The sequence below is a fragment of the Lycorma delicatula genome, chromosome 1 (genome assembly GCF_047948215.1).
Source record: "Lycorma delicatula isolate Av1 chromosome 1, ASM4794821v1, whole genome shotgun sequence".
Taxonomy (NCBI): Eukaryota; Metazoa; Arthropoda; class Insecta; order Hemiptera; family Fulgoridae; genus Lycorma; species Lycorma delicatula.
In genome coordinates, this window is record NC_134455.1 from 196,471,157 (window position 1) to 196,598,084 (window position 126,928).

General features: G+C 31.4%; 1 protein-coding gene and 1 long non-coding RNA gene across 2 annotated transcripts; one reads left to right on the top strand and one right to left on the bottom strand.

Moving 5' to 3' along the window:
* Window positions 1-5,311: 5,311 nt before the first annotated feature.
* Window positions 5,312-115,797, bottom strand: LOC142326919 (uncharacterized). The gene is made up of 6 exons (XR_012756879.1): window positions 115,068-115,797; window positions 89,375-89,441; window positions 49,187-49,371; window positions 42,543-42,645; window positions 15,691-15,782; window positions 5,312-5,573 (listed from the first exon to the last, which is right to left on the bottom strand). It is a non-coding gene; the product is annotated as an uncharacterized LOC142326919 (long non-coding RNA).
* LOC142326909 (E3 ubiquitin-protein ligase MYLIP-like) lies at window positions 81,149-101,511 on the top strand. The gene is made up of 7 exons (XM_075369643.1): window positions 81,149-81,387; window positions 93,007-93,200; window positions 93,483-93,711; window positions 94,045-94,190; window positions 95,583-95,799; window positions 96,190-96,413; window positions 97,051-101,511. The coding sequence occupies exons 1-7, from the start codon at window positions 81,301-81,303 to the stop codon at window positions 97,217-97,219; spliced, it is 1,266 nt and encodes a 421-aa protein (XP_075225758.1). The 5' UTR covers window positions 81,149-81,300; the 3' UTR covers window positions 97,220-101,511.
* Window positions 115,798-126,928: the final 11,131 nt, after the last annotated feature.

Here is a 126,928-nt window from a genome sequence, read left to right on the forward strand (position 1 = left end):
TTTTTGTCACCTGGTTCTCGGAGCTCGTGTGCGACGTAAATCCCACAAGGATATAATTTTTATCTCTTTACGACTCTGAAACACTATCAACTATCGACTATTTACAGTTTTAATTTTTCTTTCCCAGGTTAAAATACAAGAAAAACAACCGTGAAGTCCCTCAGATGTATTATAAATTTTTTATGGTGTAGAGTAACTCTACGATATAGAGAAATTTATATACATAATCGGTAGCAAAGTTAACATAAAATACTTTTTCACTCCATTTCTAATCTATTTTGTACATATCATAAAATGAAAACAAAATTATGGACCATCCAATGACAATGTTTGCGATCAAACGGAGAAAAGGATGTGTAGTTAACTAGACACCCTTTTGTCTCTCAGTGAAAAAAAACCTCTGCATTATATTTACAGCTGCAGCTATCTAAAAAAATCTGTATGAAATTAGAATTTACTTCGGATCGGTGAAACCTTTTTTTACTTATTTTTAATAAATGTATAATAAAGAAAAGAAATATTGAAACAAAAGAACAAAACCCAGATAGTACTGGTTAGATCGCACAAGATAACACAACTTAAGTGGAGTACGCAGATTATCGGTTCGGGTCAAACGTAGATTAACGTTTTATCAATTATTTCTGCTTCTTTTTGAAAATGGTCCTGCTCTATTTCCGTAATTGATTCTATTTCGTTAATGTAGAATACAACTGTCGCGACCGGAGCTGCCCTCTGTTGTCGTTTCTCTCTTTGGAGAGGTGACAGGGAAAACTAGTAAAATTTTGTGTAGTCTTTTATAAATGGCTCCCTTTGAGGGAGAATATAACCTGAAGATCTTTATTTTCGTTACAAGGATGCCCACCGTTTGAAAAAATATAAGATCCATTTTGAAGTTATTGTTTTATAAAGCGAAATTTCACCTATGCACAAAATAAGTAACTACATAACTGAACACGCGTAATCGATATTTATTGGGTAGATCAAACGGGCCTACAGATTGCTGATAATGCAGTCTAAATAAAGAGTATCTATCAGTAAATTATTACAACACGACATGTTGCGATAATTATTTTCGGTAATTTTAATAGAAATTTCAATTTATTAAACGTATATCTCGGTGAATGAAACTTATAGATTTATTAGAGAATCTATCACGGGTCAGAAACGAATAGTAATGGATCAGCAAACGGTTTAATTTTCTAAACGAAGACGTTTAAAAGACATAAAATAGATTTAAAACAATTATTTTAATCTAAATGGATTACAACAGCAATTTACATTTAGGATAAAAATAAAGGTAATAAACTGATATCTTATTTACTCTGAAATGCATTCTTATAAAATAATTCTTGATTTTTTTTTAAAAGAAATAACTATATATATATAAGTACAATGTACCTTCAAAAGATTAATAACAAACACACAAGTATACGAATATAAAAAGTAAATCTCCACCCATAAATTTAACAATTATAAACAAATTTCATAACTATAGCCATTCAGGTAATCGAAATCTAAAATAAATAAATTATGAACGATTGTCAGTACTTATAAAATTTTCATTTCAGTCGTAACAAGAACCGTTATTAGAAATTATTTCTTTGCGGAGTTAAAAATAATTGAATATTAAGTTTAAATAACCGTCATTTGCAAACACTGAGAGCGTGTTTGATACGTGCGAGGGTGGGGAAGAAGAGAATAAGACAGGTAAAATATAACTACTCTTCACACGTGATAGTACACGTGCTTCAAAAGACGCTTTTAACTGTTCTTAACGAACACTCTGAGAATGCGTGATCGTAACAGAAGGTAACAAGTAACAGAAATTATGGACTCTTAATTATTGTTGTACTGTTATCACTGTATATGTTACATTGCAATACACAAGCTGATTAAAAACTTACCTTCAACCAGAGATAAATATAGTTACACTAATGATAATTTATTACATTCTGTTTACTAATTCCTTTTGTTTTTCAAACAATAAAAAAAAAAAACAAATATTCAACGAAGGTATGGCGTACCCGATATCTAAACTTATATTTAAAAATGTGAATAATATTATTATAATTCCTATATGTATTCCAGTAGTACAGTGTACCCGTACTTATAAAATATAATAATTTATACTATTTTTTTTATAATACTATTGACAGTCGTGATATATTCTTTAGATGGGAGTCCACTTAAAATATTCCCGGCATTTAAAAATCTATTGTGACATTTAGATAAGACGATTTTAAAATGCGACGCCTTCCTTTTAATGTTTAAGCGTTTGATCTTCATATTTCCTCTGCTGAGTAGAAGCGATATATACAAGGAATCGTCTCGCAACAGAAAAATTACTCTATACTAGTCTTTATTGCGGCTGACACATGTAAATTACCTGTGATAGAGGCACCAATCGGAGGTGCTTTCTCTGAGAGTAATGACGTTCAATATACACCCGATCCCTGCGGTAGAGCGATACCACTCGTACGAATGAATATCACTTACCTTTCTATAGCCTTGGCTGCTGATGTGCAACCAAATATCTGACTCAATAAAGAAAGCGAGAGGAAACCACATATCAATTTCCTCGGTAAATTTGGCATCTTTGTATTCTTGAGAATAGTTATTTCATTTTCGAGTATGACGTGCGGCTTGTGTCAGGTCGCTTACAACCGATTCGGTTATACAGCATTTAAGATAGACTTTTAATGATTGCTAATTATCTGAAAACAATTTTAACTCCAAAATTCACTAGAACCTACCCTCATGCATAATGAAAAAAATTCTTTGAAATCCTGTCAGCACATAAAATATCATAAAACATTCATAGATGCTAGTGAATTTATCGTGATTTCTGTTCGATAATAATTCTAACGAAAAGTCTTAAATCGGTACCGAATATTTATTACTGTCTATGTAACAATGTACACAGTGTAACTGACAACTTTGGACGATTTTGTAGCTGTTTAAAATAAATTTTCGAATTTTTCTGAATGTCGAGTAAGTCGTTTGAAAGAATGTATGAAATTAAAAAAACAATTTAAAAAAGAGATACCATTTTGATCAGTAAATAACAAAGACCAGCGTCCAAGGTGAGATCGGTAAAATACTACTACTGTAGTCTAGCTAACGAAAAAAGCCCGGTGAGAGACACGTTACAATTTTGTCACTTAGAATAATAATATTTTAAATATATGGTGAATTGTCTGTTTTATATTATATTTATTAACATCTCGTTTAAACAATACGAAACGCTCATTTAAATTTGTAGAAAATTGAGAGAAAATATGGTATTTCCTCTACATCTACGAAAACAAATTGCATAAAATGTGTTGTTAATGCAGGGATTTAATATTTTCATTCATCAAATTTCAAGTCGCTAAAATTTCAAGTCGAACATCCCTCGGTTAAAACGATGAAAAATCATAAAAACATGGATCCATCAACAAGTTAGTTGCAGTCGAAAAATACTCCCGTTTTTGACCTCAAAGGCAAAATAATTCGGTATTGGACTTGCGCGAACGTAATTTAGAACAAAGATTTTATGATTCCGACATACTTTTACACCAAGGATTTTTTTAAGTGGTTCCGATGTTGTGCATTGAAACCTTAAGAGAAATTTCTTTGATATATTTCGTACAAAATCGCCAAAAATGTAACTTTTTTCAAAGAAAAAAAAATGTACATGTCTCGTAACGTATTTAATTCAAAACAAATTCATGAAAGACAAATAAAGCAAAACGCCACAAAAGTAAATAAGCTTTATTTTCAATTATGTATACATTTTGATGAAAACATAATGCAATGAAAAAACATTCGCCTAACCAAAAGCCGAAGATGCTATTATTTTAAAAAAAAGGTCACGTACAAACCAAAACTTTCTATATTATCTATTAACAAACTTATCGAACAATGAATCCACACCATTCCAAAAACAACATAAGAACTCGGTTCTTTTTTTTTGTTAATTCGTGCTTATCTCTTGAGAGTTTTCTTTAAATAAATAGAATATAAAGGCTTGTGTAAAACTTTATTTTTTCCGTAACAAGGTTCTTCAGATATATCTTTGAATTCAAGTTTTTCTTTCACGGAGAGAGCTTAATAGTTAGTTCACTTAATAATAGATTACCACCGTTTATATAGCGGTGTATGTGAAATTATTTTTCACACGTTACTTTTTTGAGAGTAGAAACTTTCTGAAAAAGAATCCGTTTGCTAGTAAGAATTTGAACACCTTTGAAACGATTAAATCTTTACCTTTCTAGATATTTATTTTTATTCGTAAGATATAATAACAAAAAATGTAAGTCTGTTTGAAAGGAAGATAAAATTTAACATAAAAAAATAATAAAAATATTAAAATAGAGATAAAATTGTTTAATAAAATATATATATAGGATAATCACGTTTCGTTTATTATAAACTTACTTCAGTTTCCTTTAATTACATTGTAAGGGTCCCATATTCATCTTAAAAGAATCTATATTTCTAATTAGAGTATAGATAGCCGACCTCCATAGGGCGAGTGGTAGTGTCACGGCCTTTCATCCGGAGGTTCTGGGTTCGAATCTCGATCAGGCATGGCATTTTCACACGCTACAAAATTGCCATTTTATATCATCCTCTGAAGCAATACCTATGGGTGGTCCCGGAGGGGAAAAAAATGTAGACTTAAATATATCAAAAATATGTTACGGGGATTAATAAACCTGTTTTGCACCGTATCATTAGATCATGCAGATGCACCGGTTTAAAATTACTCTTCATCTATTAATACAATCGTCAGATTACATAACCGGGTCTCAGAAAATCTGTATCCGTTTGGCACGTTTCTACGGGGTTTCAGGTGACGCGCTAAAATGAATATTGCAACTCGGCTGCTTTTCCTCACACGTAGTCTAATGCGTTAATTTAATCCTCACTTGTTTTATTTCCCTCTGTAAAGGAAACAGATATAAACATCTCCATGATTTCTGCAGATACCCTGCGTAAGTAATGTTACTTACTGTAAGTTATTTTACCTGAAAGTACGGTACTGCAACTGATCCTAAGTATCTTTTGCTAGCCTTAATATCGGCTAGCGTTTCAGACAGATTTTTTGGATTGTATTCAACGTTTTCAACGGTTTTTTTTTCTTTTAGACGTCTTCACTTTTAAAGGCAAAGATTATATTTAACCGAATTTATTTTAAATGTGTGAAAAAAAAAGTTTGCGACGTGAACTTTACAACAAAAAAATTGTTTAGATTTCAACGTTTGTAAAAGTTCATGTTTTTTTTTGGGTATTAAATGTATGTATATGAAATAAGCAACTGTTCAAGTATTGCAGAGATAATTTTTATTGATAATTCCGTGCATTTGAATTTAAACTAACGTCCAAAACATTTATTAAATTAAAAATAAATAAGTTAACCTTCTTAATACAAGTTAATTAATCTATTTTTGGAAAGACATATTTTTCGTCATTATAATCAATATCCATCCTATACTGAAGATAACTTCTGTCACCGAATTAAAAGAGCTCCACTTGTTTCTACCGCAGCATCCGTCTTACGTCCACGCGGTAACAGTTAACAGACGTTCCTGAAAACATACAAAAGAGAATTAATGATTACAACATACCTGTTTAAAAAAAAAGTCTTTTAAACATTATAGCGGGAAAAAATAAGATCCATTTTTAATTTGCTTGCGTCACTAAAGATTAACCTAAAACTTCACCAAAACCGTTTTATAACATCAAAAGTAACAACAATTAATCCATTCTATGACAAGTAATGGAATCACGAATTAGCGCTGTTCGAACACATGATTTTTAGACAACAAATAAAAGGCACTCGACCGTGTAGTTTCAATATTGAAAGCGCAAAATAATAAATTGGAAAAACGAGCAGACAGTTCAGTTAAATAAAATCTAAAAATGTAACATCTAACAGCTGATCTTAAATTTTGTTTTACTGTAATTAATAACTATAATCTAATGTAACTGATGATCTATAAACATTTCGTAGAACACGGCTGGCTGTTTTTCGGTGTCATATTGTTTCCGATGGATCGTGCTGTTACCGATCATTTTACGATATTTTAAAGGAGGAAGCAACGTATTAAATACTGCCGACGTTAAGGATCATCATGCTGTCTTAACAAAAATAGGTAAATGTATCGGCACATATGTTGGCGCAGGGACTGAAAGCCTATGTACTAACATTTTGCATTCATTGACCTCTGTTACACACAGAGTCTGTTTATGAACAGGTTCATGAACTTGGTGTAGCGTATGTAATTGTTAAGTTTTATTCTAAATTACACATCGATGTTGTGTTCTAGGCCTACTTCCTGTTTTATAGCAACTAATAACAGTAGAATCGTTCATGACTAATAGGCTTTGTCATAAATCCTGTCGTTTAAATTTTTAATATTTCAATAAAGTCAATTTCTTTTAAAATTCCCAAGTTACGAGGAAAAGGTACAGCAGTTCATAGTCAAGAGAGGGAAATTCTATTCAATGTTTACAATTTCTTTTTACGAAACAATTTCGGAACCGAAATTATGAGGAAAATTTGAAGTGTTGAATACGGTTGTTCAAGCGACAAAAGTATCAAAACGAACGGTCCAATGAATTATCGCAAAAGGGAAATCAAATGAAACTGAGAAGCCATACGTGTTCGTTTCGCCGAGAAAACGAGTAAATCGTCCCAGTACTGAGTGCAATTTAGATTCGTTTGACACGGATGCTTTGAGGCGTTTAATAAATAGATTTTATGTAACCGAAAAAAAGCGTTTTAATGTGAAGAAAATCATGCATAAAGCCCGCGAAAGTGAAATTAATTTCAAAAAGAGTGAAAGATCTTCAAGGAGAATATTACGTAAAATAGGATGTAGAAGGAAAAAACAAAAGATAACCGTAAAATACTGATACAACGGCATGACATTAAAATGCAAAGAATGAAATTTCTAAGACTAATTTCCCTGTTTCGTGAAGAAGGAAGGCCGATTGTATACACAGAAAAACCTACAATCACAGAAGTCATGCGACACCAAAATCGTAGGTAGACACAACAAACTTTCATGAGGGACTGAAAACACCAGTATCCAAGGGCTCACTATTAATAATTGTTCAATGCCGGCTGTAATAAAGGATTCATTAACAACGCTTTACTTATGAATGAGTCAAATAAGAAAGGAAATTATCACAATCGATGGATTCCGAAAAGTACACGAAATGTTACGGGAGAAATGTATTCTCAACGTGCCACCTCGGTCGATCATTGTATTAGATAACGCATCGTATCGCAACGTTCTGCTACAAAAGCAGCAAAATTTTAACTGTTTAAAAGCGATATGATAAAATGGTTAGTCGAAAAACTAATTAACCGTTTTCCTGCTATGACGAAGACTGGATACTGGATTATATGATATTGTAAAATTACACAAAGAAAATCAAAAGAAATTTATAATAGATGACATTTTCGAAAATTATGTCCACACAGTTGACCGTAAAGTTTCCATCTTATCACCTTGACTTAAATGCCATTGAAATGATTTGGAGAAGTGAAAGGGCAAATAGCTAAAATAAATACTACTTTTAACATGTCGGACGTTCTCAAATTAGCTGAAGATGAAATTTAATTAAGTGTCTGAAGCTGAGTGGAGCAATGTCTGCGAGCATGTTGTCAACGTTGAAAAAAAAATACATTGAAGATGAGCATTTATATGATGTGCACATCGGCAATTTTGTTACAAATTCAGAATCTGATACGAACTCTTTAGAATCTAACGACGACAGCGACTTCGGAATTTACCAGCCACACAATAAAGTGAGTAGAAAATATAATTATTTAAAGTGCTTTAAAATAATAATATTAATTGGGACACTAAACTAGTTTTAATTACATAGCATCGTATGTATTTTTGGTTATATCATCTGACAATGTTTTCAGTCGCCCTAGTATCGTGCCAAATGTTTGCTGAACGCTAGTAATTTTTTGTGCCAACTTACGCGTCAATAGTTCTAAAGTAATGTATAGGAAGGTAAGACTTCTTAATTTTTATAATGTTATATTTGGCGGCATTCATTTCAATAAAATGTTAAATTATTTTTGCTGATTTTTCTATTTCCTTAATTAAATGAAAGCTTAAAAAAGCGTAACACTTACTTTTCCCCCACAAAAACTTTCTCTTACAAAATTTGAAATTTGTAATCTTTATTTTTTAATCGATTTACATTTAATTTCCATCCGCTTGATCGACAATATATCTTCATCAACAACAATAAACACACTGTCAACAAAGATAGAGAAAATGTTTCTTTCCTTATTTGAATTGACATTAAAATCAAGGAAATTTGACATTATCATGAAATTTTTTTAACAGAAGAAAAAGTAAAAAGTACAATTCTATTTTACACAATCATAATTACAGCCGACTGCGTCTATCTCTGATAAGTAATCACTCTTCCTGTTTTAATTCCTTGTTCATGACTAAAATGTTATGATATCATTTAGGTTGTTTTATATCATATAAACTTTTTCCCTTTTGTTTTTTTTGTCTATTTTTTTTATTTCGAGACAGCATTAAATAAATTTTCAAAACCTGCTAATTCTGCTTGATAAACGTAGCTATTTTTTTAAATTTTAGAGCTGAAAGTTCTAGATAATTTGATGAATTTTTTAATAATTTATGATTGCTATGTAAATACCACTTTTGCGCAAATTTTAGAAGAAGCAACCGATTTTTTCTAAAATTATAATGAAAGTATTACTTCTTTATTTTTTTAATTGCGATGTTCAAAATTAAATTTCTCAAAAAACAAAAAGGCAAATATTAAGTTAATTATAGTATTTCATAGAATACTACATTTTTGGCAGTATACCGGTAGCATTAAAATATATACTGCAAAATTTTACTATTGTTTAAAATACTAAATTTCTACCCGTATATTTTAAATTCATGAAGACAATCTTCGCAAAATTACAAAGAAATCCTTTTGTCAATCAGAATGCGTCACTTATTTATTAACTTCATTTAAATAAATTTTTCGGTTAGACTTCACAACCGAATAATTTCTGTTTTGAAAACGTAGAATTTTCAAAACCGTTTTATATTTAAAGCTTCCAAGATACGCTTCTCTGTAAGTAGCCGAGTCAAAATATACTGTCTAGCTGCACTTTTATCCCTGTACCATATTATAAAAACACAACACGTTTTAAAAGTTGTTTTCGTCCAGTCTCAGACCGATATTCGTTGGACACCAACATAAATTAATTTCGAACCGTTTTTATTATTATAATAAAGAACCGATAACTAAGTTTTAATTGTTCCTGAGGCGTTTTGGTCAGTCAAACCCGATCGATTTATTTTAAAAAATAAATCTTGACATTTAACATATGCTTACCTGACACGCCAGAAACAAACAGAAGAAAAACCTAAAGAAAAAATACACAACTTTTTTAACGCAACAGAAAGCTTTGATGTTAAGAACTTAAGAAAGAATTAAGCGATACAATTACATCATTCATCAACGGTCATTTCTCGAGAGAGAACGAGTGCAACATTTAATAGAATCACAGTCAAACTCGGATAACGTAGATAAATAACAGCAAAGTCAACAGTTAAACTAAAATCTTTAATGAATTAATTCAGTCACTGTCGCATATTAATTTCATAAATTATCAGCGCTCTCACCAGATTATCACCCTTTTAAATATCTATTATCAATTACCAGTAACAAAAGAAGTGAATTCAGATAACCAAATCCTCGTCAGAGAAAACAATATGATGACGACTGACGATAGAGAAAACCAATATGAATATTTTTTTATCGTGAACTGAGTGAATAAACCTAAAAATGTTCAAGTATTTTTAATATTACTTTGTTAACACAACCATTTCTTGGTCGTTTTTGAGAAACTGTTCCAAATAAAAAATAATTTGATCGCGTTATTCTTTAATATTAACAAAAATATCGATGAACTGACATTTTTAAACTTCATTTTTATGTAAAAATAACCTTGTTCATGTTAAACAAGTATCAATTTAACGAACGAAAAATCTGGTTGCAATCCAGTAACCTATTTCTCACTTTCTGGTCATTAGTTGAACCGTTAATGGAAGATGTATCGGCTTGTTTTCTTATCGTGTTTGCCAGTTAATTATTGTGAATCGGTTTGATAGGTATTTTGAAACGATGGACATACGAATGTTCAGTAGGAGATTTAAAGATTAGTTAGTACCCATCATAAAAACGTTTATGAATGTAAACTACTTGTATACGAGTAGTTTATAGTGTAACCTTACACATGTCTTGTAATATTTAAAACACCAGGGAGAGATTATAACTTTTTGTTCTTAAGTACATACAACATAATGTAATGAAGATAATAAAAAAGTATGTGTGTGTTTATTTAACCCTTCATAGGCGATTCTAATCGTATTTTTTTTAGAAAGTTGGTATAGATCGGCTCCAACAACAGTGGGTTGGTCAAGAGTATTAGCTTTTATCAAGTTTTATTTGTACAAATACATATTATTTATTTAATTAAGTGCGGGTCTTCACACGACCAGAATTTATTGTGCCTTGCTTCTGCGATGAAAGAAAATGTGAATCGTTACTCTCTTTTAAAAATAAAATATCCATTTTATGTTGCAAACCTAGAGAAAATAAATTTACACTCTTGCAAACGAGTTAAAGATAAAAGTTCAATTGTCAATTCTAACTGACCTTTATTTGTATAAGGGTTTGCAATAGGCAGTCGGAGGTCGGAATTATATATATATAAATAAAGAAAGAGGCGACATTATTTTTCACCTAAACTAATATAAAATTTAGCAAATATTTTGGATTCTATCATACTCCGCTGTAAAATAAAGTTATCGTGCAGATTTCAGATCGAAGTTGATTGAAATCGTTGTGAACGGTGACATAATTTTTACTGCTGAAACAAGCGTAGGAGAAACTGTTCGTGCGGTACAGCACAACAGGAGAGTGAAGAAAAGGAAATCGATACAAGAGAAAAGGTGAAAGATAAAGAATACAGAAAATAAAAACTCCCGTGATGGAGCCGCTCCCTCTCAAGAGTGAAATACTACTTTTACCAGATACTGATACTTTTTTTAAAGAATAAGATATTTTTACTTCCTTACCTATTAAACAACAAAAGAAACAGTGACATTTGCCGAAAATTTGTACCGATTAAAGCTATGTTGCATTTTACACAAAAGGATATTACAATACCCCTTCAGTGTGTTTTCAGCTACCCTAACAAATTTTAACTCAGAACTATTTAGTGTACACAATGTCAAAACATTGCGAAAAAAATTAAAATTTAACAATAACGTAAATAAACAAATTTTAATAACTAGTCTCTTAGCGAAATTAAATAATTTTGATCTCAGTAGGAACTAATCTCTTAACTTCTACAAAGAATCACATTCCCGCTTGAACCAGGTTTTTATTTCCGGCTTTTCACTCGGCAATAAATTAGTTAGTTACAAGTATAATCCGTCTTGCCCCCGGCAGATACATTAAGCTAATAGGAGAACAATCTCCTCTATCTCACCTCCTTTTATACAGATCTATTATCTAACATCGATAACAGAAAGTTTTTATAGTTTAGTGACTAAAGTCATTCTAGTAGATTAGCTTAGTCACTAAATGATAAAAACTTTCTGTTTTCGATGTTAGATAATAGATCTGTATAAATGTAGCTGTTTGTAAGGGGATGAAATAGAGGAGATTGTTCTCCTATTAGCTTAATGCAGGTGAGTCTCAACTAAATTTAAACACGGGCCATTTAATGCAACCGATAAGATTTACGCGGGCCACATCATATTTACAAATTTTCTTAAAATTATATCTTGAAGTGATGAGGATTCAGGAATATGGATAGGATAATTAAAACATATTATGCAATTAATGTGTTATCATCATGTGTTCATGATGATGACGATGAGGAGGTGGAGTGTGTATACGAAGAAATTGACGAAGCAAATAAAAACATAAAAGGGGATGATAATGTAATAATAGTTGGAGATTGGAATGCAAGCATCGGAAAGGGCAAGGAAGGAAATATTGTGGGGGAATACGGGCTGGGCAAAAGGAGTGAAAGAGGGGACCGACTTATTGAGTTTTGCACGAAGTATAATTTAGTAACTGCCAACACCCAGTTTAAAAATCATAATAGAAGAATATACGCATGGAAAAACCCTGGTCATACTCCAAGGTATCAGATAGATTATATCATGGTTAAACGAACATTTAGAAATCAACTCGTCGATTGCAACGCATATCCTGGAGCAGACATGGATAGCGATCATAATTTAGTGATAATGAAATGTAGAATGGGGTTTAAAAACCTGAAGAAAAGGTGTCAGATGAATCGGTGGAATTTAAAAGGCTTGAGGAAGAGGAGATAAAAAAACATTTGAGAGGACATCGCAAGAGGTCTGAGTAAAAACGATAAGGTAGAAAATATAGAAGTATGGGAGAAGGTTAAAAACGAAATTCTTAAATCAGCAGAAGCTAACTTAGGCGGAACAAAGAGCACTGTTAGAAAACCTTGGGTTTCAAACGATATATTGCACCTGATGGATGAACGTAGAAAGTATAAGAATGCTAGTGATGAAGGTACTATCTACAATTAAGAAATACTATAAACAAGAAGTGCAAATTGGCGAAAGAAGAGTGTTCGGAAGTGGAAAGAGAAATGATCATTAGTAAAATAGACGGAGCATACAGGAAAGTTAACAAAAATTTTAAGTATATTAAAATCGAATAATGTATTAAATAAAGATAGTACACCGATTTATAATACGAAAGAAAATATCGATAGGTGAGTGGAATATATTAAAGAGTTATACGTAGGAAATAAATTAAAAACTGGTGTTAAAGAGGAATCAAAGAGGATGAAAAGGGAGATACAATACTGCAATTTGAGTTTAATAGAGCATTATAAGATCTGAATAGCAGAAAGGCTCCTGGGATAGACGGGATACTTGCAGAATGACTGTGCAGTACATGTGAGGAAACGATAGATAAATTTATAAACTGGTGTGTAATATTTAAGAAAAAGTAGAAATTCCGTCAGACTTCAAAAAGAGTGTTACTGTCATGATAGCAAAGAAAGCAGAAACAGATAAACGTGAAGAATACAGAACAATTAGCTTAACTACTCACGCCAAAATCTTAACTAGAATTCTGTACAGAAGATCTGAGAGAAGAGTGGAAGAAGTGTTAGGAGAAAACCAATTCGGTTTCAGGAAAAGTATAGGGAAAAGGAAAGTAATTTTAGCGGTCAGATTAATAATAGAAATAATATTAAAGAAAACCAAACCGACATACATAGCATTTAGACTTAGAAAAGGCATTTGATAACGTAGACTGGAATAAAATGTTTAGCATTTTAAAAAATTTAGGGTTCATGTGTAGATAGAAGAACATTTACAGGAACCAAACTGTAACAGTAATAATTGAAGAACGTAAAAAAAGAAGCCGTAATAAAAAAGGGAGTCCGACAAGGAGGTTCCCTATCACCGTTACATTTTAATCTTTACTTAGAACTAGCAGTTAATGATGTTAAAGAACAATTTAGATCCGGAGTCAGCTAAAGGTGAAAAGATAAAGATGTTACGATTTGCTGATATAGTAATTCTAGCTGAGAGTAAAAAAAGATTTAGAAGAAACAATGAATGGCATGGATGAAGTCCTACACAAAAACTACCCCCTGAAAATAAAGAAGAACAAAACGAAAGTAATGAAATAAAGTAGAAGGACCACTGAATATAAAAATAGGAAGAGAAAAGATTATGGAGGCAGAAGAATTTTGTTATTTTTGAAGTAGAATTACTAAAGATGGACGAAGCAAGAACGATATAAAATGCGGAATAGCACAGGCGAAACGAGTTTTCAGTCAGAAATATAATTTGTTTACATCAAAAATTAATTTAAACGTCAGGAAAACATTTTTGAAAGTATATGTTTGGAGCATAGCTTTATATGGAGGTGAAACTTGGATTATCGGAGTACCTGAGAAGAAAATATTAGAAGATTTTGAAATGTGGTGCTACGGGAGAATGTCAAAAATCAGATGGGTGGATATAGTGAGAAATGAAGAGGTGCTGCGGCAAATTAATGAAGAAAGAAGCATTTGGAAAAATATAGTTAAAAGAAGAGACAGACTTACAGGCCACATATTAAGGCATCCTGGAATAGTCGCTTTGATACTGAAGGAGCAGGTAGATGGGAAAAATTGTGCAGGCAGACAACATTTGAAATATGTAAAACAAATTGATAGGGATGTAGGATGTATGGGGTATACCGAAATGAAACGACTGGCAGTAGATAGGGAATCTTGGAATGCTGCATCAAATCAATCAAACGAGTGAAGACAAAAAAATGTAATTAAGTGAATTTAATGTAATAATTTATGATATTGCTCTATATAATTGCTTTTATTTTATTTAATGTATTTATAAACCTAAAATTATTTTTTTTTTCCGGAAACTTACCAGCGCTTTTCTCCTATAAGTTTTCCAATATCTGGATTCAAGAACTGAAAATAGACAATCTTCATTATGACAGATAGGTGTTTATCAGTTAATCTTGATCTATAGGCAGTTTTATTTAATTTCATGGACGAAAATAATTGCTCAAACAAGTACGTACTCCCAAAATAGCATAAAATTTTTCCAACAACCTATTTAATTTCCGGTATTTTTCACGTAAATAAGAATATATTTTAGAAATTCCTACTTCTCGATATTTGTCTTTTAAAATCGAATCATTCTGGAAATCAATTAATTCCAGTTGCATCGAAGTGGGAGCATTTTCAACTTCAAAGGAAAAAGGTCCAATAAAATGTGGAAAAATGTTTTGTAACTTTTTCAAATCATTATAACTTCTATCGAATTAATTTTTGATTTCTTCAATTTTACCACAATAATGTGAAAATGAGAAATTTTGATTTTGCGCTTTTAACTCCTGGAAAATAGGTCAGAAAGTTTTTTTGTAGATGACTTTTAAAACAAAGTCAGTTTTTGGACAAAAACTGACTTTGTTACTGTTTTAAGTAACCGTAACTGTTATAAGTCGACCGTTTTTAATATTTTTAAACAGAGAACTTGGTGAATAAGGCAATTTAATGTTGGATAATTTCCAACAATTCTTCGGGATCCTCATATTATTATCGCAACCACGAAAAAAAAAACAGCAACTTGTGCAAAATCTCTCACATTCGTGCTTTCATCAATCGCAACTGAAAAGAACTGGATTTTGGTTGATATTTCCTGTAGTTGTGAACTAACGTTGTCTGCCATTTCAGTAATTCTGTCTACCACCGTATTTCTTGATAAAGATATATCTCGAAATGACTGTACCTTTTCTGGGGAGACAAATTCGGCAGCTTTTATCATACATTCCTTGATTAAAGAACCATCGGTGAATGATTTTGTATGTTTTGCTAATAGATAACTTATTTCGTAACTAGTTCTTGTTACCGATTCATTACTTTTCATAAATTTTGTAAGCACTCTTTGCCGGCCATTAAGTGAATTCTTCATTGTTTTTAATTTTTCTTCTGTTATTTTTCCTTCGAAGAATGAAGATTGTTCTTCGTGATTAGCCCTACAATGCCGCTTAATGTTGTATTATTTAGTGACACTAATTTATTCCTTGTAAATTAAGCACGTAATTTTATTGTTCACTTACATACAAAAATAGTTCAGCTCCTACCTTTCTTGAAATTTTCTTCACTCGTCATCACGCTTTCGTTTTTTATTTAGCGTTGAAAGTGACATCTTCTGTAAAAAAAATTAAGGTTTTAATTTTTAAAATTCACATAATTGCAACTACTTAATTTTGTTTTTAAATACCTTATAACAGAAACAACCCACAAATCTTTAACACGCCGATCGAGACAAGAAACTAGCGCAAATTACTTGCAAAAAACATTAAAATAATCAAATTGAAAATATTTAAAATTATTGAACAAAATCTTGAATAAAATACTAAAATAAATTAACAATTTTTGACAAAAGTGCTAAATTTAGAGGAAGAATATATGAGATCTATAATCTAACAAAGCACATGAAAACAAATACCACTAACACATCAATATACTCTTTAAGACGCGTATAATTTAACGCCAACTTTTAAAAAAGTCTAATATTACACATTTTCACTTATCTCTTATGCTGCGACCTGTAAATATAACAAAGTAACTAATAAAAAAAACACAAAATGTTGCAAAACTTCGTCTCGCAACATGACCGTAACAAGCTGACAAACGTGATGCACTGAATCACTGATGCACAATCGCAATGACTACCCTCTAAAAATGTTAGCTAGCGCTGCCAGGTAGCTAACATCATCCAGGTAGCAGCATCATCCAGAGGGCTCCAACTCATTTTTAACAAGACGAAATTGTGTGTACGGTATTGCCTCGATCTCTCCTAAGCGCTATTTTCTTTGTAACATATTGTTCTTTTTTCATTTTATTTCAAAGCATCGTGGGCCACAAAAAATTACCTCGGGGCCGCCAGTTTGACTTCCAAACAGTTCAGTCCATCGATTCCTAATGGCCCACCAGGTTCGATTTCAACGGCTGTTTATTCAACTTTTTTTCAGAGTGGGTCACTGTTTGGTAGGCCCAGCAGTAATACTTCAGTTATTTTACTTCTATATGACTGGTAATACACGGTTCCCCTTATGAGCGAGATAAAAAGTGAACCACGTGATCAAGACTCGTAAACCTTGAATGAAAGTCACTGGCGCATCGAAAGCCTCCTAAATCGGTATCGTAATGACCGAAAGGGGGCGCGTAAACATGCCGGTCTCCGGCGTGGCGATGCAGAAACCGGAAGAGTCACCCCCTAACAATACCACTAACTCCCGGGTCCCGAGCCCGGATGAAAGTGTGAGAGCGAACACGTTTCCTTTAACAGTTAAATATTTTACCTTTTGTCAATAAATAATCGATAAAGACTGATCTAAACTCGGGAAACCCCGACTGAAATCACGGGAAAATCGAACGAACATCGAGGAGTGTGAATCGATTGCATCGGTGTTTGATTAACCGGCACGACGATGCCGTACTACATATAGCATTACTACATCCGACAGTTTTCCATTAGTATGACCCTTTGCAAAATAGTATTTTAGAAATGCCTTAGTAATCGAGTATATTCATTCGTCAAATTAATAGCAAAGAATGCACTATTTTGAGAATAAAATATAAAAGCTAATCACACCAAATACGAAAATGTATGCAGAAACTGTAGATGAGATAAGCGATGTTATTTTTAGTATCCTCCATCACAAAATTAACATCTCTAAAATATTTTGAAATGTTTATTAATGGCATTATCAATAATTTTGTTAAACACATCCTCACGCACATGTTTCGTTAAACTTTAATCCCAAGAAACTGGAATGTATTAATGTAAACACAAATTTCAGGTTACTCCACTAATTAATCGGTATCAGCTGAAATTGCAACGATGCGTAGTTATAATATAAATTGGACAAACGCAACCTTTCTTTTTCCTCTTTAGCCTCCGGTAACTACCGTTCAGATAATACTTCAGAGGATGAATGAGGATGATATGTATGAGTGTAAATGAAGTATAGTCTTGTACATTCTCAGGACACATGCAACCTAATTTCATGCGACTCACTGATGTTATGAATCACAAGATTCTAAAATTGAGAAATTCTGTTCGCGTAGATAAAATTCACTTTTAAAATCTAAAAAATAAGATGAAAAGTTAATTGAAATAAGGCCTTTACTAGACGCTCTAAAAAGATTTTCTTGAAACGGGAACTGAAGAATTTTACAGTATCGATGAAATGTACCAATGCACGACTGTTTTACTGCAGTTATCTTACTCGAGAAAGAAACAAGTTTCTTTTATAAATTTCCGTTCTGACTTGGCCTTGTCAAAACAGGATTTACCCATCATGTTAAACGGAAGAATGTTTTTAAGCTACACTAAATTCCTCAAAAATAGGATACTTAAATACCAATTATAGATGTTTGTATATACGGAAAGATATTTACTCGTATATGTTAACAATTGGCGGCCTAAGCTAACCTTTTTTTTGTCTTTGACCGATAAAAATTTTTCTGACACTACGTTCGTTAAATTTAATTATAAAATACCGAAATACCGTTAATCTTAAAATTTAACGTAACAAGAAATACACTAAATCAGGCTCAGGCATGAAGTGTTTTTAAAATATACACTAGCTACATTTTAATTAAACTGGTATGATTACCAACAAACGTAATAAACCGGTACGATTAATAACAAAGTAATGTTAAAAATCACCTCGCATATTTTTATTTTCAAAGAAATAAATTTCTTTCTAGTAAACCAAAAAGCTATTCAAAATTCATAAAGATGTATTTATTAGCTGTAGTTAAGTAACGCAGGTATTTATTAATTAGTATTAATTAATTACTACGCATTTAAACGTCCGACCTATACAATTTGGGGATAGAAATTTCGAGGTCAAAACGAAAAAATCATTTTCAGTTTTAGCAAGTTTAACAAATACCAATCTTTTTTTAGCCGGCCACCGTTGTGCGAGTGGTGGCGTCTCGGCCTTTTATCTGGAGGTCCCGGGTTCGAATCACGGTCAGGCATGGCATTTTCACACACGCTACAAATCATTCATCTCGTCCCCTAAATCAGTACCTAACGGTGGACCCGGAGGTTAAAAAACAAAAAAGTACGGTTAAATATTTTATTGGAATTAATACATAATTAATTTGATAACACTAATCATGCACTTAAGTAGTGTGTGTGGGTGTGTGTTTTTTAATTTCTCGGTGACAAATATAGATATCAACTTGACTTTTGTGTGTAATCTTCATGTAAATATCGAAACACTAATTTCTAGATTTTTTGAAATTCGTCCTTAAAAGGGGTAAAGAAAGGTTAAAAAAAAATCTGAATAATTATTGAAAGTTTTCCCCATTTCCGACCACACTAAACGAGATATTCACTACATAGGCTTGCAAATACTCTTCAGATAAATATCTAAACATAATTTTCGGTTTTTTATTTAATTTCGATTTTTTAAGGGAGCGACGATGAACGGCGAGGCGGCTCAAGCATCACAGCCCTGTTACTGTATGTGCAACGCGACTGGCCGCACCTACGTATTTGTTAATAAACAAGTATATTAACTTAGTCCACTAAAAAATATCAAAAAAAATAAAAATAATTTTAAAAAAAGAGAATTACGGTTATCTCCTAGTGGTGTTAGTCATATAACACTAAGAACCTGAGAAACACATTTTTACCAGTATGAAGTAAGGGTAACCAGTTGTAACTAATATTTTTAAGGTGGAAGCCGACTGTTTTGAAACCAATATTATTCGATCACTCAAAGTTCCGGCCCTGTACTGCCAAACTGTTGCTCTGAAGAAATTATAATGCACTGATATTTTTTTATAAATTGAACAGTCTTTAATTTTTATTTTTCATTATTATTCCACCAGCATGAGCTTAACGAACACAGCGTGGTCCAAGGAGCAGAGCCTTCTGGCTAGACGGGCAGGACAAGCGAAGCGAGCCATGAACGACTAAATGTCCCCTAACGACGACCGGAAACGCAAGTAACCATTTAGTGCGGGCGAAGCTGCGACGGGGGATGCTAACAGTCATATGTGAAATAAATAAGTTTGCTAATAAACAAATACTGCGGCTAAAGCCGCATTGATATCACGGGTGAATGCTAGTCTCTACATTTATATTGTTTTCTCCAACCAAATTTCCAGCTGAGCTACTGTCAGGGTGTATGTGTATAGGCAAATGCAATTACTGCTACCGACTTGCCAACCTGACGTAGCTGCATGTAGTGTAATGAAAGTGTAAATACACCGGTAAACAAGTAGCCTGGAACAGACTCACTCCTGAGACGTATGTTTAACTGAAACCCAACCACCAAAGTACACCAGTATCCACAGTCTAGCATTCAGATCCGTATAAAATTAACTCGACGATGCGGAAGAAATCCTTCACGTGGATCCTCTGCCATTTGCTTTAAATCGACTTCCTATTTTCTTCAGCGTTTCTTAATGAACTTCTTACGTTAACTGTAGTAACGACTTTCATGAATCCTGCAGCAAAATTCCCTTATGATCCCGTAACACTGTAATTAAACTGTTCGTTTAGATAATAGCAATTACAATGTTTTGGTCTCTGTAGGCAAGCTGTTTGCCAAAGGTCTGGCACTGTTCTTTCACAGTGCATTTGCTTAAAACATTATCATTACACGACACAACCGTCGATCGATCTCACCAGCGCTGCGATCCTCAAAACACGAATCACGCCACGTTTCTCAAAATCGATGGGAACAACGACTGGTAATATCGTCTGCAATCTTTATCTACTATGAACAGACAGATGGGAGTGTAGCCAAATTAAAGATGGCTACTGCTGGTGGCAAATTAAAGATGATTACTGGTGGCTACTGCGCATGCACGTATCAATGTGATTTATTTTCAACAGCCGACCAGAAGTCAATTTTTGAATAAACCTCGCATAAAACTTCTCCTGTTTAAAAATCTTACGCATGATTCCACATCCAGAAAAATTATTGTATACAACATCCTTAAAATCTCAACTATTTAACTGATGTTAAGTAAAATCGGGCTGGACTTTACTAAATTTACCGAAATTAATTAAATAAATCTAACACGAGTCGAATATCGTTCTAGCATACTCGAAACCTTTTAAAGGATAACGAAAGGCATCTAGCTGTGTCCGCCAGAGCCAGGGAAGTTTAAATCGTGAACAGTATTAAAAATGAAAGAAGTGAAGTACGAGGAAAACGAAATTCATTTGTATTCTACAATCTTCACGGTACATATAATGTAAAGAGAAATCAATCTTATATTTTAATTTTAAAGTTGACCATTCATTACGTAAAGATGAAGAGACAACTGTGAAGGTAAATAACCGCGTCATAAAGATACGTATTTAGTAAATCATAATACAAGGCGAAATGATTACAGTATTCCAATCGATATATTTTTATTCGGATGAGTAAACTAAATTTAAATAAAAATATAAAATTAGATATTTAAAAATAAATCGATCTAGTATGTTTAATCAATTCTATAAATAATAACATTAAAATTAGTTTTAAATAGATTCAAATAGGCGCGACTATCAACGGTACCGCGGAACCGTTCGTTGGTGGCGGGGTCACGGGCCGGACAAGTAGACCACAATAATTACATAATCTACAAAGCATATTCCGATTCGCGTCATTGAGACTCGATGTCGAGCAGTTCAAATCTTTGCATCCGTTGAAGATAAGAAAGTAAACAAATGCTGTCCGCTTTGTCCTCGTATTCAATAAACATTTTTATATTCTAACTGCGGAGTCATGAGAAAGCCACTGACCCTTTTTACTCGCCGTGAAGATGACAATGTTATCAAATAACAATAAATTTTATTAAAACATAAAAACGATTTGAAAGTACATGTTTTACCGACATAGCTATAATAAAGAGAAGATAATACAATACGATCATGACAGAAAAAAACTATATTGTTATGTGGAACACTTTATCTTAAGTAAATGCAACTTCATCATGTATTTACAGTATCGAAGCCAAATAGTTAATTTAGATTAAAATTTAATTGTTATTTTAACAACAAAAATCAACACGACGATAAATTACAATGTATAAACAATTTGAGGCTTCAAGTCTATTTTTATCCCAGCAGATAACTGCGATAAAACGCAAACTCCAACGCAAACTGACGTGTTTTTAATTAAATTACACGTTAAAATTTTACGGTCTAACAGTAATTAAACATTAACTGATCGATTCCTTTGCTAGATTCGCAACTATCAACACAATTAACTTTATAAATCGCATAAAAAAACTTACTCGCGCGGCGGTAACGTAAACATTTTACATAAGAAAAATAAAATATGTAACGGGCAGTTTGTGAGTTCTTGAAACCTCATTTATCATCAACATCAACTGTATCGATCACATTACATGGGTTTTGTGCCCCTACAATAGGTACGGGTAAGAAAGAATGGCCCGAACTTATGTTTTAATTTTATCAATTTTTCTGTATTATTTAATTTTTTTCGTATATATTTTTCATTATTTAATTTCAAAATGAAGTTTTCTTTTAATAACTATACCGACAACACACCATACATATGTAATTTACGATTACTCAACAACTGACAGATTACAATATAACGAAAAAAAGACCTTTTAAAAAATTATCTATATTAAACGCGTAAAATTATACACTTACCACAATTTTACATATAAGTTTACATTAAATAATACACTGCTACTGTTGATTATCATTATTCATTATTATTCATAATAGGTAAAAATACATTTCATCGACTGATAATACTAAAGTAAAAGAATACTATTTATATTTAGTAAATTAAAACTGCTCACTCAAACAGTCCATGTTATTATCGAATTTAAATGTAAGAATATGCTAGCGTGAGAATATGAAATCTGAGATAAAAAGTAGTTCAAAAATAAAAGAAGTAATAAAAGTGTGAAAAATCTAATCTGGTTTTTTATTTATTTCGATAGGCTCAAACCCTACTAGGCAAATCCCCTTGGCATTGAATCAACATCTACTCTGTATTTTTAAAATCATCATATACCACGGTTTAAAATCGATCAAGACGGGCGACAGGCTGATTTCGTTTAAGGAAAGTAATCTGAAGCGACACCTGACCGCACCAAAAATTTCATTCCAGATGTTTTTAAAAATAAACAGGCTCCCAAGACGACAGGCTATCCACAAAATTTAGTACATTTAACCGCTTGTGGACCGCTATCGGTGGTCAACTATACACAGAAACAGAAGAATTAAAGGATATATCTTGAAATAAAATTCAAAACTATTCTTTTCTAAGAATTTTTGACTCGGTAACTTAATATACAATATTTTACACAAAAAAATTATTGAAAGACAAGATCGACAAAACCCCTAAAAAACTGGAAATCTGATTAGATTTGTATTTTAAATCTGAAACTTAGCTAATAGTAAACATCATTTCAAGAATTAAGTTGCAGTTTACCGCATTCTACTTTGCATAGCAATTCGCTTACAGTCACAAATGTCAGTTTGTATTCGGATTTAAACGCAGAAAAATACTTTAGTTGAATTCGATTTACATACGTACAATTTACAAACATATTGTACTAGAGTAATTTACTCCAGTATCCGTATCATCTTGCTGTACAATGCGATGACACACGAGTCGATGTTAGACACAATAATCCGTAGTACTTATGATAATTAATAGAAATGATAAGGGCTGATGAAACGGCGTTCATGTATCAAGACTTGTCGATAAGCGATACAAATAGTGTGTACACATGCAAATATAATGCAATCGTACCGTTTCGTTTAATTACAAATTAAGCCTCCGTAAGACTTGCATACAAAAAAGTAATTAAATTAGATAATACAGAATAATAGCAGTTACACTACATAAATAAATTAATACACTCATTAAATAAACGTTGTAATACATACGCGGTATGTATTTATATGTTATTTGCACTTATGTCACCTCAAAATTGTAATTCCTCATAATATTTATCTTCGGCCGATTAGAGCCTAATAATAAAAGAGGAATAATATTACTCCATTATTGTCACGATTTACGGAAAAACAAAATAGATTTTTAAAAAATCTTTATTTAGTCGCACATAGTATTACTACAAACAACTTTCAATAATTCTCAAAAGTCGGCAGCAGTCTGCAAGATAGTGTATGAATTAAATTCAAGTTTTGCTTCTTTCCAGTATTATTTATTACATTTCTATTAATTCATTATTAAGTATTACGGATTTTTGCGTATAATATCGACTTGTGTCATCTCATGATACAGTAAGATGATTATTATTTATTAGTATTATTATTATTATGTAATAATAAAAAATACTCGTTCTACATTGTAAGTTAAAAAAAAAAAAAATAGATAAAATAAAAATGAAAGGAAACTGTAAACTTATCCTTTAAGTTAAATCAAATTAAAAGACACTAAACAAGTTACGGGATCTTAAGAATCAAGCGAAGGTAAATGGAAATTTAAAAAAAAGAAAATAGGCTACTTACTCTCCTTCGTTCGAAGTATTGTGTTTTAAATAAAATAATGCAGCATACATTTTATTATAAAAAGATCTAACAATAGCAAGCAGTTTTAATAGATATGCATGATTCGGCACAGCGTAAACTTTCTAGTATGTACGAAATAAGAATGTTTTTTCTTTAGAGTTCATTATAATCGTGAAAAAATTTCACAAGAAAAAAATAGAATTAAACAAACCGGGCCTCATTTTAAACAAAGATTTCGAGTAAAATCTCAAAATTTATTTAAATTTAAGCGATTAAAAAATCCTGTACAGAGAAACAGGTGAAACTGAACTAAAAATAAAAAAAAGATTATTATTTGAACAAATCTAACCGTTACACCCAGATATTTCTCGCAGTGATTTTATCTAAATAAAGAACACAAAACAAAGCATTCATTACCTAAAGTTCTGTCGGGCTAAGTATTAATTATTATACTAAGATTTAACCCACCTAATAGGGTAGCCTAATTAAAACAGGCGGGTGGTTAACGCTAAGGTTAAAATTGATCCCAGAAGTAATACTGAACTTGAGTCAACCCATAAACACTTATTGCGCAATTTGCGTAGCAACAAAATAAGTTACCGTGAAAAAAAAAATCTCTAGCATAAAAAAGAAAGAAAAAACAACCAAAATTAAAACAGGAAATAATGGCATCCATTGAATTACACGTGTAACTAAATTTGATTAAAAGGTTTTTTCACATTAATTAGATTTAAGCGATCGGTAATTTTCAATGAACTTTCATAACCCTAACGTACAAACAGACATCCCGTTAACGTGCAAAATACCCTGTCTAATCGTTAACCTTAGAAGTACTATAGCGCGTACTTTTTAAGCGACCATGGGTCGTTTAAAACAGCCATCTCCTTAATGTTGGCCACGATTACAACGAACTACCTACTATATTCGATCTAAAATTCCAAGTTCACCTCGACGAAAACATCGGTCTTTTGTGCATCTGCTATTATAATACGGGCCACACAGACGCATACTTATTTGGAACACGTACTAGCGAAGAGGGCAAATACCACAATAGACAGAATCATTAAATCCAAACAGGACAGCTTATTGTTGTGAATAACAATAGGCTTTTCTTTTCTTGCAAAAACTTCCACTCGCACCGTCAATAAGGTCTGCGATTTCATTATATAAATAAAAAATCCTAACGACCTCCACCAGCAAATACGAAACTTAAAAATGTCTATGGAAATCAGAATTTGTCAAAAGACTAATCATTTGATAACAAGTAAAACTTACAAATTCTTCCTCACATTCATCAATTTTGAACAAACAAAGGTGAACATAAAACTTCAACAACAAATTCGATTTAAAGAAAAAAAAACTAAATTCTAGAATAATCAATTAGTTTCTGTTCAGTTTATACAAATGAATTCTTATTCTTGTTCACCAGCATTCAATAAAATCTAAAAAGGAAACATGCGCTATCCAGATGTTATTCGTGTAAGCCAACGGTCAGAGATTAGGTGACAATGTCACAAAACTTTTATATACTTACGCAGTGTAATAAGTAGATCCATCGAGGATCGAGAAAAAATCTGCTTTTGCTTTAAAATCTTGAATTTTAATACGTTTGCTTTTGAACAATAACTGGTTATCTATTTTCTGTCTCCGCGAATGCGCAAATTAAATATCTGGATGTTATTTACAGAAATTATACAAAAAGAAAAAGACAGACTGAACAACATCGTGTTACCGCTGGGGAAAACACGAGCTTTTTTTAGTTGGAGGTTCAACTCAAAATTATCAAATAGCAACAACATCCATTGTGCGGTGTATCATTTGAAATTTCTTATCAAAAGTAGAAAAATGACATTAAAATCAACTCTCTGAGATGTCATTGACTAAAACGGCGAGGAACAAATTTTACATTTTCCCTATTTTCAAATTCCAATTGATATTCATTCACTTGGATAAGTGCTGGTATGAGATCTTTTATTTCAAATTTACTTCGAATAAGGTCGAGAATAAAATGCTATTAGCTTACCGATCAAAATAAAACTTAATATTTAAAAAAATAATATATATATAGCTATTATATATAATTTTAAGAAAACTTACCAAAATTCAATTTGACTTCCGCGTGCGCTTTTGGCTATTCTGCCATCTTCAGGAGGAGCATAATTACGATTAAAATATATAAAATTATAAAACGTACATAATTTAATTATATATATAACTATGGATTGTCATTTTGTTAAAGTTTTAAGTCAAAGTGACTACATCCGTATTGTTACACGTAGTCACTTGGACTTAAAACTTTAACTTTTGACGATCTTTAACAAAATTAAGATCAATTGTTATATATATCAAATTTAATTATGTAAGTTTTATCATTTTATGTATTTTAATCATAATTATACTCCTCCTGAAGATAACAGAATAGCCAAAAGCGCTCAAGGAAGTCTAATTGAATTTTGGTAAGTTGTTTTCAAAATTAAATATAACAGTTATTATATCAAATGGTGCCATGTTCGAAACTCTTAATATATATATATAGGTTATCCGTTAAACAAATTGCTATCAGTTAATGGCTAACAAATTAATAGTTTATTTAATGAAAGGAAAGTTTCAATTTGGTACCGGGTTTTGAATGTATTTTTTACTTCAAAATTTTATGAAATTAATAGTTATAGAAACTTTTTGTGATTGCTTTTTTGTATTTCTGAATATATAATCTGATTTCGATTTAATTTTTTTTATCACTTTAAGTCAATGATTTTTTAATTTTAATTTCTATCGGTCAACTGAACAACAAACGTGTGTGTATTTGTATCGAGTGATCCATTTAAACTGAGACACATCTATATCTCAAAAACTACACATTTTAGAAAAAATGTTTCCCATTAAAGTTTTTCCATTTCAAGGGGGAAATACGATCACAGCCAATGTTGTTCTTGATAAGGTCAAATAAAGGTAATTTCAAGGCCAACTTAATTTTTTTAAATAGGAACCTACATTTTTTATGGTAGAATCGAACTCTTTGCAAAAAAATTAAAATCTCATTTCAGATTTTTTTAGAATTGATAGTTTGTAGTTATTCATCTTCAAAAATTCTGTAGGCCTATAAATTGGTGCTTTTAGTTTCATTAGGTCTGGCGTCGAGTTACATCCAGCTGATGTTAAATATTAAATTAAAGAAAATTAAACTTTAAATAAACAACAATCAATGCTAACAATAATGAGGAAGAAGAAAAGGAAGTTAAGCATGTAACTTTTATGAACTTTTTAAAATAGCCTAAAAGTGAAGTTTAGGTTGCAAATGACATTTGTCTAAATGAACACATTATCAGTGTCTTAAATTATTTTTTTTACTTTGTGACTCAACTATTAATAAATATTAAATTATTTAGTTTTTATTTATTGGAAATTATGAAACGATTTACAATTAGAGAAAAAACTGAAGTAATTTTGCTTTACGGGGAATATCACCAAATGTAGATCAGACAGTAGCTTTGTATGCTCTACGACTCCCCGGTAGAAATACTCTTAAGTCGTTCTTTTGTGTACAGAATTGTAAAAGAGTTAAGAGAGATGCTGGAAGAGCGGGGGCCAAAAATAGGAACCGTCAAAATACTGTGACAGCAGAAAACAATTAAATAGTGATGGCTGCGGCGATCATTGTAGATCCTCATGTTACTTCAAGAAGAATTTCGCGTGACTCCTGGATATCAAAAACCAGTGTTCTGAGAATATTAAAACGCCTGAAATTCCATCCGTACCATATTTCACTTAATTATGAGTAGTATTTTGACGATGGGCGCTGCAAAATGTACAGGTAGATCAAAATCTTTAGCTTAATGTTCTATTTTCCGACGAAATCAGGTTTTACTTTTATCATGGAACAGTAAACAGGCAATATGTAATATTAGGCAGTGCAAAATACACGGTGACTGAGGGAAGTAGAACATCAACGTCCATGGATTTATCAGTCAATCTTCGGTGCAGAATCATAGGCTGTACATTAATCGGACCGCATTTTTTCGATGGAAACGGACGGAGAGAGATACGCAGATTTTCTAGAAAATCAGTTGTTTTTACTGTTTGATGAACTAGTCCTCCGTTAAAGCCACTGCTGGCAAGGAACGGAGGGGGTGGTGTAGCGACCTGACACGCTACGAGGCAGGGATCTTCTCCCCTCGGGGGGGAATTGAGATGTTTGATGAACTACCCTTGGAGAAGAGAAGAACGATGTGGTTTCATCATGATGGCTGTCGTGCACGTTATTCAATTATCACCAGTCATTTTGGACCGCGAATACAATGATCGTTAGAATGGTCGAGCTGGTCCAGTTCCTTGGCCTGCTCGTCCCCCGACATTAATCCAGCAGACTTTTTTTATGGCGTTACCTTAAAGAAAAAAATTACCTAGAAGTACCAATTACACCTGAAAACATGACAGAGCGTATAAAAAACGTCTGTAGAGATATCAGGTGAAAAACTCTATTAAATGTTCACGGGTCGTTTTTAAAACGCATAGAAATACGACACCACTTCGAACATTGTAATTATTTTAAATATTTTCGTAGAGTCGGCATAACTTAACTGACCAAAGCGTGCAACACATGTAGGCTGTGTACCATACCGGTATGTACTATTTGATCAAAAAATGCATTAAAACGTAAATGGATTTTATTTAGGTTAATCCTTTGATTCTTTTTTATTTAAAATTTAATTTTCTTTAATTTAAAATTTAACATCAACGGGGCCAAACCTAATGACACTAACAGCACCGGTTTATATAGCCTGCGGAATTTAGGTTGGACATTTAGGTGTATAAACAGATAAACAGTACTATTCAAAGGTAGTTTCCGCTCTACAAGTTTATACCGGTAGAAGATTAAGAGACATTAAATAAATTTAATTAGCAATTTTATTCGTTTAATTAAAAAACAAAAGGGTCTACATAATATAAATAAACTTCTTTCTTTCTTTTTCTGTTTAGCCTCCGGAACCAACGTAAGGTATTACTTCAGAGGATGATACGTAAATGAAGTCTAGTCTTGTACAGTCTTAGGTCGACCGTTCCTGAGGTGTGTGATTAATTGAAACCCGATACCAAAGAACACCGGTATCCACGATTTAGTAAACTAAATATCCACGTACTAAGTAGACTAAAAAAAAATCTTACAGCGAAAGGGTTTAGTAAAGGGAGATTATCAAGAAGCAGGTCGCGTAATTAAATAATCGAAAGCATATGAGAAAATATGCACGTGACATTAACCGGCGTATAAGTCGCTTAAACCATCTTCAACTTCTCTCTGATAAAGGTTATTCGAAATACCTACACGGGATGAAAATCAACAGCAAGCCAAATAATATCTATTTACAAAACTAATTATTACACTTAATTCATTTTGTTTTTGCTTTACTTCGCGTTTGATACTTTCGTAGAGATGTCTCCTTCATCGGAAAGAGTATTAAATTTAATTAAAAACATTAAAATTACAGAGAGGGATATTTAATACGTCAGTATGTCACATGAACTATTATTATTATTATTATTAAAACCTATCGGTAGACAATCAAACTATTGTTTTAGTACTACAGTTTTAATAGATTTTTTTTGTAAATTTTATATGCTAGTATATATTCCCGAAAGCATTTTTTTTAAATTCCTTTTTAAAAACCGCTAACAAAATTACTTTCCGCGCTGGAAAAAAATGATTAAACCACCCTTAAAATTAGTAATAAAAATTAGATAAAAAAACAAATTTAATAAAATGAAATACTAGAGTAAATTCGTAAAAATATTTTACATAAGAATGGTAAACAGAAAATTTAAAAAAAGCTTTCAATAAATCGAATTACGCCGATCGCATCAGGAAAAATAAACACACTTTGAAGTGTAGAAAATATGGAAATATTTGAAATCTAAATCTAAAAATTTAAATCCCTAAAACGCAATAACAAAAAAATACAGTTAACGAATAATTAAAATACGAAAAGATGATCGGATTCGGGAAATAATACATCTAATTTAAATAATATTCTATAAAAACATGTCCTAGTGAAGCAAAGAGATCTGCGAAAGTTTAAAATATACAGAATATAACGAAAAGTGTAAGACTTGACCGTATACGAGCCGTATAGCTACGCGTTCATCCTTCAGAAAACCTGCATTTAATGAATCTACGACTCGTTAAAAAAAGGGGCGCTTCTATAACACATACTTACGTGATTACACAATGAATCTACAAAGAGATAAAAATGTTATCTGGAAGGACACATACTATACAAGTATTGTAAAATAAAATAACATTATCTAATCGAGCTATAGATACGTACGTAATAAAGCAAACAATTTTTAACTTTAGACTGTGCAGTACTTATCAAAAAATTTTTAACAATTTATTAGTTACATTAAACAGATTAATCCATTCCTTTTAACGAATTTGAGTTTAGACAATGCCTATGATTACATCTATCGTTAATAAAGAGTCTGTAAATCAAATATCCCGAGGTCATGTGACAACCGTTGGCGTATTAATAAAAGCAAGCCAGTTTTAATAGCCGCTCACTACCGTCATCATAAAAAATAGAATTATTACATAACTAGCTAATCAAAGAAAGAAGGTAAAAATAAAAGGATGAGATTTTTTCTTAGAGAAACTATGTTTTTTATTGGTTTTTATATTACCTTTGCGTTACTAAAAATATACTTTAGTGAACGTGAAAGCGATTGTGGCCGTTTCTTTATACACGACGGCAACCGTAAAAAATTAAATTAAATTAAATTCTTCATTAAAATTCATTATGATAAATCAAATAGTTTAAACAAAGGTGACCATACGTCCTGGAATTATGGAATTTGCGCTAATTTAAACGTTTATTCCGAAAAATTATTCTACAATAATTTCTCCAGCATCCCGAGAGATGTTGAAAAAATTACGGATTTTTTATATATATATAAAACGATCTTTTATTCTGTAAATGAGAAAAAGAGAACGGGTAAAAAAAACAAAACAAGGTTTATTAGTAATTTATTCATTATCAATACAAGGATCAACAAACAATGTTCTACGTAATTTAAAATACGGTTAATAAAAAAAAATTAAGCAAGATCTTTCTTTTAAAGTAAAACGATGGAGGTAATATAGAAACTGACATTTCGTACACGATCGGTTGAAAAAGCACATCAGTGGTCGACACATAATTAACATTTTTAATCTTAAAAATTCTTTATAGAATACACAAATAAATTTCTGAAAACAAGGGGAAGAAAAAAAATAGTTGCAACATCTGAAAAACCTTCAGTTTGACGACCGAACCGAGCACACTAACTTGCTCTGTCTCTTTAAACAGTTGAAGCATGGCGGTCAACTATTGAGTATTAAAATAATCATTATTATTATTGTTATAAAAATAGATTTTGGTCCAGCAACGTCGTTTTCACCCGATTCTAGTTTTCAATCTTTATTTTATCAAACAATAATATTTTACTTAATTTAAAATATGCGCTTTGTTTAAACGTTTTTAAAATTAAATTCGCTCACTAAACACAACTTGCAATCTTGCAGATGGAATTTCCTGAAAATATTTTCCATTTTATAAAATAGTCCCGTATTTTGGATCAGATTATTTTGCCACCCGACAAAACGTTATCCCTACATCCTGCAAAATCATATTATTTTGTATTTTACTTCTTTAAAAATCAGAAACTACGGTTCCTGTATTCAATATAAAATACTTAATTTGAAACTGTGCGCGCGCGCACGCGTAATAGTCCAACACTACGAGATCATTTATAAGTTGTTACATTTTACCTGATACAATTGTTCTAACAAGTCGGTATATTTTTATTTCAACATAAAATTAAATGACACAGGATCGTTGACGAGCTTAATCTACGAGATCATTTATAAGTTGTTACATTTTACCTGATACAATTGTTCTAACAAGTCGGTATATTTTTATTTCAACATAAAATTAAATGACACAGGATCGTTGACGAGCTTAATCTACTACAAACTCACTTGAAGACAATGTTAGTTCTCACTGTGGATATAAAATTATATTCCGTTTAAATTCTAAACCGTGCCTCCTAAAATTAAAAAAACTTACACAAATTGGAAAAAGTGAAATTAAGACGAATACGGTCATTTAGAAATTTCTGATAGGGAAATAACGAAAAATTTTATTTTGGAAATAAGTAGGCGTTATATTTCAAAGACATGATTTTTAAAATGCGTTCATCTCGTCTTCTTTTTCTCCTCCGACCTGTTCTACCCTCATAAGGTGCATCCATACTTATATCCGTAAGGTTGCATCTTCCTCTTATAGAAAACCATGATACGTACAAGCTACTAGTGATGCAGATAGTTTCACTAGCACTCGCAATTCGTTTTCATTTAGTCTTAATTATAATGCGCGGATATATGAACCGTAACATCGATCTTTTTTTCATCGCTCGCTAGGGGAAGAAGATTCAGGTATAAGGGTAGACATACCTTACCTTTGTATTCCTTGCTATACAATAACTTTTTTCTGTCCACGGGGAATCGTTTCGATGTCACTCGTACTACTTCTAGTTCATTTCCCGATGATTTTTTATCCTCCCTATCTTATAAATCATGTCTCACAAACGTTTCGAGTTCCCGTATATACTTTTATTTTCTCTGCATCCACTAAAAAAATCTTTCATTATTTCTGTCTTCGGCAGACATATACAGGGTTCGCAGTAGTCGGAAGCAGTAAAAAAGTAAATTAGCCATTTTTTTAACATTTTCTTTTTAATTCTGATACTTTCCTACGGCAACAAAACAGTAAAAACTTAACGAACACACGCTTCCACGATTAATTTCGAATTTAGACCGAATTCGTGTTAAAGTTTTACGGGATTATAAACCCCGGGGACTGTTGCACCTCATATCGCGCCACCGTTAGGCGCTGAGGGGAGGACAGCTTAAATTTAACAATTTCAAGAAAATAAGAAATATATAGAAATTAATCGTTCCCATAAAAATTTCATTAATTTGGGGAAAAATTAAACAAAATAATTTTTTTATACCGATAACAGATTTTTCTTTATCGTTCTGAAAAGAATATATTCAAAGAGGCGTTCCACTAAAAAACTGATAATTCTTTACTACTGAAATTTAGATTTTAAAAACTTTGAAGAGATGTATAAACAGTACTTATTACATATTTCAGTAATAAGTAATTCGTACACCTGTAAAATACATTTACCATTAGCATATGACCTAGATGATTTAACGTTTTGAATATGTCCTTCGTTTAATTATTAACAAATAAGTGTGCTTAGAAGTAATAAAAAGATACATACGTAAAGGATATATATATATATATATAATTATATAGACCGGGTAGGAAAGCGGGATGTAGTTCTTAATTATGTAGGCTCTTAGGATCAATCCTCCTATCTGCGGATTAGTTATTTAATGTTGCTTATAGTGCAGTGTACAAGCTCTCCACAATACGACGTTAGCCGCAAATGAATTCGAAATAATGTTTTTTTTTTTTTTGTTTTTTTTTATGAGATATACGAAGAAAATCGTTCCAAGTACAGTACATGTTACTTTAAGACAGCGTTAGTTTTTATTTTATTATTCGCATGTATAGATTTATTACATCTTGGATTTAAGTTGTAATAAGACCGCTTTGACGGTCGACTTGAAATTTCGGTTAGCCACCTTACAGTTCACACAGCTCAATATAAATATTGATATTTATTATTTCGTACATTCGTCTGGTAATCTCAATACTTCAACATCGAAAACCTGCTTCATTCCGTCATCATCCCATCCAAGAGAAGATTTATTTACAACGATCATAATCGCAGAAGGGATACCGCAGTTAGAAAGCCTACATTCCGGGAAATTAACATATTCATAATAAAATACTACGAATTAACTCTTTTCAAACAAATGGGTAAACTGTAAATCAAATTCAACACAATATAACTACAAATAAAACTAAATTATTTTGTATAAAAGGTTATATTCAACAATGAAATTAATTTTTTAAAAATCAAAATTTTAACGACACGAATAATATTAAAAACTCTTTTCACTATATTATACAAAAAAGGAAAATATTGTTGTTAAAATTTTCAACTAATAGAAATTTATATTACAATTACTTAATTTGTTCGTGGAAATGTAATTTCAAACATCTTAAACATAAAGAAAATGTTGGTAAGTATTGCTATATCATTCGTCATCACACGCGAATAGAAGAAAAAAACTGTAATGAACCGTGCCAAATAATAATAGAGCTTATCAGTTCGTGGGAATAGATGGTTTGGCATACTAATACATTTTATTGCAAGTGAGATCGCCCCCCTCCTGTTTGAGAAACTTAACCAGATGAAGGAGACGGAGAGAATTAATGCTTAAACGTTGAAGAGGACACGGATGAAAATAGCTACGGCACGTACGGAACACGTGCTCAGACCAGTGAACTGAACTTCTTCTCGTCGTGTAACTTCAGTCGGTGTTACGAAAGCGCGTGCGGCCGTCTAAAGAAACGGGAAGAGCGAGAGCTATATAATGGTGGCTGTGATACGCAGGTACCGATATACTCGTATGCATCCGGTTCATTTCATTTCACCGCACTCAAAAAGAATGATGAGATTAATATTATTTTGATCTCAATATATATGTTTATTTTACGCAAATAGAAAATGAAGGACGCGAACTTTGTAATGTTAATAGCGTTTTGTAATAATATCTCAAGACAAAAAACTCCTTTATAATTAATTTTTTTGCGAAACCCAATATTAAGGTCGGCGTAATTTACCATTGTCTAGCGTCTTATAGTTTACCACATTTATTTTAATGTTTTTTTAAAAATTTCCTTATTTTTTAGTTAGCTTAACTATAGTTTAAAAAAAAAATCGGGTATCTACAGCCGTATTATTAAATTCTTTGATTTTAATAGGCCTTTAAAATTAAAAGGTCAGGACCCGGTCGTGTCAATAACCCTTAATCTGCTAAGCTTTATGAACAAAAAGAAGATTAAACAGAACGCTGGCAAAAACTTCAAAATCCAAATCGTTTTACGCTAAAGGGCTTCTTCATTTTTTTATAGGAACTGCTTGCTCCTTTCCTTACAAGTTACAAAAACTTTTTTTAAAAAATAAGTCCCATCCATTAGCAGATTTTATATATATATTTTTTTCTTTTCTTTTTTTAACCTCCGGGATCACCGTTAGGTAATGCTTCAGAGAATGAGATGATGATTTGTAGCGTGTGTGAAAATTCCATGCCTGACCAGGGTAACGAACCCAGGACCTCCGGATGAAAGGCCGAGTCACTACCACTCGCGCCACGGAGGCCGGCCATATTATATATATATATATATATATATTTTTTTTCTGTTTAGCCTCCGGGAATCACCGTCACGTATTACTTTAAAGGATGATATGTACGAGTGTAAATGAAGAGCAGTCTTGTACAGTCTTAAAACTGTACCATGACCTAAGAGATGTGTGATTAATTGAAACCCAACCACCAAGAACACCGGTATCCACAATCCAGTATTCAAATCCGTATAAAAGTAACTGCCTATACTAGGATTTCAACATTGGAACTCTCGACTTCGAAATCAGCTGATTTGCGAAGACGCATTCACCACTAGACCAACCCGGTGGGTTCAGATTAGAGATATAGCATTAGAAATCAATTCCTGCAACCTTTATTGTTTTTATTTGTAGAAATAATAGTAATTAAAAATTAATAAGGAGTTTGAAAATACTTCAGGTTAAATTAAGGTACTTAAAGAGCTATAAAAAACCATAAGATTATACTCGTTAGGGTAGATTCGTATTTTAGCTTTTAAGAATTAAAAAAAAATGAAATAGTTTATTCGTTAAAACAAAACCAAACGGCAAGAATTTATCGAAATAATGCTGTAATAATTTTTGTTTTAATATTTACGGATAATTAATTTTTCTTATCGTATATCCGATAGGTATAAAAGCCTTATTCGACAATCGATAGTAATTTCCAAATCTATTTTCCGAAGCGGTATAGATGAGAATAAGTAAACAAAACGCGGTAGGATGTCGGAATGTAACCTTCAATGAACAGGTTATTGTAGTCCTCTCAATGCATATTTTCGTTCAGAAGATTACGTCTTAACTTGTATCCCTCAATTTTTCAACGGATAACACGATTACTAAAGCGGTTATTATTTTACGATCAAAACTTTACGACGTAAAAATATTACTGAATGTATATCTGCGGACATAAGGTGAATCTACGAGCTTCATAGAAACCTTTGTAATCATTCAACAATGCACAAGTATATCCTCCTCTGAAGATCGTTTAGCAACGACATAACTTAGGGGATTGTAATATAGAATTTTCTTATAGTAAATAAATTACAATATAAAATGAACACTCATTAATTACAGGTACGTAACGCAAGGACTTCAAATTTTGTAATCGATCAATTTAATTACAGCAAAAGCAGACTATAGTCTGAAAGGTAAACTTAAGTCTGTATCAATAAGAACCAATAATAGCGCTTACAAATGGTAGAAACGTTAACAGAAATACAAAGAACTAGCTATTCCCTATTAAGAACAAACTATTATGATAATGAAATATTGTTATTCTTGATATAAGTTTATAAGTTAATAATAAACAAATTTGGCCAATATTGATGAAATAAATATTGGCCAAATTCAATTTCTATAAGCAGTAAGCATCAAGAAACTGTCACAAAATTCAAAAACTTTCATAAGCAAACACAGGAAATTTAATCGTTTTCATTTCTGTATTATCAAATATTCCCCCAAAATTGATCTCATTTCATTAAATTGAAATGCCCCACTGTGAAATAATTCGTAGAAAATTTTGAAATCCGATTTAGTTTCGCGCCGAATTTTAGTTATAATATCGTTAAAATTATAGGTAAAATGTTTTGGCATAACGCAATGAAGAAATGCAATTTTCTCAGTGAAAGAAAATTTGGCTGATGGTGAGGGAAACGGAAAAAAAGAATTATCAAAAATTTGTTAATAAAAATAATATTACGTAAACCGCTGCAATGGATTGAGCAACATATTAGACGTGTTAAAATGCATGTCGGCTACTACAGCAGGTATAATACTAAAGCTTCTTTACAAACTGAATGTGTAGTGAGAAGTGAAACCTAAATTAAAAAGTGGAATAACACACACACACAATAAAGATAATATACGTATATATTACATTTTTTTGCTTAATATAACTAGAGTTTTAAGTAATCTTCAAGCCTAATTTTCTCAGCTTATTTAAACTAACAGTAAATTTAAAATTACAAAGGATTAAGTAAAATTAAATGAAACGCTATGATAAATTTAAAAAAAAAAAAAAAATAGTCTGCAATACTTAAAAGAAATGCTTCCAACGACTAAATTTATTCACATAAATGTGATTTATATATTTTTATCAAAAATACAATAATTAAAAAAACAAGTTTCAATAGTATAGAAAAATATAAATTCATTTTAAGCGATTAAAATATATTTCAACAGTAGTGTCATTTGTTGATTACCTCGTCATTTACATAAAATAATTATCGATACTACTGTGTTGAAATAAATAAATAGTAATAGGAATCCCGATAAAAGGTTGTACGTGTAGAAATATAGCGTGAAGAAAGCAACGACAAAAAAGCAAGATCGTTATGATATTTACAGTAATTCTTCGAATAATATTAAATTGAAGGAGGTTTTGTTCATAGGATAAAATAACTGACGCAGTAACATCTTCAGTTATTCCAACATCTTCATAATTAACTACTTCATTATCTTACTGTCTTTGCTGGTTTAGATGATGTAACTATTTAATAAAGTTAATAAATTCTTTATAATTGAAAGATCTATTAGACATATCCAACAAATATTTCAGGTAATAACTTTCTAAATTATTCATAATAATTTTATTAATATAGGTTATTTGACATTTTTTGGGAACGAATCGATTATTATATCAACTTTTCATGTTTACATTAGGTGTATAATACAGACAGAGATAAACCGTGATCAACGCTTGCGGTTTCGTATTGCAGCATCCTAGCATTGTGAATCGATTATGCTCATCTGTGACAGACGCAGACGGTCGAGATTCTTAGCAGTTTTAATCAAAATAGACTTTTTCCATCATAATCCTTTTTAAATTCCATCGTTACGTGAATTATGAATTATGTCCGTACTGGTGTTATGAAAAGAGTTTTCAATTAAAAAATAAATAAGCGTTATCTTCACTAATATCCGAAATAACATTTATAGATTACTACCGCATTGAAATCGACCGTTGGAAAAAATTAATTAAACGACTGATAAGTATACTTCGTTCTAAGATTAAGAAAATTATCTTTTGTATAATCTGTCAACGAAGTAAAGAAACGTTAAAATTACATTACTAAGAAAAATAGTACGAAGAAGTAAAACGGACTACTTTTATATGTATTTTCTCCAGTTTATGTTTTTTTTTTGTAAAAAAAAAAAAGAATACAAATTACCTTAATCAAAGAAAGACTGACGTTGTTAAAAAGCTTCTTTTTTTAAAGGAACGCTTCAGTTACAGTTTTTGAAACTGATATATTTCATAAGACGAACATTTATTGTAAAAAATCGGGTGGGGCTGTGTCGGGGCGCACGGCCGTTGGTTTAACGTGAAACGTTACAGACCTTGGATGAAGTTCCTCCGAGCTACAGCGACCAACTTATCCGTAACGTTAAATGAGAGAGCGAGCCATCATCGTATTTGTTTTGAACAGAACTGAAAGTCTCGAATGGAAAATTTTAGTTTCTTCATTTGGTCAACTCTACAGATAAATTGGTCGGTGTGTATGTCAGCGAGTCACTCGCTTTTAATGTATTGGATTGAGTTAAAAACGAGACACTGATTGTGTACTAAATTTAATTCTAACGTAAAACAGACACTAAATGGGAAATGGTATTTATTTCGACTAATATTCGACAATTTTTTTCAACACTGGTTTGTGATATGAGAAGTAAGAGACATAAAGCATAATAAGCAGCGGTAGAGTTGCTCGCGCCGTCGGTTTCGTTCACTGAGCGAGCAGTGCACGCTTTGCGACGCCCTCGAAACGGTTTCGCTCGCTCGGCGCCGGACATTGTGGTACCTGTGCGTGGCCCATAACCTCCCCTTGCCAACGACATGCAAAATTTATATTTCCGGCTGGCTTTTGCGCGGGCTGAGGCTGACATATTGAATTTTTATACTTTTTTACATGTATACTTTAATTTTTTACACGTAAATATTGTTCAAAATACAATTATTATTATTTAAATCAATTTATCTCGACAAACTCTAAACACAAACACACCAATCACCGCGCTATCATGTCTAAGTTGTGAGCTACACTGAATGGAAATGAGCGAGAACACCAGTTTTTGCTAATCTGCGCTGTGCCCCCTCACCACCAACCTCTCGACGGTGATGCGAGTCTTATCGGCGAGCTGAACATGTAAGTTATAAAATGACACCGCATTTACGTCTCTGGGGCTAATAGTTAGGGATTTAAGGCAGGATGATATAGATAGACCTTTCCGTTACGCTGCGAATTTCTGTTCTGGTACCCGTATGTTTCGGTGTGATTTTAAAGACGTTTCACGTCAAAAAACAGGTTCATGATTTCTTAGTTTTATCTACCGTAATAGTGCCAAACGCATTTGAAATGTGATTATGAAGAAGTCTCGTACAAGAACCGAAAAAAGTGAAGGATGCGATTCTTTTCAGTAAACGGAAATAAATTAGCGGACGAAGCAACCGGTCGATAGTGCATCTAAGGACGATTAGAAAACAAGATATCAGTCAACAAGAAGACAGAAGAAAGAGACCGGTTTCTCCGAGGAAAACGTGCTAAAAGCAGAAATTAATCGGCGAAACACACACGCACGCGTGGTACGGTTAAGTGTTGTATGACTTACTAAAAAAATCAATTGCTGTAACTGATAGACTAAATTACTATAATAGTTTAACCGGCCGGATAAGTTCGTCAGACTGACTCGAGTCTAGGACGACTGTCAGCCGTTCAAAGGATGACAGCTCTGACCTTCAAACAAAAGTATCATGGCAATTAATTATACTTCGCCAGTATTGAATTCGTTATTTCTGTTCGGTACTTTAATAGATCGCTGTAATTTTTCGTTACGTAAAGTATAAAATAAACGTATAACAATTATAAGTGTTAAATATTTTAAATTATTGTTTCTTAACTGTAAGACGCGACATAATTCCTATTCTGACATAACATTCAAAAATCCCAACTGATGTATCATAAAATGCGAGGAAATTAATTCATCAACTCTTCAAGTACCGGATTAGTTCAAGGATGGACATGGCATTTGCCGGACCATTCGAGTTTCGTAGCGTTTTATTTTCTACTACAATGATCTGCAAATACGATCGGTAACTGCTGTTAATAAACGTTCGCTATCAGAGTTACGAGGACACACAGCAGACACGAGTTCATATCGTCGAGTAGTTAAATACGAATAGGAGAAGAAACGGTCGATCGTGTAAAAGTACACTAGAAGTGGACGCTCCAAAGTTATAATGTAGAAGAGGCTACCCGCACTTAATTCTATATTTGAAAAATATTTACAGCGCTTTTGAACGTCCCGCGAATTCTACCGTTTTTTTTCCTTTTGAACACTTTTACAGATATTCCACGGACTACACACCGCAGCTCTTATTTTTTTACGGGCACATCGGATGCACGAAAAACGGGATATGCTATGTCATCGAACCGAAGTGGTGACTAGTGAAGCGTCGTACACGGTTCAGCAGATAGTTTTCATTACGCATTTTCTACTCCAACAGAATCTCCATAAAAGTCTACTCGGTTAGTTTTCATAAGGTCGAGTAGGTCAGTGTTGCAAATGACTTGTCCTTCTCTGATCTTCTGTTTTATTATTCCGACAAAATAGTAAAATTAAGTGTTTTTTAAAACGCTACGCTAACGTAAATTTAATACTTTCTAGCAAACCTACTCGAGCAACGACGAAATCCAATTAATAACACGGGGATTTACTAACCTCGATAAAAAAAGTCGACAATACTTAAAACTCATGTAGCTAACCGATTATGTGTCGTGGAAAAAAAACGATTACACGAACAAATATTATCCAAGTAAATATTAGTTAAAACAAAGATGCGAACAGAAGGAAAAAATAAGTTATTTCACAGCGACAATGAATATAATTAAAAGAATTATGAATCATTCAGCCACTGGTTCCATATAGCATCACTGATCTTGCTCGTGGACTTATACGCGCTTAGGCAGACCTTCACTCAGATAAATTATATGTAGGGTACACGCTCGACCGCAATGGTACATGAATACGAACACGTAAACACAACGTAGGATAACACAATTCAGTACTCATTGTAATAAAAACACAATAAATACAATTGTGACCGATTAAAATGTAATTTATATACGACGTTCATCTTGCAAAAAGAGTAACATCATTTTTACATCCTTATTGTTACTTTTAAATGTTTTTTTTTTTTTTTTTTTTTTTTTATAACATCCGGTGAAATCAACAATTTAAAAAGAATTCGTTTTGTATTTACGAAGGGTTACTGTTGCCGGCCAATTAATTAATCTACCCGTTATATTTAATTATAAATTTTTTATAAAAAACGTAAAACACGTACAGATTCTCAATTATTTTTGAATAACCTTCACGAAATTGGCCGATGCAACAGTAGAAACTTCAATATAATTTTTGTTGACAATAGAATTCAGCACAATAATATCACTGTAAGAAGAAATTCAGTCAATATTTATGCAATGTTTTACAATATAACGAATTTTTAATCGGCTGCATACTTTTAAAACACAATAAAATTAAAAAGTTTTGTCTGTACCAGAATACGCTTTTAAAGGTTTTCTGAATTTCATTAAAAATCGAAGTAAATAGGCCTTTTATCTTAATTAGTGTCTGTTCACGCATCAAGAAAGTACCGCTGAACAGATCTTAAAGAACCTACCCGCGATGCATAGTTATGCACGGGAAGAATGCAGTCTTAACGCAATTAACATCTTTCATAGAAAAAAAGTGTTTTCTGTTTATACGGTCGCTTACAGTCCTCCAGCAGAAGCTTTTTTGTGATTTAATCGCTGAAGATAGTTTTAGGAAAACATTTCAAATAACGATTAAAGAAAATTACAATTCAGAAAATATTTTGAAAAGATTACTTTCTGAAACTTTAACTGAGAAACGATACCCGGTAGAATGCCGGGTAATTAAGTAAATACTTTATTCTATATCTATTATATTGTAATAATACTGTACTACTTCACACGTTTAAAACAACGAGGTAAATATTTTAGAAATGTAAGCTCTTATGTTAACAAAAATTTTTTACAGTTATTATTAATACAAAATTTTATATACCTTATGTTAATCGGTCTCCATCGACGTCGCACGAATATCTACGAGATCACATCAAATAAATTTCTGGCGCCCACAAAACATTATATTTTTAACAGTTAGCCATCTGAAAAACAATAACATTGATAATAGTATTCACAGAATTTCATATGTAATTAAAATTAAAAATAAACACAAAAAAATTTTTATTAACGATTTGACGTTTCCTCATAATATAAATTATTATTTATATTATAATATAAATTATTATTTATATTATAATATATTATTTATTATATATTTCAAATAATTTACTAGTCCCTTAGTTACAATAATTTCACGCATTTTTTTTTAACACAAAAAAATTTTTATTAACGATTTGACGTTTCCTCATAATATAAATTATTATTTATATTATAATATAAATTACTATTTATATTATAATATATTATTTATTATATATTTCAAATAATTTACTAGTCCCTTAGTTACAATAATTTCACGCATTTTTTTTTAGTCACCACAACAATAACAATTTTTATAAAGGTCGCTCATTACAAATTTTTCAGACAGACCGGAATCGAACCCATTCGGAATACGTTATCGCCCGTTCTATCGACTCGATCATCATGTATCAAACAGATAGCGAAATCAAAAACCAGAAATACGTTAATTTAATTTTCTTTTATAGCGTATCTGATGAGGTATTCAAAACGTATTATAAAAATAAAAACTGCCAAGCGTTTCTCGTAAACGGCTTATCTCCGTATTTAATGAAACTCGCAGGTATTTTATTCTTGACTCGTAATAAAATGTAACATTTCAAAAATATTCTGGACAGATCCCATTGCGGCCCAGAAATTACTTACCACAGTTTTCTAGCTTGAATGTCACGTTAATAAAATCAATACATCTTATCGTCCTTATCAATTATCAGTATTTCTCGTGACCCGGTTCTGCATGGGATCTGATACTGTCGATTTGTTCTCTTATATGCGATACATCCGAATGAAACTTTACAGCATCATCCTACATAATTAAACAAAAACAGGTATAACCATTTACTTCCTCCCGACGAACAGTAAATAGAAATTATAATCGAGAAAATGTATCTTCCACTTATCTAATCAATTACCACCCCGAATCAACTGTTCGTACGAATCTAAAAAGTATCTGAAAGAATTAAAAATATATATCTAAAAGTATCGTGTGCGAATCTAAACTCGGATTCAAGCTAGCCCGATCTACCGAATTCTGGGATGTGTGATCATCGATCGAATTAGTAGTTTTTTTTAGTGTTGCCGGCACGAAACGATTAAAAGTGTAAATAATTCTTTAAATACTAAAAAAGTTTTAAAAACTCATTAACCAATGACTTAATCCATTTATAAAGAGAAAACTGGCAGGAAATAGCACCTAGTTGTTTTCAATGAACGATTATTTTAAGGAAAATTTCGAGCCCTCATCTCAGTCGCTTTTTAAAAAATCTATTTTAAATTCAAATTTCAGCTAGTGGATTTTCATAGAATATAAAAAGCAAAATAATAAATAATTAAAATTAAGAAACCTACAAAAATGATGATGTTAACACACATTAAATATGATCAATAAAATTCACAATGACAACAAAATAAACAGACGTAAAGCACAAAAGAATAACCTTATAAAAAATGTCCAGAATAAAACTTTATTTTATATAACTTTATTTTATTTAACTTATTTTATATAACAGGAAAACTTAGTACTTTTCCTTACTCTGGATGTTACAGTAGCGCTGCTTGTTAAATTAATCTTTAAGGAAACAAAGTGAAAACCGTTTTGTCGTGACTATTAGTGTTCACTACGAAGTTATTTCCATAATTTTCCTTGTAAGCGGTTTTTTGTTAGTAGCAATTTGGAACTCTAAATATTAAAAAAAGTGTTGATTCCGTTAAATAAAATACTATACGATAAATTAATTCTAGGCCTTTTAACTAGTCTGTTATGCGTTGTAAGCAGATGTTTTGTAGGGGACCTGCCACGGAAACAGTGCCTCCAGAAAATGACGTCCTCAAGAACAAATGATATTCAATGCTGAACTTACAATTATTATAAGGATAATAAGCATTCAAAGTAACGCTTAAATCGATTACGCTCGTGTTTCAGAAATAATATATTTAAAAATAAAAACACATGTAAATCCACTATACTGTACAAGATTTCAGTCTGAAAGATCAGTGTCCCAATCTCGGTCCGAATTCCCATTTTTAACACGATAAAAAATGCATCTCGCATCCGCAAAAACGCATGGGGATCGGTCTGGATTAGTTAGCAGAAATAAAAAATAAATTAACATAAAAAGATGTCTGACATAAAGAAACCTTACATATGATTTATAATAAAATTTCACACAGACTTTGCACCTACGTGAAAATTAATTTTTATCAAATTTGTTACAAATTGTTAAATTTGTAACTAAAATTTAACTTTTTAATTTGTAACTGAAATTTAATTTTTTAGTTTGTAACGCAAATTTAATTTTTTAGTTTGTGTGCTAACAAACTTTTTGCGTTGACTTATCACAAAAATTCAACTGTAGTGTTTGTTTTGTGACATTTGTTTGCAGCCAATTATTGGAAAAAAACATTTAAATACAGCTGAAAAATGTTAACACGAATTTTTGAATGAGTAAGTTATTTTAATATAAAGAAGATGAAGAAAAATTAAACGATCGTCGATAGGATTTCTACCCCGAAACGAATATACGGGCTTCGGAAATACGAAGACTATAGAATTCTTGGAAATCAGTATTAGTTTTTTCAATTGTCATATACCCACCGTTATCGTAAAAAAAATATATCGTACTGTATTTATGAAATATCAAATTATTTCAAATTTTTAAAAACGAATATTCAAATCATACTTATTAACTTAATTCATTACATGAAGTCTCTTTCTCTCATTAAGTCAAAATTATCTATTCATACAGACAATAAGATTTTTCAAACTTGCTTGAATTATTATCTTTACCATTTTTTTCAATAAATTAACGTTACTAATAGTGTGTAAATAGGTATACTGCCTCACTACCGATTCGCCATATTGATGACGTCACTTCCCGTCCCATAAGTGAGAGGAAAAGAATCTACCCGCATAAAAGTTTATTTAGAACCTCATTCACATAATGATTCAAATAAATGTACGTGAAATGATAAAGACAGTTAATAGTACATGTAAATATAAAAATAGTTACTTTGGAAAATAATAAATATTAGTTTGAGGGCTAACGTTTACATCCCCAAAATATACTCTCGATCATATGGCTATTCGGTTAACCGGAAATTTAGTTATGTCTTTGGAAGGATATGACTAATTTTACAAATTTTAACGGGGTATTTGTTATAGGTTATAGAAGATTATGAAAATAGTTAGTTGTCTTGTATTTAGGTTTATTAACAATACAATAATAATACATATACTGTAATTTGATAAGGGATAAGTTTCCGATTACGTTTTTTTATAGAATCGAACAATAAACATTTTCAAGGTCGACCGGAGGCGTTGTGGGGGATAAGATGGCTTGCTTTTTCTTCATTAAATTACTTATCTTGAACTGAACGCATGTACAGCACAATATGGCGCAACAACCTTCACTGAAAAAATTAATGCAGACATTGTCGAGCTATATTACGACCACAAGTGTTGGTGAATTGCAAATTGAAAATATATGATGTATTGAGGAAAAAACTAAATACAAGACTATTTACTATTCTTTGTACAATTCAGTATGAAGGGGAAGAAGTACGTAAAGTATTTCTTCCGAAAATATACGCCGAACGGTTGGAAAATGACGATGACATAGTTGGTGATGATAAAATTGGTCTTAAAGGATAGTGTAAAGAAAATCAACAATATACTTTTCGAATAAACTCAACCGTATGTGAAGATAATATAAAGAAATAGTCCTTTTCAGGACTACAACACATTTACACATACATACAAACACAAAACAAAAACGCCCTAAATCCCTTCGTACAGTAATGTACAACTGTTGTTTTTTAATAATAGTTATTCGCATTGTAAAACGTTCCAAGGCCTCACATAATCTGATATTGGATTCGTCCAATGTCAAATTGTTACGAATAGTGAGGAGTGTTGTAATACATTTATCTTTTTAAATTAGGCTTTACACTTTGTGCACGAGCAGACGGCTACAACAGCTGATGTGCTACCAATCTGAAATATTACATTAACATTTAAAGTATTAAAAATAGTTACGAAGACAGCACTCTGAAGGAATTTTCAAGATGGACTGCGACATTTTCAATAATCAATTCGCACGAGCACAAGTATTTGGGTAACCCATGTTCACAAGAGTTGAATTACTTACAATCAATTGCATGACTCATTACAATGAACAGTGGGTAGTGACAAGCATCATAAAACAATGTATGCAAATGTATGGTACAATCAACTTCAATTCGTTGACAGATTCTGTAAAAGACTTCTCGATCACAATTATAATTTCAAATTTGATCATATTTTGCATAAAAACAACATATCCTTGTATTCATTCAATGCACTGTTCGTCTTCTCAATTATATTGGAGTTAATGTAACTTTTCCTCTAATAATATATCAATATTATAGTCGCTACCAACAACCCAATTGATTAAGTCCAAAAACTTGGCTTCGGTATCTTCAATGCGTGTGTACGATATGGTATACTATACAATGTGGTATTGAGTACAGTTTCTATCACCACAATTAACGAATTGGGAAATAAACTTGATAGGATATCCTTTAGATGGGTCATATTTATGATTGGGCCACACGGTAAGAAAGACACCATGTTGACACTTCAATCGTATCAGCTTGAATGATAGTCTGCTACATATTATGTAGCAGACATAATATTGGTGTTGGTAATATACTTTACTAACACCAATACGTCTACACATTCTGTCTATAGCATCAATCGTTAAAACGTCTAAATCCGTTATGAAATTCATCGTAGGAGCGTTGTAATTGAAAATTACTCTAACCGTATTGAAATAATCAATGTCCACATTTATGCTTGAAGCGTGTGGAAACGCTATAGATATATATATATATATATCTGTCGTTAAACGATGACTTAAATTAAACATTAGATCCCATTTATATCTAATCGGTTACATTTCCACACCGCCCTAGAGGTAGTAACAGCATCGCGTTAAGATTTCTTTTACATGAGTGAAATCTCTCTCCACAAGGCTTGCTATAAAAAAAGTCGTACTTTTTTATTTTCTTCTTTTTGTTTGGCATTTCTCTATTGTTTTTTCTTTTTTTTAATTTTCCTTTAAAACATTTTTAGAGGAACAATGGACTCAAACAATAGTGAAGTGTTTTCTTGATGAAGTTGTTACAATGTAGTAAATTGTTTAAGTTATTTTTTTCATTCACCAACAACATTTCACGCACAACTCATTGAAAGGAAAGTAAAAACCATTCTTGGCCAATTCTTCCTTGTTGTACACATTTGTTTTCAAACGTTCGTAACTATCCGCTTCCCAGATCCAACGGCTTTTTACGTAACTAACCATTCCATATAGAAACATCGAGTTTTTAACACACATATTCCACTTGCATAGAGGTTGTAGAACGGACAACATACGATGTAATTCGAACTCGGCTTCGGTGCGTCTTCTGGTATTATTCGAACAGCGTTATGAAATTGATGAAGGAAATCGACATTCTCCGGTCTATTGCTGTATATTTTAGCGAAATATGAACACAACGTCTTCATAATCTCTTTACTGTATACAGCCTCAAGTAATCTCAATCGATTATGTGAAAATTTCTCTCCAAGCAAGTAGCCATCTGTCGGTATTTCGATTTTAATTCAGACCTCGAGTACGGTAAACGAAAATGAAGAATCATATAGAATCCTTCATAGGCGACAGCATGTTCTTTAACGATAAACTCGCCAGAAACTAAACCGATGTAAATAGTAATAGCAGTAGTCATGAGTCCATTTTACCCACGTTTGGTATTAACGAGACAGTAATGAAATTTGTCTCGGTTGTCGCCTGTCACTAGTAACAGGTGAATCCATGCGTGCGACCCCGATGCTCGATTACACGAACTGGATAAAGACGAACTTCGTTTATGCTAATTTTTTGGTTCTGTCGCTCGAACCAATCGATATCTGTCACTTTTACAAGATAATCGATACCGGTCTTATCTAGTTCCCCTCATGTTCAACATAACCAGACTGACGGTAGTTATGGCAGATGGTCAAAAACTGACCATAGGAAGCATTTTTTATCACGAGTTTTTTATATTCATGACCGCTTTTTTCTTTTGAATTCGAGGGAGGAATTCGATGTATGAACTCTGCCGTATAGTGGGCGGTACTCAAAAATGCTCAAGGCAACATGATTAACCTTGCTCAATACCTACCCACTACCGTTCCGAATAAACAGTCATTGATTTTTTGTTCAAGGTAATCTACATTAATAACAGTTTTCGTTTTACGATGTAAATTAATGTTGTTTAGAAACCTCCGATGTCTCTTCCATCCTAACTGTCTTTGATATCTTTACGTTGACTATTAATACTTGTGAAAATAAAATATTTACTACACACGAATATATTTTTTTAAAGTGGAAAAAATAAACTACAAAAAAAATATTTTTATGTACCCACCATTTAACCTTACCACCTAAGCGCAAAGCCTCCATCTTCAGGTGGTCTTGTACGGATGTTTTGTGCTGATGGAGAACTACTAGAATATCAATACAATGAAATTCCTCTAAATCCCATCGAAGGAGGACTATGTTATTGTTGATGGCACGGACATTTCACGGAGATGACCTTTTTTTAATATGCAACTGAAACATACGAAAAAATAAAAAAATATTTAAAAATACTATGGCACAGGTTACAGCAGCATGTAAGAAATAAAACACAACATTATTATTAAATAAATATTATGTTCTTACTTTTTAAGTATCTCGTACTTTCGGTACGGTTAGTAGCTGATTATACAGTCAACTATCTGAAAACAAAAAGAGAAATACAAGGGTTATTTTTTTCAAGATCCTATCGGTCGCGAAATAAAAACCCGCGCAAAATTAGGATGAACTTTTGCGCATATGTGTTGCGCAGCGTCGCTAGTAAGCCCATCAATCACGCCGCGTTACTTCGTTTAGTTCTGAACACGCAGCTAGCACGTAAACATGTCTACAACAATAGCATCTCCCGCCAAGTGTGAAGTGCGTGCGGTAATTCAATTTCTTCAGGCTGAAGGGTGTAATGCAGCTGAAATTCATCGACGAATAAGTAATGTGTACGGTGAAACTTCAATGAGTGACAGCAAAGTGCGACAATGGTACAGGAACTTTAAAGCAGGACGTACAGACCATCACAAAACAATGAGAATGGACGCCTTCCTAACGTTTCTCCAGCCCTAACACAATGAAGATTTTTTGAACAAAATTGTCACAGGGGGCGAGACATGGGTCCATTTTGAAACTGAAGAAACAAAAGAACAATCCAAACAGTGGATGCATCTCATTCTCCCAGTTAACCAAAGAAGTTCAAGCGAACCTTCTCCAACAGAAAGTGTATGGCTACTGTGTTCTGGGACCGGTATGGAGTTCTCTTGGTGGAATTCATGGAACGTGGCACGACCATCACTGCAGCCTCATACTGCGTGACTCTTCAACGTCTACGAAGAGCAATTCAGAATAAGCGAAGGAATGTTGTCATCAGGCATTGTCTTTCTCCATGACAATGCTCGGCCGCACACTGCAGCTATAACAAAGAAGCTCCTGCAGCATTTTCGTTGGGAAGTGTTTGATCACCCACCGTAAGCCCGGACTTGGCTCCATCCGATTTTCACCTCTGCTCATATGAAACACTGGCTAGAAGGACAAAATTTTGGCAGACATCGAGCTGCAGACCAGCGTAGAAACTTGGCTGAAAACAAAGGCGGCTCCATTCTATGACGAGGGTATTGGAAAGTTGGTACCACGCTACGACAAATATCTAAATCGGAGTAGTGACTACGTAGAGAAATAGCGTAACTATGCAAGTACTTGTTACAAATAAATATTTTTATTTTCACTATGGTTTTAATTTTGTGACCGATCAGACCTTGAAAAAATAACCCTCGTGCATTTCTATTCAATTTGAGTAGTAATAAAATATGGAGAATTTATATGAATATAACACTTTCTGCGTGCACGCATAAATTAAAATCGAATAATTTAGGTTATAATATAAAACATCCAGTTATATCCTATATTTAATTTATGTACATTATTATAGGTTTAGTGTTTCACAATTTGGTTGGAGGTGGTAAGTGGAAAGAGGTGGGAAGGTATTGTGTTATAAAGGGGAAGATGGTCAAGGGGAATGGAAATGGTTGGATCAGTTAGGTTGGATTGTGATAGGTTGGGTAGAGTTAAGTAGAGTTAACCCACGGGTTGGTCTAGTGGTTAACGCGTATATAATTCAGCTTTGTTCCGCAGCAAATACCGTAACGTACAGCAATAACAGTTCTACTTGTACCACCCACCGGGTTGGTCTAGTGGTTAACGCGTCTTCCCAAATCAGCTGATTTGGGAGTCGAGAGTTACAGCGTTCAAGTCCTAGTAAAGCCAGTTATTTTTACACGGATTTGAATCCTAGATCGTGGATACCGGTGTTCTTTGGTGGTTGGGTTTCAATTAATAACACATCTCAGGAATGGTCGAACTGAGAATGTACAAGACTACACTTCATTTACACTCATACATATCATCCTCATACATCCTCTGAAGAATTATCTAAACGGTAGTTACCGGAGGCTAAACAGGAAAAAGAAAGAAAAGTTCCACTTGTACCAAACCACCGGATTGGTCTAGTGGTTAACGCGTCTTCCCAAATCAGCTGATTTGGAAGTCGAGAGTTACAGCGTTCAAGTCCTAGTAAAGCCAGTTATTTTTACACGGATTTGAATACTAGATCGTGGGTACCGGTGTTCTTTGGTGGTTGGGTTTCAATTAACCACACATCTCAGCAATGGTCGAACTGAGAATGTACAAGACTACACTTCATTTACACTCATACATATCATCCTCATTCATCCTCTGAAGAATTAGCTAAGCGGTAGTTACCGGAGGCTAAACAGGAAAAAGAAAGGTTGGGTAGAGTTGAATCTTTGAGGTACATATAATCGTAACACAAATATGTTTTAAGTAGGGCGTAGGGGATTAAGACATTACACGATATTGGGTGAGGCACTTTGGGCGCGTAAACTAACATCGAATCAGGTTAGGACGAGATGTAACCGATAAAATAAATTTAGATAAATGACAATATTTAGGTTGACAATATGTAACCGATAAGATTTAATTTAAATTAGCACAATATGTAGCCAATAACGTTAATTTACTTTAAGAAAATATGTAACTGATAAGATTAATATGCTAATACGATTAATTACTTGAGTACGGAAAGTGTGTGCGTGTGGGTAGCTGGTTTTGAGAAGTTTGAACATCTTCAAGGTTGCGCACGTATAGCTGTAACAGGGTTCAGAGTGTGGGAAGGATGGATAAGGGGTAGGAAGGAAACGTGAGGATGCAAGATGGCGGACTATCTGTGGGTAGAGAGAATTTAAGATGGCTGACTAGGTGGGAGGGGGATGAAAGCTGGTGGACAATGGAAGAGGAGAATCCACAACGGTGGACTAAGGTGGAGGTAGACACAGTCGGTGAGTTGGCGAAGGGAAGGGGATCCAAGTTTATTGCTTATGATGGGAGAGGGATAGGGGTCGAAAATGGAAGACTAGGAGAGAGGGTAGAGGTTCCAAGACGGCGGTCTATGGTGAGATGGCGGTGAAGATTGGTGTAGGAGGGGTGGTAGTAGTAAGAAGGAACTGCGATGTCCCTGGTCGGTGGAGTGGAGAGGAAATGGAGAGCTACATTCTGAAAGGTCGGCGGAGTAACAGAAGGGGGAAGGCGAGGCTTATAAGGGAGAAGGAGTTGTGGCGGTGTAGAAAGGAATGGTGAAGCGAAGTGACTTCATCAAGATGGCAGATCACAAGTGAGGCAGTATACCTACTTACACACTACTATTTATTTATCTTTTATAATAACCGTTATCGCTGAATATTACCCAGGAACATAATATTACACCGTATTTTTTTAAATTCGCTTTACACACATTTTTATTCGATATTCTAATTCATAAGTTTCGAACGGCTTCGGTTAATTTTGTACATATCGTCAACAATTTTGTTTTCTTAACAAGTTCATTACTTTGTCGAGTTTGTAACAAAAATGGGAAAAGAAAGTAAACAACATTCATTTGTGAAGTTTGTCCAGTCAGGTTTGTGCTCATTGAGTGCTTTGATAAGTTAAAAAAAAAAAAAGACAAGTGGATTGTAATGCGGTGAGGTTGCTTGTAAACACTGTAAATAGATTCATAAAACTTATAAATTAATAGTAATGTAATTAGTGTTAGTAATGTATAATATATTCGTTGAAACCAAGAAAGGAAAGGGAACACTGCATGGTTGGCTCGGAATCGGTTCATGCGGTCCTCTAATTCTTCGTCATAGGTTGGTACTAGTATCCGACTAACAATCTATGACGTCACAAATTACAAATCCCAAAAAAAGATTTTGGCTACATTCTACACTTCAGTACAACATTTGGTAAGTATTTATTGAAAGATATTTTTTAACATACTAGGTACCTTTTTTTTATTATATACCATAGCAGTGAACGTGTTAAAATCGTCTTTTATACGAAATATCACTTACGTCATCAAAACCAATTTGATAAAGATTTCTTGTAGATCAGTATGGCCGTTTTGAAATCAGAAGGGTTCAAATGAATGAACATACCACGCACAAACTTTACCCTCCTCCTGACTAGCGAGATAGTATTTAAAAACCAGAAACAACAGTATTTATTTTCTTTTAAACATAAAGACAACGTGTTAGTAATAATTGCTTGTTATGAACAATCTCGCCTGAAGACCGTCAACACGTTGTGGTAGATTTATGGCGAAGTTGGACTGTATGTTGAAGACAACGCCTTATTGCTTGTTAAATAATGGTTTAATGAATTGTCGTCTTGACAGTTAATGAAATGAATTGTAACATAACGTATAACTTGACATATAAAAATAAATACAACATTAAAGCTACAGTATGTAACGTTCATCGAACAAAGAATGGAGTCCATCCGGATAGATTATGACGTGACCACCTTGGATCAGATTCGAGCGCCGAATGAATAAGTCGCTACCTCATAATGACCACTCCCTGTGGCATTGTGACGTAGGACATGGCGTAATCAGATCGCCTGACCAAGCTTGCCGTGGAGACTAGCCCTCGCTAGGTAGCAGCACCCGACAGCAAAGTGGTAACAATGCTCATTCCTCACAATTTTAGGGAAGTACTGAATCACAAATTAAAAATAACATAAACAAAAAAAAATTACACGAGAATTACCGTTTTTGTAAAGAAAACAGGTAATTCCAATAATGAATCAAATTAACATTAACAGATTTATTTTATATTAACAACTACTGTTCAAACAATGATATTTTTTTAATATTTTTAATATTTAAGAGATTGTACGTAGGAAATGAAAGAGAAATTAGGAAAGATGAGCTCCACCGACAAGCGCTTCGAACCCGTGTCGGGCATTTTGTATACCACCGTCGGATAGTCTCCGACTTACATATGTGAGTCGCGGGGCTCTATCCGACGCGTTCTTCAAAACGTTCCTACGTTTTTACTAGGCACGAAACCAGTGAATGATTTTACAGAATTTACACGTCACCGGAGAGGAAAAGATCCCAGAAAGTAGTTAAAAAAAAGATTTTTTATCACAACGATCCAAGAGGGACCGTTAAACGAGACAAAGGAACTCGTCCGCAGGAATGCGTCAAGGTCCTCTTTGAGCGGTCGGCATGGATCCCCCCCGTAATTTTACAGGAGTTTGTTAATTACGTAAGCTTCATATCGGTAACCACCTTACCTAGGTATACAACCTCACCGATATGTATGGAGCAGCACATTACCGATCGACAATTGTGCGTGAAGTAGATAAAAAATATGTGCAAAAAATCTCGTTTTTTCGGCAATATACCAGTTTTTTTTTACTGTGGAGAACCGGCTCGGGCGTTCCAACAGGACATTAACACCCATTCTCTGAATCAACCGACTACTAAAGATTGAGGGAAATCATTCGGACAGACCTCCACCAAAGAGTAAAAAGGACATTTCACTACAATATTGAGCCACAAATACGAAATAAATAGCAACAGTTTGAATTGACAATTTGGCCTCCTCGGTTACGCTTTGTCTCAAAAACTAAAATAATTATTTTCATTTTACTTCATCGGTACCGTTTAAAAAAAAAAAAATAATAAAAATGTAATACGATCAAAAACTCTCTTTAGCAAGTTCTTCGCAGAACGAGAAACTTATTGCTCTTCTTAAATACGAAGATTAAGAGATAAAGTTCTTTAGGAATTTATAAAGGGCAGAACCGAGAATAAAAGTACCAAACTTTTTTACCGGTGCAAAATGTTACTTAATTGTCAGCAGCAACAAACGGCTTCGTTGAAAAGAGATATTTCTACACATTTTTGCAGATCTTTATTTGGGCGTAAGCCGGAGTGTACAACAAAAGTAACGTCATACTTTAATTAGGGAATTTTTTCATAAACTACTGAACGCGAATTTGAATATGAATTTTAATTAAATTTATCGTTTAATAATAAAATAACACGAGGAATTATCCGTACACGTTATAAATTGTTGCCTGTTGTTCAGTAATAGAAACGTAATACAAGCAGTACGGCGATAATAATTACTTAATCGTTTGTTGTGTTCAATAAAATTCAATCCGTAGTTTCTTATACTGGTTCGGCGTAGACGTGCTAGCTAGTTAACTTTTATTTGCGTTCTGTTGGCGAATATTACACACCGGAAACCGCATTTTATATATTTTTAACTATTTTCGTGTCAGAAGATAATGCGTAGTTTACAACAGAATATATCGACAACGGTTAGAAGTGTTGAGGAAAGGGAAAACAATTATATGCGTTGTACTTTTGCCTTTGTTCTTGAAGGGTATGAGAACCATCGTTTCTTATTCCGCAGTCACTGGTATTCATATTATACAAATAAAATTCTCTTTAATCACTTTGACGATGATAAAAAAAACAACTTAATCTGACTTCAGCAAATATTATATTATTTTATTAAGAAAGTACTTCAAGAATTGACTCCGTATATTTAATTGTTAACTTATATTTAGTTAATTTTCTCTGTATACTTCAAGTATAAGGAGAAAATTGACAACCTTAACGAAAAGTAAAATTTGCGCTTGATTTTTGATTAAAATTCAAATACCCGGTCGTTAAACTAATCAAACAATCATCTCTTTAGTGCTCTCAAAATTTTATAGATAATGTATAATAATGACACGAACGAATACAAGAGGAACTGTTTCACGCAGTGAAAATTAGGAACAAAATTTTTTAAGCACGTACCGTAATTATAAAATGAAAAACTGTACGGAGAAAAACCAGCATCGTCGCAGGATCCCTTCTGGGACAATTCGGATCGAACCGAATGGGAAAAAAATCAGAAAAGAAAAATAATGAACGTAAGTACAACGGATAAAATCAGTTACCGAAAACGCTGTTGTAAGAAAAACAGTAATGTAATCTAACAAATAGATAACTAGAGTTTTAAACAGCGATTTTAAAGTAATCTTAGAAATTACAGAAATTCTTTAACAATAATGTTAACAATACCGACTACGTTATCAAATATTAACACCTAATTATTATCAAATATATAATGAGACATTATCGTTATTATATTATGATTACTAAAAATCAAGATAACACCTTTGGCAAACGTAATAAACTATATATTTATCAGTAAAACATTAAACACATTATATGCTTTATACTTTTTGCAGGACGATAACAAGAGTTTGTAACATAAATTTTACCGTCTACACTTCTAACCGACGTACACAGAAAACTTAACGGAAATAAAAGTTAACCTAACAACATATAAAAACACTCATACTATTAGTAACCATGTGGGTTTCATTAATCTCTTTCAGAGAACTGGGTTCGTTAAATGGTTGTCATTTTCCAAAAATGTTGTAGACAAATAATGTAATTTTCCAAATTACATTTAAAAAAGGTAAACTTTTATGTTAAAAAAGGAAAAATAAATAATATTTCGACATTTTACAGGAAGGTAATATTCCTTAACCGTACTTCAGAAAAGGTTGGCAATAAATAAAACATAATAATTATTGAAGAGAAATAAGTTAAAAATACAACAAAAATATTTTTTATAACTTAAAGTAAAAAAAAAAATCTGATATGCCATTACTTCCTTGTACGCATATTAAATTACATATTCACATTTTTTGCTGCAATCCATTTAAACTTATTTCATTTGAAAGTGAAATACGATTCTCCAATTCTTTAATAAAGTGGACAGTAACATAATTGCTAAAATATTAATATTTATTAACATGAAATATTTATACAACCTTACCTGAAATATAACGATAAAGTCTCTTTATTACTCTTTAAATAAATGTAAATTTTACGTCTATCTAATACTATGGTTTTTAAATTATTACGATTTAATCAACAAAATGAAAACAACGAAACAGGAGAAGATTACTAAATTTTATAGCGATATTTGTTATCAAATAGACTGAAACAAATGCATGAATAAAAATTAAAAAAATTATGTATTTATACAAGAGAAATGGAGAACCAAGTAAGTGTTACCTATTCACGCACATTCAAAATTTTAATGTATATATATACATAATTAAATAAACATACGTAATCAAAATAAATATACAATTTTTAGACGATTTTGGTAAGAAATCAAAAAATAATACGATTCTAAATTATAATTTTCAATTAATATTAAATAATCAGATTTAATATACTTTTTTATTACTACTAACATAACATTCAATTATTCCAAATGTCGATTGATATCAAAAAGGGAGGGCACAACTAGATGTTACAACAGTTCTAAATACAAAATTTCAACATTCCACGGCTAATCGTTTTTGAGTTATGCGTAATACATACATACAGACATCACGCCGAAACTAGTCAAAATGGATATTATTTCCGTTGAAATTTTTCGCGATTACAATACTTTCTTTACTTCGTACGAGGAAGTACTTATTCACACCATAAATACTACAATAAACGATATTTATTTGTTAACAAAATCTCTACTAACCATTAATAATTAAAAGACTTGAATTAAAGTAGTTACAGTTACAATTTTACAAAATTTTCCTATATAATCTAATTACAAGTATATCCGAAAATACTTTTAAAATATCATCTAATACATTTTAAAATAACTTTTTAAATCGTCGCCGGTTAATATAGGTTTACTAAATATCTTCCATCCAAATTCTTTCACTACTGGAAAGTCTGATAAGAAATGAAAAGCAACTTCCTTTTCCCTCCGTTTATGTAAAGAACACAACTTAATTCGGTTAAAATGATATTAACGTTTAACTTTAAAAAACCAATTAAAACCTTTTTAACTTTAAAAACCCAATTCATACTCGCTTCCTCCATCTTTATTATAATCAATATAATTGCAATTCGAACACATTTCTTAATGTAACAACCGCCAACCGCTGGAACTCCCCTTTATGTTGGCTTCCGAACTGCTCTTAACACAGACCAAAATCACAGTAATATTTATCCGCTCCAATGTAAAGCGTTTCATCGGGACTTCGCAAATTCTACATAATACTTCCCACTCACTGTAAAAAACTTTCTTACCGATTTCTTTAATTAGTGAATTAGAGGTATCGTCCTACCGGTACTGCAGACATATGGAAGTTTCAGAGTGCGAATAAAAATGTTAACATCCTTGTTTTCAGAAATATAAATACTGTGGCACATTCACTAACAAATTTAATACTTTCTTAAAGAAGTGTTTTCGAACCAACTTCAATATCTTGTATTTTTTGTATCCCCCAAACTCGCTCTCATAACAAATTGTATATCTACACGCTGAATTAAATTTCTCCATTTTCTTATCAAAAGCCATAATTCCATTAAATATTGTATTTTTAGATGCGTTCGTTGCAAATTTATCAACAAATATTTCTCATGTAAACGTTTTCCCACAACGTAACCGACAGCGCAATACCCTGATAGTTTTACCTTGTAAGTGCAACTCTAGGTATTCCCGTAAAAAATATCCTATTTCACTACTCTCCCACCCACCATCTTTGACGACAACATTTGGTTTATTTAGCTTTACCACATATTCCATATTTGAAAATATTTTTCGAGAACGCCGATCGTGCTGTTCAATGATACATTACGTGCAGCAGCAAGCAAAAGAATATTATCTGCACCGGCTAACAATTTAATATTTACTCCATTAATTTACTTTCCATACTATCGCTGTTATTAAAAAATAACGAAAATATATCTCTAATTTACTCCAGAGAAAGTGTCACACTTATCAGAGCACAGCACCGATCCTCGCATACGTACTTCTCAGAACCGCAATAATTTTAGTCGACATTAATAGAGAAATTAAGCAGCAGACTTTTCTATAAAAGAAGAATAAACCTCCTAGACGCTTAATATTAAGCCTTTTTTTTATCAAACTCACCGATGTAAAAACATTATTCACTATACTGTAATTCTGAATCCCACCTGAATTCTTTTAAAATTTAATTAATTTATTTAAATTAATTATTTTAATTTAATTTATTTAATCGTTCAACCCACAACGTCAGCCTCTTCAGTAAATGACTGGAAAATAATTTTCTTTCAGTATTATTCATATTCCCTTGTATCGAGTACATAGTTTCGATCGCCTTTTTTTATAAAGCACAGAACCCCTGACGCCACCCGGAACACAGCTTAGTATCATAAACTCCACTACAGAGTTACCGAAAATTTAACCGACCCTGAAGCGAGTTGGTTAATCCACTGAATTGGAAAATTTAATTTAGCAGGCACTAATGGACGGGTTGGCAATGCTTAACCTTGTAGCAATAACATATATAAAACAATCAAGTAAATTCTTCCTATTTTGTCTGTCAGCGGCAAGTGCTAAAAAACAAAGACCGTCAGACAAAGGCTACACAGTCTCAACGTGCATCCATTTTTCAGTTACTTTAAGTTGCAATCGTTTTTAAAGTGTTAGTAAGATTGCTGTAGCTTTTCCTCGATCAAACTTATCCAATACAATTTCACGCATAGTCACTCATTTAAGAGAAACCAGTGGTATAGATGAACGAAAACGGTCCGGCCGGTCAAGAGTTTTAAATGACAAATCTATAGACGTGTCCGTGGATCCTTTCAACGTTCACCTCGAAAGTCAACAAGAAGGCTACTCAGTAAATAGGAATTACAGTGCAGAGAAATCTCATGTTTTCCACGAGATTACATTACATTCTGAAAAGATCGAAATCTAGTTCGCAATTTCTCGGAAGAAAATAGTGGGTCCAGTATTTTTCAAGGAAAAATAACATCTGAACGCTACCTGTAGATTGTAACTGGCCTCACAGCACTGCTAGAAGTTGAACCCGACTGTTGGATCAGCAAGCCCAGACAGTAAATAACACTATATTGTTGCTAAGCGAATGCTTAGGGAAAAAAGGAATTTCTTGTGTCTATGGCCACCTAGGTCGCCAGATTTACCTGCCACAGATTTTTTTCTTTGGGGTTATTTAAAAGAAAATGCATTCTGAAATGAACCTCGCACAACTGATCGACTCGAACGGAATAGTGAATTCGAAATATCCCATAACGGCGCTGTAACTATTAAAATAGCGGCTGCTAACATGAAAAACCGTGTTGATGCCTGTATAGCTACAAATGGAGGACATTATGAACATTTATTAAATTAAATTACAGTAAGTTATGAAATTATTTAATATTTACTTATTTCTAAAAATTTAATTAAGTTTTTTTTCATACAATGGTTTCCACGTAGGTTTTTTCCATACTGATTGCAGAACTTTTAGTTCAACTGCAACTTAATACAGCAACAGAATATTGAAAAGCATCCTTCTTTTAGAATACGTAACTTTTTTTCTCATTTAATTCACGAAATTCATACATAGAGATTATTTTTAACTTTTAAAGTGACCGTAGCAAATTGAAATAATTATGGTGAAAAATGAACGGTAACGGAGAATCTTCTTTTCGAAATGCAGTAAAACAATGAACATACATTTGACACATACATTTTACTTCCCCCCCCAACACCCCCCCAAATTTTTTTAGGGGGTACCCGCCCGTGTGGGATATCATAGGACTCGGAATCAACCCCTGATTTCGAATCCGAGTCATGAGAAGACGAAGCTCGCTTCCAATAGAAGATAAGGCCTCTCCAGAGGCTGGGCCCTTGAGGGGAACTGCCGGAAAGAGGGATGGTGTTTCTGAAGTCTCAGAAGACATGGAATTGCAGGATTAAATCAAGGAAAAGCAAAGTGGAAGACAGTAGAGGGGAGAACCGCCAAGCGGCCGAGAGCAGGCTCATCAGAAGAAGAGGAGGCCCCCCTTAATTTGAAGGAGGTTACGTACAGGCTGGGTAATGCACTATTACAGCTTAGGCAACTAACTGGCAAGGCCAGTGTAACGGCAATCAAGGCTCATGAGAGGGAGCTGAGAGAAATTTATAAAGATTTACAACGAATAAATGATGAGATTCCAGACACAGTCGACCAAAGTAAGCAAACCGAAAGTCATGGCAGGAACGAGATGTCAGATATTCTAGATGTAGAGCTGACAGATGAACAACTGATAGACAGATTACCCACACGATGGTCAACCTGGTTAATGAACAGGCTGACCCAGGAGAAAGATCTAAGACCAGGAGATGACAGCTGTTTTTTCATCGATTTGAATGGATTAAAGCCATCCAGCCGGTATGCTGGGACGGCACCTGGGGCAATGATCTTACAAGACTCTACCATCCTCGAAGATGGAAAGATCACAAATACCGGAACTAGGTACACGGTAATCTATGATTCTAGAGAAGGAGATAAGATAATGGCCTCTCATATTATAAAGGCCTTACGAAGAGCTGTAGGTAAGCTGGAGTCAGCTGTCTTTGTGGTTCCCAGTGGTCCAGCGGGCATCATAGTGAGGAAAATAGTAATATACATGATGAGGAAGGGTAAGACCTTGCCGAGGATGTTACTCTCCAGCCTCAGCGAACAAGGGAGGGCAAGGTCGAGGTCGGTATCAACAAGAAGGGGAACCCCCCCGGTCGTTGAAAGTAAAACGGTCGTAGTAAGGGCCCCCGGTAAATCTTATGCCGATCTGTTGAAAACCATGAAAGAAAAGGTTAAGGTTGAGGAGGCCGGCGAAATACTGTCAATTAAACAGGGAAGGGATCAACAACTAGAGGTCCGAATTAGTGGGGCGCAGAAGGCGGGGGAGTTTTCCTCCCTGCTGAAGAACAGAGCAGAGGATCTCCAGGTGGATATAAGAACAAGAGGAGACCGTAGAACAGTTGTTCATGTAAAAGACATGCTAGGCGACACTACTGAGCGAGAGATCAGGGAAGCGGTAGAGAAGGTACTAGGACAAGGAGAAAACTTTCAGGTCACATCACTAAGGGAGGCATTTGGAAACACAAAAAATGCCACGGTGGTCACAAGCCAAAGGAATGCAACGAAATTAATTGCAGCAAGGCTGAGAGTAGGGTGGGTGAGTTGCAGGGCCTACATCCGGACGGATATAGAGAAATGTCATCGATGTTGGGATGTCGGTCACAGCAGAAGAGAGTGCAGAGGCCAGGACAGTTCAAACCTCTGCTTCAACTCTGGTAAACCCTGCCATGTCATTAAAGATTGCAAGGAGGCGACCATATGCCTGGACTGTGGAGCCACTTCACATAGGACCGGGAACCCGTGCTGTAACAAAGGTCATGACTAAAGTAATACTAATTAATAATAATAGAAGTCGCTTGTCTTGTGATCTGTCTGAGGAGATTGCAACAAGGTACGATGCCGACTTCTTGGTGGCCACGGAACCAAATGTGTACTTGGCGGCCAGGGGACATTGGGTGACTGACAGGAATGGGGATGTGGCCATCAGAAGGATTGCTGGCAATGTGGACTACAACCTGTATCATAGGGGTGATGGTATGGTAGCCGTAGAGTTAAGCAATATAATAATAATAGGAATTTACATTAGTCCTAATTGTACTACGGAAGCCTTTAAAAATAGACTTTTTGACTTACAGCAAGTCATGACGCGCTCCTGTAAGAGAACGCTTGTCCTAGGCGATTTCAATTGTAAGACAGCGCTAGCTGGTGCGGCCTACACGAATATTAGAGGAAGAATACTAGAGGAACTGCTTGAGGCTAATGGCGCGAATTGTGTTAACGACGGGACCGCTACTTATAGCGCAAGAGGACATAATTCGATAATTGATTTGGTTATAATCGACAGTAGGATCCGTACTGACTCAATCGACTTTGAGGTCCTTAACGAAGAAACTGCTAGTGACCATAGGGCCATTTTAGTCACCCTTAGAGAGTACCCACCAGGAAGAAGACAGTTAAACATCTTCAGTAGAATGACAGAACAACAGATTCACCGCGTTACCAACAACGCAGCAAACAGAATCAAAAATTGTCCACAAATAACTCCTGAGGCGTTCCAGGATATAATTAAAGAGGAGATAGCTAAAATACCGCTGAGTAACAATAAATATCACCCGGTTTATTGGTGGTCTGCAGAGATAGAAGAGCAGAGAAGAATCATGCAACGATACAAAAGAGCAGCTCAGACATTACGCGCTAGAAATAGAACGGAAGAAGAAGGTCGTCTTGTGATAGAGCAATACAGACAAGCTAGGAAAATACTTAACTTCCTTATCAAACAAGCTAAAAAAAAGAAATGGCTGGAGTTGTGTGAAGAGCTTAACGAAGACCCCTGGGGAAAGGCATTTAGGATAGTGACCAAACGCCTGGGAAGATACGTGCCGACATTGAGTGCTGAAATGTCGGCACGACAGGTTAAATTGCTATTTCCCAGAATAGAAGATCTCAATAGAGAGGTAATTGAGTGTCAGGCTGGCAGGTTCACTCAAAAGGAGGTTTTGGAAGCCATCATGAAATTAAAAAATAAAAAAAGTCCAGGACCGGATGGCATACCTGCCGCCATCATTAAAGACCTTGCCAGGATCACACCCTGGGAATTAGTGGATGTTGCAAGTTATGGCTTACAAAACCGTAACTTCCCCAATAGTTGGAAAGAAGCCAGAACTGTTTTCATTCCTAAAATAGGACCAAATCAAGAACAAGTAGGATACAGACCAATCACACTAATAAATAACATGGGTAAGGTAGTCGAAAGATTACTAGAAACCCGACTCAGAGAAGAAATTGAGGAAAAAGGTTGTTTACATGCGGAGCAATATGGTTTTAGAAAAGGCCGGTCTACGATAAACGCGATCGACAAAGTTAAGACCTGGGCATTAAATAGTAGAAACGGCACGTGGAGAACTAGGAAAATCCCACTTATTATAATGTTGGATATAAAAAATGCTTTTGGATCTGTTCCTTGGAGAGCCATTATCGCAGCATTACAAGCCATGAATATAAGTGATTATCTAGTAAACCAGATTAATCAATACCTTTACCATAGATTCATTGAGGTTAAAACGTTAGAAGGAAAATCCACATTTGAGATATTTGGAGGAGTTCCACAAGGATCAGTCCTTGGGCCTATACTGTGGAATATTTTTTATGACAAAATTTTTAGATTAGATTATCCCGAGGGGGTTTTTGTTGTTGGATATGCTGATGACATTGCTATCCTAGTAGAAGACAGAGAAGTTAATAACCTAGAGGATAAAGCAAATCAGGCGTTACGAATAATTGATGAATGGCTGGTAGGAAGCATGCTACAGATATCCCCTAACAAATCCTGTTGTTTGGTGTTTTCAGGTAGAAGACCTATTAGAAACCTCAATATAAACATTAGAGGAGAGAGAATTAAGGAGGTCAAAGAAGCAAAGTATTTAGGGGTTCTTTTGGATAAAAGCCTAAGATTTAGCAAACACGTAGAGATGATTTGTAACAAGGTCACCCCTTTGATTAAGGCATTGAGGACTCTTTTCCAGAACCATGGTACACCGAAAATGGTAATAAGGAGACTGATAACTGCGGCTACCACGTCAGCAATTTTATATGCGGCCCCGATATGGGGAGATACAATGAATATTCAGAGAAACAAAACAAAATTAAAAAGAGTACACAGGCTTGCTTTACTGCGTGTAGCCGCGGGATACAGAACAGTGTCATACGACGCGCTGTGTATACTAACGAAGGTTCTACCCATTGATTTACAAATTAAACAAAGAACATTTAGATATAGGGGTATGTCCAAAGATGAGATTGAACGGCTAATTGATCAAGAGTGGCAGGATACATGGACACACTCTAGAGTAGGGGATTGGACCAGGCGACTAATCCCCAACGTAAATATGTGGACTAGTAATAGAATAGGTAACGTAGATTTTTATACGACACAACTGTTGACGGGGCATGGCTCGTTCGGCCATTATCTGTTTAGAATTGGAAAAAGACCTACCCCACAATGTGTGTACTGCCCAGAGACTGATGATGCGGAACACACTGTGTTTGTATGCCCAAGATGGGCTCCAAATAGAAGAGAAATTTCGGACAACGGACTTACACCTGAAAACCTCTTAAATTGGATGGTCTATAGTGACGATAACTGGGATTGGTTCCGTAGGTTTGCCGGGGAAATCTTACGCACCAAGGAAGAAGAGGACAGAAGAAGGGGTTTATGAAATTAGGGTAGGGAGGACAGTCCCTCCGTGGAGGGCCCGTACGCCGTGGTGTGCGGGTTCCTGAGAAGGGGGGGAACTCCTGGGGAGTGTGGGACAAATAAAAGACCGAGTCCCGGTTGGCGGTGCCGCTCCTGCGGGTGCCTCGGCGCTTAGTGGGGGCGGTACCGCTGATTAGAGGCAAAGACATAATGACCGAGACCCGGTTCCCTGCTGAGGGGATGGGAGGTGGCGTAGCCATACCCCGTCTCCGAGGCGGGGGATTAGAGGCAGGCGAATAAAATAAAATTAAAGATCCGAGACCGGGGAAGCTAACCTGCCGTGCCGGGTGTACAACCGGTGGGCGGGGGACACTCCCTTAGAGTAAAAGGACACTCTCCCCGACTGAGTATACTTAAATGGATATCCGGGCGGGGAGAGTAGGGGAAGAAAAAAAAAAAAGTAAAACAATGAAAAAAAATTAGCGTCTAGACAAATAATAGAAACAATTTAAAATTTTTTTTCGTTTCGCCCGAGAACAGAGGACAGGTTACGTAAAAAAGGAAAAAGGTGCCGTTTTGTTTATCCTTTAGCTCGGAGAAGAAATTTAGTAATACTCGTAATATGAAATTACATTCTTACAAGAAAAACAATCGGGAAATACAATAAGATCTACCAGCATTCGTTTAGCGTGTTTCGAATTTCGAGTTATTTAATTTCAAATTCGTCTCTAAAAATACAATTAGTATTAACTCGATAACAAACGTTTTTCTTCATAAAACTATAATTTTGCTCTTTACTAGTGATTTTAAACCTTTTTAGCTCCATTACCCCCAAAGGGGGGAGGGAATATATATATAATGAATATTTTGCAATCCCCAACCCCAACCCAATGAAATCTAGTTAAAACTAATTAGCTGCGTTGATAGTGGCGGGAATGGACATGCATGTATGAAGTGTACAAACATGTGCTATTTACAAGTTCCAACTTTATGTGTTCATTCTCCTAGTTATTTGATCTGCTTTCATAACATTCGCTATGAGAGCGTCATGTTCGGACTTGCACATGAAACGTTCAAACATGTGCTCTTAGCAGTATAAAAGAAGCGTAAGGGATTGCAAAACGTCCGTTTAGATTCGAATACGAAGCGTGCGTCTGGTGCCTTCAAGTTTTTAAAAGCATAGTTTCATTGAAAATAATAATTGAGATTCCGGTATTTTAGTGTACGGTCAAACGTTGTAATTGTTTCTTTAGATTCAATTTGTTTAGATCGATTAAATTCTTATGCAAAATAGGCAAATTTGTGAGAAACGAAGTGAACAATCTACATCCAGTGAATCGATCGGTAAGAAGACAAGATTGTACAATGATAGTTATTTAAATTACAGTTTTACGTCATTGAAAGGAAAGCCACAGTGGGTTATTTGCTTCAAATCCTCTATGATGAAAGAATAAAGATATCAAAATTAATTCGATACTTGGAAGCAATTTGGAAGTTTATCATAAACGGAAACCCTTACACTTTTTCGAAAGAAAATTACATACTTTAATTCGAAAGAAATCAACCGGCTTTTATTTGTAAATCAAGCCACACTGACAAAAGTATACTTGAGACACTTTATTTCCTAGCATTAAGAGTAGTTAAGATGTCCAAACGACATATAATTGCAGGAAGGCTCATACTGCTGCTGCAGTCGATATGATCAGTGTTTTAACAGGCTTGGAAAAAGTAAAATGATTCCGCTTTCTAATGACATAGTATCAAGGCGAATCAATGACATGGCTCCCGATGGTAGCGATCAGATAATTCAGCAAACCAGTTCAAGTGATTTTTTCGGTATTCACTTTGATGAATCAACATATATGGAAAACATTTTTCAGTTCTTATGTTTTGTAAGATATGAATGCTATAGAGACAGATCAATCAAAGAAAACATGTTGTTTTGCAAATCAGTACCTGATCATGCAACAGGACAATGTCTTTTTGATGCTTTTTTATGAAGCTATTAAAAATTATAACATAGATTGGACAAAATGTATTGCAGTATGTAGTGATGGTGTAAAGGCGATAACAGGAAAGAATAGTACATTTCTGAAAAAATTAAAAGATCGTCTTATACCAAGGGTAGAATGGACGCACTGCTTGCACAGACAGAACGTCTGTGGAGACATATTTTTTTGTGGCAAGAGCTTCTTACCGCAAAAAATATGCCGGAAAATCTCAAACAAATTCATTGTAAAGCTGTAAGAATGGTTAATTTTATTAAAAGTCGACAGTTACGGAATGGGCTGTTTGCTAGGCGAAAAGAAAGAATTTCTTCTTTTCCGTACAGAAGTCAGAAGGTTATCGCGGGGGAAATCTTAACTGGTTATTGGAATTTCAAGATGAATAAATAATGTTTTTCCAGAATAAAAGCCATTCTCAATGTTTTTTTTATAGAATAATGGGCGTATGTTGCTTTCGGTACGCTTAGCTGATGTGTTTACGTATCTAAACGACTTGAATGTGAATTTACAAGGACATGATAAAAACATTTTATTAATGATAGACAAAAGTTCATGCTTTCATTAAGAAGCTCGGTATATGGATTATTCGTCTTCAAAGCAAATATTTTGACGTGTTTCCATTCTCTTCCGATTACATTGAGAAACATTTGGATGAATAAAACACTAATATTAACCAGTTTGGATAGTTTGAAGATGTATTTGCGTGAGCTAAAATTTCAGTTGACGGATTATTTCCCGAAAGATAAAAATGATTTCTCGAAGAGATGGGTATTGAATCTATTCAGTGAAAACATTATTTTAACCGCTAAGTTACTAGCTGAGATTCACGACCGGCTCAACGAAATGTCCGCCGATTAAACGTTTCGACTTCAAGTCACATCTGAAGATCTAGACATGCTTTGGCTTGCTCGTCGATAGGATACGGAAATTTAGTCACAGAAGCGTTGAAAATATTAATCCCTTTCGTCACGTCTTATCTCTGTGAAAAGGTTTTTTCGTTTACGGTTGCGCTAAAAACTGAGAATAGAAATCATCTTTTATCACTTGCGTGTTTCTAACGTACTCTAGATCCACCAATGAACCCACTGGGTTGGTCTAGTGGTGAACGCGTCTTCCCAAATCAGCTGATTTGGAAGTCGAGAGTTCCAGCGTTCAAGTCGTAGTAAAGCCAGCTATTTTTACACGGACTTGAATACTAGATCGTGGATACCAGTGTTCTTTGGTGGTTGGGTTTCAATTAACCACACATCTCAGATATGGTCGAACTGAGAATGTACAAGACTACACTTCATTCACACTCATACATATCATCCTCAGTCATCCTCTGAAGTATTATCTAAACGGTAGTTACCGGAGGTTAAACAGGAAAAAGAAAGAAAAAGATCCACCAATGAAGAAACTTTTAAATGAAAAACAAACACAACCGTCTCAATTAATTTATTTTCTTTACATGTACGCTTACAAATGTAATACGTTTATAATAAATGATTTTTTTCTCATAAAATGATTTTATTATTGTTTTCGTGATAAATTGTAGGCTAATTTCGAGATCCCGCTTTCATATCACCGCGTCCCGCAGTTTGAGAAACGTTGCTCTGTATATTTACTCTATAATTTCGGATACTTATTATCTTATGCTTGTATCTAGAACACTAATTTACCGATTCTAACATGTAAGTAAGATATTAAGTAAAGCGGGTAAAAAAATAAAGTTAACGAACCGGACAGTTAATAAGACCGTTTTGAGTTTAAACGAATCCAATAGAAACGGTCGGAGGGACCCGGTGTAGTCCTGAAGAGGCTGAAATAGTTAAAGGAAACGATCTGTTTTCATAATTCATGCCAAACAGAACAATCGTAAGAATATTCTGTGAATGTTTTAAAACCAATCTCCGGAAACCGAACGATTTTTTTTCAACACTAAGCCCTTGGAGCTTATGCGATTAATTAATCGTAAAAAAAGTAAATAATAAATACCCATATTTAAAGTACGTCATTTTTTAAAGTGGACCTTAATAAATACCACGAATAAAAAAGTAAGCAGATTAAAGAAAATCTTGCAGCCTTTCAAAAAAGGGTCCTCTGACAAGAGCAATTAACTTAAAAATTAACGAACAATCAAGTAAGGATTGAATTTTGCACGTGCAGGGCACGATTAGTTGTGATCCATCACCGATACTAAGTAGGAATGACATATCTATGCGTTTTACTCACGTATTTAACAAATACACTAAGCTGATATGTATTTTTACACTCTTTTGTAAGTTTTTACCTATTTACTTCAGACAAATGTCACCAATAATAGAGTACAACACATATCTTATGCAAGGTCCTCTACACTGTTAATCCTTAATAATAAGTACAATACCTTTTTTTAGTTAACTCATTTAAGACTATTCAACCGTTTAAAGATGTAAAAATTTCAATATCATAATAAATATCATAGAAATATATATATTTCATTTTCAGGATCTTACTCTATCATTTAAACTGCTGACAATACTCCAACAACATCTCAATTCCTCCTCCCCCCCCCTCCCGTGGGGAGAAGATCCCGCCTTGTAGCGTGTCAGGTCGTTACACCACCCCCACCGTTCCTTTCCAGCAAATACTCCAACAACAGTAACAATAGTTATATTTTTTCCTGTTTTTTTTTTTTAATAAAGGAATAAATTGTAATTAGCTCCTTTATTAATTTCATAATTATCTAGCCAAATAGACGCAAACATTTTAAATTCGTTTTAACCGTGTACCTACAAAATTACAATCTACGGATGGAATAATAAACATAATATAAAGGCCAAACAGAAGTAATGTTACAGCAGGCAGAAAAAAAGGATCCATTAATTAAATACAGAAAATAAGGACATGCAAATAATGGCGAAAAAGTGAAAATAACGTAAAACTTTAGAGAATAACAATTAAAACCCCTGAAGGAAACGAGAAGATGGTTAGCGTTAAAAACTTATTTCTTACTCACAGCTTACTGGAAAAAAAGAAAGCATACTTTACCTCATCCTTCTTTAATTTCAGATTTAAAAAAAAAAAAATTATACATAACAGTAGCCTTTCTACAAGCGGAAACCGTCTGTATAATACATTATAATGTCTCACAGACACGGATGTAGTAATCGGTCACTAAAAAGTTCTCCCATTCTGTTACGGCTGTGACGTACAATTCCATCTGATGTATAAGCCGAATTAATTATAACTGCTTCCAATGAAAGGAATGATATTCATTATATAGCCGATCCCTATTCATGAACACTGAGGGAAGTCGTCACTTCTAGGGATATCATTTACATTTCGGGAGGTTGGAGCAACAATAACTAAAGAATAGAATCGGTTCAGTGAGATCATATAAAAAACCTCTTCACTTCTCTAGCAGGCCGATCATCGGACGCTTTTCTTTTGTTATTCCAGGAAGTGTGTCTTACGTCCGATCGCTTTAGACCATTTTGGTTACGGTACTTAACATATACACGAGTAAATGCGGCTTCTCTGTCTCAGCGGATGAGTTATATTTTCCCCCCTTATGTTACCTACTTTAAATTTTGATTTAATATAAGCCAAGCGTTTGAAAACTCTATATGCTCTCCGAATTTTAAATGAAATTCATTATTTTGTGACAGAAAAATAAAGTTAAGTTAAAACTTTAGTCAGATTTCACCTTTTCGCTTACTAGGTAATTCTTAGAACATTCTTAGAAAAGAGCCGCGAGGTCAGTGAGCTACGGAAACTGCATAGTTGTTCGTACTTGTTTACATTTTGAAAAAACCGGTAACATAATTTAACTCTTTAAAGAAAGGGATTTCCTGTGTATAAAAATAACTAAGGAATACATTTTTTTACACATAATACAATAAATGGAAGTAGAACTGATATATTAAAGCGAATTTAGTAAGCAACTTACATAGGTCTACTCTATTGTGTAACAAATTAAAACTAACCGAATATCAATAACAAAAAAAGGTAAAGCGCAAATAATACTGTAATATTTTTTAATAGTCGTCATTTTTAAAATCCCTGTAAACAACACATATACACCCAAAATATGCAAATATAGACAAAGAAAAAAACAAGGTGAGTGTTCAAGGTTGAACTTCAGGTCTACTGCGCAAAATAACAAAACCGATTCACACGCACGGCGAGAAACCCACACATCTGCATAAAATGATCACAGCCTATAGAACTGAAACATCTGGTGGACATCATTTCTTTCTTTTAGCCAGAGCATATCTTCAATTAAAGTAACCGGTTCAAATGTTTCAATAGCACTTTATACGGTATAATTCGTCCTCAACAACGCAACCAACGAAGCCTTATAAATTACTTTTCTCAGAGACCAAATAATATATTTCGGGTGCAATCGGTTCTATACGCCAAATTAAACACACGCACACACAGACTATAATAAAAATATTTCATTTCTAAATTTCCTGGAAATTAAACAAACTAATATTTGTCAAATTAAACCCCCGACTGTTCAATCAGAATTGCAAAACAAATACAGAAAAATAATCAAGGTAAGTTGTAAAAACATAATTATTAAAACACACTGCGTCACTGAATTTGAACATTAGTTTAAACGATTATGGAACCATATTACACATTTCAAACAAAAAAATACGGTTTTTCAATTACTTCTGTGTAAAATATACAAGCAAAAAACTACTTTCTTTTTATCACCCTAACTACAAGAAAAGTAAACAAGTCGCTTTGTTCGGGACTGCAATTAACAATTTTATTAAATCCCTAATGTTAAACATATTCTTTCTAATTTGTTGGAGCATTAATCTCAATTTTTATTGCAGGTTCGCTAAAGATTTGTCAAATAATACGATCTTTGAAGCAAGTTTCAGCAAACATTCAAATTTTCTTTATAATCAAAATATATTTTATTGTTTACCGATATCACCCTAAGTATATTCAATTTACATTCGCAGTATTCCTATTAAATATCGTTTTAAGAGAAATATTAATTTAATCTAATTTTATCGCGTTAATTAAAATACTTTAAAAATTCAAACTTTTTACGAACAGTTAAAAAAAAAAGTAGCAATGAATCTGTGAGAAAAGTAGAGTGAATAAAAAAAAAATTATAATGTGTTTTAATTCATAAATTTAATGAAGTTTTTTCTATTTTGTTCTTTTTTACGTTGTTTTTAATCAGCTATGTTCTTTTTAAAAAAATCAGCTCTTCCAAATACGGGACTACATTTTCCGAAGAACCACACTGTAAACTTCACCGCTCGAACCGGCGCATCACTCGTAGAGAATGAACTCGGGCAGCAGACCGATTCTTTTATTAAATGAGAATTTATGTTCCTCATTTCCTACAAGATACCATTACAGACTTTTAATGGTTTTAGGTAGATTTCATAAGAAAGCTACCTATTGTAATAAGTACCATGATTCGACTTCCGAAAAATGTCGACATATCTTTGCGTTTCACATCCCACAGACCCCAGAACCACCGTCAGTTCAAAAATATATATATATATATATACTTCACTTTCTTGTGGACACGACTGCCGTAATTTTGCTCCAATCATTTTCAAATTGACACATAAAATATAACGATCCAAACTCTCAGTCGAGTTCGTTAGTGGGCAAAAGCGGACCATAGTGGTGGAAGTGGGAGGTGCTTTTCCGGAAAAAAAATATCGCTATAACTTTCTTAATAAGTGAAATATCGAATTCTTTTAAACTTCCTACTATTCTTTGGATAAGGGCCTACTTATTTAAGTAAAGTTTTTTGATATCACCAACCAGAGGATGGGAAAAAATGGGGTTTTGAAGACAAAAAAAATATCATATCTCCCTCCCTTAATAGGCACAGTATCGAATCGGTTTAAGTGGCCATTACTCCTCTAAACATTACCTAAAACTTTTGTCTGAAAAAATTTTTGATATCACCAACCCTTACGGTAAGGGATGACCAAAATGCTACTGAAATTGTAAGATGGGGCTTCTCGTATGCTAAACATGTGAAACCTTTTTCGCATTCAACCGTTGTCGTATTGAGTAAATTTAAAGTTTTTCTTAACTTTAAGGTGGAAGGAAACCTTTTTTTATCCCCTACTTAGCACCGGTGAAATCTACCTCCACCTTCCGGCGTGCCGAATGGAATTTCTTTTTTTAAATACCGCGATCGATTTCAAGCTGTAACGATTCAAACGGTGCTACTACTCTTTCCGTAAACATGTCCATATTCACTCGTTAAAGTAAAAGCAAAATGAATTTATGTTATAAAGAGAGACGCTGTAAGACTTAAAAATCACTTAATCGAATCGAATCTTTGATAAAAGTGCACATAAAATTGCTAGCTTTATCTTAATCAGTTTATATTTACATTTGACATTTTCAAAAAAAAATATATATATAAAAAATAATAACCTGACTACTTTCCCTTTCCAAATCGACTATAACTAAACAAGAATGACAAATTTGTTCTCCGATGTATTACAAAAACGGAGCTTTTTTGTGCATAATCGTCATTTTACTGCTCCCTTAAAGAATAATTTATCATTACGATCCTTTTTACAACAAAACATGAAAGTAGTCATTAAAATCAGATCGATCGGTGGAAATTGATAAAATTTAATGAGCGCTAGTTGTTTTCTGAATTTATATATGTACAATATTCTGTATGCTTTATAAAAATTGGTCGGTAAAAGTTAAAAACTGAAAAATATATCTGATTTTTTATCTATCCTCCCACGATTGTCTTACAGGACCATAAAAACGGGTTATTTCTCAAATAAAAAAAAACGCATTTCAGGGAAGATAGCTCATATATTTTTTGGGGTGTTATGGAAAATTTCAGTCATTTACTACGAAAATGCAAAAAGTCACTAGCTAAAAAAAAATATTATTATTTCCGTTTCCGGGACACTCAGAAAAAAGTTCCGATGCTATCATCTCTATCTTACTTAGAAGTAAAAAAAATCTAAACTAGATACTAATTTCAATCGATAACCCTTTCGCCCCGAAAGGGATTTCCGTTAATAAGCGAAAGAAATCGAAAAGTAAAGACTAAGTTTCAATGCTCTGATTTAGCTCGCGAATATAGCAGAGTTCAAATGTCTCCTTTGTGATTCCGAAGTACTTTTTTATCTTATATATTTAATTGAACTATGAAACTATGTCCATTACCTTTCTATGAGCGATAAAGTAAGATAACACGAGTAAATATTATATATCTATATATTATATATTATATATCGAGTAAATATTATAATATAGAAAATGTACGCCGTAATAAAAACAACCATTATTTTTTCACGGATGAATCGGTACATGAAAATGAAATTAAATTTTTCAACGCGACATGTGAACATGTCGATAAATATCAGATTTTTATTTTTTACAGCCGGTCAACTATAAGGCTCTTTATTCCACGCTAATCTACTTAAAAATTAATAATACTAACGGTTAAATACGTGTTCCTTAACGATCCACTTGCTGCCGCGTTACCTCCGGCCACTATGAAGAACATAAAAATTTATCAATCCCTATTATAGTTATTATTCGTGCATTTTAAAAAATTAAGTTATCATTAATTTCGATCTGTTTACCATATGCAAAACCATTAAATATAGTTGTTTTTTTTAAAATCCGCAAATCTGAATTATAATAACAAAATCACGGCTTTCAACAAAGGAAAAAGGTCAATTTATCGATGGGTAAATTTACTGTTAGCTGACGTACCGTACATAAATTTTAACTTGTAATGAAGATACGCATTCTTCGCTAATTACACTTTAATGTTCGCCTTTATTGTAAAGTTAAATTGTATGGCTTTATTGTGTATTTATTGGCAAAGCTAATGTATCTCTCGTCCAGTGGGCAACCCGACATTGTATTATATATTTTTTACGTCGCAAACGTACGGTGACGTTTTTATATTATATTTTCGAATCGGATAACAGATGTTGAGATAAGCATAAGACAGTTCATAAATATGAATTCGGTGAAAAACAGAAGCATCCGTTAAATTGCGGGAATACGACAGAAGACTAGCATTTTCTTCTTCACTTTGGCATTTTTTATCGATACCGTTCAAACCGTTCCGTTCACATCGAGTGGGTTTAGGCCGACAAAATAAAAAAAAAGAGTTCTGGCTGCAAGAACGCCGACATCCAAGAAAATGAAATTATTTATTACGGTCGGCGTGCTATTTCTTTTCCCTTGAATTTAAAACTTATTAACTCGCTTAATAATAATAAATATTAAAAGAGTGAGCTTATCTTACTCCCCACTAAGTTTTCTGTTAACCTAGGCGATTCCAATTCAATTATCTTTAAAAGATACCATTCGGACTAAAACAGCCATTTCTAAAACAGTTAGTAAGGTATATTTTTAGAATCTTCTCACGTGACTGAAAGAAGTATAATAGTTAGGTTCAAAAGTAGTTTAATGACACATTTTCAAAAAAAATTACAGTAATATAAAAAAAAAGAAGATATTAAGGAGTAAAATATGTCTGCCCTAAATTTAATTTTGTGTATTTATTATGAACCGAGTTATTAAGCTTCAAACTCATCGGCAATGAGTATCAGCGACTGAGTATGAATACCGACAAAAATAAGATGCTTATAACAGTTACATCAGAGTGTTATTGACGTTACATTTTTAATTTAACCAATTTTTGTTTTAGGCTTTATATTAATAATTTCCTTATTCCGTTTAAATTATTTATATACACAAATATATATATATATATTAATTTTATTCAATAGAAATTTAAAAAAAATCACTGTTTTTGTGTTGGTAGCTGAAGGTATTGTGGCATAACCGATTATTAATAAACACTAACTATTAGTATTAATTCTGGCGTGGAGTGTCGTCGACATAAGTGAATCCTTAAAAAAGAGCCTAAATAATTACAGTTTCGATTTTCTTATCGTTCTACGGCTCGTAAACGATTATTATGCATATACAATATGATAAAATTCCTGTCGCAGTATATTTCTTAAGGAAGAAATATATTCCTGTATTTACTACTTCTTGAATGTCAAATTACTTTGACAACTGAGTATATACTAGTCGAGTTATATATATGCCGATTTTAATGTTAAAAACGCTAAGCCTAACAACACTGTTTCACGGGCTTGTGAAATTAATAAAAAAAATTATAAAAATACACCCCATTAACTGCTTAATATTTCCTTATTGTCTTCACCAAATTTGTACAATTTTGATTAAAGTTTTTCCAGTTACCGACTTCTAATTTTCAAGTAATACCTTTTTGTCAGGAATGGTAATTTTTAAAAATCCCTTATTTTAATTATAGTACACATTTTTTAATTCAGCTTATCAAAACATTTCGTTTTCATTTTTTTTTTTGACCCTGAAACAACATTTTGAAATGGTTGAAATTTAATTTATTACTTATAACAACCGAAAGATAGCTGGAAAACGTTGATCCAAACGTCAAAATTCGGCAGTATGTAAAGAAAATGTTAATTGCCAGCAGTTAATAGGACACATACTTAGAATTTTTGCTCAATTCATGCGCACTTTTTTTGTTTTCTTCAGTTTTTTGAAAACAAACCTCACTGATAAAATAAAAGCCCCTTGGTTATCAGCATATGACTGATGAATAGAATAGAAAATAGAATAGAATAAAACCTTGTCAATTTTTATCGTTTTATAAGCGTAAAGATATAACGCATTTAGTACAAATTAATTTCAATATGCTGACATTAAGTAATAAATCTAATTTCATAACCTACATAAATTTTTAATTGTTTTATTTTCTTCAAGAGGATGATATGATCCTCCACTTATTCTTCAACTTTTTCGCCCACCCCCACATTGAGAATAAAAAGTTTTCTAACGCCCCAAAATCTTTAAACTTACCCATATGTAAAAAATAATAATTGCAACTGCTGTTTTTAAGATGCACTCTTAAAAACAGCAATCTGATTTAAAAAAAACGAGCTTTAAAGAAGCTTTAATTTTTTTTATTCGTCTCTCTAAGCCCCTTGGTTGCCAAGATAGGGTAGTTTGAATACAATTATTTTTTATCATAAAATAAGGGTGTCCCTTTAATTTTTTGTACTAGTGTAGTAGGTATTTAATTTTAGCTTGAAATATCAGGAAAATGTAATTTTTGCCTTTTTTTTAATCAGCCATCTCCTTCCTAGACCGCCTGAACGCCCCCAAATTCTTGTAGGCCTTCAGTGCCCACAAGGAGGCGTTATTGCCCACTTTGAGAACAAATGATCTATAATATAGCTTACTTTACGTATTTCATGGCTTGAAACAGTGATTTATAAAAAAATTGTTCAAGTCTAAACCGGTACTCTCTCTAGCATTTATTTCTAACAATGACCAAAAATGGAATTCTTTGTAGTGAAAAATCATCAAAAACTATCCAGAAAATATAGGGGATTTAAAAATTATTTAAATATGGAATCCCAAAAGAAAGGTGATGCCTTAGTGAATCATTTCATAGATAAAACTCCGAAATAAAAATAATAACATCGGTTACCCGTGATGAAATGACACTTTGATAGCAAGATATTGTAATTAACGACTGAAAATAATCAAACAACTTACGTTGTGTCTGAGCGAGGCAAAAAAAATTTATTAAAAATAATTACGTACAAAAATACATTATAACAGCAGAATACATAACATTTTCAATTCAATTCACTTTGCACCATGTCAATTATAAACATTTTTTTAAGTATTAAATAATGCACCATCCATAATAGTCCAGTGTTTGACGGTTTTTCGCTCAGAATTCTTTCGGACAAAACCGACTGACGTGAAATTTGGACAGTAATTAGGGAATAGCTCAAGGAACAAAATTTATACAGTGCCGATGTGTGCTTTTACCCTGGGGGTGGATGCCACTCCTTCTCGAGGGTGGAAATTATTACATTCAAAATAACCGCAGAAATCGATATAAGAGTAGAAATAAATTCTAAGCAAAAAATGTTGTATAAAAATGTTTTGTAGTCAATCCTTTTTGAGTTATTCGTGATTGAAAATGTTGATTTTTCATCCAACAATTAAATGATTTTTCACAATAACTGAAAAACTTTACGTTTTATAAAAAAAAATATTATTATTAGCAAAAATGAAGCTTATAAAAATAACGAAGAGAATAGTTTTTTATTATTTCTGTAGATGCAATATGAACCGAGTTCGGTAATTTTTTGTTCACCGAAAACAGATATCGAACCTTTCAACGTTAAATAACGGAAAATTTTTCGAGAAAACTTGTAGCATATTTTTCAAAGTACTTGAAAAGACCTTTAAAATTAGCGTTGGTAAGAGTCAGTCATTAGCATGAAAACTAACAGTTTGTTGAAAATGAGATGAAAATAAAATAGTTGTCTCGCTTTTTCGAAGAAAAATCAGCAATGAAACAAATGACTTTTCCATAAGAATTTGAACTGAACATAATCCTTTTACAATTTACTTCACTTACGTAATAACAATGTTCAGAGAAGTCTGACCGATTTGGAATGCCTAGATTTGAAAAAAAATCGATTCAAATTTGAAAAATTTTTTGGAATTTTTTAAGTTTTCTTTTTTTACAATAATTCAAAAACTAAAGAAAATACATAAAACATGCTACAGTACAAAAATTTCGTTTTTTTTTTTACTGAAAATTTTTGTTTTTTCTTATTTCTGTAGAATAAAAGTTCCCCAAGCCCTTGGGGAACTTAATTCAAACTAAATTCAAAAATTTCAAAAACGAAGGACTGAAATAATCTGAACTTTACATACCTTGTAGCCCTTGAAATTCACTGCAAAATGGGTTTTTGAGCGATTGGATAGCTTAAAAATTAAGGAAGTTATCGTTGAAAAACCAATCGCATTTTTTCGGTGAAATTTTCGGAGCATGTAAATTTTTATACATTCACATATATATATGTGAATGTATATCTCTTTTATATGGTGTGGTTTTACATTTCCAAAACTGAAAGAATAAACACGTGGTGCACTTCGTTAATATTACCTTTCAAAAATTATAGAATTAAAGTTATTTTTTTTTATTAATAAAAATGTAAGCACATCAAATTCACGTTTCATTAACTTCATTTAATACACGAGCAGAAATGTAATTTTCATTATAAAATTATAAATTAAATTAACAATTATAAAAAGTTTATTATTCATTATAAATCCACCATTTAAACATTTTACGCTGTTGGAAAACTAATTTTTTTTTCGTCATTAGGGTAGATTCTAAGGGTTGCAACGTTGTAACACATCAAAAATTATGTTTCAGAATGTGGAACGATGTTTATTCTACAAATTTAAATGATTTGAGCTACAAAACACTTACATCTATAATTTTAACAATTGTTTTCATAAGGTGTGGTTATTAAGGATTGAAACGTTGCAATAAATCATAAATTATATTATAAACAGTACAGGGACTTTAATTCATTATAAATGCACCATTAAAACATTTCAAACTGCTGAAAACTAATTTTTTTTAAATTTCATAAGGGGTGGTTCTAAGAGTTGAAAGGTAGTAAAACATCATAAATTATATTCCACAACATAAAATAATATTTATTTTACATATCTAAACATGATTTCAATCTATGAAACGTTTAAATCTATGGTTTTTGAATTTTTTTAACAAGGGGTATTTTTCACTCCTAAAAAACAAAAAGAATACAATACATCAGGAACATACAACTTTTGAAGCAGAGGAGGGTTAGAGAATGCATTACTTAAGAGAATGCATTTTTAAAAATAAAACTTAGGTACTATTAAGACACGGATAATCTTTTCCGACATGTTGATTATTTTGTAATACTTTCCCTACCTCGTAAAAGTATGGCTAGTTATTTGCAATATATTAAAATATTATTTGATCAGAAACATAACGTAAGTGAAAATTGTGGGAAGGAAGGAAGAAAGAAAGAATACTAAAAAATATTTGCGTGATCCTTTGGTGGTCTATTCGCACAAAAAAACAACAAATTTTTCCTATTTCTAAACTTTAAATAATTCTAAATATTTATTTCAGTGTTTTAACACAGGTGGAGCTAACGAGAGAAAAAATTGAATAGTGTTACAGTTAAAAATAAAAACTCAGTAACTGTCTACTTTTAAATCGTCTACACAGCGCAGCCGCGAATTCTATGCAATAGTAAAAAAACAAACCGCAATACATGTATTTGCGTGCGTACGTTGGCAGTTTTGTGTGTGGAAGGCATGTAAGAGTTGAATCAGCTGGGTATCACGTGAACACTTAGTGAACTGTACCAGGGAAAAGAATGGTGGGGAACTAGAGAAAATGCTTCAAGTTATATGTTTTATAAGTACTATATCAAAATAAAGAAACAAAATAAAATAACGACGGCCTTGACATATATATTTCGTTAATATTTACATTGATCGAAGTTTAAAACGTTATGCCTTAGTAAAAATACGTTAACGATTGTTAATGCTATGCAAATTAGGATGTACTACTAAGAAAAGGCTGCATGACACAGCCCGACCTCATAAGATAGTTACGTGAAATTCAGCACGTATTAAATCAGGTCAAATAATAACTACCTCAATAATTTTCAGCCTTATAGTTCAAGAATAATAGATACTTATACGTAAGGCTAATCAATCAATAAACAATGAATATAAATATAAGTGAAAATATATATATTTTTTAAAAATTTGTTATAAAAACATTCCAATTAATTCCCGCGAAGGTAAAAACATGAAGTTTTAGAGATGCCGCCACTGTGCAGGTTGAGGAACTACTTTTTATACTGCGCACCGTTTCTACGCATGCGCACAATATTCATTGTGGCTAGGAACGGAACAGAATACGTTTATTATAGCAAGGACTGCAATGGAAGTAGGATCGTTACAAAAGCGATTAATAAAACCTGGTAACTTTTCGTGCAGAAAACGATATACCATAACGTATTTAATATTTCAGTATTTCAATTACATTTAGGCAAAATGTGGTGTTTAGTGAGTCAGCCGAATTCTGTGATAATCGAAGTAGAGGTGGGAGCTAAAGCTAAAGGCCAAGAGTGTTTAGAAAAGGTAAGACATTACAATCTGTGATAATTATTTTATTAAAATTATCTTTCTTCCATCGTATTGGTTATAATATCTGTGTCTTTTAACAAATCTGTTTAATAAGTGTTTGAATTATCTTCCTATGGAATTGATTTAAATCGTTGCTGCAAGATACGGCCTTTGTTACGTTACTTTTGTGTCTTGACATTCCAGACAGTTGACTTTCAGAAAAGTAAAATTAAGAATTTTATTCTAAGCACTAAGAATAATCAATCAATTTGTGCCGTTAAAAATCTGATTCCACTGTATATCATTAAATGTAAAAATTTAATCTATAAACATTTTTAAAATGCTTACAATGTTAAGGAAGTTTTACTTTTTCAGCTTTTTTAATTTATTCAACAGCCATTACATTTTTAATTAATATCATGTAGTTCCCACAGAAATATGTTAATTAATGTATTACTGATGAAGAACTAAAATAAGAGTAAATAAGATCTATCATTTACATTGTATGAAAAAGTGTCATTAGCAAATAATTGTATAACCATTTAGCAATAACAATTAGGCATTGATGATATGTTACTTTTTAAAAAATTGTCAAGGAAAAATATAAAAAACATTCATTTTTAAATAATATCAGTGGTATTATAATAAATGATAATTTTACCAGAACTCAAAGATTGACATCCCTATAAGTAATCTTACCTTATGGTACTGTTTTTAGGGCTTGAAAAACTAATACATTGTGGTATTTGTAATCTGTGTTTGGTAGTCTAAGCATTTATTTGAAGTCCATTCACATTTAGTACATGAAATAGTTAATTGGTTATTTGAAGAAAAAAATTTTTTCTAATTAGTTGTCTCCTAGACATTTATTGTAATTAAAAGTTAACGATTTTGTTTAAAACAAGGAACTCGGTACTTGTATTGATTTTAAAAACAAAGGAAAAATGTTTTTCACTAAATGTTTGGCATTCTATATTTTTTTAAAGTTTCTAATGCAGATTTGTAACAATAATTATGCTAAACATAACACATTTAGTGATGAGAAAACTGGACAACAAAAAATATCAAGAAAAAAGAGTAGCTTCAAACTGATTTTTTTTGTCCATTGAGTTGTCAGCATCTTTGTAACAAAATAAAATTATTATCTGCTTTTAAGTTGTCAGGCCAATTGCTTTGCCTAATCTCATCAATGCTACAATGCTTAAAAAAACCTGGCAACACTGGTAAGTTCTTTTAAGAATAGAGGATTACAGAACAATCCCATAAAATTCATGTTTGATGTAGTTTATTGCATCTTAAATTACAGTAAGCATAAATTAATTCTGTTTTATATTTATTTTTTTTATTCATTTAATTAACTTCATATAGTTGGCTCAGGCTACTTGATCCAATATTAAAATTCAATATCTGCTTCTAAAATTTTCTGCAGCCTAACAAGTCATGACATTGAATAAAATCCGTGAATGTCATGAATATTTAATCATAATCCATTTTCTTCTAAAATTATAATCAATCTGCTAAAGCATTAAAGGGATTTCTTTTATATAATTCTAGTCAATTGTGAAGGTAAGTCAAATGAAACAATTGATAATAAAAGGATGTGATTAAAATAAAAAATTAAGTATGACTACTAACTTTTGAAATACATTGCATTATGCTTCCTGAAGATTCTTTCAGAGCGTTTACATGCAGACTTCATTGATACTGTTGTGTTGTTTAACTACATAGCAATGAACACCACTAATAGCCCCCAAAGATCTGAGAGCATAATTCATATTATTTACAATTAGCAGTTTGTAAATAAATATGATGGGAGTGAAATCTCCTAAAATTAGTACGCTTACATTGGAAGTTGACAGGAAAAATTTAAATGTAACACATTTATAAATTTATCCATTTTAAGTCTTCTCCTTTAAACAAAGGGTATTCACATATAATAAATCATTATACTGAACATGATTATTTTATTTCATTTTCAATTTGGTTTTGTATTATGTTAAACACTGTAATTTTATAAATAATTAAAATATTTTATTTTATACATTTTTTAAAATTGTGATTCTGCAAATATCAGTCAATGCAACAATACATACACTGTACTACACGAATATTAAAAAAGTACATAATATATGATATTCAGCAGTACTTGTCAAACAATAAAAGCAGGTATAGGGTAAACTATTTATACATTCTGCTGCACCCCAGAGAATGAAAGCCGTTACAATATACCATGTTTCATGTAATTGATACTAATTGTTTTTTTTATTTTTTCACTGATAAATCATGGTAAATAATTATATATAAACAAAGCTATTGTCAAAATCACTATTTTTCTTATATACAAACATAAGAATTAAAATAGAATTAGCTATCTTTCTGTCTGAATGAAATACTTTTTTTTGTAATTTTTTAAATAAAATAAATTTTTATGCATTATACAAATAAAAAACCAAACAATAATAAAAGTTTTAATCACACCTCGATTACTAACATGCACAAATTTACCTTGCACCCAGTTTTTATAGCATTTAATTTAACTAATAAGTTATGCTACATATACTTTAATGTATTAATTTTTCTTTATGTTCCTATCTGTAATGTAAATTCTTTTTGTGTAATTAAATAACATTAACATCAATAATGAAGCAAATTTAGAGAACAATTGTATATTTAACGTTTTGAATTATTTAATGTACAAAAAGAACACTGATCTAACAAACAATTCTTAATAGAACTGTTTATGATTTTGGATAACAAAACCGATTATTGTAAGCATAAAGTACACTTGAATTTAATAAAAAGTGGTAGGGTATGCGTATGAAATTATTACTGCAATATATCAACCAACATTTAAGTATAATTATTATCTAATAGTTTAATATGTGACCAAAATAAATAAATATTGTTATTAATAACACCAGTTAATTAAATTTAACTAGAGACTAGTTAATTATATGTAATGCTTAAGTTTAATATAAGTAAGAGCTTAATATTATTCTCATTTAAGGATTTGAGCTTGCAAATTTAAAACTACACTAAACTATAAGTTTATGAACATAACATTCAAGATACAATCATTGCACTGATATGGAGTTTTTTTTTAACATTCATCATTTGCATAACAATAATTTCTTTGAACTCATTTTCCTCATTAAAAAGATGTATAAAACCATTTGTGAGGTCAAAATAGTTTTAAAGATAATTTAATAAAGGCAGAGGGGGTCATTTAACAGCTCAACTCATTTGTAAATTGTACAGTTTATTCATTATCTCACCAAAAGCACTAGTTGTAAGGTTCAATGGTTTATATGATAGTGACCAAAATATTAATTACAATGATAGACAAAAAGAAATTTTTCTTTCTCCAAGTGTGATATCATTTCTTGAATTGCTTTTTTGTATACATTAAAGATCTGTAAATAAAATTTTTCTGTCACCGTTAGTTTTAAGTAAATTATGCTTCAAAAAGAATTAGGGAAAATATATATAAATCTGTAAAATTTATAATTTTGCATGACCATACCAGTGTTAGAATGATTTTACTGATGCTTTTCTTTTATAAATAGCCTCAGGCACATCCTGAATTAATGTCCAACAGTAATCGGCTAGCATGTTAGTATTCCATTTTCCTTTATAGCGGCTTTCCATCACCAAAATGTCTTGGTGGAAATGTTCACTGTATTTGTCACTTATATCTCCGAGGTTGTCCAGGGAAAAATCCAAATGTGAGTAGAGAAAATGTATTTTCAAAAACATATTACATCCCATAGCTCTGTATGAAGTAAGAAACTGATTAATAATATCGTGGTAATTGTCGGATGTTTGTTTGCTGAGAAAGTTTTTGCGAACGTCTTTAAATAAAGTCCAAGCTGCACTTTCTACATTATTTAATATTGAATTAAATACATTCACAAGTGGCTCAAGAACTGGAATAATTTCACTGTGAGGTACAGGCCTGTCTGCAGATTGCAATGAAGGATATTTTACAGTGTGTTTAGATTTTTTAGAAATTCCAGACACTTGTTAAACAAAAGTAACAATCGGTTATATGATCCTTTGGTTCATGCCAAACCATAAGTACATATGACATAATATGTGACTATGATATGATTTAATTCTTTGGCTAGTATTGTTTATTTATAGTTTACAAATCATGTTAATAAAGTTAAACAATAAAAAATGAGCTAACAAAATACAATGTACGAGCTTAAAATGCTAACTATACGTTGAAAAATGCTTTAATTAAAAACATTTTTTAAATTCTTTAATTACAATTAAAATTTTTTCAAAAATTGTGGGCAAGAAAGATTCTGAGTTCATATTAGTTTATAGCATAAAAAACAGATTAAAATCATGTATCACATGTTAGGAAACAAAAATTATGTTTATCAGTGTTATTACTGTTTCACTGCATAATTTGTGTTATTCATCATCAGAAACATTTTTAAAATCGATTAGTAGAATATCTTTTAAGCAAAACCTTTTAACTAATGTAGTTGCCAGTAAGAGAACTTTAACCTTAAATAGACTGTACATGAAATAAATATCTGTAGTAACAAATTCTTACTAAAAATTAATAAAGAAGATGACATGTTTTAGAAATTAGTGTATTGTAATAGTGAAATATTTACTAATTAAATATTTACTATGTATTTACTAATTAGTAAATTAGTAGTAGTGAAATTGCCACGTAAAAATTAAAAAACAATGTTATTACATCATTATTTAGTTAAGTTTTATAATTTTATTGAATGTAAATTCAAATTGTTTTGTTGTATAATGTCCATAAAGCAGGTAATTTCAATGAACTCTAGATAAAAATGTAAAAACTCTTAACAAAGATATATCCTTACACTAATAAAAATGTATACATTATTACAATAAATTTCTAAACATTATATGTCAGTAAAATAAAAATTAAAGTAAGAAATTCAAACAAAATCCAAAATTATAAAAATGGGAATGAAAAAGTCAACAGAAAACCTTTAGTTGAAACGATTCACATTGTACAACATAAACTGGAAGAGGTTTCCTTTTGCTTAAATGTAGCCTGTAAATAAGTGATGATTTATATAACATATTTAGAAACAACAGGTGCTTAGAAAGACTTACTAAATTCTAACTAATTTCTTAGAAACTAAACTTTGTAGCTCATAAATAAAATAAAGAATGTCAAGATCTAATAAAATCAGTACAGTTCCTCAGCTGTTTTATTTTATTACTTATAAAATAAAGAAGTTAAGTCAAATAATGCATTAATCAATCAGTCTGATTACACTGGAGAACAAAAAATCATTTTTTTTTGTCTGGAAGAAAAATATGTGGTTCTGATAGTATTCTTTCTGCTAAATTCAAATATGATACCAGTTTTATCCCATCACACAAGATTTCCGAGGCAAGCATTTTTACTCTCAAACATTTTAATAATTTCCACATCCTTAAATATACAATATTCAAACATTTCACTCGCCTGTAAAGTAAGAAATGACATTTTCTGCTGTATTTTGCTTGTGGAGCATCCCTCTTGATGGTTGAACAATAATTGGCCAGCATATTAGGATTCCATTTGCCGTGATACCTCTTTTCCATAGCTGAAATCTTCTGATGAATGTGTTGCATGCTCATCGCTCACTGCAACAAGATTTTGCGGGAAGAAATCTATGTGAGAGTGCAAGATGTGTACTTTTAAGGACATATTACAACCCAAATTTTTTTTATAAGGTGTTATAAGATCGTTGACAATATCACTTTAATCTTCCGCCTTTAGAGTTTTCAAAAAATTCTGAGTAACATTTTTGAATGCTTGCCATGCTGCTTTCTCCAGTGGATTCAATAGTTCATCAAACTTTTCATCAAGCATTAGTGATCGTATTTTTGGACTCACAAATAGTCCTTTAATTTTTGCATCACTAATTTTAGGAAACTTCTGTTTTAAGTACATGAAATCAGAAGTATTGTCCATGGCCTTGACGAAATTCTTCATTAATCCTAGTTTGATATGTAATGGAGGTAGATACACATTTTTAGGATTACACAATGGGTCATGTTTCACATTTTTCTTTTTTCAGGAATGACTGATTCGCATTTAGGTCATTCTTTTCTAACGAAATTGTTTGTCCCTATCCCATTTGCACAAAAAACTACAGTGCTTTCTGTAACCAAGATTAAGTGCAATTACCTTCAAATTGCCACAAATGTTCCATTCATACACTCCATATTGAAGCTTTTCCAATATAAATTCTAAGTTTTCATATGTTTCTTTCATACTAGCAGAATGAACCACAGGTACTGATGGGAATTTATTGCCATTATGTGTTGAAGCACAGCTTTTATACTAACTTTATAGGAATCAATGAACAAGCACCATTATGTTGGGTTATATTCATTACAAAATGTCTCTATAAGAGAAGAAATGTCATTACAAAACACTAAGCCATTTTCTTCAAAAAGAAGGAAAAAAAGGGTCTTTAAATTCAGAATGACAATCACAGTAAGTACATTTCTTTGTATTCTTTTGAGGAAGATCATCTTTTTTGCTGGGAAGCGGCAGGACAAACTGTTTTTTGGATAACTTTAAATTTTGTATGAGATCATTAAGATTTCTTGAGTCAGTAAATAAGGCTCAGATGAACTGCTTTGTTCAAAAATTGAATCATCAGAATCTATTTCTTTTTTTCTCCCCATCAGACTGAGTTTTCTTCATATAATGTCACATGTTCTGGAGGCTTTGGTATGGGCAATTCTTCACAGTGTGGAACTGGTCTCATTGCAGATTGCAAGTTAGGGTACACCACTGTATCTTTTGATTTTGATCTAATGCCTTTAATGTTTGTTAAGAAAAGACAACGTCAGAAGAGTGATCTTTGGATTCCCTCCAAATCATAGGCATAGCAAACGGCTTGTGACGTGTGCCATTTTTTCATGCAGTAAGAACCCTAGAACGTGATAAACAATAGATATGTGGGGCCCAGGCCCTTGTTTGGTCCCTGACTTTACACCCAAAATAAAGTTCATAACACCTTTTTACTAATGGAGTAAGGTTTCCCCTTTGTATTTGAGAGTCACCTCACCTCATAAATAACAAAAATTGTTAGAATGATTTAAACAAACTTATGCATTTTGTAACCAACGTCTAATTTAAAAAAATAAAGTTGTAAATATGTAATACACAGTAATTCAGACACACAATGACGTGCTACACTAAATCACATTCATACATGTCTGAACCTGCACAATAGTAGCAATGACAACTCTTTGATTTAGCTCATTTATTTCCATCATATTTACAGTGCTCTAGAAGCTTTTCCTTGACAATGGACAAATGGATTAAAAAACATTTTAAAATATTTAAAAAATATTTTAATAAAAAAACTGTGGGTGATGGAGAAATTCCAAATACATATTTGAAAACTGGATAAAAAACTGCATTGAGTGCACCTATTGGTACTTGTGAGACAAATATGTTGACCAGTGTTACCAGTAACCACCAGAATCATTACATTAGTTTATGTTATAATTAAAATGTATTCAAAAAAACACTTGAAGATGTCATTATCTTCAAGTTATATGTTATTCATATTTATTACGTTCATACATATTTATTTTAACTGAAATTTTTTCACTGTTAACCCTAAAAATATGTATAAAATTTATATTGAGATGTCAATTAAAAAAAAAAGATATTTATACAGAAAAGTTTTGGTTTATTGCCGCTTTAGGGAAGTTTTGTAGTCATTAAGTAAAGGTATGTTGTATGCAAAACAGAGATCATTTTAATAAAAACTCTCCAACAAAAAATATGGCACTTAGAGCTGATGACAACACTGATTACTACTGATTTAATGTTTTACATTACTTTTCAAATGATATTTTCATAAAATTTAGACAAAGCTGGCTGCTGATGAAGCTGAACTTTTTTAAGTACACCATAATGTATATATATATATATCTTAACACCAAAAATGATCTCTAAAAAAAGAAATAACAAAATATTACAATGTACCTGCTATTAATCCTAACAGGTTCTGCATAGGTTTATTGAAGTATCTGATATACATCTCGTGCATTTCCTATAAACATAAAAAAATTTTCTTTATTAGAGTTAAAAAATATTAAATCTTATGTTTAACAAGAAATTACTTAACTCATCTCTTAGTTTAATGGTAAGTAGCATTTCATAGATTTTTTATGAATTGACTAAAGCAGTTTCTGTCATTCATCATTCATAAATAGCACAGCCTATGAAAAATCACACATTATTTAATTTTGGTGATTGACAGGAACCATTCTATTATATATCTCAGGTGTTTTATCCTTTACTTCCATAAAGTTTTAGTACATCATTCCCTGCGATGAAAAAAGTCTCAAATTAACATTCTGGCTGTAAATTTTATTTCTGTTAAATTTGATCTTGACTGCAGTTGAACAACCTTTTTCCTATTGGCCTACTAGTTTTTAATAACACATTTTTGTGATCAGTTTCATCAATCGGCTGTACTAATATATTAATAACCTATTATTGATATGTATAGTATTTTACCCATGACCTTCATCATATGCAGAACTGTATTTTGTTTACCATAGCTGTTTTTGTTTCAATTTATTCAGCAAATTAAACAAAATACTAAGTTAATCTAATGTACCTTACCCTACCCTACTGTATTATTCATTAATAATAATAACAGCTATAATACATTGCTAAAAGTGTTTATTTTCATTCATTTTTATTAAGTTAAACAATTCAGTATAAACTGAAGAATTCAATAGCATAATTTACAATTGCAGTTTTATGGCTTATGAGTATAATACTATGAGAATGTATGTAATGTTTTTTATTCTTGTTATCAACTTAAATGTAATGATATACAATTTTTTGATCTGGATAGTGGTCTATTTTGCAAAAAAAATTAAGTTAATATATCACAACAGTAAACATATACTTAATTTTAATTGAACCATTATTTTCTTTCTATGACCAATTTTTTTGCAACTTGTCCATGAGCAGAGCAGTGTGATTTATTTGTATATACATTTCTTTTAAGAAGACATAGTTTTTTCTCTATTTTTAAATCAAAGTGAAAAGGTCATGTCTCCTTTCAAGCAGTGCGAGCAAAAGTGTTAATACAAAAATTGAGGTATAAATCATTAGAGTTTTGGTCTTTAAACTATTTTAAATTAAGTAATCTTAAATGTTTTATTTTATTTTTCATCCAGATGCTATTTAATGAAACAGACATGCTTCCTTTCCTTCTTGGTATGTTTCCAGTGAATAGGGAAACAAAACTTTTCCCTAATAAAAAATTTTAAATATTTATTATATATTTGTGCCAGAAAGCCATAAAATTCAAAATAATTTCTGTAACAACCTTGGGCAGACCTACAAAGGGAAAGTTTTGAAGTTGAACAGAAATAATTTACACTGTTCATGTAAGATATTTAAACAAATAAAATGATCTTTGCTGGAAAAAATTTTTTTTAACTATTTATATTGAATTATTATTTACTATGTCAGTTACTCTCAAACATTTCACTACTAGCTTTGAGAAAATTGTACTGTAACATTAAAAATGTTTATTCAAAAATTTTAAGTTATCATTACTGATATTTTTTGTGAAATATATCTAAAAATAAAGGGCTCCATTAAACAATTTTACAGCTAAATTAAGCTTAGTGATATTGTATGTAACAGCAAGCAATAATAAAAAGTACCACAGCATTGAAATCTAGTCAACAGCAGATCTTGTAATGAACAAAATCAATAAAACACTTAGCAAAATATAGTGTATATCTCTTAACTAGTTTAGTTCCATCTTCTAAAAAACAAACATTTCTTAGAACTGTAGCTGCTGAACTGAATTAAACTATATAATTAATAATCAATGTATTAAAATTAAAGGGTGTTTCATCAACATAATTTTAAAAGAATAACTGTTTTAATTATAAAGTATCCGGTTATAGTGTAAATTACAATAAGCTTTTCTTCTTTTTTCTGTGAATATAACAAGAAATGCTGCCTGGGCAGGAAACCTGTTTCTGACAAAAACGTTTACAAGGTTATCTGAAATAATACATAGTGCACGTTGTTACTTCATGCTTAACTGTAGGAATGAATATATATGAATAATATATATACTGTTATTTGTTTCATTTATATATATTCTATTTACTGTTATAATTTTTTTTCATTTGAAATTATAGTTTAAAGAAATTTCAATTAAAAATATAAAACTGAATATTTAAAAAATAATCTTCTTGAATAATCTAATATAATAATAAAATTAAAAATGTTCTAATATTAGAAATTTTTAATGGTGGTTATTTATTCCAATAAAATAAAATCAACAGAGAGGGAAAATTGGATTACATTCTAAATTAATAAATTTAAACCGCATTAGAATGTATACGCATTATTGATATATACATCTCCAAAAGATGTATTACCAGAAAAAGATTGTATCTCCAAAAGATTGTATTACCAGTAGCATCATTTATTATATAAAATATCAAGGCCGCCAGTATATTAAAATCTAAAACTTAAAAATTATTTAAAAACATTAAAAAAATTTAACTGTAGCATTAAAGTACTGCCAAACATTAAATTATTGAGGAAAATATTTCATTTATTAAGTTTATATATTTACTTATTCCCTACAATTTTATGACAAGCAATTTTTGTTTCTGGTGGAAGGGTGAATACTTTCTACTACGCTGAAAAAAAAATTTACAAAACTATGAAATGTTTGCTATCCATTTAATAAAATTTAGTTACACTAAATTAAATTTTTGACAGCTTCATTTCAAAATAAATTACAAAATAATTAATATACTGATAAATAATAATTTGTCATTTATCATTTTATACATTTTAATCCTTTCAATATATTAATAAAACGTAGCAGTTTTAAGAAAAATTTATCAGTGTGTTCAACATATAACCTGTAAAATTTAATTATATTTTTATTCTCTTGATAACAAATTATACTTTTTTAACTCATCATGAAGTGTTTACACGCATGCTACTTTACTTTAATATTTTCATATTTGCGTACATTATTGTAGAAAACTTTATTAATATACCACTAATACGTAGCAAGAACGAAAGACAATTTTATTTTTATGGAATGAAAGTAGCAGTTAATAACTAAAACATAATGATGCCTTCAATTTTATAAATTATGTTAACATCAAGCTGGATTCAAAGCTTAAAGACATTTAACATTAACAATCGCTGGTCTGAAAATCCTTTAGGATCAATTACTGAGAAAGAAGATGAACTTTTCTTTGACCAAATGGCTGTTAAGTTGATAATATTTTCAAATAATTGAATTAAAAAGAGATATAACATAAACTCTAAAAAAAATGATGATGATGATTATGAAGATAACATCATTGAAATTAATATGTACTGCTTAATAACTTTTCAGCAAACAATAATTTTATTTTTAGTAGGCAGCAATATTAAGAATAGTCTTAATTTAAACAAAGAATAATAATAAATTTAATCCCCCCCCAGTAATTAGATAGTTTTTCGCTGCAATTTAATATCAAAATTTACTTTTGATGTTTTGATTTTTGTATACTAGGTAATAATGAATTTTCAAATTATTATACTAATTTTTTTCTTTTATTAAATAGGTGTGCAGCTGTCTTGGAATCAATAATGAATCAGATTATTTTGGTTTAAAGTATCAGAGTGTAAAAGGGCAGGATTGTTGGTTAAACCTAAGAAATCCAATAGAAAGACAGGTTGGTGGTGTGGCTCCTTATAGATTTGGACTTAGAGTTAAATTTTGGGTTCCTCCACATCTGATTCTTCAAGATACTACAAGGTCAGAATAAGTATAATTGTATTTTATTCTAACTACAATTAAACAGTTTATTTTGATAAATTTTTATTAAAATTTATTGTTTAAATATAAATATATGTTTATAAATTTATATAACTTGTGTTAATGTAATAAATTTAGATTAAGTTTTCAAAAACATTTACTTATATTGTAGACGCAGGAAAATGCTTCATGCAAATTTTGATTAATTTATAATATTTTTATTCAAAACTTAATTTAACTATATTTACCAAGCATAACTAACTACTACTATTTTCTTTACAGGCATCAGTTTTATCTACATGTTAGACTGGACATAATGGAAGGAAAATTAAAAATAGAAAATCCAGAAATATCCTTAAAATTAGTTGCACTAATGGCTCAAGCTGAAACTGGAGATTTTGAACCAGTCTGCCCACCATTGTCATTTTACACTCAGTGGTGTCAGTATTTAATTGACAGTATTAATGATGAAATGTTGGAGAAGGTGGCAACGCTACATAATGCAATGAAGGTAAATAATTTTCTTTATTTCTAACATCCTAGATCTATACATTTCCATGACAAACCCCCTATTTCTCTGCACCCTTTCTTTTATTACTTTAGTGTCATTCCTAGTTAGGTCCTATCTTATTTTATCACTTTATGCCTTGCTCTGATAAGGTCAACTAGTTTTTAGTTATGACAAGGCATTTTTGTTAATTCTGTTTTTCTGATATCCTGAGTCCAGATTTATAACATCACAAATGTACAGTGTACGATGTTATGCCACACAGTATAATAGTATTTGCAAAGGTCATTTAAATGTTATTGCTTTTTAACAGTGAAAACATCATTTTTGTTTTAGGGTATGAAGCCCTCAGCTGCTGAATATTGGATAGTAAAGGAGGTTTCAACATTAGAAAGTTTTGGTGAAGAAATATTTATTAGTAAAGGAACAACAATGGGCATTGGACCTCATGGAATAACATTGTATGAACCACAAAATCAAAGGTAGTTATATATTTATTTGACATGTAAATTGTATAAATGAATATAATGCACAGATAGATTATTTGTCATTCTTATTTATTTGTTAACCTTTTACATATTAAATTATTTACGTATTCAGTCATTTCTAGCCTGTGTAATATTAGCGAACTGCAAACCATAAGTGAATAACTACTCCACCTTACAAATGATTTGTTAGTTTTAAAAGTTCGTTTTATAAATTTACATACTGATAGTACATGCCTTTTTATTTATTACTAGATAGAAATTTACAAAACTTATGTCTTTAAAGCTCAAAACATAATTGTCTCTATATAAAAAACAATTACTACACAGTTATAGGACTTTGCTATCACATAGCTAAAGCTGCATCCCGGTAAGTTGTACGACTACGGGTTGTTTCTGATGTACGGCTTACACACTCAACTTAGTTTAAAATATTTATAATTTTATTTAAATATAATATTTTTTTTTTAATTCAATGATTCTAACTAGTGTACAAGCATACTGTATTTTAATTTGCATGGGTATATGACAGTACTAGCAGCAATGGTCGGCACTAACTAAACTAATGTAATTTCACAACTTGCACAGAACAAATTTCACTTGTTCAGTCAGCAGACTGATGTAGCTGTGAGGCTTAATGCACCGGGTACTAAGTCAATCACAGGTGATGAGTTTGAGACTCAGTCAGACCAAGTTAAATATAAACCCAAAATTTAAATTATACAAAATAAGTAAATTTATTTAAAACAAGATTTTTCTTTATTCTGATCAAATTAAGTATTTTACATACAGTCTACATAACCATTGCAGACTAAATAAGCATAAAAAGAAATATGGCAAAGGGTTTCATTACACCTTACTGGTATTTAATATGGCGAATGACCATTAAATTCCAGTAGTATGGTGCCACTTAAAAGAAGGAAAAATATTTTAATAAATATTGAAAAAATTAATAAATTGAAATTAATACATCCTTAAGTAATTTTTTATTTTGTATGGAATCATTCATTTTAATTTTGAGTTCTTTTCTTTACTGTTTACATGTATTTATAAAAATAAATACATTTAAAAACTTTGTATATATTTTACTTCTTTTTTTTTTTGTATTTTGCAGGTAAATATGAATGTAATCGTTTTAAAAATAAGTTCTATTTTCTGATAATATTTATCATATTCATTGGGGTTTAGGATTATCAAAATAGGTTTAGAAATGATTGTGAATTGACATCAATGAATACCATAAAGAAAAGAGTAAATCTTGGAGTATAGGATCTGGAAAACATTTTTTATAATTATTAACAGATGATTCTGATGATTTATAGTTAACAGATGATTCTGATATCATGTTAATAATAAATTTATATTGCACGATCAATTATTTTGTTACAGCATTCCATATACAGCAATTCGTAGTGCTGCATCTCATAGAAGAGTGTTTCAGTTATGTTATACCAATACTGATAATGAAGATGCAGTGCTTGAGGTAAAATTTGATAGTTCACTTGCAGCAACTGCTGTGTACCGAGCATTAACTGAAAAGCATGCATTTTATTCTTGTGAGACTGTTCGTGGTGCTGTTACAGCTCAATTTATTAGAGATCTTAAGGTATGTATAGTAATTGTTATTTCATTTATTAGTTATGATAAATTATCTGTTAATTTGTTCTGAATAAATAAGATTTTTAAGTACTGAAATTGAAGCAAATTTTTGCTTGTGAAGTGTAACCTAGTTAGTTTGTATTTTATTTATATAGAATTTTCTTTTATAGACATCAGATAGTAAAGTATCCATATATTTTAATAGAACATGGATAAACAAAGTTTAAACAGTTAAAGTTTTAAATTTAGTTTAAGTTTTTATACATATGTTTTAATGAATTAAAATGTAACATGATATACCCTTTCATTAAATTTAAAGGATTTTATCAATGTGACGTTTGATTTTTATTATTAAATGGTACAAATGCATAACTTGTTTTATTTTAATTTTTTACAGGGAACAATCGTATCTATATTCAATGAATCTACACCATTAGGCAAAAAGTATGTGTTTGATATTAGAAGGACATGTCGTGAAGTTCATGATAATGCTAGGAGAGCTCTTTATCAAGCACCTAATGAAACAACATCCGGTGTAACAACTGCTACACAACATAAATGTCACGATGAATCTAATGCCGGAGAAAAATTGGCTAGATTAATGGATGCCCTTACTTGCAGGTATATATTGTAGTAATTTCCTTTCAATTTCTTTTAAAATCGATATATAGTAATAAATAAAAAGTCATGTGTTAAGACAATTGAAAACCGTTAAGGCAGGAATGTAAATAAATGAATATAAAAATTTTGTGATAATGTCCTTGAAATTTTGTGCTTTATTGTTTGTTTTTAATGTTATATCATTAATGATTATTTCTTTTTTTTTTTTATTAATATGAAAACTTTTTCATTTCTTGAATTACTTTTAACAATAAAACTGAAACATTGAGATGTGGCATGTGAATGGATAAGTGACATAATTGATAAATAATAAAATAACAAATGGTTACTGCTCTAAACTGTATAACAAGAACACAATTGATGTTCTGAAGATGTAATGTTCTTATTTCTGTTAAGTGGTTTTGGTCATTAATCATAATGCTCATTAAAGAAAATTGTACTTACAAATTTTTAACAACTTAAAATCACTGTCTAATCAAGGGTTGATTATTATTAATGTAACATGCCCTTGTAACATCTTTTTCATTGGATATTACTCTCGCAGTCATGTCAAATGGTATGTATTTTAATTACTATAATATTAATATCTATTTTAAACTATTGTCTAACTACATTTTTCTTTCTTTTTTTCTTCTAGGATTTGTATGGATGCAGCTATAGATACTGTGTTCTTCCCTTGTTCACATGTAATATGTTGTGGAAAATGTGCTGAGAGGTGTGAAACATGCCCACTTTGCAGATCACATATCGAGACTGCAAAAAGAGTGTACTTGCCCACTTTAGAACATGATTTTGTGTTGTCTTAAATGTAACATGGGGATTTTATTATGTGTCTTTCTTGTTGAAGCCTCTACAGGACCAAAAAGTAACCATTCAGCTTTTTTAACTGAATATGTTATTTGGTCTTAAATTGAGTTATGAAAACTCAGTACTCACATTGATTGTTGTAAATTGCTGGCTATGGAGGAGATGTATTTGTGACGCTCGGCAATGTGTAGATGTTTGAGCTTCTTTAATGTGAGATTGTGTGTGTAATATTTTGCATAAACGACACAAAATTCACAATTTTGTCACGAAAAAGTATTATCTTCGTGTCTGAATAACAAAAGTTTGTCGCTGTATGAAAACTTTAGTGTCGCTAAATAGTAAACACGGTTTACTAAAATAAAAGTAAAACTATTCATAGCGATATTTCAAAGTCATAAAACAAATGAGTAAATTTTAAACATACAATGCATAATTAAAAATCACCTTAGATAATACATTATAAGAAGATAGTTAACTGTTACTACCCAATCTACAAGTATATTTTACTGAAATTTGTGACGTATTAGTTTAAACAAAAGATTACAATACATCTGATCTTTCCTATCATACCATAATGTAAATATTATGATTACTAAAATAATTACAATAATATTTAACTTATGTTGTGACTAAAAAAACTTATGATAAAATTTTTCCACATTTACTAAGCACTTAAGCTTCTCTTTACTTTTCAGCAGAAATATCATTAAAAACTTCTTTATGCATCAAAGGGATTAATGGATTACGTGAGTTAATTTTCCTAGTCATTCTTAAAAAAAAATGAATTTGAGATGCTACATCATATTACATTAAAAGACAATTTGTGTTTATTGAATAACATAAATTTTTTAATTACTAGTTTTTTTTTTTTAAATAATAAATAGAAGTCTACTTTTTACAATGCTGTCGAAGTGTGTTAACTTATACGTCACAAAATACCATTTTGTAATTTTATACTGTTAGTTTTTTAAGATTAATTGACAGAATTAGCTTTAAGAATCTTGACTTAGGTAATCCTGCAGGAAAATCAACTTAAATATAAGTTTTCCACTGCTCAAAAGATCAGTAAAATTTAAGTTTCTGTGGACTTTTTTTATTCATAAAAACAGCCTTGTCTGCTAAATATTTTAAATATTAAAAAATTAATTTCCATTTTGCTGTAGAAGTTCCTTAATTGTGTGTAATTGAAACTTTTTAACAAAAAAATTAGTACTATTTGTTATATCAATATGATGAAATCATTTGTATTTCTAAATTGCATGCAAGAATACACAGTTTTTATGATACTTTTTACTATTGTGTTTGGGTTTTATGCTACATTGTAATTTTAAAACAATTTTTCTTCAAGATTAGGAATTCAGCCTTTTTGGGAAAAACTGGCTATTTTAAGCGAGTGTAGTTTTGAATAACCCAAGACATACATATCGGTTATATATTTTTTGAAAATATTTATTAAAAATTGTTACAAATAGAAATAATGTCACAATTTTAATATTTGTAAAAATCTAATCATCAGTTTTAATTTTGTAATAAGTTATATTTTTCAGAACAAAAAATTTCTCAAAAATTAAATTATGATCTTTACATATCAATAAATAATTAAACTCTAATAACCTCTATAGCAGTTACTTTTTAAAGTAATAATGAAGTTGAAAGTATTCAATGAAAATATTTAATATAAAAAAAAATATAGAGGTTAACACAGAAGCATAAAAATTATATATCTTAATACTGCAATATTTATTTTTTGTACAGAAAGGAATGAAGAAAGATTACAAAGTAAGGTTAGAAGTAACAAGCTATGTTGAAATAAAAAATAAAATAGAAAATTTTATGCATTCAATGCAAGTTATGAGTTAATTGTAATTATTCCTAACATTTCATCTAACTTTTTGTATGTTTTCATTTTTCTTAAATTTTCAATACAGATAGTATTTTCCGTACATTTAACAGATATCATCAAATAGATTTGTATTTCTCTCTTGCGCGCACATGTACATGTGGGGATGAAAATGTAATACACATTCACTTGTAACTTGCATATGAAAAGAGATAGTCAAATGAACAAATATGGCATAAGAAAAAATTGTATTGTTCCAAAAACACTTATTTCTTTTCATAGTCACAATTTCTACTAATAATAAACTAGTTCTTTGTTCCATCAATGAAGAATGCTGGCAAACTATCCGTAGTAATCCACAACTTCTCTGTGTCATCTGTGGTGAAATAAATACCCTTAATATCCCTCTTCAACTGTGGAAATATTGAAAATCGCAGTGCATATTTCTGGTATGGAGTAGGTTCAAATTTCAACTTTACTAGAGCTTCAGTGACATATGCGCACTTGTGTGCCAAGCTTTATCATGTTGCAGAGTTATCAGCTTTCTATATTTTTAAACACAACTTTTAAGGGATTTTATGAATTGCACAGAACTTACTGTCAACCTGACTTTTGAGTCACATACTCATGTTTGAAATCCCAGATCACTTGGGGAATTTTTTTGAGTTTGGAAACCAGTGCCAGTATTCCATGCTATATCCCAGTTTTTCTTCTAGGTCATAATGAACCCAAGTTATGCCTCCTGTCACAATAATATTTCAAAACATTCCTTTTTGTTTTTCTGCGAGTTTCTATGAAACTGCAAACAATTTTTTACAGTAGCCTGATTATACAGTAATGTGTCCTACTCATTCTTTCAATATGATTGGCTGTGTGTTGTTATATGTTGCAAGTCATTTTGATTCAATTCATCCGCCTAATTTGGTTTTTCTTATCAGTAACATAAGGTGGTCAACCACTCACTATAAGGTACATCCTCGATGTACCTTATAGTGAGTGGTACATCGAAAAAAGGGAGTATTCCCTTTAGCAGACTACTTTGATCAACAGCTTTTAAATGACACTGACTTTTCCCACTGTTAAAAATTATTTTGTTTTAAATGGTTCATAGCAGACATACTTGAGTTTTTGAACGTTAGAAATTGATTGAAGCTACACGATTGTAGCACATTTTGTTCTCCATTAACATTTCAGCCACACCTCTCTATATTTAAAACAATAAATAGTAAAAGAAATCTAATCTAATTTGGCTTACTGTTATCATATTTATTCATAATGAATTCGACACTGCATATGAGTACATCAATCTATTATATAAATAAAATCACACAAAACATCATACAACTCTTTCATACATAAAATAATAAAGAATAATCAATTAAAATTACTAAAATTGTATGTTTTTTAGTTCATCATGAACATGTTACTTGAGAGGTATTCATTTAACTCCCCTTCCTTATTATTACTACAATATGGAAAAATCCATCACATTACGAAAGTTTAAATTTACTTTTTCAGTAATTTCTTGATATTAATTCTATGAACTACGGTGTTGATTTTTTTATGGACAGAGAAATTATGTTTATACTTGTAATTAATCAGCTACATAGATTTTTTTAGAGAAAATCAGCCCTAAGAAACTGAAATATGAGTGTACAATCAGTATTTATTACAAAGTATTAGGAAATCTAAGTATTAAAGAAATGTTCAAGGAACATAATGTTACAAAATCCAAAAGCCATTAAAATTGAAACAATATCTACGTAGTAAAGTTTCATTAAATCATTGCAAGATTTTTTTTGAAGATTCATTAATATTTTATCTTAACAGCTATGTGCCTGGTTAATTATTACTAATTATATTTCTTGTACTGTGATAATCATTTAATTATTAGTTAATATTTTTTAAAAGTAAAATGTAATATTAAGTATTTTATAATAAAATGCAATTAAGTGTTATTCTCATTTGATGTATTGATGTTATTATTGTGTTGTATATATAATTTTATTATAAATAAGTATATTTTATACAGGAAAGTGTTAAGTTAAAACTTCAAATTATATAGAGTTGTGACTCGTATATTCTTAAATCAGTGAGATAGTAGTTTTAAATTATTAATGCGTTGTCTGTGTGGAAGATAAGACACTAAGTTAAACTACTAATGAGTGTATTAAATGCATTTTTAAAATGTTGATGTGTAATTTTTAAGAATAAACATGATCTGTGTATACTGTACATACATATATATATATATATATATATATAATGTATATGACAATACTTCATCAAAATTGTATTTTTAATGTTCATTTAGAATAGTCATTTTTTATTATCATCTGTGTACAAAAATAAAATTGTTCACTCGCCGAACATAACAAAAACATTCTTCGGTATTGTTTTAATATAAAATATTAGAACAAAATATTTTATGAAAATAAATGAGTATTTTTTATATATTGCAGTTCTTATTTTAAATAAGGTCCTTGAATGTCATATATCAGTATAGGTTGCCAAAATTTTCAGAGAAAAATTGAGATTTTTTGCGATGCAATTTAATTGTAAACTGGGACATCATTAAAAAAAATTGCAACACAGAAAAGGAGATTCTGTTCCTAACACCAGTCTATTTGTTGCACATTAATGAGAATACTATCTCAACAAAAGCATTTGAACCTGGAATGCTAAATAAAAATTAACTACTTTTAGAATATTCAGTGCAGTTTTTGTTGGGACTTCGTTGAACCCATTTAGCAATATCACTTCCTCTGTCAAAATACACCTATTCTCACAAAATTCCTCATAAAGTCATCTAAATTCACTTTTTCTTGTAACCGAAATAATTTTACTGCAGTTTCTAAACTCTTATCAATTTCATGGCACAATGAAAAGTTTTGTAACCTCATAAATAAAATTGGATGTAAAGTCAAAGTCATATTTTTTCCAAGTAACATTGCAAATTCTAATTTGAGAATATTGAGACAAAGATTTTTTAGGATGTGCTCAATTGAGTTACCAGTTTCACTGTTTTCTACAATTCAAAAACCCTTACATTGTGTTTCTTCACAATTTTTGTCTAGTTGTGTCCAACATTACCAAATAAATTCAAGTATAATAACAGACTACTTTTTTTGTTAGGAAAAAGACGTTGGAAAAGAATTTGGGGCAGTCATTAATGCTTTTGAAAAAACTGCTTATACCAAACCAGTTCTCCACCACTCTACTGCTAGTGTTAAATCTCTTCCTTTTGACAGTCACTGAAAAATGGCTATAAACTTTAAAAACAAAAATTTTGATGTTAACTAAATTTGATCTAAACTGTCAGTTGCAAATTTAATTGTATTATGTAGTACATGATTTGAGCAGTTGGCCTTTGTAATATTACAGTTTTGATTTGAGCAGCTGAAAAACATAGATGATTGCATTATCTACACTAAAGGCAGAAACATTTTTGTTATCAAGACACTGAGTTTTGAAACTGTCCAGAAGCATTTCAGAAATTACTACAGCAGACTCTGAAAAGTTCAATTTAACACAAATGAGAAGCAGTTTTCTTTCCTTAATTAGAAGCATCTGTGGTAAAAAGGAAATTGTAGGTGCTTTTTTCTGAGGGCTTCATGATTTATAGAAAATCATTGACACTTTAGGCCAAGGATGCTTTTAACCACAGATTTTGTTCTGCCACAGTGTGGTTTTGGTTGTGTTTCACACAATGATATACCAATGATAATTCACTCACCGTAACAGCGTCACATTCTGACAGCTTCTTCAAATTAACAAATAAATTAGATAATTTGCTGGTAACCTGGTTTCCTTTTCCATTTGCTTTGTGTCCTTTGTACTGGCTGTACTGTTTCACATACTGTCCAAGAATATTAAATCTTTTTTTTTACAGTTTATAGTGGGTTCAATTTTCCATGGGTCCTGATTCTGCACACTTGAAAGTTTCCTCCCATTTCTTCAAAAAAACCTGATGATACTTTAGCTTTTTCTTGAGCTGATACCAAGTTAGGATCTGGATAAGATTGTGAATTCATCTGGGTAATAGTATTTTTAATCAGCAAATTGAATGAATGTGAAATATACAGAGTATATTCAATAGCAGAGAATATTTTTGTATAATGGATGCTTAATAATATGGTACAATTGTTAGTTAAGTAAGCACTAAGTAAGAACATTGTTAGTTCTCACTATCATTTGCATTAATATAATATAGGAAGCAACAGCATTGAAAAGAAGCTTCTTCCAACTCAATATGTTATCACGATAGCAGTTTTTATATAAATATATGGTCAAGACATAATTGACAGGCAAAAGCTAAGATGCTAAAACCAAAATAATCTTAATTATAAGATTAAGGAAAACAGGGAAATAGGAGATAAGAATACAACCTCCTGTTGCATTTTCTCTGTGAATATTATTAATTTGGATATTGGTGGTTGCATTGTCGACAGTATGTGAAAAATTACTAATTCTCAATTAACAAATAATTTACTTTGCACTAACTTATTTTAAAGGTATTCAGGACTATCATTTCTTTGAATTATTAAAACAGATTACAGAGAAGTAAAAGCATGTAAAATAAAACTTGCTAGAAAAATGTAGAACTCTGGGAAAAACAAGATCTGGCATCCCTACAATACATAATTATAATTACTATTATGTTCCCATATGTATGTGTTAATCAATAATTAGTTATATTTATGTATAACATGATATAAACTCATATTATGATAGACTGACTATCGTACTTTTACAATAGATAACCGACTATTAGTTTTTTCTTTAAAAAAAAACAATACTAAAACTTTATCGACTATAATAATAAAAAAAGACTTATCTTTGGTTTACAAATTTCCAGATCTGAACCTTAGCTGTTAGTGAAATTGGACAGGTCTGCAAAAATTGATTAGGGAATAAAATGAGACCGTGCTTGTTATTTAAAGCAACAATGAAGTTTTTCAGAGCAGTCATTGGCAAATCTAAGTTTAAATATATTAATAAATACAAGTTTTTCAGCTACAAACTCATTGAAAAATATACATGTCTGGTGGTCAAAGCAGGGGTCAACCTATTCCATTGTCTTTCCTTATACATGTACATTCTTTAATCAATCAAATATATAAGGCCAATTCTCCACAACTTGCAATACTTGTTTTGAACAGCCTTCAAAAAAAATGAATTATTTGGTATGTGATCTACCAGAAAGTTGTACATCTTTTTACAATAGTGGTAGGGGTTTCAGAGAAAACTCAGATAAAATTCTAGCCATAAATTTTATCAATTTGCTGAACTGCCTCTTTATGGAGTTGTATCAGAAAGGTGGACAGATTAGTGAATGGAACCTACAGGAATAATTAAAACCAATACTTATATTTGCTGCTAAGTCATAACAGCTGTTAGTTGTGCGACTGACTGACACACACAAGTCATCCTTAAGCGATCATTTTTTAAATATTTATTTATAAATGTAGATTTTCAGTTGAAAGTGAGCTACCCTTTTGTTGAAGATTTAATTGACTGAGAAGCCTATAGACTTATGGGTGGGAATAAAACATTGAAATTTGTCCGTCTGCAATTGCTTTCAAAAGCAATTCATGAAAAACAATTTCATTTATTATGTATTTAAAAATGATTTGAAGTAAACTTATTAGCAAGATTTAGATAGTCACCTAGTTCTTAAAAAATGTTTTTTTGGATGAGAATAAAGCATTGAAATTTGTAATATGCAACTGTTCTCAAAAAACTTAAATATTCATGAAAAACATGTCTATTATGTTCAGAAAGATGATTGAAAGAAAGTAAATTTATTGACAAAATATAATTTTTATATTAGGCAAGTAATTTTATTTAGACATATCATAAATGTTAAGTTTGCCTATATAAGCAAACTATATCTGGGCAGCAAGCAATATGCTGTGTGGGTTGTTTAATCTAGTTAAGAAATTCTATGATCAGGTCTGAGAGGGAAGAAAATTTTACCGATCTGAACATAATATTTAAATAAAAAACAAATGTTAACGAACAGAAATTTACAAAACCAATATGAGGCTGCTATCAAGGGACGAATAACAAACATCTATTAGTCTCATAATAAATATAAATGATTGGTACCATATAAAATACTAGTTACAATGTTCCAAATGTTAATTTAAAACAAAACACATAAATGCACAAAATGCATAAAACACATTATTGCCAATTAACACATAAATGCCAAAAAATTACTTTAAAAGTATTTTGGTATTGAATCTTTTCAATGGAAACTTCATTTTTCCCGACTTTTCCTGACCAATTTTGTAAAAATTTACTGACTGTCATAATGTTATGCTATTGCCATTTACTACGCAAATTTTTTAGATATTTTATTTTTTTGAAGCCTTCACCATCTCCATAGCTGCCCAACTCAAAATTTTTTATTTATTTATTATTATATTAATTTTTAAAGTTAATTTATAATGATTTTTTATAATATACATTTAAAATTGTTTCAGTAAATTACATTGCAATGTACAAAAAAAACCAATATTTAATAAGTTTCTTGCATAAAAATAAACATCTTGGTAACTAAAAGAAACAGAAATAGGAATAAAAACTAAATAAAGCAATTTTTAAAAATAGTTGCCTCATACCTAAGATTGCTAAAACTTTTTCACAAAACTAAACTAAAAATAAACAAAACACAATATTTAATAACTTGGTCTGTATAAAAATGCTAATAAACACAGATTTCAATTTAACAAAGAATATATATCATAACTTAACGGAAAACCAAAATCACTGTGACTAAAAGTAATACAGATAAGAAATTTAGAACAAAACACCTTACTTCATACAAAAAAAAAAAAACTAATGTCATTAACTTGAAAAATATTTTGTCATTATTATCCTAGCGTATTTGCAGAATACCATCAAAGTATGGTGCAAAAAAAAAAAAACAAATTAATGACATAAGAGCATTTATAGCTCCAAGCTGGAATTTTAATGCTATACAACAATCAGGAAACATAATTTTAAAAGTTGCACCAATATCTTCATTAAACAGTTTTTAGAAACCATTTAAAGGCAATTAAAATACAATAAAGATTCATGGTGGTTTGGGAGAAATTTCTAGAAAACTGTTAACAACCTTTAAATTTTTCAATGGTAACTGTTTGTTAAAATTCCACCAGTGAAAAGATTAATTACAATTTGGAATATTCCAAATTCAATATAAAAGAATAATTGGGAATGTATGCAAGAACAGGACATGTTAACGGCTGCTTGATGCATGTAGTTGCAATGTGCTGGGCGATGGTGTCACAACTTCCTGACTATGGAAAAGTGTATCAAATATATTTTGACATTACTTAAAAAATACTTTATTAATAACTAACATAATCCTAACTCGGTAACAAAAATGCAATCCTCTGAAATTTTTTGCAATTTTTCCTGATTTTTTCGAAAATTTCCAGACTTTTCCTGGCTAAATTTATATTTCCTGCCTGTGGGACAACCATCTAATGAGTATAGATTTGTTTCAACCTTCCTAAATTTTGTCACTGACCATCATGCCAAAAAAAAAAGAATTGCAGCAGATAAAATTAAGTTTTTGTATAATGAGGTTGAATAAGTAATAAATTTGATATAAAGATAACAACATTACATATTACAAAAGACATTTTGCTGAATAATTTGGTGCAATCTTTTGTTAATTTCTAATGACTTTTTTGGATATGAAAAAATGTTTAAACAGTGAATCACTGGAGACAGTATCAGTAATTTGTTACTAAAAGCAAAATAAAAAAAACTTACATCTGTAATCTAATCAACTAATTCTTTTGACAAGGACTTCCATAAACATTATATATGTATATATATATATATATATATATATATATATATTATGTAACCTTCATGTCTTAACAAATTTGTACCTTAGTTAACAAAATATTAACCATATGATAACCAGCATGCAGTTTAAAATTACATACACTGTTACTCTAGCACGGCCAGAGTAGGAGTGCCATGTAATTTTAATAATCTATTCAGAGAAATCTAAAAAATATAGATAGAGGTATATTTGAAAGGTCAGCAAATAATGTTTTAATGATAATTCATGTCGCGCATCCAAATCAAAGCCGGAAAAATTCTAATTCATATTGTATAAATAAAGAGTTATTGCTGATCCTAAGATATTCAATTAAAAGAGATACTGTAATAAATGAGTTATTTATACTAAGTCAGACTCATTTTAATTCTTAGTATGACCCTCATAGGAAATAAATATGGCAATCTGCCAAACCAAAACAGTAGTGACTAATTAAATATGTACAGTAAAAGAAAAAATGTTTAATTTTAAACACCTAATTTTAGATTCACTCTTTTACTGATAAAATTACTATTTAAAAATAATTACACTTCTTTTGTTACAAACAATTAATGTAACTTTCATACATTTGAAAAACTGAATTATGACAACATTAATCACAAAAACATTTTTAGAGAAACTTGATTCTCTGAACTCATCACTACTTAATAATTTAACAGAGATTCACCCAATTACCATAAAAAAAAAAAATTTAACATTAGATTACTTTAAATTGCAAAAAAAATCTTCTTGAACTACATGCAAGCTAATAATGTTACTAGTTGATCATACACTTTTTTTTAAGCTTAATAACACAACAGCTCATTTGAAGTGTACACATGGATGAGTTTCTTTTCCTATTTGGAAGTAAACTAACTATAATTAATTATTTGGATTAAAATGCACAGGATATGGAAAAATACTTTCTTCCACTGTATACCAATTAATAAAAGTGTTAATCAACTGGTACTTGTTTTTAAAATTCAAGCCTCTAGCGTTAAAATCTTGTTTTAAAATTCAAGCCTTTACTTAGTAAAATTTAAAACTATACAAAAAATATTCTTATTTGGGAACTTTGAATGTGGCAGAAGTATTGTAATAGCGTAATAGTATTTTTATTAGAAAATTCTTGGTAACAAGAGTCAGTGACTGGAAATATACGGTTTTGGTGAAGAAGAGAAATGCATACTTTCCCACAAATATTAAGTGAAAGTTCTGTAGTGCTGCCTAGGTTTTTACTACTGGTAATGCCTAGGTTGTATCACTGATAATTTGCAAGCTGGAATAATATCAGACTGATATCTAGGTTTAAACACTTCAAATGCTATTTTTTAAAGTTGCTTTACATAACATCAGTAAAATTACAATTAATTAAATCCAAAACATCTAAGATTTTTATTAATAAATGACATAAATATTAGCATAAAATTTATGTAACACAATCATAGGACTGAACTACTGTTAACATTTAACAATCAAGACAAATCATTTTTCAATTACTTTTTATATAAACTCTACTGTGTGCAAATAGTATTATTTACCTTAAAATGGAAAGTTTATAATTATGGAGTCAGATTTTACATTCCATCTATACAAAAATACGTACAGCAAAATGTAATAAAATGAAACCTGTCTTCATTCTTCAACTTACAAATTAATACTTTTGGTTTTAATTAAATATAACATTGATAGGTTATATTAGTCAACAGAAATATAATTTGTTAATACTTTTATTAACAAGACATATATTGTATATTTATCATTTGTACATGTTATCTGTTTGAAAAATTAACAGGCAATGGCGGTTACTGCTTCTATAACATGCATGAGACAACTAATACAAAAATTTACAATTAGTTATATTATAGTTTAATATATAAAATCGATCGATTAGCATTGATCGAGTTCACTTGTGAAATCTTGACTTGTATGAGATGAGTAATAGTTCATTTAGTATATATTTATTGTTAACACACCTGATCTGCGTAGTCAAATAAGATAAAAAAAAGAACTCATATAAGAAATATTCTCTACTTGCATTCACTTAACAAGTATTTTCATTAGAACTACAAAGAATAATATCCTTTAAGCATTAATGATTCTTATAAATTTATTAAAAATAAAGATTTAAAAAGATGAATTAAGAACTACCATGTTATTCCAAAATAAACAATATGACAATAAAAGAAGAAAGATAGATTTCAATTTCATGCGTGAAGGAACATTATATAATGCCAAATTTTAGACCAATTAACTACCTAATGTCAGGAGTCCTCAGCAGGAATTTAACTGAGACCCGATGATGATACCAAAAATACATTCTTCAATATAAAAATGAGATTATATCACAAAAGTTCATTTCTTCATCAAGAAAGTTTGTTATGAGGCAAGCCAATTAATAATAAACCTAAGCACAACTAAATCTTGATGAGTAATAACTTAGAGCAAATGTGAAAACAATTATGTTCTTAACATTACAGTATCAAAAATTAAATGTATTAATGAAATTTGGTGTCAAATAACTAGAAAATTTGTTATATAAGCAATCACTTCAATGTTTTGTAGATATCACTTTATTGATTATAATAACACAAAACAACAAAAGTCTATTTTTTATAATAACAGTTGAGTATATATATATATACTCAACTGTTAGTAGATTGGAATTTGTAACTTGTGGTGTTCTGCAGGATGACAGGGGTGTTCTGTGAGACATAGACAAACTAAGATATTGATTTAACGCTAACTATTTGGTGCTTAATGAAAAAACAAAATATTGATTTCAATGTAAGTAAAGATACTAAAGTTGATGAACCATTATATTACAGATGTCAGAATTGTATTGAAAAGCTTGTAACTAATTGTGTTAATGTATTGTGATAGAGGATATTGAAAAAATAAAGTATTTAGGGTTAATAATTTATCAAGGGTTATCACGGCTCAATACAATTAACGAACTGAAAATTCAAATGATTAAACATTTTAGAATACTTAATTTTTTTATTTCTTTTTTACATATCAGAATCTGTTTTAAAATGTGTGTATCATGCACTCATAGGGTCGCTATTGCTGTATGGAATTGTATGTTGGGGTCAAAGGATTAAAACTTTGATCACTGTCCTGAAAATGACTATACATTTAATCTGTAAAAAGTAAAGGTTTCAACACACTTTTCAATTATTTATGGATGCCAAAATTTTGCCATTAGACATTTGTTTGTACATAAGGTTTTAAAAATTTGTTGTCAGGAGCCGAAACAACAATCAATATATTATATAGCCAGGTATAGTTTACAATCGGAATTTTGTTGTCTTTTATCTAAACCTAAGGGTCAAATGTTTAAAAGAACTTATTGTTACTTTGTACTTAAGTTATATAACTACAGTATATACTCTTATAAAGGAAAATAGAAATTTATTTCATATGTAGTCTTAAGGATTGGATTTTTAAACTTTCTGATGTTGAAATTTTTCTTAATACAGTAAGATAGAATATGGAGAAGCAATTTACCTTACTGAAAGCTGTGCTAGAGTAGGATTAAAAGAAGTTTCCTGAAAGGGAAGCTATCAGTAAATATTTGATGATAGTAACAGACATTAACTCTTGAATATACAAGTTGTTAATCTAATCATAATCTGCAGTGAGGAAAGAGTTACGGAAGTGATAACCTGAACTCTAGGCTTCTCTTGGAGGCACCTAAATTCCATACAAATTATTTTTTGTTTTTTTCTTTATAGCATGATCCAGCCACATTAGCAGTTGTTTAAATATTACTAATTATTGAAAGTTAAATGGTTAATCTTTAGTTCAGATGTATTGTGTGAATCTACTTAATGTAAATATTCATAATGTATAGTGCAATTATTTTTATTATATTAATACTTAATGTAATCTTCACCTAAGTCCATCTGGTTATAATATTGAATTCTACTTAATAAATAAATAAATATATGCAAATATAGGAAATTATCATATATAATAAATACTTTTACTTTCGGCAGCTAAAGGAAAATAAAAAAGTGTCAACAATAAATTACCTAAGATAAAGTTACAATATTTAAAAAAAAAATACTAACATTATAAAAACTAGTTGATGAATGAGAATTAAGGAATCAGTCTAAAATTGTGTGATTGTGAGTTAATTAAAATTCTAAATGGTTGTACCAACCATAGCTGTTGAACCTAACAGATACATTAGTTAAATAAAAGTGAAAAATCCATAGGATAAACAAAATAATTGGGAATAAAAAATTAAATCTATATAGTAGGATTTCTATAATTTTCTTTTCCTACTGTAAATTTCTAAACTCAAATTTAATGCTCTGAAATGCAGTAAATAGTTTAACATCCAGTCTTAAATGCTACTCTACCCTAAATATGTACCATACTGACAGAAAATTATGTTGAATCTTATTCAAAACTTAGCTTCCCAGTCTGCAGCAACTAGTATCCTGACAAATATAAAAACTACAAAAACTTTACAATACGCTACGCTCTCTAAAATAATGAAAATTAAATTAAAAAAGTTATATTTTTTTAATGTTTAATGTCAAACCTAAACAACTTTACTTGTACTTTAGAATAAGTACATTACACTTTTAGTCATCTTCAATGACATTGGTTTTGGTGTTTTTTCCACTAAGGTGTTGGCTGATAAGATTTATTATTATTATATTTTTTTAGTTATGAAAATACATAATATTCAGTATGTGGTACAGAACAGTTTTCATATGTAACTGTTTTTGTTCATTTTGTACCTAATTTTTGTGAATGAATGTTATTTATTGATGTTGGTTATTTATTTGTATGAGAACAAGTGTAGATTTTGATGTCATGGATTGCTTTTATGTCTTCATTATATCATTACTTGACCCATGCTCCATTTATGCAATATGAAACTGCAATTGGAGCTGAAATGCATATATTAAACTCAAACCTAAATGTTCTACACTAGACAAATGGGATGCAGCTCAAAGGATATAATGAAAACATAAAAGCACTCCATAACAACATGTCAAAATCTGCCAACCACCTTATAGAGACAACTAGCAAATACATTATCATTGTCTGGAAACTCTACATGTGCTCAAAAAAGGAACACTAAAGCTTCAATATACACTCCTAGCAATAACACAAACTGATAACCACAATGAAAAAACAACCTCCAGTTTTACTGAGGATTCCTTCTAAAACAAATAAAAAAAAAGCATTATAATTTATGGCTTATTAAAAGCCTTTTTGAAAATTTTGTGTCATTAAAATAAAAAATTGTGTAATTTTTAATCTAACAATGATGGAACGTTTTCACATTATGTTAAGTTACTTAATATCTCTTAGTAGCAACTTAATTGGTACTTAATTCTTCAAACAGCCTAAAGTAATTATAGTGGATATCTATTAACCCAATTCTGTGACATAATATCCCAATGAAGGTAATATGTTCGGGAGCCTACATGTAAGTATTTCTGTACAAAACATAAAACCAGTACATTATGTGCAACAAACTCTAATTTGATTATAATAATTATTATTGAACTTAAATTTTCTTTGGATAAGCCAAAATAATTTATTAACATTTGACTAATTAGAATTTTTCCTGTCCGTTTTACACTTTTATATTAAAATCCTGTTTCTTTAATTATCCTATATTAAAGATCAATGTTTGTCAGCAATGTTTTTTTAGGCAGTCATGGTTTTTAATTTTTAATATTTATCTCTGCTATATAATGTACACATCACTGCTACAACAATAATTCCTTTTACATTAAATGCTGTAAGTAGTTCGTCTACAGCAGTTTTATTTTCTATACAATAGTCTTCTTTAACAATTATGTGAACATATTTATTTTAACAAATATAATAATAATATTCATTATAAAATTTTTCAAAATGATATTTACCTGTTATAACTCACAGAATTAAAACCAAGCTTCACACACCAAACATGAAAGTAAGAGCAATATTTCATACAAACAAAATAATCAAAAATTACTCTCCATCTAAAATTGGTAAAATTTAAAAAATTTCATTCAACAAAAAAAAAATATCTTAATTTTAATCATTATTTCTGGGTAAAAAATGACATATTAAAAAAACTCTTATCAAGAACAGATAATCTCAGTTACTAGTCAATAGCTACAAATCCCCATTATAACTTTTAATATGCTTCTTGCATACATTTAACCAGTTTTCATAATTATTTTTAGCATAATGATGGATAAATAATAATTGTGATGTTATTTAAACCCTTATTAAACTAAATTTTTTCTTTAAAAAATAAAAGCAGCAAGTCTAACTAAAAAAAAAAAACTCTAACGATAACCTTCCAATTTTTTTAAAACTTTATAAATTTACGTCTCAATCTTATCTACACACAAGTAGTAGTTTTGTTTTTTAGTTGTATATGAATAACTTAATAAAATAGCTGCCGAGTTGTAAATTTTAAAAAAGTTTTGTACTCCCATAATAATATGAAATGAGGGAAAAGGTATAAGAGTTACTGCTTAAAATACTTGGTTGAACCACAGATAAGGTTTAAGAATCTTACAATTATTAATAAATTTTAAAAATTCATACTTGCATTATCCTAAGAAATATGGTCTATCTATATCCTGAGGTATTTATATAAAAATATTTAATACATAATTATTATTTATTGATAGCATATTTATGAGTCACACAAGTTTGTTTCAAATTATGTCTGTATCCTTATGTTAAAATAATTTCGTGTAGTGGACTTATGACGCTAACAGCAAACATTTAGAAGGAAAGTTTTTATAGCTGAGAAATGTAATTTAAATTTAATAATTTTTAATTTATATTGAAATAAACAAGAGCACTATTTTAAAAGTAATCTTTTAACAGTTCCATTAGTTCTTTAAGAATCCTAAATTATTTTCAATCATAATATTTTTTATTAATAATCTGCAATAATAATTACTGATTATTATTATTATTATTAAACCACCTCAATCAGCATACATACTATTATATACTACACATACTTTTCACTTAAAATGAAAAATTTATAAGGTTCTTTTAAATACGTAATCATAAAGATTGTAACAAGAAAAAAAGTAAAAATAATTTCCAATAACAAAACACATTTGAATTCAAAGTTCACTGCACAACTGTTAGTTACAAAATTCTTTTTACTTTTCTATTTATTCTGTTCCAAGAGATAAGAAATTATTTCAGTTTTAACCACCATTCTTATTATGCTTATATGAATTGATTTTAATTAATACTTCAGTAGGTCATTATAAATGATATAATGATGTTATATCATTTAGACAACTAAATCCAAATTGCATACAGTAGTTAAAGACATTGATAAATTTTCCAAACTAGATTATTTCACAAATACAACTCCAATATCAATAATATATGGAAATTTAAATTATACCCACATGAAACAAATCATGAAATACGATATGGTGAAACTAGATACAATATAAAGGGAACAATCATAACTGAACCCCACAACTTATTTATTAAATAACAAATTTTAAAGTTTAATATCAATGCAAAAAACTAACAGGCGCTAAACATTAATTCATAAAAATAAACATTAACATACCATTCACACCACTATACAACTTTTACAGCTACATTTTTCGACTGAATAATTAATACCCAGATGCTACCACAGTAACAGGTATAATTTCAGTAAGCTAAATATTATTGTACATTTTCTTTAGCTCCAAAATACTGAATATATCTAGTATGCAACAACCCATTACTTTGACTTTTTTAATTATACTTTTAACCCACGATTTCTGGTTAAATTTTATAATTTCAGGCTCGTTCAAACACAATAAACCTACTTCTATTTGACTGCAAGGCAGTTTATACTGTGTTTTAAACGGACAAGATTAACAGATACGTTTTTATAATTAAAATTTAACCAAATCTATAATATTACGTAATGTTTATTAAGAACAGTGGTAACTAAAACACAACACTGGACAAAGTCCATCCAGTAACAACTTGAGATGATGCATTTTATTAATCTACCCAAGATTTCAAATAAAAGTGCGTTATCAACTGTAAATTGAAGAAGAGGAATAGAAAATTAAACATTTGGGAGAAAATACAAAAGATATAAATGCTAATTTTCAAGTTAATATTGTAAATTATAAATATAAAAACTCAAACTTACACAATGAAGATCACTGAATGTAGTATTTGTATAAATCTTAAAAGAAAATGCATAACACAAGTTCACACATTATACACTGGTAATCTGGAGCACTGTTTTCACATATTATGCACTTTTAAATCACCTAAAATCACCAAAAACTAAAATAAACTTAGCTGCAGCAATACCAACGAACTTCCTTACGAATTGAAATACACACATCCACCTTACCTGTTGCTTAACTCTGATTGGTCCAAAAAATCGCCTGATCAACAGACGAAACCCCCTCCATTTACGTCACTTAAATGTACAAACAGCAACATACCAAATAAATAACTTCCACTAGAGAACGCCACGGTAGTGCATCAATCTTTCGTAACTTTTTAACATTTACTTGATAATCACATGACAGATTTGAATGACGTGTGAAAAGTAGTATTGCAACTTTTAACTAGTACTATAACTTCATTCGTTTGTTGATTGACATTCACTGTGATGAAAGCATGCGGCTGTAAATTTTGTTATTATTTATTTAAAATGAAAATTTATATCTTCAAGGTGCAGATAATTATTTTTAATTTGTAAACCACAAATATTCAACTTTATAAAGATTGTTGGGATAAACGTGTACGCACACAATCAACCGATAACAGTGAATGTATTTCTATGACTAATAAAAGTTTAAAGTTTACGTCTACATTTTTAAGATTAAAAAATACTCTCTAATAAAGCTGATGTACTTGCCTGTTCTAGTTTGTAATGATTATATCAGTTACAGTTTATAATTGTCAGTTTAAAGTGAAGTGAAATTATTTACATTGAAATATAAACTACCTCTACGTCTTAATTGAGTAATTATTTACTTGCAATATAAAAAATAAGTACGATCTTTCTTTGTAACATCTGCACAAATACAGCTTGTAATTGTAAAGATAAATTCGTAATAGTGTACATAATTTTAACCACAGAAAATAACTTAGAATATAATAACAAATTACTTTTTATTCTAAGATATCGAGTAATGCAAATACGTTACTCTAATTGGGAGTGTTAAATTATATTCACACCTAACCTCTTGCATAAAAAGTATGTATTATCCCTACAAATTTATAACGATACAAAATTGCACCTTAATTCTTCGGAAGCTGATTTGGGAAATTAAATACTTAAGTCCTAAAACAAACAACTGTCCTAACGGTCGTTTACAAATTACTGCTAGCAAAATATTTCGCGCCGATTTAAGCTCCAGAGGTGAAATAAGGCCGTACTGAAATTCTTGGGCCCAAATTAAGGGGAAAATTTTGTGATAAAAACTTTAAAACTCGAATAAAGTAGGTTCCCTGTATTGTATCTAGTAATATCTGAGAAGTTAAAAAATTTGGTACCATGTAAACGTACTTTTGGAGAGCTGTAAATTATGTTTTTTTTAATTGCGATAAAAATATATAAATTTCAAACAAACTGTTGAGAATTTAATACTTTGAAAACTGATAAATAGTCAAACCCAAATATAGGTTTCAGGTATTTGACCAATCCCAAATAAAACAGATGGATAAATATCTGGCAGAAAAACATTACAATGTTTTGTATAGAAACTGAGTTTTTAAAAGAATATCGGTTCAAAAATATTTTAATAATCTGAATTTTTTACATCTTTGTGCAACATGTTCAGAAGTATGGACTCAACAAAATTCTTTATTTTGTAATTATTCACTTTATTTAATATCGTTACATGTTTAATGTATTAATTTTCACGCATTTCTTATTTTTAAGTTTTGTTAGATCCTTAAAAACTTAAATTTTTTTTATTAAATAATTTTGTAATATGAATTTTTACCACAGTTCTTACAATCAATACATTTGACTGATCTGTCCAGGCAAATTTTCCTTATATTTTATTTCTGAATTAATATCTTCCTTCTCCTTCCTGATGAGATCAAAAAATGTATTATATAAAATATTTATTTATCATTTATAGAAAATAATAAATCTTTTTATTAAGATTGATCAAATCATTAAATAACTTAAAAGCCAAATTCATGCAATAGTCAGGTACAGTAAACATAAGAAAAGAAAGAAGTTCTTTCATGAAAACTGGATTGTGAATCTTCAACTAGGGATATTTTTTTAAAAAGAAAAGTTAATTATATTATTGTAAATTTATTCTCTTTTGGCAGTTAATAATTAATTATTTAATACATAAATTTATATAATATTTATGCTTCTATAAAATAAAATAAAAATCATGACTAATTTTCAATACATCTGGAAAAATTCTCCAAATCTTATCAAGATAATAGTCCAGTGATATAGCACATGGTGCTATTATTAGACGATGCTCTTTTTGAAGTGGTTAGGAAACCTCTTGTTACTGGTTAATAAATAGCACACTTAATTCTATTTTTTGTGTAATACATACTTCTTTTTTTAAATCTTGTGCATTTGTAAAGCTTGTTTAAGTGTTGAGTTTGTGGTTTTTAATCTTCTATTTGTTAAATTTGCATGTTGAGGTAATATTCAAACTACAATTATATTTGTATCTCTAGGTGAATACACACTAGTTTCCAGATAATTATGTTACTTTTTATATATTGAGGGGTACCTCCCTCTTTCTTTGTGACCACTAACCTTTTTGTATTTTTTAATGCTGGTCTGGTCAAGAGTTTTCTATGTTACTTCATGATCATAAGATTAATTTGAAGTGTAATATTTCCAGGCAAATGTCCAAGGAGCACTATTTGTTATTCATGGAATAATAACAAAATATTCTTCACATGATCTAAAATATGTATAACCATGTTCCGATCTGAATAAAGTATTCTTTTGTATTTATTCATGGAACCACAAGAGGCAGATTTAACACTCTATTTAATTTTAGCAAGCAGGTTTGAAGAAACAGAGCTACGTACAGATATTTTGTATATCTTGGAAAAGCATTTTTAATTCAGAATAAGTAAGATTTAAGAGAAATAAAAAATATAGAGAGTAGAATTTTTTACTTGTTCAAAAATCATACCATCATCTTCAGTTCCCTTTAATTCAAGTTGCCTTGGATTCCTCCACCTGCCTTGATCCATCTCTCTTCCATTACGAGAGTAATCTGTTGTGCACTTCTTCCATCACCCTATTTATCCATTTAATTTTTGGTGGTGTATTCCTTCATCTTCTACCTGTTTCCTCTGCAAGCAGCATCCGGTTTGGTAATCTTCCCTCATCCATCCTTTCAATATATCCAAAGCACCTGAGCTTTGATCTTCCAATTGACTCAACAAGGCTTCCCAATTTCAGTACTTCTTTTAAATCATACTGCTCCTTACCCTATTTCTTTGTCTTCCCTAGCATGCTTCTCTTAAATTTCATTTCTGCTATCTTCCATCTTTCTGCCATGTAGATAAGAATTAGCACAAAGTTGGCTTTATACTACATAACTCTTATATCGCAAAGGTACCTCCCTGTTCCAGACCAGACTTCTTACACTCTGATGAAATACACTTGCCTTCTTTACTCTTGCACTTAATTTCTTAACTACTTCTTTAACTATTCTTCCATCCACAGAAAAAAACTTTTCAAGATAACTAATCTCTTTTACTCTTTCTATTTTTCAACCATTCATAGTTACGTCCATTGAATTACTCTTTTTTTTTGTTTTGCACAATTACTCTATTCTTCTCAACACTAAACTGCATTCCGCATTTATGAATTTCTTCACTCCACACCTTTATTGCACACTACATCTGTTTCAGCAGACTCCCCCCATACAACCAGGTCGTCTGCAAATAACAAGTTGCTTGTTGCTTTTTAACTTTCTTGAAGATTCCATCCATAGTTATTATAAACTAAAGTGGAGATACCACACTTCCTTTTATCAACCTCTCTCTATCGCAAACCAATCTGATCTCTCCAACCTTGTCCTGACACAACTCTGGCTACCCTCAGGCATAGCTTAACCATTTGGATGTCCGCTTTATCCACATTTCTTTATTCTAGCAGTTGCCACACAACTTCCCTATCCATGATATCATATGTGTTTACTATGTCCAGAAACACCATTACTAACTTCTTATAAAAAAAATCCCATTTCTCACGCACTTGTCTTAGTGCGCTGAGATAAGTGGATCTATCATTAATCTGTAGCGGATCTACCATACCTGAATCCCATCTGTTTCTCTTCCAACCTCCCTTTCACCTCCTTCTGATGCATTTCATTTTCCAATACCCTTTCAAACAGCTTTGCCATGTTTGAAAGTAGTGCAATTCCTCTAATTACTAAATAACATCTAGTCCCCTTTTTAAATATAGGTATTATTATTATTCCCTTTTTCCAGTCTTCTGGAATCACCTTCATTTTCCATATACTTCTGAATAGTCTGTACAGCCATTGTAAATCATAAACTCCTGCAGCCTTTACCATCTTGGTGCTTAGCCTTCTTTCATTTTTCTCAAAGCATCCTCTCTCTATGTCTTTCATCGTTACGTAACATCCCTCTTCTATCTTCCAGTTTTCTCACCGCTCCACTGTCATATCCTTTTCCTCCCAATTGATTTGGGATAAGTTCACTATAATATTCTTTCCATTTACAAAGTATTTCTTCCTCCTTTACTACCACATGTCCTACATTGTTCTTAATAAACTCTGTATCTTCTCCCTTTTCTTTTAGTTCCCTCCACCACCATTCATTAGTTCCCTCCTTATCACACTCACTCTTTCTCTCTTCACTAACAAGTAAACAATTACTGGCTTTGTTCTTCTTTCTCCCATCAGTATCTCAAAACCTTCTTTCTGTTCTTCTTATCAAACCATGAGTTACCCACTATGAAGTTATTCCGCTCATAAAATTGTATCATTATTTCACCTTCTCCATTTATTCCTCCGTAACCATGTGGTCCCCGTACTTCCGCTATTACATTTTAATCTTTTCCCATTTGTGCATTCATGTATCCTATCTCCTATTATTACTACCTCCTTATCTTCTACGCAGCTTTTCAGTTTCTCTAAGAACTGTCCTACATTTTGTTAAATATATCCCACTTGAGGTGTACTTGTATGGTAACCCAGCACTAGTGCGATATGCACTCGTATGAAATCCCAGGTCTTACCACCGTTCCTTAGCCTTAATCTTATGATTCTATCATCTGTTGCCTCCACCCTTTCTATGTACTCCTTTATTTCCTTACCCACAATAAAGTCAAGTCCATTTTTTGCCTTTTGCCCACCACTTCAATTTTTTTTTGTCTTCAGTCATTTGACTGTTTTGATGCAGCTCTCCAAGATTCCCTATCTAGTGCTAGTCGTTTCATTTCGGTATACCCCCTACATCCTACATCCCTAACAATTTGTTTTACATATTCCAAATGTGGCCTGCCTACACAATTTTTTCCTTATACCTGTCCTTCCAATATTAAAGCGACTATTCCAGGGTGCCTTAGTATGTGGCCTATAAGTCTGTCTCTTCTTTTAACTATATTTTTCCAAATGCTTCTTTCTTCATCTATTTGCCGCAACACCTCTTCATTTGTCCTTTATTCACCCATCTGATTTTTAACATTCTCCTATAACACCACATTTCAAAAGCTTCTAATCTTTTCTTCTCAGATACTCCGATTGTCCAAGTTTCACTTCCATATAAAGCGACGCTCCAAACATATACTTTCAAAAATCTTTTCCTGACCTTTAAATTAAACAAAGTATATTTCTGACTGAAGGCTCGTTTCGCTTGTGCTATACGGCATTTTATATCGCTCCTGCTTCGTCCATCTTTAGTAATTCTACTTCCCAAATAACAAAATTCTTCTACCTCCATAGTCTTTTCTCCTCCTATTTTCACATTCAGTGGTCCATCTTTGTTATTTTTACTACATTTCATTACTTTTGTTTTGTTTATTTTCATGCGATAGTTCTTGAGTAGGACTTCATCTATGCCATTCATTGTTTCTTCTAAAGCCTTTTTACTCTCGGCTAGAATTACTATATTATCAGCAAATCGTAGCATCTTTATCTTTTCACCTTGTACTGTTACTCCGAATCTAAATTGTTCTGTAACATTATTAACTGCTAGTTCCATGTAAAGATTAAAAAGCAACGGGGATAGGGAACATCCTTGTCGGACTCCATTTCTTATTACAGCTTCTTTCTTATGTTCTTCAATTATTACTGTTGCTGTTTGGTTCCTGTAAATGTTAGCAATTGTTCTTCTATCTCTGTATTTGAACACTAATTTTTTTTAAATGCTGAACATTTTATTCCAGTCTACGTTATCGAATGCCTTTTCTAGGTCTATAAACGCCAAATATGTTGGTTTGTTTTTCTTTAATCTTCCTTCTACTATTAATCTGAGGCCTAAAATTGCTTCCCTTGTCACTATACTTTTCCTGAAACCAAATTGGTCTTCTCCTAACACTTCTTCCACTCTCCTCTCAATTCTTCTGTATAAAATTCTAGTTAAGATTTTTGATGCATGACTAGTTAAACTAATTGTTCTGTATTCTTCACATTTATCTGCCCCTGCTTTCTTTGGTATCATGACTATAACACTTTTTTTGAAGTCTAACGGAACTTCCCCTTTTTGCATAAATATTACACACCAGTTTGTATAATCTATCAATCGCTTCCTCACCTGCACTGCGCAGTAATTCTACAGGTATTCCGTCTATTCCAGGAGCCTTTCTGCCATTTAAATCTTTTAATGCCCTCTTAAATTCAGATCTCAGTATTGTTTCTCCCATTTCATCCTCTTCAACTTCCTCTATAACACCATTTTCTAATTCATTTCCTCCGCATAACTCTTCAATATATTCCACCCACCTATCGACTTTACCTTTCGTGTCCATCAATCGGTGTACCATCTTTGTTTAACACATTATTAGATTTTAATTTATGCACTCCAAAATTTTCCTTAACTTTCCTGTATGCTTCGTCTATTTTACCAATGTTCATTTCTCTTTCCACTTCTGAACACTTCTCTTTAATCCACCCTTCTTTCGCTAGTTTGCACTTCCTCTTTATAGTATTTCTTAATTGTCGATAGTTCCTTTTACTTTCTTTATCACTAGCATTCTTATATTTTCTACGTTCATCCATCAGCTTCAATATATCGTCTGAAACCCAAGGTTTTCTACCAGTTCTCTTTGTTCCGCCTAAGTTCACTTCTGCTGATTTAAGAATTTCCTTTTTAACATTCTCCCATTTTTCTTCTACATTTGCTACCTTATTTTTTTTACTCAGACCTCTTGCGATGTCCTCCTCAAAAATCTTCTGTACCTTCTCTTCCTCAAGTTTCTCTAAATTCCGATTCATCCAACACCTATTTTTCAGGTTTTTAAACCCCAATCTACATGTCATTATCACCAAATTATGGTTGCTATCAATGTCTGCTCCAGGTTAGGTTTTGCAATCAATGAGTTGATTTCTAAATCTTTGCTTAACCATGATATAATCTATCTGATACCTTGCAGTATTGCCTGGCTTTTTCAAAGTGTATATTCTTCTATTATGATTTTTAAATTGGGTGTTGGCAATTACTAAATTATACTTCGTGCAAAACTCTATAAGTCAGTCTCCTCTTTCATTCCTTTTGTCCACCCTGTATTCATCCACTACATTTCCTTCCTTGCCTTTTCCAATACTTGCATTCCAATCTCCAACTATTATTAAATTTTCATCTATATTTACGTGTTTAATTGCTTCATCAATCTCTTCGTAGACACACTCTACCTCATCATCATCATGGGCGCTTGTAGGCATATAGACGTTAACAATCGTTGTTGGTTTAGGTTTTGATTTTATCCTTATTACAATGATTCTATCGCTATGCATTTTGAAATACTCTACTCTCTTCCCTAACTTCTTGTTCATTACGAATCCTACTCCTGCCTGCCCATTATTTGAAGCTGAGTTAATTATTCTAAAATCACCTGACCAAAAGTCGCCTTCCTCTTACCACCGATCCTCACTAATTCCTACTACATCTAAATTTAATCTATCCATTTCCCTCTTTAAATTTTCTAACCTATCAACTTTTTTTAGACTTCTAACATTCCACGCTCCGACTTGTAGAATGTTATTTTTTAATTTTCTGGTGACCCCTTCCTTATTAGTCCCCATCCGGAGATCCAAACAGGGAACTAGTTTACCTTTGTAATATTTTACTAAGGAAGGCACCTCCTTCTTTATTACATGAAAATGCAGAGCTACATTTTCTTGGAAAAAAAAAGCAGCTGTAGTTTTCCATTGCTTTCAACTGCGCAGTACTCAGAACATTGAGTGATGTTGATATGTCTGTTTAAGTCTTCCTGACCTACACCCTTAACAACTACTGAAGTTTTAACAACTACAAGAATCATTCCTTAGTCTGGCTCTCAAACAGATACCTCTCTGATATGGTTGCACCTTCGGTCCAGCTACTCTGTATCACTGAGCACTCAAGCCCCCTCACCAATGGCAAGGTCTCAGGATTCATAGAGGAGGACCACTTCAATAAAGAATCAAATAAGGGAAGTAAATAGGGAAAAGGAAAGCAACTTTACAAACAGATGCAAGACAAAAATTTAGCCTACAATCGCCTTTAAAATTTAGTTTTTATGAAGAAGAAGCAATAAAAGAATTATAAAAAACTGAGTTAGACCAACAGCCAGATATAAAAATTCTAAGATTCACTGACAAAATTGCTAGTTTAAATGAAATTAGGAATGAGTTGTAGTATGATATGGTATGGATTCGTTACTGGAGGAGTAACTATTTGAAAGTAAACAGTATAAAAACTGACTTATTAAAAGGTAATAAAAAGGAACTGAGGGATTAAGTGATAAGAATGCAGAATATACTGAAAGTTGCAGAAATTTATTTAGGTAAGAAAATTACAATGTATAATACAAAAGGAATATACTATCAGACTAGGTCAGAAAAAAGATATTAATGATAGGTACTCACTAAAATTTGAAGAACAATGAATCTAATAAAAGGTAAGAACATCTTCCTTATATTTACTGCTTAAGATGGATTCAGAGCCAATCTTAGGGATGGGAGTGAGTTGGAGTCTTTAATGAGGATGCTAGGTCACTGTAAAGTGTCATTTAGTAAAACCAAACTGTTATGTTTATTACTGAATTTCATTTTTCAAAATATGTCCATATTGCTCAAATAACACTTTTTCTGTTTTTATAGGGCCAACAACCAGATGATTCCATATTGTCTGAAAGAAGTTACAACATGCAAATTACTTATAAATAAATTAAAATGAAAAGCAAATTTTCAGAAAGGATTAACAAATTAAGTCTATTCAATTTTGCCTATCAAATAAAAAAAGAGAAATAATATGTGGTTGTAAAGGGAACCCCCCTCCCTGAAAACAAAATGAATTAAACCAAGATGTAATGTGGTATTGAGAAAAAATGTAAAAAACATATCTTAATTTAAAAACAAAAATACTAAAATTGATAATGTACATTTATACGTTAGATATGTTCACATACAGATATACAACTTAACACTTATCATTTCTTAAGTTAATTTCTAAAATCTTACCGTATGTTAAAGTTCCACAACCTGCTAGTATCAAAATGACATCAATGAAGGAAAAAGCTCGTATATTTTTGATATTATGAAACAAAATCGTCGATCACAATACAGTGAAAAATTTAGAAATGAGTACAGATGACCTCCACTAAATGTTAAGAGCTTCAAAATTTATAGACTGACATAATTAGTTATCTTAAGAGTAGTGGTAGTCCCAGTGTGAGTGATGATGCTGTGCATGAGACCTTTCAAAACAATCCTGGTAAATCAATGTGTCATATGCCTCAAAGTAGATTTGTGTTCCTCAGAGAATAGTAGTTAAGATTTTATACAAATAGCTAATATTGGATTCATACAACATGAAAATTTTGCAAGCCTTGCAAAATTTTCACTGATGATGGTTTTTGATGAGCTTCTTTTGGTACAAAGATTCTGCATCAACTGATGAAAACGTATCTTAAGCTTAGTTGTTTTTCAGAAGAGAAAACCTTCTACAAGGCTTGGCTGATAAATTTTACACATATATGCATAGCATGGGAATAAAAAGAGATATTGTAATGAAATAAAAAATGAATAAAAGTACAATACCTTAGCTACAAAATGCAGTATTTATTTTTCAATATAATACCTGTTTATACTGATATACTTTTCCCAGTGTGTGGCAAGTTTTTGCATTCCATCACTGAAAAATTCTGGTGGTCTTTCTTGGATCCAAGTGGCCACAACTTCCTTCACTTCATCATCGGTGGTATAATGATTACCTTTGAAATCCCTCTTGAGAAGGGGAAGAAGTGGAAGTTGCACGAAGCCAAATCCGGCTTAAACTTCAGCTTGCAGAGAGAGCCATCAGAGAGTTTGTGCAGTACCCATCATGCGACAGATTTTATGGTAACCCAATTGCTCGATAATATGGTCTACTCAATCTTTAGATATACCTAACTGAATAACGATGCGTTGCTGGGTGATTTGCCAGTCACTTTGAAGCAAATCATCTACCTCCTTTCGATGCTTCTTGTCAGTCACAGAAACTGATCGTCTGATTGTTGCTTACCAGCTTCACATTTGTGAAATTTTAATGCCCACCTATTCATAGGATTCACATTTTCTGCTGTTAAAATTTTGATCACTGCATGCTGTTTTAACCATGTTGACATATTGGCCATACTCTACTCCATTTTAACTGCTACTGAAAACATACCGGTAAATAGATTTCAACACATTATCACAGGTTTATAGAGAGCGATTTTAGCTATCATGTGCTGCCATGACCAACTCAATAGTACCTTTTGTCTCCGTGTAGCACGCTAATATGCAAAATTTATCAGCTGAGCCTCGTACATCTCAAGTGTAGCTAATAAATATTTTCCACATCTGGTGCTCAGAGACCTCATGTCTTACAAAATGAATGGGACAGTCCTACAGTAAACGTCTGGTATGGTACAATGGACTTTTTTTGTAATGAGCTAACTACTTTAACAAATGTTTACAAAGACATATTGGAAGTAATGTTATAACATCAAGTAGAACAGTTTCAGGAATGGAAATTTTTTTTAACAAAAATGCACCTCCATCATTCTATTCTCTACCTTTAACGTGACAGAACTTATTGAATGGAACATAATGAATAGACCTACACAAAGGAATTATTGGTACTTGTCAGTTAACAGAAAGCTGTGCTCTTGGTTACATAGTTTCATCTTCACTACTATTTATTTTTATTGATAATATCTTAAATAATTATTATTTCATTAGAAATAAATGTTTTCAATTCTATTTTACATTTTATGTATTACTGCAATAACATGATTTTGAATTACCTAAAAACTTGTATTTTCTTGCTTTTGGTGTTATTTGGTTTTGTTGAAAAAGAACTTAATTTTCTTTTTACTGAGACAGATTGATTTACCGTACTACCTTATTCCTTACCATACTACCTTGATTTTTTCACTGTATTTTACATACGAGTAGAGAATGTGATAATGGTCATGTAATGAAGCTGTTAACTTAAAATTACCTTAAAAAAAAAAAATTTTACATTTTTGTATTTTATGTTGTAAGGGAAGTTTTTGAAAAAAAAAGTGTATAGAATAGGTAGTGACCAGATAAACAAATACTGAATTTTTTTATTAGGTTCTACCAAGCACATAAGGGTTAAGACAGCCTGTTCATATCTACTGTTGTAACTAAAGAATTATGTTCATATCAAGTTTGGTAAAGCTTACAAATGTTTTGGTGATTTAATATTCAATATTCAACTATAGTCATTTTCTCCAATATAATATTTCAATGTTTTACTTCAGATAAATAGATAAATTCCTTTAAGCACCAGAAGTCTGAAACATCCTGGTTCTATTGCGTGCGACTGGATCCA

Bases quoted from the DNA above. Each gene is read 5' to 3' on its own strand.
- LOC142326909 (XM_075369643.1), top strand. From the start codon at position 81,301: ATGTGGTGTTTAGTGAGTCAGCCGAATTCTGTGATAATCGAAGTAGAG. The intron at 81,388-93,006 runs GTAAGACATTAC...TTTATTAAATAG, and splicing joins GCCAAGAGTGTTTAGAAAAG to GTGTGCAGCTGTCTTGGAAT. The intron at 94,191-95,582 runs GTAGTTATATAT...ATTTTGTTACAG, and splicing joins TATGAACCACAAAATCAAAG to CATTCCATATACAGCAATTC.